General features: G+C 41.1%; 7 protein-coding genes across 8 annotated transcripts; 2 read left to right on the forward strand and 5 right to left on the reverse strand.

The window, feature by feature from the left end:
- Positions 1 to 3,864: 3,864 nt before the first annotated feature.
- Positions 3,865 to 17,493, forward strand: dph5 (diphthamide biosynthesis 5). The gene is made up of 7 exons (XM_085376159.1): positions 3,865 to 4,112; positions 6,058 to 6,182; positions 6,761 to 6,869; positions 12,609 to 12,729; positions 14,744 to 14,783; positions 16,363 to 16,466; positions 16,758 to 17,493. The coding sequence occupies exons 1-7, from the start codon at positions 3,978 to 3,980 to the stop codon at positions 16,988 to 16,990; spliced, it is 867 nt and encodes a 288-aa protein (XP_085232285.1). The 5' UTR covers positions 3,865 to 3,977; the 3' UTR covers positions 16,991 to 17,493.
- A 112-nt stretch (positions 17,494 to 17,605) lies between these two features.
- slc30a7 (solute carrier family 30 member 7) lies at positions 17,606 to 29,661 on the reverse strand. 2 transcript variants are annotated; one of them, XM_085375780.1, is made up of 11 exons: positions 29,522 to 29,661; positions 29,143 to 29,244; positions 27,492 to 27,605; positions 27,319 to 27,406; positions 25,889 to 26,018; positions 24,906 to 25,124; positions 24,360 to 24,410; positions 22,591 to 22,726; positions 18,819 to 18,909; positions 18,232 to 18,381; positions 17,606 to 18,051 (listed from the first exon to the last, which is right to left on the reverse strand). In XM_085375780.1, the coding sequence occupies exons 1-11, from the start codon at positions 29,599 to 29,601 to the stop codon at positions 18,004 to 18,006; spliced, it is 1,209 nt and encodes a 402-aa protein (XP_085231906.1). In that variant the 5' UTR covers positions 29,602 to 29,661; the 3' UTR covers positions 17,606 to 18,003. The 2 variants fall into 2 exon arrangements, with proteins under 2 accessions (XP_085231906.1, XP_085231907.1); XM_085375781.1 differs by lacking the exon at positions 29,522 to 29,661 and having other exon boundaries at positions 27,492 to 27,600; positions 29,143 to 29,224.
- A 13,451-nt stretch (positions 29,662 to 43,112) lies between these two features.
- vcam1b (vascular cell adhesion molecule 1b) lies at positions 43,113 to 55,642 on the reverse strand. Its single transcript, XM_085375933.1, has 10 exons — positions 55,487 to 55,642; positions 52,654 to 52,956; positions 51,406 to 51,711; positions 51,067 to 51,324; positions 50,714 to 50,980; positions 49,778 to 50,056; positions 46,663 to 46,965; positions 46,304 to 46,576; positions 44,623 to 44,883; positions 43,113 to 44,496 (listed from the first exon to the last, which is right to left on the reverse strand). The coding sequence occupies exons 1-10, from the start codon at positions 55,530 to 55,532 to the stop codon at positions 44,336 to 44,338; spliced, it is 2,457 nt and encodes an 818-aa protein (XP_085232059.1). The 5' UTR covers positions 55,533 to 55,642; the 3' UTR covers positions 43,113 to 44,335.
- A 3,852-nt stretch (positions 55,643 to 59,494) lies between these two features.
- cdc14ab (cell division cycle 14Ab) lies at positions 59,495 to 87,990 on the reverse strand. Its single transcript, XM_085375503.1, has 16 exons — positions 87,839 to 87,990; positions 86,546 to 86,636; positions 85,987 to 86,062; positions 84,900 to 84,992; positions 82,522 to 82,601; positions 78,857 to 78,923; positions 78,436 to 78,498; positions 77,609 to 77,696; positions 71,645 to 71,875; positions 70,908 to 71,046; positions 67,971 to 68,151; positions 67,276 to 67,376; positions 65,760 to 65,807; positions 65,550 to 65,666; positions 64,523 to 64,877; positions 59,495 to 59,875 (listed from the first exon to the last, which is right to left on the reverse strand). The coding sequence occupies exons 1-16, from the start codon at positions 87,882 to 87,884 to the stop codon at positions 59,846 to 59,848; spliced, it is 1,806 nt and encodes a 601-aa protein (XP_085231629.1). The 5' UTR covers positions 87,885 to 87,990; the 3' UTR covers positions 59,495 to 59,845.
- Positions 87,991 to 94,401: 6,411 nt separating this feature from the next.
- rtca (RNA 3'-terminal phosphate cyclase) lies at positions 94,402 to 99,604 on the reverse strand. The gene is made up of 11 exons (XM_085376140.1): positions 99,484 to 99,604; positions 99,229 to 99,329; positions 98,581 to 98,724; positions 98,325 to 98,448; positions 97,677 to 97,735; positions 97,458 to 97,599; positions 96,025 to 96,146; positions 95,722 to 95,780; positions 95,407 to 95,501; positions 95,225 to 95,329; positions 94,402 to 95,044 (listed from the first exon to the last, which is right to left on the reverse strand). The coding sequence occupies exons 1-11, from the start codon at positions 99,532 to 99,534 to the stop codon at positions 94,946 to 94,948; spliced, it is 1,101 nt and encodes a 366-aa protein (XP_085232266.1). The 5' UTR covers positions 99,535 to 99,604; the 3' UTR covers positions 94,402 to 94,945.
- Positions 99,605 to 102,236: 2,632 nt separating this feature from the next.
- On the reverse strand, positions 102,237 to 111,815 carry lmnb2 (lamin B2). Its single transcript, XM_085376723.1, has 13 exons — positions 111,412 to 111,815; positions 109,035 to 109,171; positions 108,734 to 108,890; positions 108,313 to 108,438; positions 108,060 to 108,158; positions 107,677 to 107,748; positions 107,458 to 107,583; positions 107,095 to 107,315; positions 106,688 to 106,925; positions 106,499 to 106,606; positions 105,877 to 105,996; positions 105,699 to 105,779; positions 102,237 to 104,627 (listed from the first exon to the last, which is right to left on the reverse strand). Exons 1-13 carry the CDS (start codon positions 111,628 to 111,630, stop codon positions 104,592 to 104,594), a joined length of 1,740 nt encoding a protein of 579 aa, XP_085232849.1. The 5' UTR covers positions 111,631 to 111,815; the 3' UTR covers positions 102,237 to 104,591.
- Positions 111,816 to 118,120: 6,305 nt separating this feature from the next.
- On the forward strand, positions 118,121 to 122,415 carry rpl36 (ribosomal protein L36). Its single transcript, XM_085375754.1, has 4 exons — positions 118,121 to 118,174; positions 119,206 to 119,300; positions 119,561 to 119,695; positions 122,018 to 122,415. Exons 2-4 carry the CDS (start codon positions 119,208 to 119,210, stop codon positions 122,105 to 122,107), a joined length of 318 nt encoding a protein of 105 aa, XP_085231880.1. The 5' UTR covers positions 118,121 to 118,174; positions 119,206 to 119,207; the 3' UTR covers positions 122,108 to 122,415.
- The last annotated feature ends 3,456 nt before the right edge of the window (positions 122,416 to 125,871 follow it).

Raw genomic sequence — 125,871 nt, forward strand, 5'->3', positions numbered from 1 at the left:
TAACTTGGATGAAAGACAGAGACCAGCGAGCTTGCTGGAAATTAAGTCCTTTAGCATTTCGGAGATATGGGCAATCGTGGCTCAGGAGTTGGCAGTTCGTCTTGTAATTGGAAGGTTGCCGGTTCGAGCCCTGGCTCCGACAGTCTCGGTCGTTGTTTCCTTGGGTAAGACACTTCACCCGTTGCCTACTGGTGGTGGTCAGAGGGCCCGGTGGCGCCAGTGTCCGGCAGCCTCGCCTCTGTCAGCGTGCCCCAGGGCAGCTGTGGCTACAACGTAGCTTGCCATCACCAGTGTGTGAATGGGTGGATGACTGAGTGTGTAAAGTGCTTTAGGTTCCTTAGGGAGTAGTAAAGCGCTATACAAATACAGGCCATTTTTTTAATCTGTCCATATGAGAAACAGCTGTATGGCTCCCTCCAGCCAGGGATGCCATCATTCCAGGGTTAATTTATAATTTCCAGAAGCTCTCTATCCCCCACGTTATAGTTTTGCTTGGTGGGGGTGAGGTGACATAAATAGAGCTGGCGTTTACCTTGAGGTTCGTATCTGTGGGATAGCACTGCCCCTACTGCTACGTCTGATGCATCGACGTACACGATGAACTGCTTATTAGTACCTGGGTGAATTAGAATGGGGGCAGAGGCAAATAGCTGCTTTCATTTAGTGAAGACAGTGTGGGCCTCCCAGGGCCAGGTGGATGGTATCTTAGAGGAGGTGAGACGAGTGAAGGGAGCAGCAACTTGACTGTAGTTTCTGATGAAGTGTCTGTAAAAGTTAGCAAACCCAAGGAAGCAGGGGAGTTCCCTTCATGGCTTAGGAACGGGCCATCCCTGCACTGCTTTGACCTTTGCTGGATCTGTCTTCACCTGTCCACCCCATGTTAGAGGACACCTAAATGATTGTCTCACATGATTTCAAGTTCAGCTGATGATTGGCTGTTTGTGGGCAATAGTTAAACAACTCACATGTCTTAACGAAAAGGACATCTCATAGAGTTTCACTCTGTGTTTCTGTCTTGCGCTTTGGTTTACTGTGTTGTTAATGTACCACAGGACATAGTTTGATGTTTTTCTGAGCTTTTATAAACTGCACAAATTAAAATCGAATGGGGCAAAAACACCTGAGCTACTGACTCATAAAATCTACTTTGATCTTTAAAAGAAGGACATGATAAATGAAATCTGCTAAATTGAATTATGAATCACAGGGCTGGAAATTATTTTAATTGTTTGTAACTGTAAATTTGTTTGCTTTGCCTTTTCCTTTGAGGGGCAGATCCAGATCAGAGTTTGTCAGGATTTGAACCTGAAGAGAAACAGTTAACAGAGACAGAGTGTCAATTCTCTGGATGACTGGACTCCAACAAACCCTGAAACACAGCAACAAAAGACCACAATCTGCCTCTCCAACCACCCTCCTCTTCACCCCATCGCAGAAAAAAAAAAGGATCCCATTATGTAACCCACCAACCATCTCACTCATTAACTGGTTCCCAGTTAAAAGAGTGAAGGGGATGGGAAGGATCACGTGGTGCAGGGGCTTGTTTACCAAAACAAGGGTTGAACGAGGGAGAAACAGACTGTGAAGAAAAAAAGTAAGAAAGGGAGTTAAAAAAGAAGAGGCGAAGCAGCTTTTCCCACCAACTCATTCACAACTCAAATGCTTTCAGTCGCTGTGCTGCTGACCGCCGTCACCATGGAAACGACTGCTCAAGCAAAAGCAGCAAGGGGTGGGAGGGTGAAGGAATGGGAGTGGGAGCAGCAACAGTTTCACATCTGTCCATGTGTTTGTCCACTTCATGAAAACTACACGATTAAAATTCTAAAGACACCTGAACGTCCTTTCTGTGCACCACAGTGTAGCCCGAGGGGGGCAATCTCAGTCCACAAGGGCCGGTGTCCTGCAGGTTTTAGATCTCACCTTGGGTCAACACCCCTGAATCACGTGATTAGTTCGTTACCAGGCCTCTGGAGAACTTCAGGACATGTTGAGGAGCTCATTTAGCCATTTAAATCAGCTGTGTTGGTTCGAGGACACATCTAAAACCTGCAGGGACACCGGCCCTCGTGGACTGAGATTGCCCACCCCTGGTGGGTGTAGCTACTCTGTGGATGGAAAGGGGAAATGAAATTCAATTCATTTCTGTTTAATTTTCTGTAGTCTGTTTTAATCTGTTTGCTATTCATAGTCTCTCTTCTCTTGCCTCTCAACTGTGACAGACTTATTTTAGGATAAAGTTCATAGACTTTCTGAATGCTTTCTGTTTTATTTCAATTTTTTGCATGTTTGTTTGGCTTTAATCAGATATGAATGGTAATTATATGCATGCAGTTTTTATGTGACCATTAAAGTTCATTTAAATAGTATGTCTGCTGGGTGGAAAGCCCAAAAAGGATCTTGCTGTTACCATAATATCAAAATATTTCCCATGTGTGGGACTAATAAAGGTTTGTATCTTATTTTTAGTTCATTCAACTGAAGGACAGATGCATTTTTCAGTAGCCAGTCATCTGTTGTCCACCCATCCCTCACAGTTCGCAGAAAACCTCCAGATTTTAGTGAAATACGACTAATTTGTCTGTTATACAACTCTTTGTTACTCTCCTTGACATCTCGGAGGGGTGGTGGGATTACTGTTCTATATATTTAAAAAAAAGTTTAGTAATAACTCTGTATTTCTGCCTGTATTAGTCCTCACTATATATCATCCTCCTAGACTGAGACATGGCTTCTTGGAAAAATTGGTCAACTTTTTTTTTCAAACTTAGAATAGAATAGCCCTTTATTGTCACTGTACATGTACAACGATAGGTATGCTATAAAACTTCTTTTTTTAAAGCGACATGGGACATCAATGTCGTAATTCGGACAGCTTGTGATCTAATGATAAATAATGTTCTTTTACTAAAACTTAGAGACCAGCCGTTCCAAACAGATTCCAGTTTGTAATAATGTAGCTCTCCACTGGAGAAATCCTGCACTCCACTCGAGCTGCACTCACCCCAAGCTACTTAGGAGTTGCTTGGGAGGTAGAGAAGGAGGTACAGCAGGTCATCTACTAATTGGAAGGTCGATGGTTTGATCTCTGGCTGCTTCCAGTCTGCATGCAAAAATGTTTGTGGACAAGATACTAACCACAAGTTGTTCTCTGATGTATTCATCAGAGTATGGATGTGAGTGTTGTATAAAAAGAACTTGAATAGAAAAGGTGCTGGTGTGAATGAGGTGCTTTGAGTGCGCAGGGAGATTAGAAAACTGCTATGTTGGACTGTTTTCTCTCGGGTCCCCTCCCCAATCACATCATTTTGTACTGCTGTGTACAAAACGATGTGAGTTTTTACAGATAATTAGGAGATTTTCTGGATCAAAAACAACGGCATCCATCCCACTTTGGATGGATGGAGCAGCTGTCATTTGTGGAAATCTGAAAAGCCCCCCAACCGGAATAATCATAATAATGCAGTCTTACATGCTTACATGCCTCTCTGCTGCTCTGTCTCCTTGAAGGAGGAAGTTCATTGTCACACTGATACTTTCTACTTTTAGCCATTTCTGCTTCTCCTGACACAAAAATGAAGTTCATTGAGCTGCTTGTAATTCAGAAGTAAGATATACACAAGTTTTACTGTTATTTCCAACAGAAAGACTGCTGCCATGATGGACACATGCAGACCCGCTTGTAAATCAAGCTCTAGTAAAACTACTCAAAGCTCCCGCTTAACAAGAAACTAGATCAAGTTGTAAACATATGCGAGCCATGTATCAGGGCTTGCAGTCGGCTGAAGACTTAACCGTATCGCGGCTGTGGCTGTCGCAACTGTAAACAGTTCACGACAAGCCGTATTCCAAGTAGCGCAGCGAGTCCCCACGTGAATACGGGAAAGTTTCACGCCTGGGTGCTTCTTTTTAAGAAGTTTTAGCTCCGTTAAGTGCTGCGGCAGTAACACGGAACCTGTACGGAAGGCGGGACCGGCAGGATGCTGTATCTGATCGGTCTGGGGCTCGGAGACGCCACAGACATTACAGTGAAGGGTTTACAGGCGGTGAAGAGCTGCTCCAGAGTTTACCTGGAGGCCTACACATCCATTCTCACCGTGGGCAAAGAGGCGCTGGTGAGTCCGGAGCATTACGACCCGGAGGATTTGGACCAGAGCTGAAATGAAAGCTCGTCCCAGGAGAGGAGCTGCTTGTTTTGGCTGTAGGACTGATTCAGAACTAGGAAGAAATATCTTACTTTTTACATAAGAACTGGGTTTCAGTACGTGTTACTCGAAGACATCATATGATTTACAATGAGTAATTATAGTAAATCAAAAGGATGAATCCCGTCGGGTTTTTTAACTGCATATTCAGACCTGGGTCCTGAATTGGATAATTCAATGAATTAATTTCAACAAATAAATGTAATTTCTTGCTTTCTTCAGACGATCGGTGTACGATTAGAGATGTCTAATGTCTCTCATATTAATTTATCTAGGACTTCCTCACATTTTGATCAAATTAATACCACAAGCTCAATGTCCTCATTCTCACCTGTAAATGCTAACAATCTGGAAGAAATTATTCATCAGTTAAATCTTGCATCTCTTTACTTGATCCCATCCACAACAAATTGTTCAAATCTGTATCTCACTGTTTTACAAATGATGTAGTACGTATTATAAGCAGTTCTCTACAGACTAGCATTTTCATTGTTTCTATTAAATATACTTTAATTACTCCGATTCTCAAGAATAATAACTTAGACCCACTGGTTATTAATATTTATAGACATAATATTTTCTAATCTAAGAAATTATTTGGAAAACTGTGTTTTTTTGCTGGGACATGTCGGTCCTGCTGACTCAGAAAGTCCCTGCTGAATTGTGCTGCAGGAGAGCTGCCAAAAGTGTCCCTACATGATCTGCATGCTGGAGGAAGTGCAGAGTGTAGTCGTGGAGACCAAATTCAGGGTCTGATTCGTCCACGGGGGGGCGGGTCCAAAGATCCGGAGTATGGGCAGACTGGAGATCCCGGCAGAATCTTCTCCACCAGCCTGTGGAAGTGCAGGCTGTTCATGATGAAGGCCACAATACTCCGACCCCTCCAGATGCCGATGCCTGATCTGTCTGTCTTTGCCGATGAACTTCTATGGATGAGTCTGCATATATAGGTTTAAAATCCTAGAGCGCCAGGCCAGCTTCTTGGCTGACTCCGTGCTGCTGATGTGATGGTAGGACGGGAAGCACCCTGCGCTCCAGCGGACGATCGCGGAGGACTCTAAGAAGTAGGCTCGGCTCTGCTCCAGCACGACCTTCTGACCCCCATGAGTGTGCAGCGTCAGCTCCCAGCTCACATTCAGGTTCCTGAGCACCCACTCATGCTGCCAGGGCAGCACGGTGTATGGGCTGATGTCTCTCTATGCAGATGACACCCAACTTTATCAGTCCTTAAAGCCAGATAACACACACCAGTTAGTTAAGCTGCAGGAATGTCTTCAAGACATAAAGACCTGGATGACCTCTAATTTCCTGTTCTGAATTCAGATAAAGTTATTGTATGCGGCCCTAAAACCTTCGAAATATGTAACCATATGCTTACTCTGGATGTCATTGCCTTAGCCTCCAGTAACACTGTGAGGAATCTTGGAGTTGTATTTGACAACGACATGTCCTTCAGAGCACAGCCCAAGGTGCAGTCAGCAGGTTACTCAATTGATCCCCAGCTGCTCCAGTCCACATGTCAAAGTATTCTTGGGCATGATACTAAAGAGCGAGTTGCCCTCCAATTATCATCGGAGTGTGAGTGGGTGCATATGACTAAAAGAAAGTGTTTAGGTATAGACTAAAGTTGAGTATGAATGTGGGCCTGTGTGATTGGGTAAATGAGACTTGTAGAAAGTGATCTGAACGCTTCAATTAGTACTTTGTAATCACCAGTCCATCCATCTTTTGCTTATTCAATGCAGGGTCTCAGGAGAGTGAGAACTAAATAGAAAATGAACATCTACTTGAATAGTACGTGTCTGCTCTTAGTATTCTTGTTAAAATATCCTAACAGTATATTCCTTTGCTTCAGGAGGAGTACTATGGGAAGCAGCTGATCCTGGCAGACAGAGATCTAGTTGAACAAGGAGCTGATCAAATCCTGGAGGATGCAGATGTCACTGATGTGGCATTTCTGGTGGTGGGCGACCCATTTGGGTGAGTCACAGTGTTTCTGGACTGTGTAAGCAACAGCTCCAATTGATCCCACAGATCTGAAGTATGCTCTGTCAGCACACGCACTGTAGTGGGGAGCAGCAGAGGAAGATAAAACCACAGAGTTTGTGTCAGAGCAGAGTTTTTACATTTCAGCAGATTTCTGCCCAAAGCCACATTATTCCTCTCAGACATAATAACAGAGTGCTGAGCAGCTCGCCTGCTGAATGGAATATACAAGCTCTATAGTCTTGTCCGTGGGAATTTCAGACTCGGTTTTTCATCAAAAAAACACGGGTTCTTTTTTGGCCCACTGAAAACTATAATGAAGCTTTTTTTCATCACACTGAGGTTTGACCTGTCCGTGACCTCAGCATCTATACATTACTCTGTCATTCAGTCTGTCCAACACAACACTGGGGAAAACCTGTTATCTTCATAGGTTAGTTTACTGTAATAATAATGAGTCAACTCATTGTCAGCTAGTTTGCTGTTACATAGGCACCAGGCATATAGCAGCTGAATAGATTTTGTGTATTTTATAAGAAAAGGCTGCCCTTGTTTTCTGTGTCTTTCTGCAGAGCCACCACACACAGTGACCTAGTGCTGAGAGCAGTGAATGCTGGGATACCATACAAAGTCATTCACAATGCCTCCGTCATGAATGCAGTGGGCTGCTGTGGTTTGCAGGTAATTATTTCCTGAACTGAGTCTGTGAAGCAGAACTTCCAAACACAGGCTCAAACACATCCACTTTCTTTTTCTGCATTTTTTTAAACTTCTTTATATTTTTCCACCTAGTGGCAAGCAACAACAATAATGTAATGATTCCATGGGGGACTAAAGTCCAGAGATGAAACTGGTTTGAAAATGCAGGAAGAAAAGCTGCTGTTTATGTGTGTAGCCTGATGGTTTCTACTCTGTTCACTGCATAGGAGTCAGTGCTGATAATAGAAGGAATAGAGTCACTGTGACTCCAGTGCTGGGAGTCCTCAGTGGCTTTTGGCTGCTTTCGGGGTTTTTTTTGTTTTTGTTTTTGTTTTTTTTGGGGGGGGTGCAGAAGTGACCATATTTGGATGCAGGGTGGAGAGTTGTCAGCTAATGTTTTCACAGTTGTCAATCAAAACACCTTTCCCTAACTTGAAGACATAATGAAAATGAAAAGGCGGGTTTAAAAAATAAATGAACTGTATTCTCTTCACTATTGCTCCTCTGTGCATGTCCAAACCTTCTTAGCCATGTTGCTCAAACCTTCTGTCTAAACTGCTCAACCAGAGCTGGCCAGAGAGTGCCTGGTGGCCAGGCCTTAGCCTCTGGGGCCCGGCCAGGTAAAGCAACCGAAAAAGACTTTGCTAGAATCACTTGGAAGCAGACTCAAACTGTCAGCCCAACTCAGAAAGGGAAGGTGGTGCTCCACTTACATTCTGTTTAGTGGGGGTGGGGTGTAGCTGACTTCAACTGTGGACATAGTATTCTGTATTGGAAGCAGAGTCTGGGAATGAGAGAGATGACCTGGTCATCACTAGCAGCAAGGTTAATGAGACAGTTAAATAGTCCTTGGTGGCAGCTCCCCTGTAGTGCAGGGCCTTCCTGGTCTTTTCCTGTGTGTTATGAATAAATCTTTTTTGGGGGGTACCGGTACTGGTTTTATTTTGTTGTATTTATCCGCGAAACCTTAAAGGGCAGTCCGTGAAAATATTGTCGGACATAAACCGGTCCGTGGCACAAAAGAGACCTGGTGTGGGTGACCGGTCTGGTAGCTGTGCTGCTCCTGGGTGAGTGCGGGGTGGGCTTGGTGACTTGGAGTTCTGGGGGTGTACCACCTCCATGCTCTGGTTCTGGCTAGGCCCCGGGGGCTTGGGTCCTAGCTGGTGTTTTGACGGGGTTTTGGGTTGCTGCATGCACTGGGGCCTGGCCGTGGCCCTTTGGTGCATTGGTGGAACTGGGGGCCTCTTTAGCTGGCAGGGAGTGTTTTTGCCATCTTTTTGAAGGTGCTCTCTACTTTTGAGGAGACCACGCTGCAGGCAGAGAGGGGGGGGGGAATCTACCAGAGTTGCAGGATGGACTCAACCTGGGTATCTAGATTAGAGATTAGATTAGATGAAACTTTAAAAATCCCTCAGGTGGGTTCCTCTGGGAAATTCAGTTTCCAGTAACACAGCACCGACAGAAGTTGCATGTTACAGATACATTGTCAGCTGTCTTATGTAGTCTGGTGTAGTGTCCGAGCCTGGTAGCTCGGGTGTATACTGGCTTGCTCCTGGCACCTGCTTGCAGGGCTTGGGCCCCTGGCTCTGTCTGGCCCCCGCTGGGGGGTGGGATGTCCTTGGGTCTCAAGTCTCTGGGCCAAGAGCTCGGTCTGCTCTGGCGTAGCTGGCTGCTTGTGGAGGGTGCGGGCTCATCGTGGCAGCCCCCATGGTGCTTCCCCTGGAGGAGTTGTTCATGATTGACAAGCAAAGCATGGGTTTGACTGTAAAGTCAAGAATCTGTCATCCTTTCTAAGCCTACTAATGACCATCATTTCCAAAAGGGATTAAGCCCATTGAGTCACCAGAATAGTGTTTACTGCGGTGACAGATCAGGAGAGCTGGTTTTTATGCAACTGAAGGAGTTGGAAACCACTTCCATTTTTTTGCACAATCTGTGTTTGTATTTGTGTCATGAGTGCAGCTGCAGCTCATGACGAACCTTTTTGTCACAGTAAACACCTCTCAATAATTCCATCTCATCAATAACTGAACTGTCAGAGCAGCCAATCATAGAGCAGAACCCAGCTGCAGCTCCTCCTCCTGCAAACATGCAAAGATTAGCATTAATGTAAAGACAGCATTTCCAGTGGGAGTAGTTAATATGCTAATGAGAAAGGACACATGCAAATGAGCTCTATTCCTTCCTCTAGGTGCTATGCACTCACACTCACAACTGGAGTCCTTCAGGGCTTTTCTCTATAAAACAAACAGTACATTAATTTTCTTGATGGTGTTTTATTTATAGATAAAACTAATAATAATCAGCAAAAAACATTTATCCAAGAACAGCTCTTCAGAATTTCACTGTTCAGCACCTTTCAGACATGAGCTCTTTTGTGTTAATTTGCATTCAGTCACATTAGCACATGCACATTAGGACTCTGTCTCTTTTTTGCATCTTGAGTTGCTAGTGGCAGATGGTGCCCCCTGCTGATTGGTTCTGCCGGAGTTCTCTTCTCGATTTTAAAAAAAGAAGAAAAAAAAAAGAGTTCTTCTTTCCCACCTCTACCAAGTGCTGTTCATAGGACATTGTTTGACTGTTGGGTATTCTATCTATGTAAAACTGATTAACAACGCCCTCTGTTATTAAGCATTGGCTAGTATCTTGATGTGTGTTCAGTCAGGTCCAGGCACGTTTATAGAAAGGTAAAAAAAGAATTGCAATTTTGCTTCTGTAACCCACCACGGAGGATTGTAAACCAAGTTTTCCAGTCTTTCTAAAGGTCATTCAGAGTGTTTCTCTGGGCATTAGCTGCTTCTTTTTATTATTATTATTAATTTTCAGTCCAGTTCTTGTACCTAAACCATTTTCAAATGGTTTTTTGTTGTTACGCCACCCAATCATTCAAAAATGTAAAGCACTTAAGAGCCAGTGTTGTGTCTACACATAAGAAACAACTTACCAAAGAACCACTTTTTAATTGCATCTTTAGGAACTTTGTTACTAGCAGTGTGTCGCAAAAGCACATCATTTGCTCTCATTTCTCGAATCTAGTTGAATCTACAAAGGAAAAAAAAGACTTGACAGAACCAAAAAAAGCACTGTCGTATAGATGTCATATGTAATATCCTTGGAGGGGCTGCCATCTTGATGAGGCTTATTTTCCCAAAAGTCTTGGGGATCTTCAAGATGTTTTTGGCAAACACAAGCCTTTGTGTGCTTTTTGGTCAGCAGTGGTTTTCTTCTTGGAACTCTCCCATGAATGCCATTCTTGCCCAGTCTCATTCTTATTGTTAAATCATGAACTCTAACCTTAACTGAGAGGAGTGAGGCCTGCAGTTCTTTAGATGTTGTTCTGGGTTTTTTATGAAGGTTTACCACTTTTCTCCATTTGTGGATAATAAGTCTCACTTTGGTTCTCTGGAGTCCACAAGCCTTATGAATGGCTTTATAATCCTTTCCATACTGATAGATGTCAATGATTTTATTTGTCCTATTCTTATGTTCCCTTTTGTATGATGTTTTCCCTTTTGAGACCATCAAGCCTATTTCACTTTGTTAGACATTTAAATGATTTCCAGATTCAAAAAGTCTGGCAGTATTTCAGAATGGGTGAAGTTGAGCTCAACTTTCCAAAAAATGTAGCTAATTGCAGTTAATTCATGATTTAACAAAGGGGTCATATAAATGGGAAGTATCTCACATTAAACTTAGTTTGGAGTTCCACACTTAAGAGCCAGTGTTGTGTCTACACATAAGAGACAACTTGGCAAAGAACCACTTTTTAATTGCATCTTTAGGAACTTTGTTACTAGCAGCGTGGCGCAAAAGTGCTAGAACCAATTCTATTTACATTTTACATGTAAGGCAGTATTAGAAGAAGGCAGCACAACATGCTTTATCTGTCCATAAAACCAGGTGGCACACAGTAATTAGTTAAACTGCATTAATATCTTAAAGATATAAAGACATGGATGGCTTCCAATTTCCTGCTTCTAAAACCAGACAAATATGAGGTTATTGTACTCAGCCCTAAAAATCCAAAAACGTGATGTCTAACCAGACACCTGCTCTGGATGGCATTACTTTGGCCTCCAGTAACAATGTGAGGACTCATGGAGTCATTTTTGAGGAAATGTACTTCAGTGTGCATATTAAAACTTCCAGAAAAGTCTTCAGTTGATCCAAAGTGCTGCAGCACTGACAGGGATAAGAAAGAGAGCGCCTATATTGGCTTCTCTTCATTGATTCTGTGTTAAACCCAAATCAAATTTATAATCCTTCTCCTCATATATTATCACCCCAGTAGAACACTTCCCTCTTGGAGTGCAAGAGATTTCTAGGTAGAAAAACATGAAAGGGAGGCAGAGCCTCCAGCTTTCAGACCCCTCTTCTGTGGAACCAGCTCCTAGTTTGGATTTGCTTGGATTTGCTCCCAACCGGTCATGGCAGATGGGTCCTCTCCCTGAACCTGGAGCTGTTCGAGTCTATCCCAGCTACCATAAGGCGAGAGGCAGGGTACACCCTAGACAGGTTGCCAGTCTGACACAGGGCTATAAATAACTGAATTCAATTTTATTTATTTATCATCAACCATTTTTGAGCAGTGCAGGATTATCTTGACCGAGAATTGAACAAAAAGTCGGCCAACATCCAAAGAACTATGGTGAACTATTCATGAAGACTACTTAACAAAATTAGAAGAAATGTTGTCTAACAGTTCAGTCTGTTGAAGAATAAAGGTGGTCATACCAAATATTGACTTTCAAGCTTTGAGACTTGAAACAAAACGTTAGCGTATATACTATATTTCTACTTATGTTTGCACCTTTGAAGAAACAACTGCACTTGTTTCCCGGTGTCCTAGCACAGTATAAGTGCGTTGAGGATAATTTAATTATAAAGAAATAACCCAAGACTTCTGCGCATGACTGCATAGTGCCCCATTTTTCAGTCTCAAAAGTATTTGGACAAACTAACACAATTTTAAATGGTAAAAATGGTAAATGGCCTGTATTTGTATAGCGCTTTACTAGTCCCTAAGGACCCCAAAGCACTTTACACAACCAGTCATCCACCCATTCACACACACATTCACACACTGGTGATGGCAGCTACATTGTAGCCACAGCCACCCTGGGGCGCGCTGACAGAGGCATCCAGTTTCTTTGGCTTTAGAAACTCTTGTTACTTTTGCAGTTTACTTTGGTTCATTGTCCATTTGTTATGTGAAGTTCTGTGCAATCAGTTTGTAGTTTTAGTTGTATCCAAGCCGATCGTACAGAAAGTCCTGTACACTTCACAATTCATCCTACCACTTCCAAAACAGTTAACTGGTTCCACTGGTAGCTGTACATGCCCATTAAATAACACTGCCACCTCCATGCTTTTCTGTTCCCGTCCTTCTGGTATGAGTTCATCTTGGTTTCATTTTTTCTGAACTTCACTGGCTCTTTTAGATGTTTTCTGCAAAGTCTAATCTGTTTCTCTGTTTTTCCATTCAAGACATTGATATCGCTACCTCCAGGAGTATGTTTATGTTTTTTAACCAGCGAAATACAAAAATGTCAATCAACCATTTTACAGTCTCATATTTGACTATACACTTGCTTACATTATCACATTGTGAGGGCTCGCTTCCTTTTGAGGGACAAGAAACTGTGATTCTCCTGGAAATAGCTGTTGGGGAAAAAGCCCTTTGATGTGATGGAAACATGTGTTTGTCTGTGTGTGTTTCAGTTGTATAATTTTGGAGAAACGGTGTCTGTAGTGTTTTGGACAGAGACGTGGAGACCAGAGAGCTTCTACGACAAAATTTGTAAAAACCGAACAGCTGGACTGCACACACTCTGTCTGCTGGGTGAGGCTTGCACACAAACACAGACAAATCTCCTAAAATAAAATCCACAATATCCAAGATAAAATTATAATGTAAAACAAAAAAATAGGATAATAGAATACAATTATTTATATTTGAAACAAAAACCGATACCACTGAAATTTCATGTTATTTTCTAAACTGAATTGAAATCATTTCATTAACAAAGTAGAAAAATATATATATCCAAGAAAAGTAGTACAATTTAGTAAAAAATAATGATGAAAGAAGGCATTTTAACATAAAACGTATTAAAAATGTAAAACATTATTGAAAATATGCAAACAAAAGGTCTGAATCAAAACACAGTCATTGTGAATTAATCTGAAATAATGCTGATGGCCATCTGAGGCTCTTTTATTTTTTTCTGTAATGAATATTTAAAACACGCCCACTCACCAGCAGGTCATCCACCTCCCACTGGACTCCTAATTTATGGGCGTTTGGGGCATTTGGGGTCCCTGGGATGATTGATGCTGGTGTCCGTACCTCATCTATTACTTCGCCACACACACATTTACAAAAGAGCACGGCCATGTTTTTTGACTTCACAAACACGGCAGGACACCCAGATGAGCCATTTATTTATTTCAAGAATTCACTATGATTTTGGACATTTTTAACATAATAGGGAATTATTCATAAGTAAGTAAAACAGCAACAGTGATGAAAAAAGCTGCGTCATAATTAAAAGAGATTATTTACAGACACTGCACATCTTAAAATAGAGCATTAAATAAAATATTACGAAAATAACAGCCATACTGTTACGTGATCGGTGAGATTTCTCTTTAGCTGACAGAAAATAATAAGATTTTGCTGAAATGTTTCACCCTACTTTAGATTTTTAGTTGGCCAGAAGGGCAGGTTTCATGGAAACCCAAGTTTGTGAATGCGATGAATCAAGAATAGGGCGACACAGGAGCTTCAAATTGATACCATAGGTGTATTTATTTAAATAATCAGTGACCTTGACCTCAAGGTCAGAGGTTTTCTTAAAATTGTGTGAGTGAGATAACTCGGGAACAAGGTGACATATTTTAGAAATTTGTACTATGGGTGTGTGAGGGATGGCACTGGCGGTCGACAGCATTTTTTTATATAATGTTTTTTTGTAATGTTATGTGGTTTGTTGTCGAAACCTCAAGAACCTTCAGTCTGCAATATGACAGAAATTGTTTATTTGTAAATTGGTAACTGGGTAGCTGTGGCTCAGGAGGTAGAGCAGTACTACTACTGTCCATGGATGCACTCATTAGAGTGAGAATGTTAGATAGAAAGCACTTAGGCACAGAAAAAGTGCTTGTATGACTCGGTGAATGAGGGTTGTACTTGAAGTGCTCTTAGTGCTCAACCAGAGTATTAAAACGCTCTATAAAAACCAGTCCATTTACCAGAATACTTACTTACATTCTTATCCATCCATTCTCTTCTGCTTAATTAATTTCCTGTGCTTGATTCTAGTAAAAATAAAAGCATGGTTTGGAAATGTTTTGTAAATTCTGTACTGTGCTTGCATGGTGCTTTTCTAGTTTGACCACTCAAAGCATTTTTTTTTTACCACAAGCCTCATTTACCCAACACACACACAAACACTTTTTTCTGCCTAAGTGCTTTCTATCTAACATTAACACACTCACAGTAATGTGTGCATCCGTGGCAACTTGGGTTTGACATGCAAATCGACGAGCCAGGGATTGAACTACCAACTTCCCAACCCACTCTGTTCCCTGAGCCGCATCCATTTTTAACGGGTGAGAATTTTTATTTAAAATAAAACTGACACATTTCTGTGCGATATTTTACATTGGATATTAATTTAAAAGGATATTAGAAAAATACAAACGGTAGATTTTTTTTGTTTGTTTTTTTTTAAATCAAATGGTTTCTTGGGACTGTTGGGATGTAAGTGCACGTTTTAGTTCTGAGATTAAAAGTAAAAACAGTGCGAGATGTGTTTAATACAGTTTTCTTCTTCTTTTGGTTTTATTGTTAGATATTAAAGTCAAAGAGCAGAGCATCGAGAACATGATGAGGTAAGAATCAGATCCAGATCACATCCACAACCACCTCTGGAGTGTTAGAGATCTCACCATGTGAGGTCTGTTATTTTTTGACTTAACCCTCAGTCAGCATTTGTCAGAACCAGAAACCCAGACCATGTCCACATGACGTTTTTGCCTGGCTTATCTGCGTAGCAACTTAATCAAAAAGATTATAGATGACATCTTATTTCATAGTGTATTCTTCACGTGCTCTATCAAAAGCACATTCTCTGCTGATTCACCCACTAATTACATTCACAGTATTCACTTACTGTGTCTTTAGGGATTCGCTATCTTAGCTCAGCTCGTTACCGACTCGCTAGCAGCATGGCCTCTTCACCTCCTGCACTTTCCTGTTCATCATGTTAGATGTTTAGTTACTCCTCAGCCTCCTTTAGTAATAACGATACTTGTAATGATTATAGCCTGTTTGCAGCTCCAGGATCACTGAATGGCAGACCCGGCTTTGCACACTCGGAAAAAACCCGTAGGGCTAACACAGAGACAACTACTTGCCATTTAGATTCACCAAGGACAGGATTCAGGGGACAGACACTATCTCTACTTTTAAAATTAGGCTTAAAATGTTCCTTCTTGATTAAGAACATAGTTAGGGCTGGATCAGTGACCCTAAATCCTCCCTTAGTTATGCTGCAACAGGTGTAGGCTGCTGGGGGATTCCCATGATGCATTGAGTATTTCTTCTTCAGTCACCTTTCTGGCTCAGTATGTGTTAATAGACCTCTCTGCATTGAATCATTACTTATTATTAATCTCTGGCTCTCTTCCACTGCATGCGTTTTGTTCCGTCTTCCTCCCCTGAGCTCGGTTCTACTGGAAGTTTCTTCCTGTTAGCTTTTCCTTCCCACTGTTGCCAAAGTGCTTGCTCATGGGGGGGGGGGGGGGGGGGGTGTATCATATGCTTGTTGGATTTCTTATTATTGTAGGGTCTACCTTAATATATTAAGCGTCTTGAGGCGGCTGTGATTTGGCGCTGTATAAATAAAATTGAATTGAATGACTAATTATTTGTGAACTGATCAATTGGCTTAAATCTGTGACTCTCCACCACTTGGCCTTAGAACTGAAAAAGCTCCTCAGATTAGAGGTGAAGCATCTTCGGGATATTTAAAGAAGTTCAGTGGCTTTTCAAGGTGATCAGGAGACCACATAAAGTTTGGAGATCAGTAGCAACTCTGCAGAAAGTTGGTGACCTCTGTGCAGTATGTATCTCAGTATCCATTATTTTGTTATAATAGCACTAACAGCTGATCGTGTAACATTTAGTAACAAGGAATTTTCACCACTGGACTTGTTGGAAAGGTGCCATCCTATCACGGTACACTCTGGGATTCACAGAGCTCCTGTGACCCATTCTTTCACAAATGTTTGTAGGTGTTTGATTTTATAAACCTGTGCCCATGAACACCTGAACTCAATGATTTTAGACGTGCGACTGAATACTTTTGGTAATATAGCATAGTTTCAAAGTTTTCTTGCACAGATGTGAAGGTTTGAATTAAAGGAGAATGACATGTGGTTAAAGTGAATCTTTGGTTACTGATTTTAGAGGGAAGAAGATCTACGAGCCTCCTCGCTTCATGACAGTCAACCAGGCTGCAGATCAGCTAATACAGGTCATCCAAAGGAGGAAGGAGGAGGGCGAGGAGTTGGGTGAGTCGTACCTGACATGCGAGTACTTTCTATCAATCCCATATTTGTTCAGATTGAAGTTCTGGTACAGTCATCAGGTAGAAGGAAAACGATAATCAAGTTTACAAAAAATATTGTAGTACTGTGTTTTATCTTTAGGATATTCTGAACCACGACTTAGGAGAACCAGTAGCATGCTAACAGTCTTGAAAGTCATGTGTCTGATTGGACCACTCCATCTTTCCTTAAAGAGCCAGTCAGCTGTGTTCGCTGCAGCTCTCAAACTCATGAGTCTTTGCCCCCCTTTTCCAGGCATGACGGAGGACACAGTGTGCGTTGGCGTGGCCCGACTCGGCTCTGACGAACAAAAGATCCGTGTAGGAACATTAAATCAGCTGGTGTCATGTGACCTCGGTGCTCCACTCCATTCGCTGGTCATCACCGGTCGACTCCACCCGTTGGAGGTGGACATGCTGCGAGTAAATGCAGAACCAAACGCACTGGAAAACCTGCACATGATTGACAGCTCAACCTACACCTCTTGACACACTTGTTCACCTGCTTGTCTACAACTACCATTAGTGACACACTATATAATCCCAGGCCCCAAATGGTAAATTAAACTGCACCCTGAGGCAGACCTTGAGCCTTCCCAATTAACTTTTTTGTTGTTGTTGTTGTTATGTGATAAAAACAGCCATACAAGGCTGAGTCATTAGTCAGGATTCAGTGGCATTAATATTAAGCATTTCCCTAATTCCCAAACTCTGAATCTTTTTGGGGCCAAAAATGTTCCCTAACTGTGATGGATTTAAAGTAATCCTCACAAAGAAGTCACAAACACAGATGCAGAAAAAATGAATTAAAGTAATATATTTAAAAAAAAAACATTTGAAGGAGGCAGGAAATATGTTTGAACTCAGCTCCAACTTGTGATCATTTCATGTTAAACCTGCATGTTTCCACTCGTGCAGAGGCACCGCTGTTTACAATTCTGATATTAAAACCAAGTACAAATATTACTGCACGTGAAGTGAGAGCTTTTCTTTCCATAGGGCTCCAGTCCTCCTGCAGCTGTTTAATTAACTCAGTTCTATAATCAGTACTACAGATGTGATTATGAATAATCATTCTTAGAGAACCAGATTTATTTATTACAGCTGTAATAAATATTTATTTTTTTAAAAGAAAAAAAAAAAAAAAGGCTTAAATCCACTGGTCGGTCACATGGTTTGGCACATACAGAGTGACTTCACACGCACTGTCAACCAATCAAGTCTGAGCAGTGATGTCAGAGGTGCTGGAAGGGGCTCAGATTGTCTCATGTCAAAGGCACTTACCCATAATTCTTTGTGGGAGGGGCAGAATTTCCACTGTGAGCAGGATTATTATTATTATTTTTATTTTTAAGAAAGTGGGTGGGGCTGTTTTAGTTCATCAGTTCTGAGAGCCCTCCCCCTATTCCAGTCTGTGCTGTGGTGACTGTCGGGGTCAGAAGTCACCTGCAGAAGTAGACTGAATGCGATTGGTCCCAAGTGTAGTGGAATATTAGCAGCTTCTACATGGCAGCTGTGTCGATCTGAACATACAGCTGCCGAACTCCTGCCTGTGGAGACAAAACCATTCATCGTGGCTGAATACTATGTTGACATCCTACTACCATCAAACCATCAATACTGCTACTGAAAGTAAAGTTTGTAAGAATGGTGCTGCTGACACAACCCTACATCTACAACTTCAACTGCCACCAGGTACAGTGTACTTGAATGAAGCTGTGTTTAGGTACCTGCGTGAAGATGTGGTGTGTCTGGCTAAGGATCCAACGGGTGTCAGCGTCAGGGGCGACCAGCAGCTTTAATGTTCCGATATAAACATCAGTACACAGAGTCCAGAAGTGAGGCTCCTGCAGATTATACACTCCCTGCAGTTGCTGCACCTGGCCACAACAAAACAAACATCAGACTTGTCCACTCCATTCAAGGGCTTGAGGTACAATTACCTTCTTAAATTAGTGCTACAATTGTTACTACTACTACTAAAACAAATGATTACTTACTAATGATAGTATCAAGAAATGTACAGTTTATACGCTAAAATACATATTTACAGAATCTATTCAGTGGCACCTTTGGTTTCTATTGTCATGAACTGCCAGAACCTGCAACAAGTAAAGAACTGGTTCTTATTCCACTAACTGCATCCTAAGACGATCTGTGCAAAATCAGACTTCCAGGAAATGCAGCTGCATACACTTTTAAATTATTAATTTGTCAAGTAACTGACAAAGTACATCAAAATCTAACTTTATGCTAAATACTGATGTTTGCTCAGTTCCTACCTCTTCTTTGAACATTGAGTATGGTCACTACTCACCCTCTGGTAGCACTCTGGTAGGGCATGGTCTAGTGAAAATGGAGTTCTCTGCATCAGAATCCCAATAGACTCCTTCAGTAACGGTACCACACTGAGGATCAAATGATAGAAGAGAGAAAGTTTAGAAAGTAGAGAGTCTTGTTTTTTTTTAGTTACATTGTGCCAGTTCCTAACAACAGCCACCTCACGGCACTCTGCATTGTAAGACCCCACAATTTTGGAGAAAAACATTCCAGCAGTCAGACTATGAGTAAGCAGTGACAGAATCAAGGAAGAACTCCCCTTTAACACAAGGAAAACTCCAGCAGAACCAGGATCAGGAGACAAAAGTCAAAGATGTAACATAACAGGAAAACAAGGGAGGACAAAAAAAAAAAACAACTTGCAATACTGTTCCACTGCTGTGCAAGAATACACTCGTGCAAACATCCATGCCACTAGTCAACTAATTTTGAAATCATAGTCCAAGTCCAAGTTGTGGTGCATGTACCATGAACCACAGTTCAAAATTGTAGAGATTCTTAAGATGGGTCCGAGTTTAACTCATTTGCAGAATCTGTAGATTTACAACTGAAGTTCAGCTCCATGATGAGTTTGACTTTCCAGCTGCAGAAACCTGATACCTGCAGTTATGTGAAGGCCTCTCAGCTAACCACAGCACCACTCTGCTGACTCTTTAAATTGGCAGCTGTGCTCACTTCCAGCATATCAAACCACATCAGCACACATGAACTCCATTTATCTTGGATTTCTGGGAAATCTGACCACTGCATTCACATTCAGAAGACCAGCGATTCGAGAACAGACTCCAGGACTGTATAAAGGACAATACCAGTGGTTTGGCATGTTGGCTTCCATTAAATACTAATTGGACATTCTTTACATTAGTGGAAACCATTTTCCAAAGAGTCTGTCAGTTTTTGATTGATTTTCTTTCTTCCAGGCAGATGTTGTTTCCAGCTTGTTTTTCTCTGGAATTCGACTTTAGAGCTGAAACCTGATTGATAATCCATAAGCTCTAGTAGTCAATGAGGAGGATCTGTAAGATGTTAAGGAATGTCTGCTATCATCTGAAGGAAATGAGCTTCTCTAACATATGTTTCTGATAAGACAAAGTTACACATCATGAGCACTACTAAAGAATGTAAAATACTCAAGAGATCATTAAAAGAGAAACCAAAAAAAAAAGGTTCTCACAGTCCTGCAGTGACTTCAGGCCTGAATCTGGGTTTTCATTATTAGAGAGTGGTTCACTTCTTTTTGGCGTACATCACTGTTATGCCACAGACCAGATCCGACCCAAGAACAGTTCATGTTCCAGATAGGAAAATGTGAAGTAATCACCTACTGACCCATCAGCTCCCTTAGATCTTCGGGTGGATACAGTTACTGCCTAAAAGTTTTAAAGACCAAGTATTTGCCTTTAACTGATGGAAATTAAGTAATATAGATTACTGGGTGGTAAGGTGGAACAGTGGTTAGCGTTGCTGTTTCACAGGAAGAAGGTTCCTGGCTTGAATCTTTGCTTAGGCTTTCCTATGAGTAATGTTAGCTTAATTTGTGATTTTAAATTGGTCATGGATATGAGGTCAAGTGCTTATGATATAGAGAATACAATGGTTAATAACTTTAATTTAAAGCACTCCGAGTGGTCAGCAAGACTAGAAGAGTCCTTTATAAAGGCTCAAAAGCACTATATAAAACTCATGGAAGGGAATATTACTTGCTGTTAAATGTTCATAGAAACTGAGCATTTAACAGTGTTTCCTGAAAACCCTCGTCTTATCACTTCATGATAACATTTAAATTTACAATAAATAATTACACAGCAGTGCAGAGTAGTTTTAGTCACAGTAGATGTCTTTCTTAAAGTGCTGTAACTAAGTTTAAGGATATAATCATCCACAGTTATCTTCTTCAATTCCTTGTACCAACACAGAGCAGAGCAGCTGCACTAACACTACTCCAACAGAGGTCGATTATCTCGTTAATAATTTTACCCCTTCACTACGTATGACTCTGGATGCTGTAGCTCCTGTGAAAAAGACAGCCTGACTAGTATTTGACTCCCTGGTATAACCCTCAAAAGCGCACCTTAAAGTAGACAACTCAAAAGCTGGAGAGAAAATGGCATATCACAAATTTAGAAGATGATCATTTAGCCTGGAGGAATAGTTTGCCGCTTTATAAAAAACCCTCCGTAAAGCTAGAACAGCTTGATTGATTGATTGAAGAAAATAAGAACGACCCTAGGTTTCTCCTCAGCACTGAAGTCAGGCTGACAAAAAGTCAGAGCTCTGTTGAGTCAGCCAGTCCCTTGACGTTGACTAGCAATGACTTCATGAATTTCTTGACAAATAAACTTTACAGTCCATGTACTGATCTTAAAACGGAACACCTACACTGTGCTTCCTGACCCCACATCAAATTTGCACGTAGAATAAAGCTTTTGTTTGATATTTGTTTGATATTTAATCTCAAAACAGCTCTGAGTCTGCAGCAAAGGATCTAAACTGAAATTGTCAGGAGCAGGTTGTGTTCAGAGTTTTAGTTTAAAAATCAGCTGGGAGTGCCACATTTTCACTGTTTCTTTTATTTACGGCAGGTTTTAAGCTTATTATAGATTCTCTGCTAGGGGAATATGTTTTATATGTGCAGCTTCTTAAGCTGTTCCTTTCTAAAACCGTTGGGTGAAGCTCAAACTGTGTGCCGCACTGTTAAAGGAAGGTCTGTTTATTCATTTGGTGAATTTGAAAATGTATAAATGTTGTTATATGTGATTCTAATCTGCTGAAACACAGGACACACATCAAGTTAATCAAATTAAATTGTTCAAAATTAATTTCACTTTGATATGCATCAAACTGAGGGAATTTTCACATCTAATTTATCAGGCTGGGATACTACTGGGATGATACTGGGACAGTAAGTTTCACAGCTCAAATGTGCAGCCATCATCTTAGAAATCAACAGCAGCACTGAGAGAAAACTCCGTGATAAAATAATTAACTAGAATTAAAATGTTTATTTCACTGCACTGTGCACTAAATCATCCGATCATGGGCATGTACACACATGTATTCGGGTGTCTTCTACTGTGCGTATTTTGCCCTGTTACTGTCCCCAAGTGGTCGCAGCAGGTCGCTGCCTCTCCCTGAGTCCATTTCTGCCAGAGGTCTTTCCTGTTAAAAGGGAGCTTATCCTTCTCACTGTCATCTGATTGTTCTGGTTTTCCCTCTACTACTGTAGGGTCTTTAACTTGCAATATAAAGCACTTTGAGGCAACTGTTGTGACACTATGTAAATGAAACTGAATATAAAATACCAGAGTAAAAAAAAGGCACAGTATTACTGTCCAGACCAATACTGGCTGATCAAATCACTTTACGAATTACTGGCAATTTCTGCTGTAGCGTTAAGTCTAGGCCACAGTTTTTGTATTCTCAGTAACACAAAAAAATCATCACTTCAGTATAAGAAATAATAATAATAGCATCAATATAAGGACTCACATATGTCAGCAAATCGCTGACCACAATGACGTGAGGGGCATGCACATAGAAGTTGAAAGAAGTCCAGCATTTTATTTGTTTCTATCAGCTGGCAGCATGTGTAAAACACCAGCACATACTTAACCCATATGCACTAGCACACGCAGAAATGGCAGCAACGACGGCAGCCATTTCTGTAGGTTACATCATAGCTCTACGTAAATTCCCTGGCCAAGGCTAAATCAGACATTAAACAGTAAGAAGTGATAAGGAAGTATCACCTGACTCCAATGAGGATGGCGATCAGCATGGAGCAGATGGGATCGGCAATCATTAGATCATATTTCTGCATCAGCAGAGCGGAGATGATCACACCGACACTGCCCAAAGTGTCTGCAATAATATGCAACAGGACTCCTGGAACACAAAGATACAACACACATCGATACAGTTTTGATACATAGTCATCAGAATACAACAAGTTCAGACTAGTTTATGTAAGACAATGAAAAAGATACTAAAATAGGTTAAAAAATAAGTGCAGAAACTAATAATTCTAAATGGTTGGCATAAATTAAATTCTTCTAAAATACTACAAATCCAACTGTAAGTATAGTTACGAAATTAAGCTAAATAAAAAAATAGAACAAACTGCTGCATGTACAGTGATGGAATCTAACATGTAGCGTGAAGTTCTCAAAGACTTACACTGGAGGAAATTTATAATTATACTCCTTCAGAGCTAGCTAGTAATAACTGTAGTTACTGTACACCACTGTTAAATCTGACAGAATTACTTTCACAAATGTGACTGCTCAGGAGGAGGAGGTACTTTAGCTCTTTACTTAAGTAAAAGGAGCAGTGCAAAAGTTTGAAAGCACTCTGGTTTAAGTCCTGATCACTATTTATTTCCACAAGAAGGGCCAGAGCAGTCTTTTCTGAGGCGGCTGAGGTCTTAACATCTGTCGGACAATGCTAAGCAGTTTCCAGAATTGTGCTGTGACCAGTGCCATCCTCTATTCTGTTGCATGCTGGGGCAGCAGGCTGACACTTGCAGATGCCAACGGACTCAACAAACCGATCCACAAGACCAGTAGTGTTGTGGGGTGGAGGTGGGCTCTCTTAAGATGGTGTCGGCGAGGTGGATGTTGTCCAAGATAAGGACAATGCTGGACAATATCTCCCACCCACTTTATGACATGCTGGCCAGTCACAGGAGCACGTTCGGTAAGAAACTGAGATTACCCAAAATGCACCACTAAACGACACAGGAAATCATTCCTGCTTGTGATCCTCTTGCTGTACAATTCCTACATCTAAAGTACAAATAAACACTGCAATAGCACACACTTCCTATCACATCCTCTACAGAGAAAATAAAGTCGGTATGAAAGGGGGCACCATAATTTCAACTTTGTGTAACATACTGTGATAGTTATATATTAGAGCCATTTTAATTTATTAGAGATATTCTATAATATATTGTATTATTTAATATTGGTACTATTGCTATTATATGTATTAGTGTTCTTACTGTCTTGGAGCACATGTGACCACATAATTTTCTCGGGGATCAGAGGACAAATGTACAGGGTACCAAATGCTAAGATGATGAAATGGTAAATAAATGGCCTGTATTTATGTAGCGCTTTTCTAGTCCCTAAGGACCCCAAAGCGCTTTACATATCCAGTCATCCACCCATTCACACACACATTCACACACTGGTGATGGTAAGCTACATTGTAGCCACAGCCACCCTGGGGCGCACTGACAGAGGCGAGGCTGCCGGACACTGGCGCCACCAGGCCCTCTGACCACCACCAGTAGGCAACAGGTGAAGTGTCTTGCCCAAGGACACAACGACCGAGACTGTCCAAGCTGGGGCTCGAACCGGCAACCTTCCGATTACAAGGCGAACTCCCAACTCTTGAGCCACAATCGCCCCTTGAGGATGCTATGTACTGCATGCTCAGAAGATGGAGCACTTTGGGAACGCCCCTCCACCCCAGTAGTTTAGTGTAGCACTGTGTGTGTGTGTTCATTTCTCACCCTGCAGGATCTGTTTGCTGGAGCCTTTTCCCGGCAGGTGTTGCAGTTCGTCTAAAAAGCAAAAAATAAATAAATAAATAAACGCAAAAAGTGAGGTTGGAGGAAGTCTGTACCACGCAGGTTTGTTTTACTACTAAATGAAAAACCGTGAGATTCTGATGGCAGTTTATTAAATCTACATGAGCATTCAAACATTTTTTTACAATATACCGTATTCACAAATTCACATACCATGCCTGTGCTAGATAGAAAGCTTTCTAACATTCACACACTGATGACGACACGGGCAGCACCTTTGGCATGCAGGCCGAGGCAGCCAGAGATCAAACCAACAATCATGTTCATGTTGTATAAAAATGACATCACGGGACGTGCGGCCACATTGCTATAATGACCCTCACGAGGTGGTCCTCAATTGTAATAGAAAATTAGCTGAGTCGAACTGAGCCAAGCCAATCTAAGTAGGTACTAAGGGAAAAGGGCTAGAAGTGTCTAAATTGTGTTTGTGGCATTCTCATGCAGCATTTTCCTTTGTCAGACTCTCACCATTATAGTGTGGTTCCTCGTGTCCTCCATGACTGTGCCAATCTGCGTGTTTGTCGTGGTGGTGATGTCCTCCATGACTGTGGCAATCTGCATGTTTGTCGTGGTGGTGATGTCCTCCATGACTGTGGCAATCTGCATGTTTGTCGTGGTGGTGATGTCCTCCATGACCGTGACCGTGACTTGTGCTACCATTAAACAGAGAGTGACTGTGTCCGTGGTCTGAGGATGGAGAAGGAGACGTCAGACAAGCAAAGATCTGCAGTGAAGTTGTACAAGGCTGCACTCGACCTGTGAGGTTCTGCACAGATGTATCAATGTTCTAGTGGCATGCAGCAACGTTTAACTGAGCCTGAGTTTAGTTCACTTGATTTACAGAGGGTCTACAGAGTTGCAGAGTCCCTATAAAAAGCTTCGAACATCTACCAGGTTTACAATATCAAAGTTTCAGAGACCTGCTTTAGTGTTTGGGTCTGCAGAACACATTTTAGAGAGTTGCAACAATAATGTAAAAATGAGACGTGTGGTTACATGTTGTATAGTTGCACTCAGATGCCTGATCTGTACAGGCTCTACTTGATTGAACAAAAGAAGCTATGAGGGTTCCACTCCAATAATGTCATTTATTTATTCCCAACTCCATTACAATGAGGCTTTTATGTGTAAAGCCCAGGAATCCATGAAAAATGTAGGATATAATGCTGGGTAGTTGACACTAAAGATGCCATATTCTAATTTGGCTGAGGTATGACTAAAACTTTCTGTGGAAAATGGCTGGTGAAGGTACAGCGTAACCGCAAACCTTTCTAACACCCCATGTCGTATCTGCGCTCTAGAAATGTAACTACACACTGGCATCAGTGCAGCCCGCACAGCTATGAATGCTGAAAACAACATCATTTTCACTGGATCCAAACTGCGGAATCGACTCAAAGCACTTCAAGAGCGGCAGAGACACTCTAGGCTCAATCCTTCAGGTGTATTACCTCCCTCTCCATGTGAGTGCCCATGTCCTCCATGCTGGAACGCAAAGATCCCGACCAGGTTCACCAGCAGACCGGCTACAGAGACAGGAAGCAGCCGCTCATGGTGAACATCTGGAGGCTCTAGAGCTCTCTGACAAACAGAGACAGATGGTCACATGCTGGCAGGCGTATTTTCACTAAATTTCAGCATGCCCTGTTAAAGCTTAAGGTTATGTAACTACAAGAGTAAAAATGATTTGTTTCTACCCCAACTTTTGCAGTATTAGGAGAACTGATACAGCACACATGATCAGATGCAAAAACCTACACAAGGGACTCATTGTTCTTACCTTGTTTAATCAACTGGGTGATCTACTGTATATACTCTTGTTATATACTCAACAAAAGGCAAGTCTGACTGTGCTGTCCGATTTGTTGTTGTTGTTATAATAAATCCATCTATTCTCTTCCACTTATCCAATTCAGCATCACAGGGGGATGAAGCCTCATCTCAGCTGCCACAGAGTGAGACGAAGGGTACACCCTGGCAATTTAGAATCACCAATTAAACTAACCCAACTAATTGCATGTCTTTGGACTATGGTCCTTTTAGTAGAAATGGGTAGGGGATAACTGTTCTTGAGTACTGGTACTGAATATATTATTTGGCTCATCTGATAAAAGGATTTCTTCTGCTGAAGACTGACGGATGCGACTTTACTTCAGGTTAACTAAGCTCCATCATCATTCCTGCCATTATGTGTGTAATATGAAAAACCGTGTAGTGAAATTTTGTTATTTCATTGATTTGATCAGTTTTTATGGACAGTGACAGGAAATTCTTTTTTCCTTACATGGGTGCTAATAAATTGCACATAAGAATTATTTCTAGACTGAAGTAGTACCTCTCTGACAGTAATGAATCAGGGTGTGCAGATGTCGCAGCCATAGCTGGTCAATGTCATTTAAGCCATTATTTAACCTCGTTTACAGTGAATAAACCTAATCCAGAAAAGATTTGACTCAGAGTCAAAGAAAGATTGTTCGACTGGTTCTCACAGCAACCAATCAAACAATCTCATCAAATCGAAGGCTTTCTCCCTATAGGCTTCCATCCACATGAAACTATTGATGCTGATGTTAAAGCTTTATGATTTTCATATCAGTAGACTGATCCCAAGTTGCTCTCTGATGCATTCAATGTAGTGTGAATGTTAGATACAAAGCACTTAGGTGTAGAAAAAAGCATTTGTGTCAATGGGTGAATGAGGCATGTTGTATAAAGCATTTTGAGTGCTCGAGTACAGAAAAACAAAAGAAGAACCACAAGAACCAGTTCTTTTAATCCATTATGTTGGCCTACTTGTAATGCTATAACAGGCACTGCATAATAAGCAGACACACCTTGTAGATGTGATGGTTAAACTTAGGTAAAGTGGCAAATGTGTTACCTCAACTCCTTCCGAGAAAATGAAGAAAGCAGTGAAGATGAGGAAGAGCCCATTGACAAAGCCTGCCAGAACCTCTGCTCTCACATAGCTGAGACACAGACAGGACACAGACGGATTAAACACACTGACTGTCAGTGAGAGACCAGAACAGAGCTCAGAGTGGATGTTCTCACCCGTAGGAGAAGCTATCGTTGGATCTCCACCTGGAGATGACGGAGGCTGCCAGACCTGCCAGCAGGGCAGTGCAGTCAAAAAACATGTGGAAAGAATCTGAGATCAGACCTAAACTGAACACATGACAAACATGTAAAGAGATTCATTAAGGAACAGGAGCATCTGAAAAGATTTTAATGCTGCCGCAGATAAAACGACGTTTTTAAATGGTTACGACACCCATCACCCTTTTCCTCTTTTTTTCTGTCACACATACACTACCAGTCAAAAGTTTGGACAAACCTTCTCATTTAATTGTTTTTGTTTATTTTCATGACTTTTAAATTGTAGATTCTCACTGAAGACATCAAAACTATGAATGAACACATTTGGAATTATGTAGCAAACAAAGAAAATGTGAAATAACTCTAAACATGTTTTACATTTTAGATTCAAAATAGCCACAGTTTTCTTTGATTACGGCTTTGCACACTCTTGGCATTCCCTCGATGAGTTTCATGAGGTTGTCACCTGAAATGGTTTTCCAACAGTCTTGAAGGAGTTCACAGAGAGGCTGAGATCTCTTCTCCTTGTTACGTTTCCTTAGTAGTGGTTTCTTAGTAGCTATTTGACCATAAAGCCCTGATGTGAGACTTTGATATTAGATAAAATGAATATTGATAAAGTTTACCTTTATGTGTAGAATCTGAATATCGCAAAATATTTTAAAAAATTGCAATAATATCGTATCGTACGTTAAGTATTGTGATAATATCGTATCGAGGGATGTATGGTGATTCCCACCTCTAGTGGATACCCCCTAATATGGTCATTTCTGGCACACAGGTTTGGCTGTGAGCACAGATCCACCCACATGCTGCTCAAAACTTCTGTTTGCCAATCAAAAGTTTAAAGGGAGAGCAGCAGGAGGAATGAAGCAGCTTTTTTCAGACAATGGATGAAGTCCCAATGTAAGTCAAACAGGACTATTTTGAAATGTGGCTTTTGTTAAATTCAAGAATCAATAAAATGGAGCTGGAAATGAGCAGAATAGCTCCACTTAAAAAATATATTTAAGACATGCGGAAATATTCTTTGCAAGAACGGGGAGCTCTGTTCCCTGCACATGTCCAAACCATCTGAGCCTTTCCCATGCAGCTGTGCTTCAGCGCTGGAATATTTTGAGTTTGGAAAGGCTGACTGATGATTTAATCCCTTACTTTTTCACTCTATTACTAGTTAATATTGTTCATTTTCCATCAGGTCACAGTATTTTCTCTCTGTAAATCCTGAAATAGTCAAAACGAATCATTCTTAGGTATAGACAGACAAATATTTATTCCCCTTTTCTTCTTCTGTTAACAGTAATAACAACAACAACGATGATGATAATAATAATAATAATAATAATAATAATAATGATTTGCTATTCATTTTGGGGGTATTTTTCAGGATGCACTTTTAGAAATATTGGGAAGATTTGGAAAGTTTGTGTAGTGTGGGTTGTGTATCTGCTGGCTAATGGCAACTTCTGCTTTCAGGTTAAAGACGTCCGACACTAACACACTCTGGCTTCCTCCATGCTAACACGAACACATACGTGGCACATCCTGAAAACAGCAGAATACACACACACATACACTGCCTGATGCTAACGCTATGTTAGCCTACCTGTTACTCCAGATACCATACGTTAACTCCACAAAGGCGAAGGACAGGTTCAGACATAGGAAGAAGAACAGATTTCTGGAAGTTTTATCGGCGAGGATAGACCTACAAAAAGCACACAACAGTATGAAAACCAGCAGCACAGATCATAGCATGAGCCACAGACCGCAGACAAATCCCTGTCATCAACTCCTAGAAATTATATATACGTATAACTGTCGTTCAAGAACAAACCCTGAAGGCTGACAATCTTATAAAAAACATTTAATGCAGAGGAAGCTAACAGTGGCACAGATTCATTTAGGCTAGCCGGCCAGCAATAGGCTAGCAGCTTATCATTAGATGGCTCCCTTTTAGCCGCTATTAGCAGTGCGAAGATTACCTGAACCATCCGGAGAGTTTCAGCAGCAGGTTATACTTGGTCGGCTTATACTCGTCGTCTTTAATAGATAATGGTAACATTTTCACAACTGGAGACACACACTCACACACTCACTGGATAGTTTAGCTACGGAATGCTAACTGTCAATTTCCGGTTTGTGAGATTTCACAATAAGGCGTCATTGCTGTCACAGTTTGTGCTCGCCTGCCATAAGTAATGTTGAAATGATGATGATGAAGATGATGATGATGATGATGAAGATGAAGAGTACTATTATAATTATTGTCATTATGAATAGTAATAATAATAATAATAATAATAATAATAATAATAATAATAATAATAATAATAAATCAACTACACTGCAGTTTTGGAGAGATCACAACAATCACAATGGGATTTCTGTTATTGCTTTGTTGCTTGTTGCTAAAAATAAACAAATTTGGTGATATATAGTTTGGCTAAAACGAGTGGGAGACAATGGATAGTATAGAGCAGTTAATGTGTGAGCAGGTGAGTAGTGAGCAGGGGCGCTATAAAGTGGAGAAAAGTGATTCTAAGGGTTTGGCAACAAAGAATAGCATACAGCCAGGGTCTGACCCCACTTCCCCCTTTCTTATTTTGGTCCAGGTGCACGCGTACTGGTGGCTCAGTTAAAAGGGAAGACTGGATTTCAAAAAAGAAAAGAGGGACAAGTGGAAATTAAACTCATAGCGAAGTCCATACGAAAGAAATTGCTTAACTTTCCTGTTATTATTTAGTTTCATTTCTAATAGAAAACAATGTTTTGAGTTGTTTTAGCATGTATTTGGTGCAGGCAGACTTTTGTACATATGTATACTAAATTACTTATCTAACAGATCAAACCTTTGGCTCAGGGTTAGCTGTACCACTCCCATCTCCACATATCCACACTACTGACCAATACTGAAGCAGTAAAAGAATTACCTTTGTAACATTTTATAGATGAGAATTTAAATTTTCTTCCTTCCAAAAATCTATGGCCTCAAATCCCTGGTGATTTTTACGCTAAAACAGAGATGTTACTGTTGTTTATCTAAAATTAACTTATTGAAAAATTAAAACACAACTTTTTTCATCCATCTTTAGGATGAATGAAAATTCAAATCAAGAATCAAGAAATTACCTGGAAGGTAATATCTTTACAACCAACCAGTCCTTCCTGTTACACACCAGTATGTGTAAACTCACAGTATTTTAAACTGTGAATGGCACCTCACATACTTGAAGCTGTGATGATTTTCCTTTAGAATTCATTGAGGCATGAATAGGAATTAAATAAATTAATCAAAAATATTTGTGTTTTCACATGTCTATATTCAAAATCACAGATGTTCAGTCTGTGTATACACGTGTGTGTTGATTATTAGACAAGGCAGACATCACGTATGGAGTTTATATTTTCTTTTTAAATAACTGTCATGTCTGGCAGCTCTTGCAATCAGATTCATCATCTGAATACACTGTTGTGTCAAACATATTTGCTTTTCCAAGATAAGTTTATAGGATCCTATTGTTTGTGATTTTCTTTTCTTTTATGTATTCATTTCCTACTATTTACTACTATGTAATATGACGAAGCCAGAGTTGACGGGCAGGAAGAAGAGTGAAAAGAGAGACAATACATGAAAAGATAAGAATAAGAGGACAGATCACAAGTGGAAAAACCCAATCGGTCTTTAACCTGCACCTGTAAGGAAAAAAAAACAGAAAAACATACAGCACTTAAAAATAAAGAAAATAAAGAAAAAGGAAAAGAAGAATATGAGCAATGCGCAGCAACCCAGAATACTAAAGGCCTGAGGCCACACACACCCCACAACAGGAGAAGAAGTGAGGCTGCAGACAGATCACTAACAGCTAAAGGGAAGAGAGGGCAGCACTGCACTGTCATAAAGCTCCTAGCCTGTCAATGAATATTTGAATCCAGCCTTTACATTACTGCCATCTTGTGCTTGCAGTTAGCTATTGTTGCCACTATTGTGCATATTTCATTTCACTGAAAAGCGTAGTCGTCTCTGTCTCTGAGGTTGTGTCCAACTATAGTTGACACTGACTGGAGTTGGCCAAGCTGAAGGGCCAGCAGCTATCTTCTGTTGGTTTGTGCATGCGCATTGTAGGTTAACCTCTGGCCTGACTGTAAACTAAAGAGAGACCAGAATGAGAGGCAAGTTGCTGCTGGTCTGCTTTCACTGCTCAGTTAGTACAATCTGCACTTTGTACGGACACAACGAGCATGATCAAGAAAGATAACCTTAGTGACTTATGATCGTAACAGATGAGTCTCATCTTGCTACCTACCTTGCCTAACATGTATGATGTAGAGAAGATGGAGTGTGAATAAGTTGTTAATAATTCCTTTAAAAGCCACCATACACCACTGATATTAAGTAATACATTTTTTATATCAATTTATGAGGATAGTTTTCTTAGTGATGCATAAGACTGTAGAACTACATGTGATTGTTTGCTTCCATAGATAATTCACTTACCGTACGTTGCCTAAATGCATAGTTTGGGTGAGGTTGAGATAGAGCAACAAAACTATTTGGATGAGTCTTCACATATCGTTCTCAGCAGAGTTTCCTGTACAGTGGATTCTTATGTTTGAGCGTGTAACCCATTTGGGAACTCCTTTGTCCTGTTTAGAGATATCTGGATTGTTCCAAATGGGTATTAGTTTACATGACATAAGTGAAGAAAACAACAAACAAATCCCACCACGGTGTCAGGGAGGTGTTCATGGTAAGGTTTTTAAAGTTATAATGCTTAGTTCCAATAAAAGGCAGATCAGTGTTTTTAAAATTATTCATAATGGTTTGTTTTTCCATAACAATAATGAGATGTTTGAGTGTTTATTAGGAATTTGTGAGAAATGATTTTAGGCAGAATCATCATTTTAATTGCAGCAACTCTCTCCATGAGTGATACAAATATGTTAGATCAACCTCTACCATTTTAGTAAAAGGAATGTGATTCAACTATACTGAAAGCCTGGTGGAAAAATGTATGCCTAAATATCTAATGTTATCTGGCTGTAGTGGATGTGTTTAGAGGCAAAACTGTTGGTTTACTCCAGTTGATGAAGTCAGAGAAGGAGGGACAAACAGGGTGAAGTGGAGACACCTGGGAGGAAACAGCTGAGCTGAATATGCTTAATGACACAAGGGGACTCAAAACTAACCATGATGCACACAGAACAAGAGACTATCACAATAAAACAGGAAATAGTGATGGAGACTATAATACATGAACTTGACATAGACAAAATGGGAAGCAAACATGGAGACATGACTGTCGGGGGGGGGGGAGACAACCTTCAGGGCACTGAGGGACCAGATGGATATAAGGACACAAGTGAGGAGACAAACAATAACAGACACAGAGACGAGACCAACTTCACTCAGGACACTTCGGACAAGCGACAAAGACAGACATGGCAACATAGGGAGGCAAGAATACAAGGAGGACTCCAAGGTCAAAATTTTACACAACAAGACTCTAAACACAAAATACTGAGATAAAACCCAGGACCATGAACCCACAAAACACAAACCACTGAGTTGATGACCAAGGAACCATGACAGAGCCCCCCTTATCCTATACAGCTTCTAGACGTCCTTAAACAAAGACAAAACCTAACCTGCAGCGGGCAGACAAATGGGTTTGAAAGGAGGGCCTGAACCAAACACATAAGTAAAATCAAACTAAGCAGAAAAAAAAATCACACAAATTGCCCCAGGCTGTCCAGGGAGATAAAAACAGGTTCATGAGGCTAGTACGCCATTGGAGAGGTGCAGGGACAGACACCTATAAAGTGCTCAGGGCTTCTCAAAAGACAAACAGCTGTGACAAAAGAATTCTGGGGTCTCCCCGGTGACCAGCAGTAGAGACAGCAGGGCCTGGGGGCTGACTGAGTGGCCAGCTCCGGTGTCATGGCCAGAGGCTGGCAACAAAGGAAGTCCCCTGGAGGACAATGCCAGAGACGACATTTTACCTCTGGTGGCTTTGCAGGGGGCCAGCAGTGAGGGCAGCAGCGGAACAGATTCACAAATGACCAATAACACAGATTGGCTTGAAGTGGCCAGCCAAGGCCAGCATGAGGCCAGCATTGATGGTGGAGAGTCTTGGACTCCAGCAGTGTGGAAGACTTGGGCACTGGTTCTGGGTGCCCAGGACTGGAGCAGAGATATACTGGACTCAGGGAATGAAATCACTTTAGCTTTATTGCTGATTATATTCAGAAGATACCAGAATAATGTCCCAGTATGCGGCAGCACACTGTATGAATTTGCAAAGAGGACCCAAAACACAGACACCAAGGAACGTGGACAAAACTTGAATTTTAACAGAAAGCGAGCCGTTTATTAAGGCTGGTAAAAACTGGACAAAACAAAAGGCAGAGATGAAGCTAAACGATAACCTAAACTGGGGAAACAAGAGATAAATATATAAAACCAAAACATAAAACTCGACGTGGATACAAGGATACCTGAAACCTGGAGAATAGAACATGGAAACGTGGCACAAAAGGCAACAGATGACCTGACAATGAATGAACAGAAACACACAGGGGGTGTCCAAATTCATGGGCTGCATCCTCCTGAGGACGCATTTGCAGCCAACAAATGCGTCCTCCTTTGCCCTGAATTTGTAGGCTGGGTCGGGTGTGTCCTTCCTGGCCCACCATATCCCAGAATTCACAGCGTGCCTCAGCCAATTCCAGTTTCCAACAATGGCAGTCGCTACTAAGTTTTAATATTACTCTTATTACTCTTTCTGAGTCACAAAATAAACTTTTAACATATTTCAGTTTATCAAGACATCACATATTTGCAAAAGTGCTTCGACATTTTCGCAGACGTCTGTTACCCACTCGATAGCTAGCCAGGAGCTCGAGGGTCACTAGAGCCGACGAGAACGGCAAACGCCCGGCACATCATTTTCAGATCACCGCGGTCTTTCGCTACTCAGGTTAAACGTGATTTATAAGTCACTTAAATAAGTGTTTTATTTGTTCGAGAGTAAATCAGTTTGGCTGCGATTAAAGTCATTAGATTAGATTAGATTAGATTAGATTATATAAAATAAAACTTTATTAATCCCTCGGGTGGGTTCCTCCTTGGTTTTCACACAGCTGAATAAATGTCAAACAGAAAACTGATTAAACAGTGTCATCTTTAGGCCGTGTGCAGGTATGGAGGACCCACAGTGCAGTCTCTGGAGACAAAATGTGGACTCAAAAAACAGTTTTAATGCTGAACTCAAAGTAACAAATTTCAAAATACAAAAATAACTCAGGCAGGCAGGCATAACACACAGCATGAATGAGGGTAGATTGCGACACTGACACAAAAACACAAGGCTTAACTACACAGAGGGAGCAATAAGGGGAAGCAAAACCAGATACGTTAACATGAGACATGGACTTTCAAAGTAAAACAGGAAACATAACATAGAGACATGGACTTGACAAGGGGACACCTCAGACAGGGGAGACAGAGCAACTAAGAGACACAGACAGAAACCAGAACATCAACAAAGAAACCAGAAGAAACAATAAATAATGGCAGAATCAAAGTACAATAGTAAAGAAAACTCAAAGCTCTGGGACAACGACTCAGGTCTCCTAACAAACAGAAGTGTAAGATGGTTTAGAATTTACACCAGTGTCCTGTTATATTTTCGATAGCAAGGAGGAGACAGCTGAGTTTATTAAACTCCATCGAGACAACGGTGACGCAAATCTAAATGCTAGACCGTCCAATTTCACAGCCATTTACTTCTGGCCTACCCGACCTTCTAAGGACCCGGCCCACATAGACCTCGAAGGATGGGTCCTCAGGAGGATGCAGTCTATGAATTTGGACACCCCTGCAGACTAAATACACACAAGGGTGGTTAGGGGAAGTGGAAATACATGGAGAAACAGCTGACACTAATCTGACATGAGACAAAGGAAGCAAAGCCAACTACACTGACATAGGACACAGACCTTCAGAATAAAACAGGAAACATGAGGCGCAGACATGGCAATACAAACTTGACAACATAAGACATGAACATAAGCATGAAGCATATAAAGGGCGAAGGAGGCTTAAGTTAAGCCTGTGACAAAAGACATTTGTGTAGAAGTCTTTGAGATTTCTGAGGTAAAATCCCATCATATTTTAGAGATTTTGATTAAAAGCCACATTATAACCATCCAAAAGTATACACGTCACGAGCTACGATGCTACAAAATGACACTACGCATTATTTTAGAGCAGGGGTCTAAAATAAATTTTCCGTAAAGCAGTTGTAATATCCACAGGTGTAGGTGGGTGGCAGGCAGAGATGTGGACCCAAAAACACAAGATCAAAAGGAAACAGGAAGTACAAATACTGAGACTAAGACTCATTGGCTTGACACAAGGACTGGAGAGAAAAACAGACAAACATGGGTACATGATCGGGAAGGCTAAAAGACCAGCTTAGCAAAACTTCAATTTAGAGACGTGTATAGACACAACTCAAACTGGGAGCTGCTTCCAGAAGGCCCTATAAGCTGAAGGTTTGTTACTCCCACTCTACTTTTAAATACTCCAGGATCCGTAAGTAAGCCAACAGTCTGTGGGTGAAGTGCTCTAATTGGGTTTATGTGCTCTTTAAGATAAGATGGGGCCTGATTATTCAAGACCTTGTATGTGAGGAGAAGGATTTTAAATTTGATCCTGGATTTAACAGGGAGCCAACAAAGATACGCCAATACAGGAGAAATATGCTCTCTCTTTGTGGTCCCAGTGAGCATTATCACAAAACAGCAACCAATTACCTAAGATATACTCACCTGCAATATGCCTGCCCACCGTTCACTGCTCTCTCAGTCCATTCAAACACGTAGGAACAAGCAGTTAATGCAGATGAGGAGTATGGAGCTAGTTCAGGAGCAGCAGGCAATAATAGTAAAAAAAGACAGAGTTCACAATATCAGACAATATTCTTCAGGCCTAGGACAATGGAAGGCTTAAGGCTCCACTGGAGAAAAAGAAACAGCATGGCAAGACCAAAGATTAAAGGCCTTTCAACACCAGTTTGACCTACTTTGACTAGAGGCCCAGCTCCAACCCTTTTCAGGCTTGAGACATTTATTATAATAGAGGCTTCAAGAGTACATTGATTAAGATGGATCTTTACAAGAAACTACAACCAAATGATTTGGGGTTTTTTTGTTTTTTGTTGGGGGTGGGGGGGCGTTGCAAAAATCAAGTGAAGATGTAGATTTGTAGTGGCTGTAGCTCAGGAGTTAGAGGTCATCTACTAATCAGAAGGTTTGTGGTAAAATCCCTGCTATGACAGTCTGCATGCCTAAGGATCCTTTGACAAGGTACAGAAGCGTAAGCTGGTCTCCGATGCATTCACTGGAGTGTGAATGTTGGATACTTAGGTGTAGAAAAATGCGCTTGTGTGAATGGGTGAATTAGGCATGTTGTATAAAGCGCTTTGAGTACTTAAGTAGAGTAGTAATATTTCCTTTTATTTGTTTTAACTCTTTTATTTACAGTAAGTTATAAGTGTGATATACCTTCTATACTAGGGGAGTATTTTTTATACAACCAACTTAAGCCATAAGTTGCACCTTACTAAAACCACTTAATGAAGCTCAATATTAAAGTTTCAGCAACACAAGCTGTATGGGATTTCTATGGGAAATAATTAAAAATAGCATGATATTTAAAAATAAAAGCCTTGCCCTGCCTCAGCTATGAGCAGCAGATGGTGCTGATATACAGCTGAAGTTCAGACACTCCAGGCCAGTGCAGAGTCTTTCAGGTCAAAGCCCAACCTGGTGTCGGATAGCTTTGTTACCACATCTCTAATCTCTCTAACGTGTCTCTCTCACCTTATCTTCTTAAATTTGAGAGATGAGATGAGATCAAGATGCTCACCACATGTCAAACCACTTATGTTGATAGAATTGTCATGTAAATGTAAAACATAAAACATTAATCAGCTGGTTATGAAATCAGTATGTGCTGTGAGAGGACTGCTGATCAGTTTCCATAGTAACCATTAGACTCACTGCCCTCATCTGGATAGAAAAGAAAACGCCAACGCTGCAGCAGCATCATTTTGCACGTCCTCTACTGTGAAAATAACAAATAACATAATCCTTCAGTGTTCCTGCATTTGCATTGCAGATGTGTTCTCCCCCTTGCCCGGTTGTACCACTCTAATAGAGCCTTGGGTGACATTGCATTCATGCCCCTATAAATTGCTTGAAAATAAAAGACAAATTGTGTGGAAGGAACTGGCTGGGATGCTGAAAATGTGAGTAATATAAGAGTGCAGTGCGTGGTGTAGCCCCATAGTTCTCGTGGTAAAGATAGATGTGGTCTATACGGTTCTGTGTTGACTACCACAAGGTGAATGAGGGTCACAGTTTGACACTTATCCCATGCCCCAGGCACGGCTTGTTTTTTCATGACACTGGATTTAACCAAGGGCTACTAGCAGATTCCCTTGTCCCTAGAGTCTACAGAGAAAGCGACTTTCTCCACTGCATACGATTTGTACCAATTCGTCATACTTCTATTTGGCTTGTTTGGAGCCCAAGCCACTTTCCAGTTCCTCATGGACCTGGTACTGTGTCCGCATGCTGCATATGCTGCCACCTACTTGGATGGCGTTATCATCCATAGTGACACCTGGGTGGAGTATATGTGGTGGCTGGCTATTACCGGCGGTATATGCCAAACTTTTCACCTGTAAGGGTGCCCCAGATCTGGCCCAGTGGACAGAGCCGCACCAGACAGCCTTCCTGCTGGTTTAGAAGGCTCTCTGTGGGGAACCTCCTAATTTTTCCCTGGCTGGGGCCATTTTGTCCCACCAGGTAAAGGGGAAGGGACAGTGTGCTCCAATTACAGGGGGATCAGTGTGCTAAGTGTGCCAAGGCACTGGGGGAAAAAAAGAGTTCATCTGTTAGTCAAACGTCAGATAGAGGGCGAACAATGCATCTGTTTTTTGCAGGTGATGGGATCCTGGATTATCAACAAAGCGTAGAAGAATGCAAAGTGGAGGGAATAAGAATCATCACCTCCAAGTCTGATGGCATAGTCCTTAGCCTAGATTAACAAGGTCCATGTCAGGTGTTGAGGAACCAGGACACACTGATGAGAAGTAGGCAAAACAAGGAGGCAAAAGTGGGCAAGAGATGAGAGATGAGAACAGGGCACTGTTGGAATTCTACTACACAAGTAACCCCAGCAGAAAGGATTACATGAAGAGGATAGACAGGTGGCTCCAGCAACATCTGAGATTTCTGTCCAGAAGAGCACAGTCCTTGAAACTGCAAAGATAATATGCAGGACCCTCAAGCTCCCAGACCTCTAGTAGAGAAACCGAGGTTAAAGGATAAAGAAAAAAGATTTATGGCCTGCATCTCTTACGCAGTCGTTTCTATGCAGATGGAGACCTGTTCAAATAAAGCCTTGGCCGTTTAAAGTAGAACGGATTATTTCATTCCAAATGCATTTGGAATACAAAACTGAAAAATAACATACATTTATCTGTCCAGATGACTGTGGCATCTATGCAGGCACACTCATGGAGTGTGCGACTGTAGTTTATGCACATTCAGCTGAAACATTTTAGGGACTCTGTTGATTAATGCGTTTCTCTTTACTCCATCTGGTGTTTTTCATGTTGTGTGTCCTGATGGGCCTCCAAGACCTCTCACCTCCAAGTGGTGTTGTGTAATAAGTGAGGACAAGAGTTCTGCTGTGTCTTGTCATTTTAATCTCCTGTTTCGTTGGTATTTCCTGTCAGAGCAAAACGAAAATGGATCTCCTTTGTATTCCTGACCTGGAGCGTCTTAAGCAGTATTTTTAAACAATTGTTTTTAGTTGTAAAGTTTCAGTATAGATCATTTCCAACTTCTGAACTCTGGGCTATTATTCACCCTCAGAGTTCTAGTTAAGCTCACAGTGGGTATTCTTGTAAACTTTCCCTTTCACTCTTACTGCTATCCTTCTGTTACAAATCTCGGGTTGTACATGATTTAATTATCGATAAACATATTGATTTATTCTGTCTTGCAGCAGGATGATTATGTTAGTTTAAATGAATCAAAACCTAAGTCTACTAACTGTCTGAATGCCAGTACACGTAACCAATGTCATAAGTTTTGTTGCAGTGGTGGTGAAGATATTTGCTATTAAGTGAAAATTGTATTTTAGATAGTATTTTGAATAGTATCTTATTTATTTTGTATGTGTGGTGTACCTTTACTGAGCAAAGTGCACTTCTGTTAGCTGTAGCTGTTTTCTCTGTTTTCTTATTTCTTAAGCTTCAGTTTTCACCACCTGGCTTGTTTCTGCAGTTGCATATTAGTCCGTGTTGTTAATTCACCTGTTTGTTTGAGAGCAGCATGTTGAAAGCTAAAGAGATGGCATTATTATCAGAGAGTCTGCATACGGATCAGTATTTAAGGTCTGACTCTCATCATCCACTGAAGTGGGGTTTTTTTCATGCCTTCAATGTCTTCTCAAAGCCCTCACAGTATGGAAACTGTAATAGGTCAGCCTTCCAAAGGTCCGTTTATCATAGAGATCTATGCAATGATGTTGACGGCTCCTTAAAATGGTAAATAGAACTAGAGAAGCACAGACTGTTACAGAGTCTGACTCGAAACTGGTCCAGATACTTGGTCTGATCCATACCGACTCCCCTCTTCACACCTCGCTTCTGAAACCTTCCTGTTTCTATGACAACGGGGACCCAGTTAGCTTCACACTGAAAACAAAAGCCAACAGACCTCTTTTAATTTATCCTTCCAGTTTGTTGGACCCTTCCATGATTAGGCACATCCTGCTGCTTCCTGATAAAAACAGGGCTTTTAATGTGGTTTTGTAGTTTTCTTGGTTTAGACCTTTTCAACAACAATCAGTAGATTTTCACTGGGCACTAAGTCTCTGGGCTTTTATGACACCTTTAGGACTTGAGTCCAAAGATGGATTATGAGAAACAAGGCTAAGGTTGCATATAGAAGAAACACTCACAGACTAGAAGAATGTATTATAAAGCTTCTTTTTTTATATTTATGCAGTATTTATTTTTGGCAGTAGTTTTCTGTGTCTTCAGGTCAGTCTGCCTTTTTTGGTTGTTTTCTTTGTTGTTGTTGTGGTTTTATATCTGTCTTTAGTTGCTTTGTAGTTTGTGTGTGGGGAGTTTGGTGAGAATTTCTTTCTTGGCCAGATCTTTCTTGTGAATGAGCAGTAAGGAAAGAGAAAAACAGACAGTGTTAATTTAATTTTGGGTTTAAAGGCTGGCGAGCTGAAATGACTGAAATGCAGCTCAGCCGTCACCATGGTAATAGCTGAGTCAATGCCAAGGATTCCAGTAAACACCGAATCTAACAGAAATAAAAGCGAAAGCTCGCCACTTACAGGGAATTCCCGGGGAAATCCCGCACACTGAAATTTCAAAAAGCCTGTGATAATAAATAAAGACATAAATATCTTTATTGAAAGCAAGCAAAAAGAAACTGTACACATATTTACATATCATCTCTAATAACTCTGCAGATAATTCCACATCACACCAAGTGTGCAGCAGTACCACGGCGAGAGTTCGGAGGAGACTGAAGACTTTCTGGAAGAGTTCAGCCATATGGTGTCAGTCAGAAAGTCTCCGTTAACAAGTTGAGCAACATCTTTGCTTTCCACAAATCTCTAAGCTGAGTAGCTCTCACTGAGAGGAATGTTCACAGTCACTGAAAAGTCACTAACTCAGCTGACCCTGATAAGAGAATAAAATGCTGCTGAAAGCTGACAGTGAACATTATTGCATATAAGATTATTGAGCCATAGGTAGTGTTTATTTTTCAAGCTGGACTCTTGTAGTCACATGTTGATTAGTGCCATGGATGTTGGTAACTTGCTGGGAGAACAGCCACATTTTAAAATTTGGCAGCCATGAACTTGGGAGAGGTTTCTGGGTAGTTTTGTCACATGTTAGACAAAATTAGCTTCATATGTGAACAGATAGCAAGCCACATGTTGAAATATTTAAACTGTATATCAGGAGGTAGAATTCCCATGTCACAATAACCAAGGATAAGATGTGACAGGATACGACAGGATAGGATAGGGTTTGATATTATCACATGCCGTGATACACGCCTGCTTTTGGCAAATGGAAGATAACTGTATGGCAATTCCTGTTGGGATATGAGGTTGTATTGGGAGGCTTATACCATGTTGGGATTGTGAGAAGTGGTAGTTAAACGTTAAGAGGTAGTAGTCACATTTTAGGAAATGCTAGCTATAGGTCAAGATGGGGTAACCACATAATTGGAGATGGTTAGCACACAACGCCTTATTAGAAGTGGTGGCCACACATCAGCATGTCTAATTCACATGTTACATAACCACATGTCACAAAGCAGTAGCCATACAATGGGATGTGATTGGGCCATGAACTGTAAAACGCATCTGCAGAGTTGGCAGTTACATGTGACGTGTAGCCATGTGATGGAACGTGTTAACCACACGGAAAGACAATATAGCCACATGTTCCTGGATACTGAAAATCATTATGTCATTTGTTAGCCGCTTATTGCTGGGACAACATGGTCACACCTATGAATATCAAAGCCGTGTGTTTAAAAGCACAAAGCACGTGTTGAAATAAAAGTCATCGGTCATACTGAGATATTGTCCTGCAGCAGCCACATGCACATGGTAGTCACATTTTTAAAAAAAATCTGACAGCCATAGATTCAGATGTGTTGACGCTACACACTTGGTAGCTGCATGAACCAGGGGCCTTTTAGGCCAGGGTTGGCCTCAGGCTGAAGGTGGAGCAGACTGGGGCAGTTGATAAAAGCCTTTCTTCCTGGATCTCCTCACGTAGTCGAGGAACAGAGCGGAAGCTGCTAGAACCGTGGCGATGCAGACAGCTGGGATGATGATGACGCTGAAACTGGGTGGAAGCTTGGTACTTCTCTCTGCACAAGAAAATAGGGCAGTTTTGTGAAACTGTTTACAGAACTGCTGTGGGTAACATATGTTCAAATCAAACTTGAGCATTTTAACTTAAAGGGAATAATAAAATCCAAACTAATTTTACTGACCTCTGACACTGATGCTGAAGATTTTGACTTGGTACCCAAGGTCATTGGTCACGTTGACCTGGTATAACCCCGAGTCTTTGGCTGTGAGATTGACCAGTAGGAAAGTTCCATTAGTAGAATATAGCTCTGTGCCATTGGTCATTTTCTTGAGAATCACAGCTGACGGTGGGAAACTGATGGTTTGGCAGCAGACAGTGACATTTTGCCCCTCCTGGACCACTGTAGACGGCAGGATGTGGACTGTGGTGTTCCTCGGAGGAGCTGGATAAGAAAACAGATTAAAATTAGATCTTCCTTTTTGTTGTTGTCAATTTCAAAAAGCCTGTGATAATAAATAAAGACATAAATATCTTTATTGAAAGCAAGCAAAAAGAAACTGTACACATATTTACATATCATCTCTAATAACTCTGCAGATAATTCCACATCACACCAAGTGTGCAGCAGTACCACGGCGAGAGTTCGGAGGAGACTGAAGACTTTCTGGAAGAGTTCAGCCATATGGTGTCAGTCAGAAAGTCTCCGTTAACAAGTTGAGCAACATCTTTGCTTTCCACAAATCTCTAAGCTGAGTAGCTCTCACTGAGAGGAATGTTCACAGTCACTGAAAAGTCACTAACTCAGCTGACCCTGATAAGAGAATAAAATGCTGCTGAAAGCTGACAGTGAACATTATTGCATATAAGATTATTGAGCCATAGGTAGTGTTTATTTTTCAAGCTGGACTCTTGTAGTCACATGTTGATTAGTGCCATGGATGTTGGTAACTTGCTGGGAGAACAGCCACATTTTAAAATTTGGCAGCCATGAACTTGGGAGAGGTTTCTGGGTAGTTTTGTCACATGTTAGACAAAATTAGCTTCATATGTGAACAGATAGCAAGCCACATGTTGAAATATTTAAACTGTATATCAGGAGGTAGAATTCCCATGTCACAATAACCAAGGATAAGATGTGACAGGATACGACAGGATAGGATAGGGTTTGATATTATCACATGCCGTGATACACGCCTGCTTTTGGCAAATGGAAGATAACTGTATGGCAATTCCTGTTGGGATATGAGGTTGTATTGGGAGGCTTATACCATGTTGGGATTGTGAGAAGTGGTAGTTAAACGTTAAGAGGTAGTAGTCACATTTTAGGAAATGCTAGCTATAGGTCAAGATGGGGTAACCACATAATTGGAGATGGTTAGCACACAACGCCTTATTAGAAGTGGTGGCCACACATCAGCATGTCTAATTCACATGTTACATAACCACATGTCACAAAGCAGTAGCCATACAATGGGATGTGATTGGGCCATGAACTGTAAAACGCATCTGCAGAGTTGGCAGTTACATGTGACGTGTAGCCATGTGATGGAACGTGTTAACCACACGGAAAGACAATATAGCCACATGTTCCTGGATACTGAAAATCATTATGTCATTTGTTAGCCGCTTATTGCTGGGACAACATGGTCACACCTATGAATATCAAAGCCGTGTGTTTAAAAGCACAAAGCACGTGTTGAAATAAAAGTCATCGGTCATACTGAGATATTGTCCTGCAGCAGCCACATGCACATGGTAGTCACATTTTTAAAAAAAATCTGACAGCCATAGATTCAGATGTGTTGACGCTACACACTTGGTAGCTGCATGAACCAGGGGCCTTTTAGGCCAGGGTTGGCCTCAGGCTGAAGGTGGAGCAGACTGGGGCAGTTGATAAAAGCCTTTCTTCCTGGATCTCCTCACGTAGTCGAGGAACAGAGCGGAAGCTGCTAGAACCGTGGCGATGCAGACAGCTGGGATGATGATGACGCTGAAACTGGGTGGAAGCTTGGTACTTCTCTCTGCACAAGAAAATAGGGCAGTTTTGTGAAACTGTTTACAGAACTGCTGTGGGTAACATATGTTCAAATCAAACTTGAGCATTTTAACTTAAAGGGAATAATAAAATCCAAACTAATTTTACTGACCTCTGACACTGATGCTGAAGATTTTGACTTGGTACCCAAGGTCATTGGTCACGTTGACCTGGTATAACCCCGAGTCTTTGGCTGTGAGATTGACCAGTAGGAAAGTTCCATTAGTAGAATATAGCTCTGTGCCATTGGTCATTTTCTTGAGAATCACAGCTGACGGTGGGAAACTGATGGTTTGGCAGCAGACAGTGACATTTTGCCCCTCCTGGACCACTGTAGACGGCAGGATGTGGACTGTGGTGTTCCTCGGAGGAGCTGGATAAGAAAACAGATTAAAATTAGATCTTCCTTTTTGTTGTTGTCATTGTTGTTGTTGTTGTACAACTACTTTTGCAGGAAATGTGAAAAGACCCAACTGAGAAACTTGTCATTTTGGGGAGTTTAGCTTTGTTCTAACTAATATATTGTGTTCATACAATATATATTACAGTTTACAAATTACTAATAACATCGCTGTACTGATTGTACTTTTTGATTTTGTGGTTTGTAACTAACTGTAGCAACATCCTTGGTAAGATGCACATCCAGCTATAGCAAGGTACATTTGCATAGTACTTTCCCAGTCTTACTGTCCAATCAAAGCACTTTAGACCACAAGCAACTGATATCCATATACTCATAATGCACTTTATCCTATAAACTCTAAGAATACTATCTACCTCAAATCCCCATGCAACTCAGCATCTATAGCTATAGGTACAGTACTATCTTTAATGTAGTAAAATCATGCTTTGAGCATAAACCACAGTACACTTGGGCTACACTGTGTTGCTGGTTCTTATAGTTTATTCATCTGGTTTACAGTGTATTTTGCTGATTTTACAGTGCATTCTGTAGACGTCGCTGCAAGTTCATTCTCTGTTGATTTTCCAGAAACACTTCAGTCATAGTTTGACCAATTCAATTTTCAATTCAATTTTATTTATTTAGCATCAAATCACAACAACAATTGCCTCATATCTGTTTAAACTAACCCCGTCCTCTTTTAACATAAGGACGTGTAACCTGAATCTCAGTGGAAAGAGGGTCATACAGTGAACGTGAAAAGCGTGTGAAAGCAGCTCAGCCGAACCTGCTGACCTTCTGTCACACCTCTAACCAACACATCATCACCTGATAGCGGAGAGCCCTGCCACAGGAAAAACAAACAGTGCCAGTTTGATACTAAACATTCTTTCACGTTTTGCTTCTTTGCGTTTCATCATTTAGTAGGTCATCTACTCCTCACTGTTTCACCTACAGCTCATGGGGCCTTTTCTATAAATATGGTTATTTTTAACCAGTTGGGTTTAGAAGGCCCACGGACATAAATCTATTTTTATGCCTGTCACAACCTGGATCAGCTCTGACGCAAGAGCAGACAGAGAAGTTTTGAATGTTTGGTAAAGAAATGATCAGAATGTCTGCTTTCATAAGATTCACTTTTGCATTATTCAATGTATTTCAACCTCTTTCACTTGATGGCCCTCTTAGGAAAACCACAGCAGCAAAACGCTTTAACTTATACTGAGTTTTCATTCTTGAATGCATGGCGGCACTGAGCCTGGCAGCTAAAGTTCTGAACTAATGACTCCACTGTAATGCCGGAAGTTTATTTCTGTCTCTGGCTTCTGATTACAACTGTCAGAGAAAAAAACAAAAAGAAGCCCGTTATAATTATTATTAATGATCTGACCTTTGACAGTGATGGAGTGAGAAGCCACTTCAGATCCATACTTGTTGGATGCTTCACACCGGTAAAGGTCAGAGTGTTCCAGGAGGATGGGGGAGAAGGTGAAGGTCAGTGGTGATGAGGTGGCTGGTTTGATTCTTTGAAGCTCCATCCCGTTTCTGCTCAGCACCAGTGCTGGGGCCGGAGCTCCATCTGAGAGACAGCTAAAGGTCACGTGACGACCCTCCACCAGCTCCTCGTCTGGCCTAATTAGCAGTGATGTATTCCTCGGAGGATCTGAAAAAGAATTAGATCAGGAGTTTAATAAAGCTGGATCTGAAAAAAATGAGAGCTGCAGAAAAAACATAAAAACAAACACTTACAGTGGACCTGCAGATGGATGCTGGTCCTCTTGGGCCTCCACAAGTCTCCGCCTTCTTGCAGTAGGTCTGCGCTGCAGGTCAGCACCTGATGATCCTCGTCAACCCGGTGATGGAGACTAAAAGAGACGTTCTGTAAAACACTGGAGAAACTGAACGACTTTTCCGCCACCGTTTTGTTTCCCAAAAGCCACTGAATCCTCAGCTGATTAGCCCAGAATACATTAATGACATCACAGCGGAAGACTGCTTCTTCCCCCAGCAGGACAGGGCCAGGATTCTCCAGTACGGGATCAAATGGAAACGCTGGAGCGAGAGAGAGAGAGAAGTAAGTAGCTAATGATGATTCAGGAGTGTGAAAATATATAAATTGCGCCAATAAGAATCGGCTTCCAAAGATTTAAACATCAATTGATGGCTAATTATACATAAGAAACATTTTTCATCAAAGTCAACAGACATCAAAAGTAAAGTTTTTTAGGCTTTTCTGATATTTTGGAATTTAAAGCGGTGAATCATAGTTGGGATTCATGATCTGAAATTTTTAGATTCAAAACAGCCCCCCACCACAGAACTCTAAGACCACGAAAAAGACCTGCAAAATGTCAGTACTGATTCCAGCAGATTCAAGGACCCTGAATCCTAGCGAGACCCTTTCCTTCAATATATGCACGGCTTTTTAAAGAAACTGTTAAAGAAAATTGGACTGCTAATCTAACACAATTTCAACCAATAAAATATGTTCATCTAAAACCTCCTCATTCACCTCATCAAGAGCTCTTCAGGCCTAACAAAGCACCAAACGTCCTTAATATCCTATAAACTCACAGATCCCATTTAAAACCTTTGAAATGGGATCACTGAAATCTCAAAGCTTTAAAAACTCTTTAAAGAATACTAGATTCCCCTGAAAGACCTCAAAAACCTCTTTAAATGAACTTCTGAAACCTAAATGAGTCCTTTTATGATTCTCAAAAACAATTTTGGTTCCACTGAATCGTTTTCAACACCTGCAAAAGCAGGGAACACTGTAAACTCTGAAAATACAACAACCACTGGACTCTAAACTATGGAAGACGAACGAACTGCAACTATGGAAATTTCTTTTCCAGATTTCCGAGATCAAAGTAAGAACTCTGACTTTAAAAACCTAGTAACAAAGTATGAAAATATTTGGAACACACGAGGCATGCAACAAACAACTGCATCTCTAAAATCTTTGTCATTGAAAAGCAAGTTTAACAACTAGAATGTAAAAGTCCGTGAATGGAGAGCTGAGCAACCTTAAGTGACTTGGAAGACTTTCAGCAACTTGATGAGGATGGTTAAGTTATGGTCATTTTCCTGCTTCTTGTCCAGTGCTGTAACGAGGTCATGCACTCTAACAGATATTCCAAGTGTGGATGTAACTGTCAGAAACACTGAGTCCTCGCCTCCTTTCTGTGTGGGAGGATTTTGCATGTTTTCAGTCTTTGTTGAAGTGGTAGGGGGGTAAAGATGAGTGCATGGGCGAGTGTTTGGCTTCTTTCCCCCATGTTGTCATTTCCTGGCAGCGTTGGAGTTCATCTTCTTCAGCTCAGATCTGACGGTCAACAAACCTTTTAAAATGAGCCTCTGTTTGTGGCTCTCAGATCACGAGCGTGTTAGTAATTGTTAGTCACTGCAGTTTCTCTTGGAGCTGCTTTTTAGCTCTGATGTGATCCGGTGAAACACAGTTATTTGTTTTATAAAAACACACTGACTTTGGAGAAAAATCTAGAAAGCCTGATCTAGGTTAACTGATCAGTCATGAAAACGGCGATGTTTGTCGGGGCATGGTCTGCTTTTTATCGCCAAACCAGTGAAAGCAGTGGTGTGCAGCTCTACCCCCACACTGATGAGCAGCTCGGCGTCAGGACATCTGTGCAAACATTACTAAGCCTCATGTCTGTTATGAGCAGTTCATCTTTTGATTGCACCTCTGAGATTATTGAATGTCTGACTCCTGTTGTGTGAGACTGCTGGGAATAAAACTGACAAACATCGCATTATCTTGTGTTTTAGAAGTTCTTTCCTGCTTGTGCTGTTCTGCTTTACTTGTAAAGGTTTCGCTTCAAGTTTTTAGTACATAAAACTCTTAAAATATGAGGACACAAGTCAGACACTAAACAGTGTAAAAAAAAAAACACCCAAAAACAACAACAAATCCTTTTCGTTTATCTTTAAATTCCTCTAACTTCCTCTTTTCCTCTCATTGTTAATCTGATAATTAACAATTATTAAAGAGTCTTTATCATATATTTTGCAGTACAATTCCTACTGTCAGTGACCCGGTGTTTATGTTTTTGGACTGTGCAATAGGATATTCTAAATTACATTAGATTCTCTGAGGGGTTTATGTTTAGTTTGCCTGTGCTTTAGTGTTCTTATTAGATCCTCTGGCTTCTGCTTAGTATCTAGATCTTCCTCCCCTCAGCGTCTGATCGCCTCCTGTGGTTAGTTTGTCTCGTCTTCCCAGTCACCATGTCAAGCTTGCGTGTCATGAGTCTGTCAGTGTTCCTGTTTCTTTTTGATAGTCCTTGTCCTCTGTTCGGTTTATCTAGCTTTGCTTCCCCTTTGTCTCGTTATGTCAGATTAGGTCCAACTGTGTCTCCCTCCAGTTGCGGTTCCCTCGTTACCCTCCGTGTACATATTGTGTGTATTGTTCCTCGTCGGGTTGTCTGTGTGGCAAGCGTCAAGTCAGGTATTTCATGTTTAAGTGTTCCTGGTTGACGTTTTCACGTCCCTGTTCATGTTTCATGCCTTAGGTTCCCAGTTCATCCTGTTTTCAGAGTCATGAATTCAGGTTTTAGTTGCTTTTCCCAGTTGAGGTTTTGTTAGGTTAGTTGTTGTGTCTCATTTGTTTGTTGCTCAGTTTTTCAGCCATCAATAAAGGCTCGCTTTTAGTTTAAGCTTAGTTCTGTCTCTGGTGTCTTCATTTGGGTCCACTCTCCACTCGACACCTACTGCAATCTCTAAATGGTTTGAGAGGATTCTTCAAATGAACATGAAAATCTACTTAATAGGTTTAATAGGTGTGATTTGAAACCAAATAAAGTGGCAGTGCGGGACTAACTGCTATCAGGTGTGTCAGACTCACAATAGACATGGACTTGAATGTTTCTGCTCCTGTTGACGGTCTCGCACTGAGCCTGACAGCTGTATTCACCCCGATCCTGGAGATCCAGGTCCTGCAGATGGAGCACAGAGAGTCCGTCCTGCGGCCAGGTTGTCTGGAGGACAGTCTGGTTCTGGTCTTTCCTCAACCAGGTGAGGAGGATGGGGGTGTGCAGACAGCCGGAGGCCTTGCAGCTCAGACTCAGAGCTGAACCTCTCGCTGCAGAGACCTGAGGACTCGCCTCAACCTGTAGAGGGTGAGCTGGAGGAACACAGACATCTTACTGATCCTGCATGTTCACACTGAAAGCAGTTATTCTAATCTTGTCTGTGAAGGCTCTTTTACAGGAGAGGTTTTTTTTTAACCCTCACACCATTAACTTGAATAGTTTTTCTCTCACTTTAAACATGGATCCAAACTAATCTGCAAAGTGGTTAAACTGGGTCTGGTCCATTGTAGCTTAATCAATAATTATAGCTAAGCCTCCACTTTACTACAGAGGTTCCTTTCTCTGTGGCTGCAGGGCTATGAGATCAAACTCAAGAAATGTTTTGATAAGAAATGTAACACTTCTCATTACTGTTCCTACTACTACACCCTCATGTTGGAGGAACGAGACACTTGACCTGCACCTGAAAAATTACAAATGAAATTGATGACTATATCAATTGTATTGCAAGATAGATATTGTGACATCTATGATGCTTTATGTCTGCAATAATCTGGTGTGACATCTGAGGAAGAATATTCACAGCAGGTTGAAGGATCAGGAAATGGGATTAGAGACGTCCATCACAACACATGATGGTCATTTAGGAGTACCTTCACATGAGGTACTTTCATTAATTTCATTTCATATTAAAATTTGAGAGTTTTTCTGAGATCACCTTGTAAGATACAAACTGGAGGAAAGACTACCTCTGACAGTGATGGAGCTGGAGGCCAGCTGGGATCCGTACAGATTAGAGGCATCACACTGGTAGACGTCAGAGTGTTCGAGCAGGGCGGAAGACAGGTTGAAGATTATCGTGGACGCTCTGTCAACGCTTTGAAGCTCTGTCCCATTCCTGCTCAGCACCAGTCTGGGGAGTGGAGCACCCTCTGAGCTACAGACAAAAGTTACCTGCTGACCCTCCACCACCTCCTCACCCGGAATTACAGAGAGGGAGGTGTTAGTGGGTGGACCTGTTAGGGAGACACAAGGGATACAACTGACTCATTGAAACTAAAGGAAGTGCACATACTAAGAGTGAAACAGGACCATCACTCACTGTGAACCGTGACGTCCACGGCGCTACTGTGGGTTCCTTCCGTGTTTCGCGCATCACACTCGTACCGTCCAGCCTCAGACACTTCCACCGCTGTGAAGTTGAGCTGACCGCCTTGACCGCGTTGCAGAGTTCGGCCATCTGCTGTTCTGAAACTCCAGGTGATGGTCGGCTCAGGATTTCCCTCTGCCAAACAGGTGAGAGTGAGCGGAGAGCCGGCCATAACTTCCTTAGACTCCAACTTCTTCACGACAGGAGCATCTGGAGACAGAGAAGTCGGGTTTATGAGGACACGGACAACAAGACTCAGACGTGAGGACTCAGAACCAAACCCAGACTCACATAAGACATTTATTGGCACTGCGCTTTCTCTGGTCTTCTTGTTATCTGGCAGGTCCTTCAGCTTCAGTGTGACCCTACAGGTGATATTTCTTCCCTGATCCATGTTTTCAGCTGTGAAGTTGTAGTCAGACTGGACTGCCCCGGATTCACCATCTTGCACTGTGGTCTGCAGGATAGTGTTCCCACTGTGCCAAGTGATGTTCACCTCCTCATCAGGATATATGTTAAATGCCTTGCAGGTCAGGGTGGACTTTACCCCCAGTTTGACATTATCCTGGCCTGTGATGACAGGGTCCGACGGGAAGGCTAGAACAGCAGAGACACAGAGGGCAGGCATTAATTCTTATAACAACAACAGTCTAATAGTAAATAAAAACGGTGCAATTCTACTTGTAGCACCTTAGGTTTGGTTCCAATGTGGGTTTTGTGTCTGGATAATTCATAAGCACACAGTTTTTTTAATGCTAACTTCTCTGCGTGGATGCTGGTGAGGCATGAAGGTAACGCCACTTTGACAGACAGGGGCCCCGACACAGACAGCCAGCTGGTGACTGATTAGGCTGATTCTGGTGTCCACAATGATTCAGAGTGAGGCGGATTACATTGTACTTGCTACAGTGGATTTTTGTTTGCTGTAGTAGAATTAAAGTGATGCACTAGAAAAGCATATTTCTGGGAGAGAATGAAAGCCCCTAAAGTCTTTTGCAGGACTTAAAAGCCAAGATTTGTTCACCTTTTCGCTTGATTTTGGTAACCAAAACGGCTCGGTATAGTGTGGAAAGGATCGCGGTTTGGATTAGAATGGACCCTTTCACAAATCTAACTACGTATCACAAGGTCAAACTTCTTCGTCTTCCTCTGTGATGTGAGCCTTGGGAGGGTCGGAAGTAATCTAATGGATTACCCTGCACTTTGAAAAATTATCCTAAAGTGACAGCAAGTGTTTTAAAATAAAGTAAACGTGGTTATGAAAGATGAAGGCGTAGGATATTAGAGGAGGAAACAGTATTTGGTGATGCAAGGTTCTTAGACCTCTGTTTCTCAGCAAAAGGTTTTCATCCACATTCCTGTGATTCCTAATCACACTCTGCACTTCGATCTCATCTTGATCTTAGATTTAAAATCTACTTTATGTGTACAGAGGCAAAATTACAAAAGTGCACTAAACTCGTGTTGTTTTAAATAGAGCAATAACAAAATATATAACATAACGTTTCAAATGTATGCTGCATTTCAGTGGTAACTCACAGTAAACCTGCACCGAGCGTTTCGCTTGTTTCCTGTCTCCATTGCAGCTGACCGTACACAGTATCGCTTCATCATGCTCCATCTTTACACGCTCAAAGGTCAACACAGAACAAGTTTGGTTGGTGCTGATGGACCCGCTCAGAGGCCGGTCCCCCAGAATGGACCAGGAAACACTTGGCGTTGTGGTACAGCCCTGAAACAAGCAGACCAGCTGCTGACGCTCACCCAGACCGAACAGAGCGGTTTCAGGAGTTATGTCCACCCGTAGAGCCAAAATGTACTTCGATGACATCAGGAGCACAGCTGTGGACGGAAACAACAAAAATTATACAAAGCAACAACATCGCTGGGCCAGGTTCCAGAAAACAGGTTTAGTGAAAAGTTAGTTTGTTAACCTTGAGTTGAACCTCAGGTAAACTTTGCCTCAAATACAGATGATGTATGAATGAGGCTGATGAATATATAGCGCCAAATCACAATAACAGTTGCCTCAAGGTGCTTTATATTGTAAAGTAAAGATGCTGCAATAATACAAAAAGGGGGGGGGGGACTCAATAATTAGACGACTTGTGGGGAGGAAGAGAGGACAAAAGACATTGTAAGAGAGCCAGAGACTTTTAATAACTAATGATTAAATGTAAAATGGTGTATAAACACACTGAGTGAAAAAAGGTGACCGAAGAAGAAATATCATGGGAAGCCCCCAGCAAGCCTAGACCCATTGCATCATAACTAAGGGAGGATTCAGAATCACCAGAATTCTTAAGACTAATCTTAAAAGTAGAGTGAGGGCCTGTCTCCCGAATCAAAACTGGGAGTTGGTTCCACAGAAGGGGGGCCTGAAATCTGAAGGCTCTGCCTCCCATTCTACTTTTAATTTACTCTGGGAACCACAAGTAAGCCTGCAGTGTGAGAACAAAGTGCTCTAATGTGGTGATATGGTACTATAAGGTCATTAAGATAAGATGAGGCCTGATTATTTAAGACCTTGTACGTGAGGAGCAGGACTTTAAATTTGATTCTGGATTTAACAGGAAGCCAATGAAGGGAAGCCAATACAGGAGAAATATGCTCTCTCTTTCTAGTCCCTGTCAGTGCTCTTGTTGCAGCATTTTGGATCAACTGAAAGCTCTTCAGGGAGTTTTAAAACATTCCGATAATAAGGAATTACAGTAGTTCCAGCTAAAAGTAATAAATTCACAAACTAGTTTTTCAGCATCACTCTGAGACAGGATGTTTCTAATTTTAGAGATGTTGTGCAAATGGAAAAAAGCAGTCATACATATTTGATTAATATGTGCATTGAAGGACATGTCCTGGTCAAAAATGACAGATAAAGTTGAGTGTCATCTGCATAGCAGTGAAAATGTTATTGCTATGCTCTCTAATGATACTGCCTAAAGGAAGCATGTATAACAAAACTGGTCCTGGCACAGAACCCTGTGGAACTCCGTAATTAACCTCAGTGTGTGAAGAGGACTCTCCATTTACATGAACAAATTGGAGTCTTTTAGACTACAATTTGTTCATGTAAATGACTACACCTACAGCATGCTCTAATCGCTGTAATAAAATATTATGGTCAACAGTATCGAACGCTGCACTGAGGTCTAGCAGGACAAGCACAGAGGTGAGTCCACTGTGAGAGGCCATCAGAAGATCATTTGTAACCTTCACTAAAGCTGTTTCTGTGATGAGCTCTGAAACACTTCAAATAAACCATTCCTCTGCAGACGTTCAGTTATCTGTTCAACAACTACTTTGTCAAGAATTTTAAGAGAAAAGGAAGGTTATCCACGTGGATGGAAATGTATCAGCACCTGATGTTCTTGTGTGTCTACCAAGCAATAACCTGTGGGACTAAACAATTTAGCCAGTGTAGAAGAGACAAAAACTATAGTTCATCTGTGCTATCATGTTCAAATGTCCACGTTTACAACATTAAAAGCACATTTACAGTTTGGTACAAATAAACAGTTTTGGTTTCTGTTGAGCTTCCACCTTCATAAAAACTTTATGATAGCTCATGTTTTTAGAACTCATTCATTTGGATACTGGCGAGACTTAAATTACGGGTGTAGTTGCTTTGATTGCAGCCTCGCCTTGTAAACTGTGCTGGACCTCTCCATCGTTTCTGTGGTACATTTTGGAATATTTAATGGATTGTGAGATAAAAATTACAAAATAGTCAATAAAAAGGAGAGCCCAAATTCAGTACGTGGAAATAGAAGAACTGAGGTGGCCAGGTGTCAGTCTAAGCAGCCACGGCCTGCCCCCACTATCAGTGCAGTTGTTATGAAGGGGAACAGCTTAATTTGTACCATACTGGAAAGACACTTTTTAATTCTGTGAAGCTGCACGTTTTAACCTGAGACTGACCCACTTTTAGAACCATCCACGAGTGGCCATTAGAGGATTTGGAGTTTCTGGCATTTTTATGTTGTCACTCCGGTTTCCAAATGTTGGGGTTTTTTGGTTTTTGTTTTTTTAGTAGGTTTGTTTTTTTGTTTGTTTTGATTGAGTTACACCAAAACATAAAAGAGTTTACTGTAAATTGCAAAGGAAATGAAACATTTCATATTTTCATGAAGTTGAATGTGGCTTTTAATGTGAGTTTTCGAATTTTCCTCATATATTACGCATGTTTCTACTTTTTATTCTTTATTTGCGCTATACTAACCACATGCACAAAAGCTGATGAAAAAACGAGAAAATGACGAACGAAATCTCAAATGAAAATTCAGAGGTTACAATAACCCCCACCCCAAAAAATCTCTCTACGTGTAAAAGACATCATATAACAGCCAGATTTATCAGAAGGAAGGACATTTACCTGAGATGAGCTGAACAAAGAGTCTGCGGACACACAGAAGATCCATCTTCTCTGCTGAGGCTACAAACACGCTGATGGATGGATGGATGGATGGATGGATGATGGGCGGATGGATGGGTTCGTGAACAAACAGAGCAGCGTCTCGTTTCTCGGAGTTTCGGGATCTGAAGCAGAAAATCCGGCAATGATGAATCACTGAGGGTCTCTGAAGCCCTAAACAGGGCTGATGAAGCAAACGCCCCCTCCCGTCATCCAGCTCCAAGCGCCTGTGTGTGCACGCGCGGGCAACAGCGCCCTCTGCGGGACACGCGGTGAGCGGGAAAACTTCACCGTCGCTTTGTGCTGTGTTCACTGCTCCTCGGCCTTTCCTCACGTTCTCTTTTCAACATCCTGTCGCCTTTTCTTTCTCCTCGTGTCTGTGCACTACACGTTTCCAGCTTTTTCTCTGTCATGCTCCTGTTAAATTTAGTTATTCTCTACATGTGATATTCCTCGTTTCACACCTGGGTTTCTCTATTTATGTGAATCTGATGTTTTTTCAACGATCTTTTTCAGTGACATTAAATCACCCACAAGACAGAAGCGTCACAGGCAGTGGTTATAGTAAGAAGGACAAATCAGCATTTTTCTTGGACTCCCAGCAGGAACTTTGTGTCCTGTGAGGGAAATTCCTAGGGCTGAATCCCAAAAAGAAGAAAACATGCCGTATGTTTTCTGGTATTATTGGGCTGACTAAAAGCTGGGACTAACACCTTTTAACAAAACGTGAACATGAATTCACTTCAATGCTGCCTTCTCACTTAGATACATTTAAAGTCAAATATTTCCTTTTGCTGTCAGTGAGCTGATGAAGCAGCAGCAGACATGCTGAATCACATTAAGGAGTAAATGAGCTGAATACAGTGAAGCTGTCACTGTGGGGCCTCTGACTGATTGAATGATCTGGAGACTGAGTGATAACAGCCTGAGTGATTTACAGCCTCTGTGATTTAGTATTGATTAGTTTGATGAGGATTCAGACTAATCAGTCCTTTTCCTGATGAAGTCAGAGGTCTGGACAGCCCCCCACCCCAGGCTCTGAGATATCTGACCTCTGATTTACTGAATCATTACTTCTGTTATTTGTGTTGCACTTTTCCTTTCTTTGGTCGTTCATCCCACACTAGTCTTGGACTTGGGACAGCTTCTTCTATGCTGGATTTGGCTTTTGTTTGTATACATGTGTGTTTTACACTTGAACTAATGTTGTAGAGAATCAGGTTGGTCATGTCCAGAAAAGTTTATTCTCAAATGCAGCACACAACAGGATACGGTGAGCTGCAGACACAGCGGCACGGCTCAGGTGAAAGCGCTGCTTGGACCGAGTGCAGAAGAGGGGGAGCACACGTGCGAGCACTGCAGGACGTTTTTGTCCCTGAACTTGAAAAACATCTTTGCACTCAGGAGGTGGCACCTCAGAGTCTTAACATCTGACATGCACCTCCACTGGGAGAGAGCCACAAAACTTAAGGGTTAAACGAAGCTTTAAGACTGGTTCGATTTTGGGTCTGACCTGGACTTGTCCTGTTCCAGACTTTTCCAAACCACACTCTGGTAGCATCAACAGATCAAGAACAAACTCAGAGTTGGAGGAATTGTTTTATTTCCTGTTATTGCTCAGACAGAAATTCTGCTAAAAGACAAAAAAACTACAATGTTTTTTAAACGTTCCCTCAGTAAAACACTTGAGTAAGACATTAAATACACATCAGACATCCATTTCCACTTCTTCATAACAGCAACAAGTTGTGCAAAAATAAAAACCTTCTGTGCATTGCTTATATTTGCAGTGCTTAACAAATGTATCAGACCACCATCTAGTGCACGTTTTGTCACAGTCGACCTAACTCTGACCAAGCTCTATAAAGAAAATCTTATTTTTAATGTTGTAAAATATCATTAATGTTGTTATCCATGACTTTTCACGTTTTCTGCTTTACAAAAAAAAAAAAAAAAGCAGAAAACAGTAAAGCACATAATTATTCCCACGTCTCTCTTAGAAATGAGATTAATAAAATTACCTTTTGATCCAGATGCCAAATTACACTTATTTATATGCATTTGCAAACAGAAAAATTAGTTTCGTTTCAGTGGTTGGACGTTACGTTCGATTCACAGTCCACTGTCCTGGATCAAGTTTGGGTATAAAAACTTCAGGGAATTCAGTAATTTTCAGTTTTAAACAAGTTTGTGAAAAACTTCTGAAATATTTGTTCTCGTGTAAAACCGGTGGTCTCATAAATTTGTTCAGAACTGTATGTGACTTTCATCCATGAGATATTTAAGGCACTTCACGTCAGTTTAGTTAAACCATCATGTGACCGAGGGACATCACCATCGAATAAAGATTTCAGAACGAGTGATTTCTCTGGGTTGGTAGCTGGAGATTTGATTTTATTTGCCCACGATAATGTTAAAGACCCAGGAATCTGCCACAAATGACATATAAACTCATTTCTTACACACACCATGAGTGCAAAGGAAGACAACACTGTGCTGATGTCGTCATCAAGCGTTTAAAGCTTCAGGAAAGTTACACAGGGAATTGTTTTATCCAGCACAGCGTGACCTGTATTTTACAGCAGGCTAAAAGCAGCAGTAAGGTGAAGCACATTAGTCAGCTGATGTGGTCTCACGTTCAGTCCTCTGCACACAGATAGAAATGACATGGTGCAATGACACCTTCTCACTCCTGTCTGTGGCTTAAGTTGTTAATCTATGCACAATCCAAATTACAGAGACACTGTTAGGACTCTGGAAATGTAAATAAAGACTCAATGCAATGATTTGCAGTGCTGCGCAGCTACAACCCTCTGTCAGACAAGAAAGGCACAACATTCCTCTCCCAGAGGAGAGAGGAGTGCTGTTGGAAGCAGAGGGAATGCTGCACTGTGGGAAATGTGAAAGTGTCCCACTCTTTCTGACACTGCTCATATTTTTCTTAAATGGCACATTTTCTCAGCTCATGTTCTCAGACATGTTTTCTGTGTTATAATGAGAATAAAGAATGTTTACCACATTTGCAAATCCTTGTATTGTATTTATTTACATTTTACACAGGAGTCCAACTTTTGGGTTTTTGCAGGTTTAAATTAAAATAAAATCCTGAGGTGCTAGAAAAGGTTCTATGTTTCATAAACCTTTAAAAAGTCACGGGGGCTTCCGGAGGTAAAAGGTGTTCTAATCTAGAGGCTCATTCTCGGAGGACGTACCAGCAGAGAAAGTAAGTTTAACTTCCTGTTTCCTAGAGAAAGTTCCTGTGGCGATAACCTTTAGAATAATACAGAACACTTATTTTCCACATAAAACAACACAGAAGATCACAGTCATTCCTAAAAAGAGGACTCTACGGGCCACATAAACACACGAATCCCTTTTCAGACTGACACCGTTAGCTAAACACAAAGTGCTTCCTGATGCTACTCACAGCAACAAGTGCTTCTAGTGTAAAGAGCATGTCTGCTGTCCACATGGCTAAAACTAACCCTGATCCCACAGCTTAAACTCATTACTATACAACCACATGCTTCACTGCCTGCTAATCATTTTCCATTTACTGTTCATCTCCTTCAAATTGTTTCCCTTCCAGCTCTACTGGTTAGACTGTATATAAAAGATGGCAGCCAAAATATCAGAAATCTGGCCTTGAATTAACTTCTTGTTGTTCTAAACTGTACTGAAGTGGAAATGGTTCCTTGTTACCAAACTTTTAATTCAGTCTGACAAATTCATTCAGAGAGGTGAGGTTTCATTTTACAATCACGACGCTAAAAAACTAAACTGGTTCTTTAAGACAACGCACACATTCACACCCATTCTCACTTTAACACCCTGAGCTTAGTTAATGACATTCTGTTTTTGGGTCCCTTATTCTTCTGCTATTAATAATGGTATTCCTTTAGATTAAATTAGACACACAAACACAAAAAAAGAGGGCTGATCGTCACATCAACCAAACAATATGCTGTTTAACCTATCAGAAGCCGGACGGAAATACTGTAACCATGATGACAGAGCAAATTGTCATCAGCTGATCCCTCACTTTACCAAAAAGTTACACTGATCATTAAAACAAAAATACAACTTTCTGTCACAAATATAAAATATATATTTTCCATGTAAATATATCTTCATGTGTGCGGACTATTTATTTACAGACAGCTCATTTACACAGTCTGACGAGCAAGCAGCCATCACCTCACAGGAGATTCAGTCCTGACAGAGAAAACATCTGAAGGTTCCCTCTGAACATCCAATTTAGGAGCCGGGTTGTGGAGAGAAAAAATAAAAGAAAAATGTCTTCAGGTCAGTCGGGTATTTTTAGTACTGGATGTACTCGGACTGAAGAGACTGAAAGAGAAAACAAACAGTGTGATTAACTTTAGGGCAAATGTGATCCCTGCATTTCCTGTGGGGGGACGATGTGGGAAAAGGAAATTCCAGATGAACTGACATCCATGAAATCAACTATAACAACCAGGGCTTATCTAAAACTTTTGTCCTATGCACGGTTGTTCATCATGATATTTACAATCTATATTGATCATAAACATCATGGCCACCTTAAAAGTCTGTACAAGAAAATTCAGAGTTCTTTCTAAAGTCATAGCTGAAAACATGAAAAGCTCTACAGTACTCTGGAGCTGGTTCATGTCACAAGCACCAACATAAATGTAGCTGGGAATGACATAGGAATTTTCTGATTGTGTAAAACTAAAATAAGCACACAGGTGTCTAAACAGAGTTGTATCTACAGTGTCTTTGTGTGTTGCTCCCTGCAGACCATTTGCACTGTGCCTCTGCAGACATGCCCACATTTTTACAGCAAACACTGCTGCTCAGTTTTTCATTATTCCGAAAGCTCATTTTACACAATTGACAACGTTTTTCATCAGAAATATATGATGACAACATTTCTCTGTGCTGTGGCTAACATATATAGTCTCTGTCACAGTAGCATTGCATTGTCCATGTATGCCTACATGTATGCTAAAGCCCTCACAAATACCTTGACTAAGCAGCAATTTTATGAACCGTTCAGAAACCAAGCTGTACGCACAGTGCATGCTGCAAAAAACGAAGTGAACCCTTAAATTTACTAACTCGTACAACCTCTGTTAGCATCTCCATCAGATGCTTCCTGTAGCTGATTATAGTGCTTGCAAAGTCATGAGGAGGAATTCTGGGCCATTTCCTGCTATTTCCTACAACTGTTTCAGTTCATCAATAGTTGGCAATGTCTTGATTAGTAAGCCTTCTTAGGACTCAATAAGTAGGAGGTCAGCACTGTGACCTCCCACTGCTCCAAAACATTCATTTTTGCTGGTTCAACTGTTCTTAATTTCCCTAACATGTCAGCATGTTAGGGAAATTAGCTTGTAAACTGCTGACTTGGCATTTTCCCCTAAAATTCCTGGATCCAGTTTTAAATGACTTGTTCACTCAGGCTCTGAGGTAACAAACGCTTTACAGGAGGGACAAGGTCTTGTGTTTTATGTGCAGAGCCTTAGGAGTTTGTGATCACACCTCATGAGGTCACATTTCTATTCTAGAAATCAGATTCATGTCAGCTGACTGGCTGCGCCGTTCTAGCAGCTTTATTTTCTTCTCTGAAACCAGCTCAGAGTTTTGTTGCCTGTGCGCTTGGGATCGCTGTCTTGCTGAAATGTCCACCATTGTTTCATCTTCATCATCCTGGCAGCAGATTTTTATCAAAAATGTCTTGGTACATTTTTCCACTCATTCTTCCTTCAAATTATATGAAAACTGCCACTGCCGTATACTTAAAAGCCCCACACCATGATGTCCCCACCTTCAAACTTCACTGTTGTCTTTGGGGTGATATGCAGCGGCTTTTGGCCTCCAAACATGGTGTGTGTTATGGCATTCAAAGAGTTCAGTTTTGGTCTCATCTGACCAGAATATGTTAGGGCTCTTTGACAACAGAATTTTTTTCCCCTCCTCTGTCTGAAATCTTGCAGAGGCCACCCGGTCGTGGTTAGTTTATTGTGTAATGATGTTCTTTCTACTTCAGCAGTGCTCAGTGGAACTCACTGGAGCAGTGTAAAAATTCTAATGTAGCCAATGCCATCAGTATGTTTTACCCCTCTTGAGATGTTTCTTGTATGACTCTTTTGTATGAGACACCTTTTCATAGGCCATCAGTTGGCACTGAACCAGCTGATATTAGTTTGCACTAAGTGGTAGGATTGCTTTCTAATTACTGACAGATTTCAGCTGCTGTCATGACTTTCCATGCCTGTTTGCACCTCCCTTTCTTAATCAGTTCAATACTTTTTCCTTTATCATTTCTTATTATTACACATAATGTATGGATATCTACAGTTTCTTGAAGAAGTTTCACCTCTCATCTGAGTAGCTTCTTCAGTTCTGTGTGTGTGGGTTTCCCTGTAAGTCAACAAACACAGACCAGCATCTACTTTTTGACTCACACCACTCATCACAAACTTGGGAGTAATCAGGACCCTGCAGCACAGAGCAGAAAACATTCCCTCTAAAGCAGAAGGGAAAGAAAAGGAACACACCCCTGTAAAGAAAGCTCTTAAAACACATGGTTATCCCGACTGGGCTTTCATCAAATCAGGAAAGATGCACAGAAAACAAAGGTCAAATGACAAACAGAACAACATGGTCATCCCTTATGTAGCAGGTTTATCAGAGAAACCCAAGAGAATTTTGCATAAGTATGACCTCCCAATGTACTTCAGACCCAACCGCACCCTCAGACAAAAACTGGTTCATCCCAAGGACAAAACTCCCAAACACAAACTAAGCCACTTCACAAAGTCATGGCACAACATAGAAGAGCCACTTCGACAGGACAAGACTCAGCTGTACACTTGCATCTAAAGGTTAAAGGTCACTCTTTCAAGGATGCCAATGTTCATATTTTGGACAGAGGAGACAGACAGTTTGAAAGAGGAGTGAAAGGGGCCGTTTATGCCCACTGTGAACGACCATCCTAGAACAGAGGGGGTGGTTCAGGACCCCAACTGTCTGCCACCAACAATGTAGTTTTGAGATCCTTTCCCAGGTGCCTTAACACCCACTCACATCTTGCATCAGGTGTCAATAGTTTACACGATAGGACGAGCTATCACAATGGTTTCCCCCGAAACCTCTGCTAATAATAACCCACATCCTTTTTGACACCTTGGCTCATGTGATGACGGACATGATCAATAGTGGGTCAATGACCCTCTTAAGAGACACACCCACTAGGTTTTAAATACCTGAGACTCGCCACCATTTGGTTTTAGAACTGAAGAAGCTACTTGGATGAGAGGTGAAACGTCTTCAAGAAACTTAAAGTCCAGTCACTTCTCTTTCCAAGCTCCACAGACTCGGACATAGACATATGTAGTTGGATTTCTTTGCATGTGTGGAGTGAATGTGTTGTTACTGACATCAGGTGAGAGTTTCATCTCAAGAACACCTTTAGAAATATATCTACTTAGAAAACTGGTGGCATGTTCAATGATTCAATGATCATTTTACCTGCTGTATCCAGTTGTTAAACCTCTGAAAAAAATTAGATCATTGAATTTGGATTTGTCATCAAGCGCTGACGACTACATGTTCACACACAAACATATCCAAGTAACACCTACAACCCCCTCTCAAATGTGTTATATTCAAACTTTAGTTACAATAAGTTAACTCTTTTTAGGGATTGAGATCTGAGCAGGTTCCTCAGCTCAGCAGCAGCTTTGTGTTAGTGTGAGTGACGTTAACATGACTGAGAGAAACATAAGGAGCGAAACGCCACAGAAATACACTGATTCATACCTCCATTAACTAAACAACATCTTTGAAAACAGAGATTCACCAGGTTCATCATGATATTAAAAAGTAACGAGAGGATCATTAACATCCCACTTATAAACCCCCAAAATTACAAACAAACAAAACAAGAGTTCTAATGACAAGGTGTTTTTCAACCTGCAAATATTGCATATTGTATTAATAATTGTAAATCTTTGTCAATAATATGTACAAAATATTAAATCTTTAGGAGAACATAAAACACAATAAGGCATATAAACATATTTATTAGAATGGTTGTCAATTACTTATCTGTTAACAGACTACTGAGTTATTTACAGGCTTTGAGGCTTCTGTGTCTCAGCAGCTCATCCTATACCGTGTTGCTTTTTATGGGGTTCTATTTTGAAGTGGTGACACCTTATCATTTCATCCCTTGTTCTTGTCGTTACTGTCCAGTCAGAACACAGATCAGATCAGAAACACCAGAGAAGGAAACGGAAAACAGCAGAGGTCATGGATCAGAAACACACTGGAAACATCAGCTATTAAACAAGCTGTGTTTTTACTGGCTGAGAGTCAAAATGTTCCAGAGCAACTACTGTACATTATTAACACACTTGGGGGGAGAAAGAGAAAAAAAAAAAAACAGAAGTCACAGATACAAGATTGAACTCTGTTTTCATATTTTGCTGTTGTAAACCTGCAGACTGTATGTAAAAGTATGTATCCCTGTGATGTCATTCATCCTCAGATTTAGTTGTTTGGCCCTTTCTTGAGCCAGCATGCATACACTATGCACAGATATACTGAGTAGTCAGTACTAAATAATCCACAAAAACTATGGAAAGGAGCTATTCTGTGACTACAGGTAATTTGTACACCTGTCAATCAAATAAACCAGGGCCTTACGAGATTGAACTGAGCGACTCATCTAAAAAAAAAAAAAATAAAAATCAGTCACCCTGTTTAGCAGGTTATGCAGGGTAAAAACAGTAAAGACCAAAACTATTTTGTGTAGCAGGTCATTAACCTGGTTATGTCATGGCTGAAGTTCACCAATCAAAGTCTGTTCATTTTGCAGCCCTGAGAGTTGCTGCTCAAGTGGCTTAAAGAAATCTGCTGTCGCATCCAGTGTGTTAGTGACATGAAAACAGAAAGCCAAGCAACACAGAGGGAGGGGCCAAGCTGCTGCTGTGTCAGAGGACTTACAGGTATGGAGCGGCTCAGGTAGCGTCCTGAGGGGCCCTTTGTTGCACTGTAGGGCCCAGGGCCCCTGTAGGGCCTGAAGTCCTGAGGCCCTGGTTGAACCAGACCTTTTCCTGTAGGGGGCACTGCAGGGCTGCTGTATAGACTGATGTTGTTGTTGACTTCATGCTGTATGCTGCGAGGTCCATTACCATAGCGAGAGACAGATGGTGGAGTAAAAGATGATGACGGGGAGCTTAGAGAGATAGAAGACGAGGACGGGGGAGGAAGAGAGGAGTACAGAGTCTTCCTGTCCTTCTCGGTGTCAGCAGCGTACAGATCACTGAGAGAGCTGGCCAATCGAGAGCTCAGATTTGAGCTAAAGTCAGCAGGCAAACAACACACAAACAAATTATTACAACAAACAATACAGCTAATATAATGCAACACGTCTGCTCCATCTGAATTCAAGTCAGTGTAAAGGTGACTACACTGGTTTAAACCGGATTCCTGTTACTTTTGCTTAAATCCATTTAAATCCAGTTTAAACCTGAAACAGATCAGGTTCAATCAGCCATTGTTAAAACACAAGTTGAAAATCAGCCAAGTACTTTTACTAAATGGTAAATGGACTTGTTCTTGTATAGCGCATTTCTACTCAGGGCACTCTTTTCGCAACTTCCCTCAATCACCCATTCACACACACTTTCTATCTAACATTCACACACATTCATACTTCACTGCATCAGACAACCCTAAGAGTTGTTGATCAAGTGCCTTAAAGAAATCTGGTGTTGCATGGGTTAGTATCTTGCATGCAGACTGGAGCAGATGGGACTGAACCACTAACTCTCCAATTAGTAGGTGACCTGCTCTACCACTTCAGCTACAGCCACTAGTACTTCTGACAGGTACTACAGGTAGTGTGTTAGTACTACAGAGCAAGAAAGGAGGCGAGTAGTGAGTTAAGATGAAAAGCAGTAGGTTATAAAGGAGGTGATGTGATGTAGGTGAGATGGGTGTGATAAAGGAGGTCTTTGGGATCACTGACCTCCTGATGTTTGACATTGTTGATGATGGACTCTTCCCGATCCTCTTGGCTGCAGCAGAATTGGAGGATGTCGGGTAATTGGTGGACTTGAGTGGGGAAGTGGCGCCCATTGACAGTCTGGACACAGAGACGGTGATCAAAAGTCACGATTCCTATGTTCTCGTGTGCTCTGAGGAAATCTGTAATATGTTTGGCTGTGAGGAATTGTACCTGAGTGGCTGTGAGGCTGATCTACTGTGCACATTTATCTCCTCCACTCTGAAAAATGACATCTTTGTCAATGCAGGCTCCGAACAAAACTTAAGACAAGACAGACTACATGCCAGTGCCTGAAAAATCAGCCTGCCACCTTTCAGCAGGGGGAGCAGGGGAAGAAGAAGGAGGAGAAAGATAGAGGAGGGTTCACTTGTCCTGGTTTATAAGAAATCCTTTTAGTTCAGTGCCAAGCAGTTTTTCGGGATTCGGAGCGCTTCCTCCAATCAGAACACGCACACTTAGGGCCACCCGAAAAGAGCCTGTGAGTTACTGCAGTGCAACAGTCTCTTGTAGCTTATTCCTTTAAGTGAAACCAATTTAATATCTCAGGAACTGCATTAGGATCCCAGGAGCTCTGATGTTCTGTCCACATATAAAGCAATGTGCACACAGCCTTAAGGTGATGCTTGATTGCCAGTGGAAATTCCAGACTTTGGTTAACTAGTTAACCCTTTAATAAATTTACCACCCCCTCATATCTCAGTCAACAATATCCTTTGCTTTCACTGGTAGTCACTTCAATTGCTTGTGTGAAAGCTGAGAAAGTTTATTTTGGCCACTCCTGCTTCATATCGCCCAAAGTGGTTGTAGTTGTCACAAGCTCTAGAAAAAGATGAACTATGAATCGTTTAAGCGTAAATTAACACACCTAACTCAAAGGCTGAACCAGGGTTGTGTCTACACATAATTATAATAATACATTTTTATTTAAAAGCACCTTACAAGACACCCAAGGACACTTCACAATAAGAGTAAAAAACATAACAGAAGAAAGACAGCACGAAGAACACTTAAAAACAAGACAAAATAAACAATAAGTGCACATTCAATATGCACACTTGAACCGATTTCAAGGTTATAATCTGCCTGGGAGCAGAGCAACTGAAGGCTCTTCTTCCCATGCTACTGAGAATTTGCATATGATCAAGGAACTGACCTCCCAGCCCATTGTTCCCTCAGTGGTGCTAGTCTCAGTCATTATGCAAATGTACTGTTTATAAGCTTGGGGAAACCCTCAGTCAGCTGAGTCACTTGGATGAGTGACGAAACGTTTCTCCCACTGAAAACGCTACGTCTAGATGAACAGAATCAACTTTTGGGGACCCTCTCACAAAAATATCATCGCTGCACGGCAGGCTTTTTTCGGACGGCCCTAAGTGTGTGTTCTGATTGCAGGAAGGACTCCCAATCCTGAAAAATTGCTTGGCACTGAACTAAAAATATTTCTCATGAATAACAACAAGTGAGCAGTCCTCTCTCTTTCTCCTCCTTCCTCGTGACTTAAAATCATGTCATCAGACTGACCTCACAGCCCATTAGTTAGTCAGTGTTGCTAGTTTCAACCATTATGCAAATGTACCGCTTATAAGTTGGGGAAATGTGCAGTCAGCTGAGTTTGAAGAGATCACATTTTTCCCACTGAAAAGTTTCAGCTGTAATGGGTGGTACTGATTTGGTTAGCTTTTAGTACCTCAGGGCACTAGTAGTGGCTGGACGGGGGAAGCGTCGGCTCTTTAAGGCTCTCAGTTTGTCTCCCTGAGTCAGGCCCAGCCCACCGTCTGTTTGGTCACCCTGAAACATAAAACAAAAATACCGTATGACAGCTGACATGTTGCACTTCACAATAAGAATAAACTCACAATAAATAAATAAATGATGCTATTAACAATAATAATGACAGAATAATCATAATGATGTAAAAGAAAAACTAACGGCAAGTAAAGAATATCAATGAGTGCCTAATACCTGTGATTAAAAGTGAACCATCAACAAATAGCTGATCCTGACCGATCATTAGTCAAAGACAAAGCTCCTGTTTCCAACTTAATCCTATCACCAAGAAAAGCCTAAGACTAAATAGTCATGCAAAAACTAAACACCAGTTCAATCTTTAAAGCTCAATACACTTAAATAAAAGCGGGTCAGCTTTCAATGTTTAATTGTGCAATATTTTGGGAGTTTGTTGAATTACCTCACAGAAAATTCACTTCTTTGAAATATTGTAATGTGATAAGAAACACAAAGAAGAAACAAGACTTTTTTTTGATAAAGATCACATAATGTGTTTTGATTATGATTATGAATGCTGAAGTTTGAGGGTAAGGACAATTTCAGGTCACATACACAAAGCTTCTTCAATGTGCCTGTTCTGTGTGTGTGTCCTACCTCATGTAGTTGGTCGGAGCTCTGCGATCTGGACAAGTTGCCGTTAGGGTTTGTGTTGATGTGTGTAGGGTTTAATGTGAGCTCCTCCATACTGGTGATGAGATGAGGCATAGCCCTCTCCTCCTGCTTGGCTTTTTGGGAATGCTGATTGTCTCCGAGTGACCACAGCGCTGCCTGCTTCCTGTTAATGCAAACACACATCACTGTTAATGCTACAACTGGTTTTCTTTAAAGATCCTGCTTCACAGTTGCTTAAATTTTGTCTCATGCAAATAAAAAACTTATTTTGATTAATGTTTTTGTCGGATCAAGTTGTTGTCAGCCAGACCCTGGATCTTTTTGCTCTTTGAAGCTGTTGTTTGACTGATTAATATAGCAACAAAACCTTAAACCTATTTGGTTAATCTTAAATCTCTTGTGGGTTTGAAGGCTTATTGGATTGAAGAACCAAATAAACAGGATCAATATAACTAGGACAAACTGAGCCTTGTTTTAACTAACTTACAGACAACAGGACCCTGAACTGCAAACTACTATATCCCAACAAAACATTAATTTGTCACACTGGATAAAACATTGTTTTTGAAGTGATAGATCACCAATTAAAAAACTTAAGCAGTTAAAAATTTCAGCTGTTTGTTGAGTAGCTGCAAAGCTCAGACTCAAACCACTATGTGCTGATTGAAATCTTCACCACGTTCAAACATGTGTTCACAGAAACTGGCCTAATGACAAAACAAACTGAGCTGCTCTATACTAGCCTGCAGTAACTTGGTAATCTGATTACAGGTTTTAAGAGCAAAACTGGATGGTCACACATTAAAGTAGTTTCTGCACTGTTTCAGATGCAGGATGAATACAAGATGAGGCTATTTTGAGGCACTATAAAATTAACTTTATTTTCAACAGTCACCAAAACATAAAACTGAATATATAGAAGTCACCAGTTAAATCTTCTAAAAACTAAATTTAAAAGTCGACTGCCCTATCAGAAGGTTTCTTGAAAAAACAATGATATTACTATCACAATATTTTCTGTTTCACTTCTTTTGGTTTCTTTCTGGGAGTCAGTGCTGGTGGTCATGAGTATCACACCTTCCATTTACTTTCATGTGCTTCTCACATTTACTAGAATACCCGTAACCCATGATCATTCATGTAGACAGGGCAGAATGAATGTGACATTAACTTGTTGCACCATCTTGTGGTACAAACTGGCATTACACCAAACGATAGTTAAGTTTTTTTGTTTATTTCTTTTTTTTACACTGCACTTATGTAGTAGATACAGTGGTGGTCAGAGCTTTACTTTCACAAATCACATGCATGGATGGCAAGGTATTTTTGGATGGTGGAATAATACAGACATCTTTTATGACTGTATTACTACTGTATTATAATTTTGGTGCACAAGTTTGAATTTATTTTGGATTTTCTTTAATGCACACAGAATCAAAATAATACATAGAGGCTCCTCCAAAATTTCTTTAGGAAGTTTTAGATGTCACAGGCCTTTGGTTACTTTCAATAATTAACAGTTCTCTCTCCACTGGCAGTGTCACAGAATACTTAAAGACAGCCTCTGTACAACCATCATCAAAAAATATGGTCTTGATCCCTCTGACCACAACAATTACTGACCCATCTCAAAGTTACCTTTTAAAAAAAAAAACATTCAGGTTCACAGCACTGAGGCTGTGCTTATTATGGTAAAATGACATTGTAAGTGGTGACACTGCTGAAACTGTCTTATCTTATATTAGGGAATGGATGTGTGCAATTTAAAAAAAAAAAAACTCATTTAGATAAACTGCATCCAAGCATCAAGTCCTTCATTTTTCCTTTATCAGTTTATGCAAAATCAGCTGTCAGTAACCTGGGAGTGATATTCAATTCTAATTTCATCTTTGTGAAACATGAACAAGATCACCAGGTCCTGCTACTACCAAGAAATATCACAAGGACAGGATCACCTGAGAAGGAGAATTGTAGATTTACACAAGTTGGGAAGATATTTTTCCGGACCACTTTCTAAAGAACCATACTTCCCAAGAGCATTACTTCCAAGAATTGTACAAAAGTACAACTTATTTGGATTGGCCGACACTTTGCCAAGGTCTGGACAACGAGCCAAGCTCTCACCCTCAGATGACAGGAAACTGGTGGAACACCAAGTTAAACACAGTGTCCCTATCCACAGTGAAGTGAGTATTGCTTCAGGATGGACTTGGAGGGCGCCGACCGGGGCACTTACTTCAAAATGAACACATTTAAGCTTGACTGCAATTTGCAGCTGCGCACATGGACAAGCCAAATGCCTTCTAGAGAAATGTTTTATTGTCAGATGAGAAAATGCCTGAGCTGTTTAGCCAAAATGACAGGAGATATGTTTGGAGGAGTAAAGGTGAGTGTTTCAAACGTAAGAACACTCTACCAACTGTCAAGCATGGTGCTGCTCATGCATCATGCTCTGGGGCTGTTTTCCTGCCAGTGGTACTGGTGCACTGCATAAAGAGGATATAATGAAGAGGAAGAAGAACAACAACTACCTCAAAATTATTCAGCTTCAGCCGAACTCAACAGCTAGATGGTTAAAACCTGTGCCCCCAATCTTTTTTTTTGTTTGTTTTAAATACGATGTATGACTATATAATCATTCCACCCTGCAAAAAGAGCAGCTACAAAAAAAACAATTAAAAGCCCAGAATTTCAGTAGCATTAATGCCCACAGTGAGTATATGTAAACTTACCAAAACTATAGATGTTTGTGGACAAAATATGAGTAAATTTTGGAAGCAAGTTAGTTTGATGCATCATACAACTGAATACTGTTTATCTTTACATCTTAAGAATTTGTTTGTTGTTCTTTCTGAAAGATGAAAACACTCACAAAAATGAAAGGCAGAGATACAATCAAACAAATAATGAGAGACCTACTCCTCTAAGAAGTTCTGCTGGGGTCCAATCACAGAGCCCGGTCTGCAGATCCGTATCCATGCGATGGCCTCACCTGCTGTGAAGCGGTAATGTTTCATCAGGTAACAGCCAATTAGAGTTCCCGTCCTGCCCAGACCAGCTGACAGAAAGACAAAGAAGTGAACCAGTGAGTCAGCAGAGAAGTATTAAAGTAGACTTCAAACAGCCTTCTTGTTTGTTTCTATCACAAACTCTGTGGATGAACACCACTAACTCACTGCACCAACTGCAGATAAGTACCACATGCTAAATGACAATAGACTGGTCACTTCCGTTAAACTTCTAAAGCCTGCCTGAAGGGTCTAGGGATTTGGAAAAATCCCCTCACTTGCTCCAAAATGTAAATATTAGGGCTGCAACTATTCATCCTGCCTGCTCAAGGCTGATGCCAGCTATCCTATATTACATATAGCCTTACCTGCAGCAAACAGGGGTAAGTCTAAAGGGGGGCATGGGGTGTATTACATCATATTTATTTCAAGGTATTAATAATACTTTTTCAGATTGAAAGTGAAATAATATAAAATACTGTGTTAAAGGTTTTTTGTTGTCGTTGTTGTTTTAAACAAGTTAATAAAAAGCCATGAGCCAGTAAAACTGTGAGCCACTGACCAGGGGGGGTTTAGGTTGGACACTGAATTATTAATAATATTAATTAACATCTACACCATCAGAACCAGATAGAGGACAGGACATACCCTTGCAGTGGACGGCCACAGCACAATCTGTATTCTCACAGATGTGCAGAAAGCGCCGTGCGATGATGTCGTTGGGTGTGGTGCCATCTGGGAAGAAAAGGTCGTAGTGGCTGAAGCCTGCATCAGTGAAGCGTTTGGCGTCGTAGATCTTCTTGTTAAGACGGATGATAGTAGTCACATTGTGTTTTCTGAAGTATGGGAAGTAAGCCTCAGGAGCATGCAGAGGGTAACCTGCAGTAGGCAGAATGACAATAGATGTCACTTACATCCTTTAATGCTTTTGTTTCATTGGGAGACTAGATTGGCCTGACTTTGGTCAATGTAATCACACCTGGTTAAGCTGTGATGCCACATCATTGTCATTTGACTCAGAACACACTATATATTGTTTCTGCTTATTTGATCCTGGTGTATTTGCCTCTTTTCTCATTTCCTAAGGAGAACAGAGGTGACGAAAAAACAGTCTGTATTGCAACAAAACAAACAAATTAAAAAAGTTTGCTGCTCTATTGCTTCCTTTACCTAGAAAGGTACAACCTAACCCGGATCCAAATAGGTGAGTGCATAAACTATTGCACTAACATGAGACCATTAAAGACAATACTCCTTGGGGTTGCATGAAAAAGCTCAGCAGACTTTTACGCCAGATCCCCAATCTGCTGTGGTGGCCTGTTTGCATAAGCACTTTAATATCACTGGGTGACAAACAATCTACCCAAGATTTTAATGAATATTCCCCTTGCAGGAAATTTTAATTGATCAACTTCTGTGTCGGGCAGTTTTGAATAGATATGTAATTCAGTTCCTCCCAAAATATGAATTAATAGCCCAACTCATCCCAGGAAAATAATCATTTACCAACTTTTTTCTTACTTTATTAGCACTAAACATAAATATTCCTAAATGTTTTTGTAAATGACATCCTTCAACTTGACTCAACTCTACTGTTTCCGTTGTTTTGCATTAAAATTGAATACCACCTCAACATGTGGACCGTTATAGCGATGCATTTAAAAGTTGTGGCATCATTTGTATGTGACACAAAAACAACAACAAGGGCGGATGTCGAGGCGATTGTACGCCTGCTTTTTTTTTTTTTTTCAGGCTCTGGGACCACGCTGTTCGGTTTGGCCATTTCCCTTGCTGCTGAGTTTCAAAATTTGCAGTTTGGATTTTCATGAAGGAGTCATTCTTATGATCATCGAGTGACTAGCCAACCAGTGGCATACAGTGTATAATTTCACATTTTCAGATAGATTCATGAACTAGGTACCAAATGGAAAACCATAGTGGGAAGGGCTGAGGGAGAGCATGGATCTCCGCTACACGCTTAACCAAGACTAAGACTAAGTATGTATTATTGTAGGGTCTACCTTACAATATAAAGCACCACGAGGCAACTGTTGTTGTGATATGGCGCTGTATAAATACAATTTAATTGAACTGAATTGAACTGAATTGAATGAAAGCAATTAACAATCAGCAATCTCTCTTTAAGACAGCCTTTTGACCAAATCTGTCCCCGGGCTTCAAACAGGGAACAGCACAGGGCAGTTGATAACGTGGGAAGATCCCACAGTGGCACAAGCAGGCTAGAAGTTTACAGAAAATTACAGATTTCATCTGGCTATTGGTGAGTGCAAAACTAAATCAACTGGTCTGAAATGAGAAAAAAAATATGAAAAAGTAAAAGTTGTATAGATTTAAAGAGTTAATATGGCTAATGAACAACAGTTTATCTATTTGAAGTGTTTAGATGTACACAGCTTACAACTTGTAAAAGTGAAACTCCGTAACATAAACTGTTAACCCTACTGGAGTGCGTGCATGTGTGTTAGACTGAAGATTGTAAGAGTGAATGAGAGCCCCAGCTGAGTAGAGACAGGGATGTAGTTTACATATATAATTATTAGAGACTGAAAAGATCTATTAAAAAACAAAAAAACAACAACGAAACATCAATTTCCCTCATTTGCTGGTGATTTCACCAATATTTACAAGCTAAAGGCATTTGTAGTTTACACATTATGCAACACAGTAAACTTATATATCTCTACTAAACGCAGGTGGATGTTAATTTGTCTTTGATATGCCTTTTTATATAAAAATGAAAGATTTACTTTTTTTTTTGGTTATTATTTTATGTGTTACATAACATGACACAACACGACAACGCCAATACCGCCTAGGCCATTTCTATGCCATGTCTACCAGTTCACCACCAGCTCATCACCATGACAGCCACTCACTGGGAATGAAGACTGCTAATGCTTGAGAGAGGGTCCTGGAATAGGAAAGACCCCATCTAAAGCCCACTCTGTCAACATGAAAACCAGGCCTGTTGTACCTACATGCCAGGATACTTAGAAGCCAGTTCAGAAACCCCTTCAACACTTCACTGATGCTTTTGCAGGAGAGGAGTATGTGACCCCGCCATACTTCAGACCTATGCTACAACCATTTAACACTAGTCTCCTGGCACCCAGAGACGGGGATAGTAAGCTGTGTAAATCCGGCATTGTGGTAGTAGCATCTGCTACTCAACACACTCAATACAAGCACTAGCTACAGGACAGTGTTGCTACTTCTTGTGAACTAGTATATAACTGCAGCATAACAAAGTTCCCAGTGACTGCATTGTGCACTCAACTGTGGACATCTGTGAGTAGCAAGATCAGATTTTTGAATGTCATCTGACACCATGTCACCCTATTATATAGGATTCCCTAGTTCCTCCTGACAGGAGCATTGCTGAGCCAGCCAATAGGGCAAACTGAGCATTGTATGGCCCATTGGCCACATCTAGTCCCTTGGTTGTTGCTGACTGGCCCACATGAGGTCAATGGTAAATTAAGATTTAAAGTACATAAGTATACATTCATGCAGTTTGCATGCAGTCTGTGGCAAATCACAACACAACTATATAGAAGACTACTGTTTTTTTAATTTACTAATGGATGCATGAAGATGATTGTAGGGTTTTTACTAGAGATGGACCGATCCGATATTACGTATCGGTCCGATACTGACGTAAATTACTGGATCGGATATCGGAGAGAAATAAAAAAATGGAATCCGATCCATTAAATATCAAAAAAAGCACCTCAAAAAACTTGCGACACGGCGTAACTCGGCTCATAACCATAGCACGTCGGAGCAGTATGCATCACGTGATAGAGCGGCTGTGTGTATTTGTAGCATAGCTACCAAACCAGCATTTCATCTCCGAGGAAGTTATCCCCAAGAGAAGTAAAGCAAATGCTTAAGTTCATCTCTGAATGTTTGTAAAGCATTCCCACGTTAAGCTTAACAACCGATATATGGAGCGACTGCCTCTCTCTCCCTCCCTCTCCTGCTGCTACTTCAATCATGAAACTGCTTAATGATCAGCTGATCTGCTTTTCTGTCAAAAGTCCATCTCTCTTCTTTGTTTTTGCCCCACTTCGCGCCAGAAAGAGGAAACCAGCGGCTGGACAACAGCAGCACGTTTAAGCTTGATAAGCTGCTGTTAGAATTGATTTAATATTACTTTCTACACCAGGATCCTTTTCTACGCAGCTGACGGCTGGTAACTGTGCAGGGGCGGATCTAGCAAAGTTTAGCCAGGGGGGCCGATAGGGCATGAACAGGGAAAAGGGGGCACAAAGACATACTTTTCTTTCTTATTCTCATTTAAAATGTATAGCTTTTAATAAATAATTATCTGAATCTTACACCCAAAGTTTTAATCTGATGTAAAATGTATGGAAGTCCATTACTGTATATAGTAACTGTTAAGTCTAATATACCCTAGTAAGCTATCCGATTGTTCAGTCTGACGTCACTAGCCGTGTCTGGGTCTAAACTCCGCTGCAGGTCCATATATCAAACGATCACTATGGCATTACTGAGAGTTGAAAAACTGTCTAAAGTCTTTCATCTTTAATAAAATGATCAGCGTTCTGCTCTACCAGGTGTAACAATTGAGTTTAACATCCAGGCAGCCATGAAAACGGAATTTATGACATTTAACGGAGTTAGAAGTTAGCAGGGAGTTAGCTCGCTAGCTTCTATCTAAATACAATATAGCATGTCCTGACTGCGGGGTTTTGGAAACAAATTAAAACGTACAGCTCTGTTATCACTTCCAGCATAAATGAAGACAGAAAACTAAACAGCAGTGACGTTTGTAGGGTTACTGAAGTTGGGCTAGCTGGTATATAATGATGTGCTACGTGACCGCTAGCGACACAGCTATGTTAGCTTAATATAAACAAGCTAACTTTTTTTCCCACTCGATAAAAGTTAACGTGAGTGTTGTCGGTGGTCAGGAACAAATGTAATCGCATGGCAGGATGCTGTAAAAGGACCAAACTTCAGCCAGGAGAACAACTGAGATCCATCCACATATGAGGTTAGTCATTCATATACTGCTGCATGGGCTGGGCTGTAGTTACATCCTAAGGTTTTAAAAACTGAGCTTAAATAAATGATTAGTGGTAATAAAAGCCGAGGGAGGTCAACAGTGATCACTGACTGTTTTAGGAGCTTTTTGAGATCAAATAGAAGAAAATACATAACATTAAACATGTTAACAACACAAAAGCCATATTAAACGCAGACTACTTTAGACCCGGAAGTAGGATTCGTCGCGTCATCACTGAACAACCGGATAGTATTTTTCCCTTTGGGAAGATACCATCTGTGCAGTCTGCAAATCTGTTGAAGAAAGATGTTGAATCTATTTAATTATTCTTGAAAAATAATTTATTTCTGTGCATTTTTTTTTTTCACACTGCGTCAGATTAAAGTTGATTACGTCAATTAAGCATCATTTTGCTGGGCGTTTGCAACCCTATTAGTTAGATTGCTTAATATTTCTGCTAAGTACTCTTTAAAATACCAGAATAGGGATGATGGTGTAGGTTTAAGTTTATTAGATTGATCAGTTTTGCTGAACTATGAAATATTTTGGGTGCAGTGTATTTTTTTTTTTACATACAGGTATAACAGAATAGCTTTAGTGTTGTTGTTTATTTAAACTTGAGTATGAACTTATACAAAATGCAGCAAGATATTAAAAAAACATTTTTATTGATTAAAAAAAACACTATATCGGATTCATATCGGTATCGGCAGATATCCAAATTTATGATATCGGTATCGGACATAAAAAAGTGGTATCGTGCCATCTCTAGTTTTTACTAAAATATGGAATTTTAAGTATTTATTTTCTGTCATCGGCAGCAACATAGCCAAGCGCTTAGTTTGTGGAGAACAGAGAGCTGTGTTTCAATCACTATGAGGCCCAATGTGCAGACAAAATACAAGAACCTGACTGTTTGCAAGCGGGAACCACACAGCACACAATGCAACGGACGCTTACGTCGCCTTCTGCGGGTGGTGGGCCTACAGGTATGTGGGCCCATGTCCCTTTTCGGGTTGTGCCCGACCGGGCCCTACAGACTATGGACCAGCCACCAGTAGCTTACCCTCAGGCACCCTCCCTGGGCCTGGCTTGAGGGCGGGGGCCCTAGTAAGCCTATCCCAGGCAAAGTAAACTGTTCCCTGGATCTTCTGCTCTTAGGGGTTTTTGAATCATTCAATTTGCCATGGGAGACACTACCAGGGGGCAAAAACATTTCACATTTTCCAATGCCTAACTAACGTCTACTCTTACCAGTAAAAGTTTATAACGACACAAAATGAATACTGAGCAGACTGAGTTTATCTTATTGCCCCGGACCTCATAATTCGTGTAAATTAAATGCTCATCCCTGGTATACCCCAGCTGAGGTAATGGTATCTGACCTTCTGATGATGTAACTGGAGGTGTTCTAACCCTAAACCCACTCCACCCCCCATTTCCACAACCGACCAAATTGATAACAGACAAGAAAATGATAATATATGCTAAAACAACACACACCCGACTCCCTTGCTATTGCAGAAAAGACAGGCTGCAGTCTGAACACGTTCACTCACCGTTCTCAACTTTAGTTTTAGGATGAGGACCACTGAAGGCCAAAAACTTTCCTGGTACAATCCAGTTCAGATCTCCATTCTCCACGCGCTACCAACAAAAAACAACAACAACAAAAAACCTTTAGAAGATGTAGTCAAAATTCCATTAAGAGTAAAAGCAAGCACACACATCAGATTAACAAAGCTAATTACAAGACTATCAATTATTTAGATCATGAATGAATGCTTGCAGTTCTACGCAAGAAATGATGATGAAAATCCTGAATATTTGTCAGTTAAATTTTAACTAATAATGCCCTGAGAGCTGTACTTAATCAAATTAAGAAAATTACAAATACGAGTGGTAGATGCTGTTTATGTAAACAAGGGGAACTTCCTGTATATTTATGTGTATTTCCATCAATATTTGATATAGATAAGAAGCGACAGGGGTCTAAGATGTACCTGTGTGCCAAGCTTGCTTGCTCAACTCATGATTTTGCGCATTATAGTAAGATTCTTTCCATTCTGCAAGGAGTGCTTTTGTCTACATAATGTGAGAATAGTAAACATCCTTTTAGTCTGCAAAACAAACACGCTGAATTTTGTATTAATTTTGTGCTGACTTTCTTTAAAACAAATCTTAATTCATTACAAATGTAGACAGAACTCAGTTGGAGTGACTCTCTTCGTGTTTTGCTTTGATGTCTAAAGTTATATGACTGTCAACCAGGCTCAGATTGGTTTTTTGTCTTTCTAAACCTTTCCCTTCTAACTGAATTTTAAAGACTGACTTGATGAAGTAAACACTGGCAGCGGCTGGCAACTAATGATGCGAGTATTCATACCTCATAGTGTTCGTACTCGTCTACATCAAAGGTTTCGAAGTTGAAGAAGCCATGCTGCACAGCCTGAAACACAGAATGATTGACTCTGTAAACAACTGAACAAAACTGAGGGCAGAAAGATCGGCAACAAAGCTGCAAGATGGCTGCAGTAATGGTCTAGCAGAGCAATAAAATATAAAGATATAAAAGATATAACAAAAATGTTAAAAATGTAGAACTCAGTACATTACAAGAGTAATTTGATCTATGTAAATGTAACGTGTGTAAACTGTACTATAGACACTAAAAGAAACAGAAAATGTAATAATGCCCACAGAAAAAAGGTAGTGTGGAACATCTACTGTGGAAAAAAAAAATGTCATTAATCCAATAAACTAAGATTTTAAATTCAAGTACTCAGCAGATGGCACATTGACCTCACCTTCCTGATGCCCTGCAAGCAGTCCAACACAGTCAGGTTGAAGGTACAATTCCCAAAAGAAGCATCCCTGCAGAGATACATATTGTGAAGACACCATACATTCATATAAATGGCCTCCTTGACTGCCCGCCCAAACCAACGTTCCTCCCACCACCACATCCTAGTCATTGAGAGAGCGTCCACTGGCCTGAAGGTGTGTATAGACTGCGTAGTCCTGACTTGATGAGTTAGCTTTTATCTGCTGCGCTTCGCCAGAGGTTGTTTGGTTTCCCCGATGTATAAATCATGGCAATCCTCCTGGCACTTCACAGCGTACACTATATTACTCTGTGTTGGGAGACCCGATCCTTGGGGTGTACCAATTTTTGGCGCAGCATGTTTTGGGGTTTAAAAGACACAGAGACGCTGTGTTTAGAGAAACTGTATCTTAACTGTTCCGAGTCCTGACACATAAGGGATCGCTCCAGGTTTTCGCTTATGCAACAGTTTTCCTTCTTTTATTGATATGTACACCATCCAAGTTTTAGGTGACCATGTCCATGTGGGTATTCCAAGAAGTAGGTTTGGCTATCAACTCTGAGTTTGTTAACCCTGAGATGAGGGACACTCTGGTTTTCTGTTCCAGAAAGAGCATCAACTTCAATCCTGAATCAGTTACCAGGGTAACACACACCTGGGGCCCGTTCTTCGTACGTCGCTTACTACATCCAAGATCAAATGACACATCCAAGACCAAATCATCGCGCTAACCGTGAGCTCGCTAATCCGGTTCTCCGAACACACCTGTTGTTGACGATTAGTACAGCTGGATGAAGTAATGTGAGATCACTGGGTGTCGTAAAAGGAGCTACGCATCGATAGTAGAAACATTGATCGGCAACCCTCTGATTGGTCGGCGAAAATGTCGAAGGGGCGTGCTCGGTATTTTCCGGCAGCAGAGCAAGAACTCTTGAGTGAGGGATTTCAGGAGTTTCAGAGTTTAATTAAAACGCAAGGGAACACTGCAAAGGCTGCAAAAGCAAGGAGAGAGGGCTGGCAGAAAGTTGCTGACAAATCAAACTCGTAGGTAATTTAATAATAATAATAATAATGGATTGGATTTATATAGCGCTTTCCAAGGCACCCAAAGCGCTTTACGATACCACTATTCATTCACTCCCACATTCACACACTGGTGGAGGCAGCTACGGTTGTAGCCAGGCTGCCATATCGCGCCATCGGCCCCTCTGGCCAACACCAGTAGGCGGTAGGGTAGATCTATCATATGACACTATATTGTCCAATATCATATGGCATTATATTATATTATAATATGTTATATTATATCCCCTTTCACATTAGAGCCAGAACAGGACCCACAAGAACATGGGAACAAGTAAAAGTGGAATACAGGAGTATTCTACAGAATGGTAATATTTATCTCTTAGATTGCTTTGCGTCTCTTGGCAAGGTAATACTGGCCTGAAATAATCTGTTAGTTTGTTCATAACAGCAACCAAGAAAAGGGCAGAGGAAAAAAAGACAGGTGGTGGTCCTGCACCCCCTCGTCAACAAGTTGGTTAAGTAAATAATACCCTCACGGGAAAATCGATATCTCTCAATGAGCACACTGTCGCGCTGAGCTAAAGGATCCTGTCTATCCCGCAATATACGCTGAATTCTGAGGACTCTCCTTATCAATCTCGCACCTTCCGCAATGGGTTGGTCGCGTAAACGGACAGGACATGGCTGCGACAGGCTTCCCAAATCCACCTTCGCTTTTATAGCCGTGGTCTCTCATCTTGATTACACGAAGTAATTTACAATTACTACTCTGAAATATGAATTACATCTGTAATAATCACATACATGTAATAGAATGTTAATAGTTCATTTCCCTTTTTTAGGAAATGACCTGCATGTATCTGTGTGACATCAATAAAAGGATCAAGTGCTGCATTATCTTTAGTTACATTGATGTTATTTATTTATGGTGAAACAGTGGTAAAATATCGCTGTTGCTTTCGTATAAATGAAGCGGACATACCTGCGTGGCCGCGATCTAATCCTGTTTACATAAAGTAAGCCTGCTCCCGAGCAGGTTTACGCTTACGGCTCTGTTGCTATGACAGCAAGTCCCGGATGAGCTTCGGGGAACCGAACGATCCAGGATCACGCGAAATCGTCAACAATCTAATCCAGCTAACTTACTTAGCGCGGTACGAAGAACAGGCCCCTGGTGTGGCAAAAACAGACATGTCATTTTTATTTTAAACATTCTTCTTATTTCTGTTCAGACCCAGACACCCAAGCTGCACCTCCAACAGATGGCCTCAGTCTTTAGGAGTAGTGTTTGCTGCAGCTGCTTCAGGGGTCTGAATCCTTTATAGCTACAACTTAATGGAGCTGTGATCAGACACTGAACGTTTCACTACTAACCCTCCCTGGAAAGGTGGGCCCTACCCATCATGTTTAATCCATTAGCAGCCAGGTGAGACCTCAAAGCTTCTCATGAGGCCACCAGAAAAACAGAGTCCTCCTCCGTTCAACAGCACGCTCAGCTGTTATGTAACAATTCAGTGAGTGACAACAAGAAGTCCTTTATTGTAAGCACGCACTCTTACACAGAGCTCATCTGCTCTGGGTCGGTCTCTCAGTGACTGTTAGCTGTGGTATACAAACTGCTAACACGCTTCACTTAAACGATAGCTGCATCCCTAAACTTATTTTAGTAAGAATGAATTTTGTTTTATTAATGACAAATGTTAAATATTCAGAGGAAAACCACAGGTCTTTTAGAATAAAAGATAAAATAAGATTCTCACTCACACACACACACACACACACACACACACACACACACACACACTCTAAGCTAAGGACTAAAAATGTACCTTACTCTGTGTTCTTGGAAAGCTTTTCGACATCAATAGGAGGACATTTTTGTGCTGCTGAAAACACATTATGGTGGTGTCGCCATTAATTGTTAAAAATAATAATTTGGTGTTGAAGTTTTTTTTTTTAGTTTTGATTGGCTTAGCGTTAGTAGACATGTTTGTTGACATGACCATAATAGAGTGATAAAAATTAGATTTGGGGGATTTTGGGCAAACGCTACCTTTCTACTTTTGGATATTCAACATTGTAACCGTACAGCTTTGGTTTAATGCCACAAAATAAGATAATCCCATCAAAATAAAGAAATTTGCATCTCAATACTGATACCAGAGAAGTCCTCTGAAAATATTTTATTTTATTAAACTTCCACAGAGATAATAATGCATTCAAATTATTAGAAACAAATAGTGCTACAGTAGAAAGCAAAAGTGTATAACCAACATATGCTTTCTACTAGCCAAGAGCATTGTAAGGTAGGGGCGGCTAGGTCGCCAGCCTGAAGACAGATCTGTTGTTGTTGTTTGCTTCACAACATTTAACTCAGCTCATAAGAACACTAAATACTATTATTTTTCAGACAAGTCACCATTTAATTTTGGAAATGCAGCACACAAATGGAATAAAAAAAGAATTCTTATTTTGAATCAACCTTGTCATTTGTTGTTTTTTTTGTTTTTTGTTTTAATCTCCAACTTGAACTGCAAGTTATGGATCTTCAACAGTGCTGGTACAGATGTCTAGTATGGTAAATGTACTTGCTGCAGTAATACTACTGTTGAGAGACTCACCTGAAAGGCAGGTAAGCAGCATTTGAGCCTGAGATCAAAGCTCTGTAGGCTTCTTCTGGGGTCTTCTTCAAGTAAATCACCTGAGGACAGATATTAATAGAGAATGCATTTAAAAAATGCTGAATGTTTTTAAGAAGCTAAAAATTGATACCAAAACATAGTTTTGTACAACTTTGGCTATAAAACGGATCAGAATGATGACGGAAGAAGCTGAAGATTTAACAATTGTTTAAGGGTTTATTTCAATGTAGTGACAAGATAACGTGCACAGAAATCACAGACTGATTAAATGAGGCGACAGGAACTGAAATGTGGAGAATCCAGCAGCACTGCTCACTGAGTCATGAGAGAGTCTCATCCATGAAAATCAAAACCACCTTTTTTGAAACCTGGAAATTTACGGAGCCCCCCAGGGGACATGGGAGAAAAAAAAAATTAGGGAGGAAAAAAAAAAAATTAGGGAGAAAAAAAAAAAATTAAGACGGACTTTTGCGAGCGCTCGCAAAAAGTATTGCGAGCGCTCGCAAAAAGTATTGCGAGCGCTCGCAAAAAGTATTGCGAGCTCTCGCAATAAGTATTGCGAGCGCTCGCAAAAAGTATTGCGAGATCTCGCAATAGTATTGCGAGATCTCGCAATAAGTATTGCGAGCGCTCGCAAAAGTATTGCGAGATCTCGCAATAAGTATTGCGAGCGCTCGCAAAAGTATTGCGAGATCTCGCAAAAGTTTTAGCCGCATTCTTCGGAGGCCGCCAGCTCGAAGCCGACCGGGAGGTCGAGGCACGATGTGCCGGGAAAGCAGTGTTCCTCCCGGCTGTAGTAGGTCTCGACTTCCCGTTAGCTTCGAGCTAGTGGCCGCCAGCTCGAAGCCGACCGGGAGGTCGAGGCACGATGTGCCGGGAAAGCGGTGTTCCTCCCGGCTGTAGTAGGTCTCGACCGCCCGTTAGCTTCGAGCTAGTGGGTGTCAGATCTCCAAAAACGTCGGAGCTCTTTTGCAAATATGTGATGTCTTGTAAACCGAGCAGGTATCTGACGTTTACACAACTACATTCACGCCTCAAAATATCTTAAAAGTGTATTTTGTGACCCAGAAAGAGTAATATTACAACTAAGTAGCTGCCGCCATTGTTGGAGTTTTGCGAGCGCTCGCAATACTTTTGCGAGCGCTCGCAATACTTTTGCGAGATCTCGCAAAAGTCCGTCTTAATTTTTTTTTTTCTCCCTAATTTTTTTTTTTTCCTCCATAATTTTTTTTTCTCCCATGTCCCCTGGGGGGCTCCGTAGGAAATGACGGAAATGACTACCAAAAAAAAAAAAAAAAAAAAAAAAATGCAGTAATCCACGAGTCTAACGAACACACCGTTGTGTTTAGCGCTGTCTGCTGCTGTTTTGGGAGATCCCCCCAAAATTACCTCTGACAAGAAAGCCTCATTTCTGCTCTTTAATACAGAAGAATTTTAAACTTTTACAAATGATGCCAAATTGCAAAACACTTAGCTCAGTCTGTAATAAAACCTCTGTAACTTTGCTCTGCTTCACTTAAGCAGCATCAGGTAATGTTCATATGCAGATTCATGGTTTTCTTCCATTTTTCATCTACTGCAGAATGTTTTTAAGGTGGTTATCGGCTATAAAAAGCCAGGCCAGGAAAATCTGCTTCATGTTTTTTCTGCATTTTATCTTCAGTTACTTTGACACAAAGGCATCTGCTGTGATGCTTATACCTCTGAAGTCTCACAAGTGTCAGCTTTGTTTTTAATATGGATATGTACTGATAAATGATCAGAATTATAATATTTCTGACTGAGTCAATATTGAATCAAATCGAGACCTTGTGAATCAGAATCAAATTGATTATAGAAATCAGTGGCAATACCCAGCCCCATTGCTGATGGACAGAAGCATGTGCGCAGTTGATATCCATTAGTGATATCCATTACAGAACAGTCATAATGAACACTTTGAAGATTATTGCTGAGTTTTTGTAGATTACATTTTTTTCCCCCATTTAACAACATCACTGCTGAGTATTTGGTAGTCTAAGGAGCTTGGAAAGTATTTGGTACACTTTGTCCTCTTTAGTGTTATGCACTTCTGGAAGTAAATTAAGTCAACTTAAATGCCTTAAGCTGAATTACACCTTACATAGTTTGAGATCAAGTGCACCTATTAATGGGCCTGCCCTTCCATTGTGTGCGTGTGTGTGTGCCGATGATGTCACACAACTGACAAATTAGTTCAAAACACTGCAAAGATGATCAAAAACAAAACACATGTCACTTGTTCTTCTTTCCTTAACTTTTTGTTTGTTAGCTTCACCTCTCCTATGAAAAGCTCTGATTTATACACAAAGATGGATAAGAAGCAGAGATGTACTCACAGCATAGCCACCAATCAGCACAGCCGCGTTGGATCTCTTCCTTTGATCGAAGCTGGTGTAATGAACAATTCGCTTCCTGGTCAGTGTGAATGACTGCCAACAACAAGAAAGAACCCACGGTTAAACAAAGTGGACATGAAACACTAAATGCATAAAGACTAATTTACACCATGGAGCCCTGCTCTCAAAAACTGACATATATGTAACTGTAGCTGGAATTAAGAAATAAGTGCTTAAAGGGGATAAGCTGGAGGAGGTGGCTGGGGAGAGGGAGGTCTGGGCCTCTTTGCTTAGGCTGCTGCCCCCGCGACCCGGCCTCGGATAAAGCGGATGAAGATGGATGGATGGATGGTGCTTAAAGTTGAGTTTTAAAAACATGTCTAGTGCCATCTTCTGTTAATACCAAACATTAAGTCATCAGGTCAGTTAGTTGGTTGCAGTCAGACTTACATGGGTTTATGTTAGAAAAGTAGTAACAGAACCAAAAACTCATGGGTCACTTTTGTGCTGCACCCGGCTGTAAAAATGAGTTTTGTTATAACTGAGGATATACTGTCTACTTTCACTCTTGCTCTTTAAGCAGTAAGTGCTTCTTCATTGATTGGGTAGCTGCACCGAAATGGTAAAATCCATCTGTTAGCCATAATGTTTAGTTTTGTAAAGCACCTTAAAAATGAGGACCGTTTTGTTTTTGCTTGCACGTCTGTCGGGTAAGTCCTGGAAAAGTTTGAGGCTGCAGTGCACAAGTGAAGGCAGCAGAAGATGTGCTGCCTGGTGTGGGATGAACACGTAGCACAGATCAGTGTTTATATGGGCGTTTTGAGAATGAACATAGGCTGTGGATCCAGATCGTCCAGTCAGCTGGACGTCATGACAAATGACAAGAAGAATGTAATCACTGTGGCAACGTGCAAACAAAAAACAGAGGTTTGAAGTCAGAAGGAGGAGTGGAAATAAGATGACACAATCTCACAGCAGGTTCACTCACTGCCACAGAGTGAACCTGCTGTGAGATTGTGTCATCCTGCATCTGTCCTTTTGCATTCTGGGCATTCCTGCACAGGGTGAGGCAGCAGTAGAAACTCACCTTGAGCTTCTTGTTGAGCTTGCAGCAGTATCGGTACAACATGGCCAGGTTCAGAGGCCCAAAGTCTGCGTAGAAGCTGCAGACACAAAGGACATAGAATATACAGTCAGTCAGACTCCTGCTGGCTGAAAAGGAAAGTGATACAGAGAGTGAAAGTCTCCATTTAAATTCCTGAAGTACGGTATTTCTCCTGTAAAGGGGTCACGCTTCAACATTTTAACTGTCCAAGCAGGACTAACTTCTTTTAATGTTCAGTCAGGCCTCTAAAATTTCCAGTCATCTGCATCCAGAAAAGCACTCAGTTGCTTTTATCCCTTTTACTTCATTAAAAAAAAAAAAAAAGTAAATAAATAAATATTACACTGTTGAATGCATCTCACCTCTTTCACCTACTATGTGTGTGCCAGGTTACACATGCACAGCTCAAATCCTTGGTACACTCTTCAAATACAACATTAAACACACTCGTTGACAAAGCTGGTTACAAATGCCTGGCTTTGCAAGTTGTATATAAAACACACATAGTCAGAATGCAGTGCAGCAGGTGTGATATACTTACTTTTCATACACAAACTCGTCATCAGTGCAGAAGTAGTGTGTGTTGGCTGTGCTTTTGGGTTTACTGCGTAACGTGGCGAAATACAGGCGCTCTGTTAGAGACAGATATGAAAGGCAGTTAGATTTGCTGATTGTGGAAATCACTGCCTTTCCATTGTATACCACAACTTGCTGATAAGTTTTGAACCTTCAACGCTTACCAAAAAACACACAGGTCAACTATGGGCATTCTGCTTCTTCTACTTTTATGTTGTGCTGTTCCTGTATGTCTACAACTCTGAAATGAGGGTTTAGGAAGCTCGTCTCTATGTAAAGAGCTTAGCTTTATTTTTATTTTTTTAAACCCACAAGAACATTGTAGTGCAACACAGTCTGGACTGATTATTGCTACAGTTTGATCTTCTGGAATTCTGAATTTAACTTCAGAGATTACGAAAGCCTAATAAAGGCAGCAGGAAAAGGAAAAAAAATGGGGCAGAGTGAGCAACATTTTAGGTCCAAACATCTCATTCATTTCTGAAATCCAAACCTTAGTGATGAAGCATATTTTTCACCCTCTCATCCTTGTTTATACACTAGTATGAGACACAGACACACACTCAAAAGATGGCATTGGTTTTATTGCTTTGTTTTCACCAGCTCTTTCGCTCTGCTTATCAGCTCTGAGTGATGCACTGAGTTATTTAGTTACACACAGTAAGCTTACAATGGATTTCAGTTTAATTCATAGCAAAACTGATCAGTGTTACTGGAGAGGGAATACAGTGTAGAACTCAGTGTAGAAAAACGTTTTTATGCAATGCCTGCCTCTCCACAGTGACCTTTCTGTGTGCACGATGAATCTACTGGTATACGACAAACGACAAGCTGTCATCTCTGTTTAAAACACGGAGTTGGCAGCCCTGGGGACTCCAAACAGTGCAGAGGATAAGGAACTAATCCAAGGCTAATTCTACAGAATGCTGCTGCTAGGTGTACAGCACTGTTACCCTCTTTAGAAGCATCGATGACTGATCAAATCTGAGAGGATGCCACAATCTCTATTTCAGCTCAGTAGGCGCTAAGCAAAGTTATCCATCAACATCACTTTATATAAAACCAGTCACCAATTGAAACAATCACTAACCTGCTGTGTAATGGCATAAAGTTGATTTTCTATTTATAGGATTTTACTTTTTTTTTTTTAACTCGACAACTCCCAGTTCTCCGTGGAGTTGTGACAAATAGTTTAACAACTATGTATTGTGCTTTTTTTGTCCCCTTGTTAACTCTGTAACAATACTGTTAAAGTTACCTTTGATAAACTCAACGGCTCCCAGCAGCTCAGAGTCCTGGCTCATCCTGAACAAGGCAGACAGGATCGGGGACTGTTTTGCACCCGCCACCGTCACGGATCCGTCTAACGCCTGACCTGTCTCGGCTCCGCCTGCTATCTCCACAAACTTTTCTGAACTGCTAGCAGTTCAATAAGCCGTTAGCGGGCTAGCAGGCAGCTGAACAGAGTTTTAACTAAAGTTAGAAACTTTCACATTAGTTCCACACTGGTCTTTTCAGCTTCTCCCCTCGAAAATACTATCCTTTCTACTCATTGCTTTCTGTTTTATAACGACAAGTATTCTCAGCCTTCATATTAGCATGTTAGCACCACTCGACGACGATCCGACACTCTAAAACTCAGATTGCCTAAATCCCTCCTTAAGACACGTTACTGTAGCAACGGGAGCCGCTCCCATAGCAACGACAGCCAATCACCAAACAGAACATGCTGCCTTTCTGCGTTGCTTTCAAGTTCCACTGGGAAACAAATAACGAGGCCTTCAATCACTCGGTCTACTCGACTAGTATTTGATAAGCTGGAAAAAGAAAAAACTAGTTGGTTCCAAAAGAAATGATGTAAATAAAACAGAGCAACGATTTGCAAAGCCAAAAACTCCGTATTTTATTCACAAAAGAACACAAATTATATGAGTTAAAAATGAGTCAATGAGAGGGACAGTTCAGACTGAGCAACTTGGAGACAAAGTGAGAGAGACAAGATTGAGATGGTTTGGAGGGAAAGTGATATAAGATAAAGGATGAGAGGGCGGAGGAAACGAGGAAGACCTCAGGGGATTAAATGGATCTAATGAGCACATATAGAGGGTTGGTGTGACTGTCAGATTTATTATTCTTATTGAATGTGCCAATGCAATAACAATTAATTATCAGTTTTCTTCTTCTTCTTTCCTTTAACAATTTGATGTGTAAGTTGTCTTTCAGATTTGAGAGATCTCCCACAAAAGTTATATCAGGACAGGCAACTCAGTCAGCAATTGTCTGAGTATCTTGAAAAGTAACAAAACAAGAGCAATCTCAGGCACACTTTATCAAAGAAACACCATTCAAAGGTTGTGAGTCACAAGGCTTTGAACTTTTCCATGTTTTTATATCTTTTACTTTTTTTTCACAGTAGCAGTTTGAGGTTTTATGAAGCATTTGATTGTTTTCAAGAAATTTTCCTCTTGCAGTGTGATAACATCTATCACTATAATAAATAATTAAATATAAATAATATTCATTATGATGGATTTATGGTTCTCTCAGACATCCAACAACCTTGGCCATTAAAAGCATTCACAAAACAGCTTCAAATTTTAAGCTGAAAATCAGACGCAGAGGGTGTCTTTATACTGTAATCATGTCCACGTTATGCACACTAGGTAAGTACTGCTACTCGCAGTGAAAGAATTTTTAGAATATGACTTGTTGGTATTACTATGTCACTATCTCTCTCTCTCTATCTAAATCATTATGGCTGATCTTGTGAGTGTGTATGGCAGTCAGCATGTGACATTGCTATCTGGATCATTCAAACAGCAGCTTAAAACCCCTTTAAAGTAAAACTGCACCTATATTGATGTCACTTATCTGAGCTGATAAAATGTGCACATTACATGAGTACTACTGTTTAAACAGAAGGTGTTTCATCAAACATTAAAATCCAGTTAACAGTAAAATGACATTTTAAAATGTTTCCAGCTGCCTTTATCACTCTCAGACCTTTACGGGCTGAAAAATAATCTCTACGTGTTGTTTCAGCTCTCAAATGATTTTAGCCAAATTATAAAAGAACTTAAAAATAAAAGTTCAAAATTACATAAGCTGTTTTTAGGGGTTAAAAGATGATTTCTTTATAATATAAAATAAGTGCATTGAAGTACAGACACTTGTGCCAAAAAGTATACTGTGATAAAAAACTGAAGTATTGACTTAACTGATTCAAGTAAAAGTGAAAAAGTATGGGCTCTGAAATGTACTCAAAGTAAAAAAAATAAAAAGTAGCTCTTTGGAAGACGTTTCTACCAGCCATTTATGTGCAAAGCTAACTGAACTATATTGATAAACTAATAAAACTATGATATTACATTGGAATACAAACATTTTAATCTAAATCCTAATTCTAATAAAACAGAGAAAAAGAAAGGGAATTATTATTTTATTTTTTTAAACGGTTCTATTTGCTGTTGCCTACATTGTAGATGGTGAGTCTTCCTCAACACCTAAACAGAAAAATGAGTATGGGGTTAAAGTGGGGTTCGGTAGGTGCGGGGATGTTAAGAATAACTGTGGTGGCTCAGAGTGGGGGCAAATATCACAATACAAAATGATTTCTAATGTGGGTTCCAGTATATTTTCTTTGTGTTCAGGCTGTGATTGGTTGACCCGTGCTGCTGAGGCTGCTCACAGGTTTACTGCTCTTTGTGGATTTACACAACTGAACGGAACAAGATTCGAGCAACGTGCTTCGGGACTTTCTGAACCAGTTAATCTTTGTCTTCCTAAATGACATACTCATCATCTCAAAGAACTTTATAGACCACCACGACTATGTTTTCCAGGTACAAAGACAGCTAGAAAACAGACTGTGTGTTAACATGAGACAGGTGCGTTGAATCTGTGACTTTTCTTGGTTTCATTATCAAAAGTGAAGGTAGACCTAGCCAAGGTTTGCAACCATTTGACGCTCAGCAGAGATGGTTTTCTTTGACACCTCTACTCAGGTTTACGGTTTAGGAGCAGTGCTCTTGTAGCAACGGAAAAGCAAAATGCATCCGTGTTGCTTTTCCCTGCTTTTTTTATTTGTGCCCAAAATAAATCTTCAAGTTCTCCACCTGCAGGATTACTTAGACCTGTACTCCACCTGTATATGCATTGTCCCTGGATTTTGTCATTGGGTTGCCTCTGCTATCACTTAACAACGTCATTGGAGAATCGATCTCCAAGCTGCTCATTTCATTGCTCTACTCTAGCTCCCTACAGCACTACAAATGAATCAACTACCGATCGACCATGTGATCCGCCTCCAGGGGATACTTGTTGTCATCATCTCAGACAGTGGCCCTCAAGTCACCTTGAGAGTCTGGAAAGAGTTCTGCATTGCCATTGGGCCAAATGTTAGACTCTCATCTGGTTTCCAGCTGCAGACTAATGGCCAAATCGAAAGAGCCAACCAGGAGCAGGAAGCAACCTTTGGTGTGTGGTATCAACCAACCAGTATCAACCACTGCAACAGGTCTCACCCTATTTGAGGCATCTCTTGGTGACTGCCCACCCTTGTTGCTGTCTGAACAAGGTGAGCTTACAACACCATCTTTGTTGCTGTCTCCAAATTACAGCGGTCCATTTTAAATTTAGGCCATTATCAACTCTGTTTCTATCCTCTGTTTTCAGCATAATTGCTCCAAGAGCACACCGATGACTCATCCAGGCCACAAAAGAACCCAAAACATCTAAAGAACTGCAGACCTCGCTTGGCTCCGTTAAGGACAGAGTTTATAATTCAACAATAAGAAAGAGACTGGGCAATAGTGGCAGCCGTGAGTTTCAAGAAGAAACCTGCTGCTGAGCAAAAAGAACACAACAGTTCATCTCACATTGGCCAGAAAACATCTTGATGATCCCAAGACTGTTGGGAAAATGTTCTGTGACTGATGAGACAAAAGATGAACTTTTTTAAGGTTTGACTGCTGTTACATCTGCCATAAAACGAACACAGCATTTCATAAGAAGGACATAGCAGCAACAGTTAAACATGGTGGTGGTAGTGCGATGGTCTGTGGATGCTTTGCTGCTTCAGGAACTGGATCACTTGGTATAATTGGTGGAAACATAAATTCTGCTCTTCTCATGCTCAAAAACCCTCCAATGAGGTTGAAGCAATTCTGCAACAGTGGGCCAAAATCCAGCACCACGATGTGAAAGACTCATTGCAGTTGTTGCTGCCAAGGGTGGCACAAGTTTTTAGGTGTAGGCAGCAGTTACTCTCTCACACAGGTTTGGGTAGCTTTTATCTTTGTCTAATATTAAAATTTGTTTAATATGTGAAACATGTAAGTGCAATGTAAATAATGAAATTCTGAATGCAATATAATTTCATTGAAATTAGATTTCTTCCTCCAGCCAAATCCAAGACATCAGCATTTCTGGATAAACAAAGGTAACCAAGGTCAAGGTGTTTTGAGTCTATTATCTGTAATTAATGGTAAATCCTCAAGCAGATGACCAAGAGACGTGTTTGTTATGGGGCTTAGGCCTCATTTAGTCAATAAAAAGTCATATTTATAGATAAATATGAAAAAGAATATGTCATTAAAGTTACAATAATGAGTCCCTACAATAAATAGGAGTTTCTATTCTTTTGTTTTTCCTATGTCTTTCCTAAGTCAATCAAATAGTTTCTAGAAAATTCTTTAAACTATTCTGTGTGAAATGTAGGTGAAATGATCCTTCCTCTGACCTCAGACTGAGTTTGTGGTAAAGTTTCCTGCTGTATTTGTATTACAGAGTAGTCCTTTAACTTTCATTGAGCATCTGTATGTATCCCAATGACGACTTCAAACTCACCTGCGATCAATGAGATCCACACACAGTTGGGAGCTGATCCTGATCCAGGTCCCGGCCCCGGTACCGGTCCTTGTCCAGGTCTGGGTCCTGGCTGGAGTATCAGAGGGTTGACCTGGTGGGTCCTCCAGGACCCGGTGTCTGCCATACTGCAGGGGAACAAACAGACTGTAAGGGTACAGCTGAAGGAAAGAGGTGTCAGGTGCCCTGGATTGGGTTACCCCTGGTTCCAGAGGGGACAGAGGTGTGAGTTTACAGCCTCCTCAGGTTTCAACACACATTCTGAGCTGGACTTCCTGCTATGCACACTGTACATCATGTCACCTACCGCAGGTGAGTTAGAGGGGCAACCAACACAATAACTAATGACATCACGGAAACAGGACCATAGGACACAGGAAGTGCAGGTCTAGAATAGTCAGGAGCCAGTTACCCAGCACACATTCAGTTTTTACATCAAAAACACTTTGATGCTATTTGGGAAGAAACTGCATGGGGTAGAAAAGCTACAAAAATGTTTTAAAAACCCTGCCAATACCTAACCATTCAACCACCCACATAATACACAGTGAGTAACATACGTTTTGAACACGTCACCAGTTGTCTAAGTAAAAATATTTCTGAAGGTGCTATTGATATGAAATTTTCACCAGTTTTTCAGTGAAATTTTCAGTACCAACCCATCCAATTCACACATGGAGAGAAAACCATAGATGTCCATAATTTAATTTATGCGCAATAATGAGAAATGACACATGGCAAAAGTATTGAAAACATGAAGAAAGGGAGATCCAAACAGGCATGGAAAGTCATGGCCCAAAGCCCAGAGAGCTGGGCAATGTGGATGTGGAGCACTCTGTGGAACCTGAGGAACAGGTGGTGTGAAGAGTTAGGGTCATCCCCTCCTGCCAGTTCTGGGGGTGACATAAAACTTAAATAACTAGAAAGACACCACAGGCCACAACATAAGATAAAAAAAAAAATTCAAAAGATTTGCTGAACACAGAATAAAAAAACACGGCTGATTTGGCCAAAACAGGCCCCTCGTACAGCTGTAAATCCTCCTATTAACGACTTCATCAGTGCCCGTAACAGTACCTCACTTTATAGACATGTACAGCTCTGTTGTACTGATAGAACTTTGTTTTTCTTTTTGGTGGACTGATTTTCTCTCTTATATCAATTTATACACTGGATCTGCACACAACCACACAGGCGTCCCTCAAAACATGCAGTAAACACAAACAAACTTTTTTCTATTGACTCAGTGTCTTGTCCTGGTGTATGTCCTGTGTTTGTGTGTAGTAACTGGTTAAGTCATCAGTCCAAAATTAAAGTGGTTACATATGAACTGCAATTCTTGAGCCTAAATCTTGCAACCATGTAAACAGTAGGAGTGTGTGGTCAAATATCTATAAACCTCCACTCACAGCTCCTACACAACAACATAAAGCCACAGCACAGGGCTAATTGTAAACGGATTGGCTCTTACATAGCACTTTATACAACATCACATTCACACACATGCATCTACATCAAAGCGCTTCCTACTATTCATATGAACACCAGGATCAAACCACCAACCCTGTCATTAGTCGGTAACCTGCTCTACAACCACCCCAACTGAGAACTTCCTCCTTTGTAATCCCCATATCTGTATTAAGCTTCTATTTGCCATATTTCAGATCTCCTGTAGGTGGGACAAGTAAACTGGGAATGCCGTACATTTGCTGAATGAATTTTATTTTGGTTCGGGAAGCACAGCAGTCATCTCTTCCCAGTCAGCCTGTACGCTCATCTGTAGAGGCCCGATACATCGGTTCATAGTGGGCATGCTTCCAATGAATGTAGATTCTGAGCAAAAACCATTGCTTTTAAGAAATCATACTGAAGGTTGCGCAGTAGTTGAATTGCAATCAGTTTTATGATGAGCTTGAGCAAAGCATGCAGATAAAGATAGAACTGGAAGACAGTTTATTCATTTTATTGGTCAGGTTATGATTACAACTCAAAACTTCATATGTAGTGGTCACTGTTAGATAATCAGCAATGCTGATGTCTGAACCGGACTGACAAAGCCTCTCAAAAGTCTAACTACTACACTCCACATAAGTGTTAAATAGTCCTGATCCTTTAATTGCAATGACCCTTCTTTGCTGAGGGTTTAATTCTCATGCAAAAAGCCAAAATCTCAATCAAGGCTATGGATATATGAAAATTTTCAAAACTGAACAAAGAAAACTCAAATTTGACAAAGGAGGATACTGACCAAAAAGCATAATCCCAAATCTGCTTTCAGTCAAAGAGCAACCAAAGAACCAGGAAAGTGAAGTGCACATGGGGAAACATTGGAAATCTTTCCTTGGAGCAGTTAAAAACAGGCAGAAACATGTGAACACAAGGAGGAGATTTATTTATTACAGTATTTCTGGAAAAAACCCTGAGAGACAGAAACTAAGAGGGTCGGCCACGTTTGGAGCAGCTACCGAGCGTGGGGTCAGTGTGTGCACAGCGTGTTCTGCTACAGGTTGGGGTTCACCGCTCCTGATCCTTGACATTCGATGATGTAGGTGATGTTTCTGCTCAGCTCGTCTTCGCACTTTGTTATTGTGAACTTTGCCTGCAAATACAACAGCACACAAGGTTAATGACTGATCAGCTCGACTCAGACCCGAGGATGACCTGAGGTGCTGCGTCAGACACCAGGACAAGATAAAGAAGCAATATTAAAACTGAAACTGTGACTCGCGAACAGAACAGGCACCATTTGGGTCAGTCTTGTGCTGTAAGAGTTTCTGACCTGAGTCAGCTGCTCTGCGATGTGAATTGCTGTCTGTGTGTGTAGTGTCACAGCACCGGTTCGAATCCGAGACGTTCCCTTTGCCAGCGCCATGAAGATAATGAGCTGCAGAGGAGAGTCAGAGTAAGGTCAGAGTAAGGTCGCAGAGTGTGTGCGCGCGTGTCGCTCTCTCTCACACTCACCTGGTCCTGCAGGAATTCGTCCACGCAGCCATTGTGTCTGATGTTTTTCAGCAACATCTCAGCAGCTTCAATACCCACTTTATCTGCATACACACCTGAAAAACAAAAATCCCATGTACTTGAACATCTGCACTGTCAAAGAAAAGTCACTGTTTCAGAACATCAGCCCAACAAGCATTCAAAGCATGTTTGTTTTCAAAGAGGGGGGCATGGGGAAGTAATGACTTCATATAAATTACATTTCTCAATGAGGTGTCAACATTTATCACATTACTGCAGCATTGCTGCCACCTGCTGGTTCGTGTGACTCCTCACCTTTCTTTCCCAGTGCTGAACCAGCAAATATGCAACCTGTAGAGGACTTGGCAATGATTCTGAAAAAGAGGTGGAAAAGCAGTCAGGGGGCTGATCCTTTGGGGAGCATTGGCAGTTTTAAACCAAGAGCTTCATAGCGTACGGCCTCTTAGACCAGGTTTCACAAAGCTATAACTCCTCTTCATGCTGAGGATTTTAAATGATCAGGACTCTGGCCAAATGCTTTTCCTCTTTTCTAAAGTTCCAGAACATTTTTTCTTCCTTGCGTGCCAATGCTGAATGCATCGTATGTTCAGAGCTTACAATATTCCATTTCCATTCCCGCAGGCCTTTTCCTTCTCTTGCTGTGGCTGGATGTTGATGTAAAGTTCTTTGATTTCCTTCCTGATGGTTCGAACAGCAGCAGCTGACATGTCTTTAGCCAACTGTAGAAAACAAAAACTACAGTCAGCTCAATAAAGAAAAGCATACCTGACATTTTCACATTTAGTTTTACAATAACAGACTACGCAGCACCGGACAATACATTTCATTCGAAAGTTCCTTAACTAAGTTTAAGAAAGTGAATCCATTTCCACAGAAACCTTGGCTGCATACAACCTTGGCTACAGTGGCTCTTCTTAAACAGAAGGCAACAAATCAGAGAGGTTCAGATTTTCTCTGTATGTTCCAGGCACAACTTGTCCTGGCATCACATATGTTGCCCATATCTTTATGTCATATTATGTTATCTTGGCATGTACCGTTTGAAAGGGCAGCATCTCCTAAAGCAACCAGACACTCATCCAGTGTGCTGTTTGCACTTGAGATATAGATGAGAGGCTGGCACTCCCCAAAACTCCAAAACTCTCTGACCACTGCTAATTTGTCTTGCATCACGATTGTCTAAATGATTCCCCCATAACAACATGGAAAATTTGTGAAGTCACATGATGGTCTGAAATTGTCTGACTAGAATCTGCATCCCATAAACTGCTGGTAGATTCATTTCTGGGTCTTTGCACAGTACAAGGGTTAAATAGCACACTGTTCATCAGGAATTCAGTGCAGTTGTGGAAGATGACAGTTAAGTGCTAACTATACTGTTATGCACTGTCCCCACTGCTGTTCTGCACAGGACTCAAACCTAACGCCAATTCATCGCAAAGAGTGGATATGTTTATATATTCAGGAGTGGAGTGCACTCCTTAGCCAGGTGGAGACCGAACGACCAAGTCCAACACTAGGCTGTTGGGTCTCCAGCTGTCCGTGTCCGCAACAGACTTAAATCAAGGCTTAAAGTCGCCATCTTGGACTCTAGCTGGTGATGTCAGTCCTTATCCTGTTCTGAAGCCTCGGTGAGCTTTGTGTAGCTCAATATAAACAAAGTGAAAGACTGTATAAAAGATGGACGTAGCAAGGTCATCACATTAGAGTTTCAAAAAAAAAAACTGACGTTAGTAGGAGGCCTCACTGTGAAACTGCTTATTCATTGGCTAGCCATTTTTGAATGACAAGTCATTAGCCAACGAGCTAATAATGAGCACAAATAATCCTTTCTGAAACATAGCATGTGGCTAAGACTAGTTAATTAGCAGTGACTGTATTATCAAAAAAAAAATAACAAAGAAGAAATTGTGTACCGGCAAATTAATGAAAGACTGGAAAAATAATCCAGTACACAAGAAAAACAAAAACACAACAGTTGACGCAGTAAAAACCATAAAATGAGTAATGTGAGTGAGTGTGAACTTTACTTTGAAAGGTAGAACTCCAGCAACATAAGCTCTACCATAGATCTTTGTGATGTTTCCTCTCTCAGTCATTGTGACAGGTGTCAGCTCTTTGACTGGATTCACCGTCACCATGACCTCACCTCCACCTTTAGGGTAGAAACCCCTGATACACAAATACACAGTCAGATACACACAAGTACTCCAGTAACATTTCAACTCTGTAGATCTTGGTACACTGACCTCATTCTGATGTCACAGTCAAAATGGACTCCAAACTTCTCCACAATGGGTTTGAATACCTGAAGACAATTAAAAAAAAAAAAAAAAATACAATCAAATGTAATATAAAAACAAACTCTATAAACACACACTTAAAGTTCTCTGCTTTCACTTTCACTGGAAGTGCATCAAGTTAGGCACTAACTGAAGCTCTGAGTCAGTTAGCAGGGTAACAGACTGTGGTAACCCGAAGTTTCTCTCTGGTTGACTAATATCACAAGCCCATCAGTAAACTCTGTCTTATCCCTTTCTACACATTTGATCTTCACTTTCTGTCTCATAGGCCACATCAGATTACTGCTGAATAACTAGATTTAAAAGTCAAATAGAACTCCAGCAACATCTAATGAATATTAGACTTGGGTGGATGACCACTGACAGCATAAAAAGTTGTGTTCTATCAAACTTTAATACAGTCTATGGAGGATCAGCGTGGTCCAGGCAAAATAAAGTGACTCTTTCCACTCTAAAGGTAAACATCATGGTCCATACTGACATATTATACTCTTCAGTGAGTTGGATTAAAACGGAGACTGTGTTCTTGGTATTGGGGTACCAATGATGATTGCTTTGTCTGTTATAGGGCTGCGGTGTGTCTATGTCGATTACCTTGATAGCGTAGTCAATCTGAGGAGCCATCTCTGCGTTGGTTCCTCCCTTCAGACAGAGCTGTGAGGCAGCATCGGCATAAAGAGCACAAGGCAGAGCAACCTGCAGCAGGAGACACACACTCCTGACACACACACAAGAAGTGATTATATATAGATGTTTAATGTTTAAAACAAAAACAATCAATAGCTTTTGTATTACTGCCAGATAGCAGCTGGTTACATAGTAAGCGATGCAGTCAGTGGGTCAGACTTACCCTGCAGTCTGCGTGTCAGCCGTGTAGTTCCCAGCCCGGGTTTTACCAGGAGTCAGACTGATGTCAGTGGAGCCAATGCTGGCTCCTTGAAGACTGCCAGAACACAGATCTGAGACCAGCTGCAGGCCGGTCAGGTGCTGTGGTCTGCACACAATTGATCAAAATGTTACGATTTGAAATTTCAGAACTCTGTTCTTTTACTGGGACTTTGAGGGGGCTTGTGCCTCCAACTTTTTAAGAACGAAATAGAAATGCACACGAAAACGTCGCAAATAAAATGCACCGAACAGTAATCAATAAAATCTAATTAAGATAACTGATTAAAAGCCGAGGAAGTTCTGCGGCACAGAGTCGTGAAGGTTTCTGCTGAAGCTGCTAAAAGTCGTGCTGTGCAGACTGAAGCTGAAGGTGACAGATGGTCTTCTTTTCACACAGAAGCTGCGTTTTTAAATCAGCTGAGTCTCAACAAAAGCACGCAAACAAACCGGGAGGTATTTAACTAATCAGCGTTCACACGGTAGAGCAAATAACACCAATGTAAATAAATCGGACAATCGGTTGTTTTTGTTAATACTTTTAAGTTAACCGATGCATCAACTTTAATGAATAGGCTAACATTAGCCTGCTAGCACTGAGCTAGTAACTCACCTCAGACCCGGCGTGCTTCTGCCGGCTCGGATTTTAGTGATTTTGATGGAGGACCCGATGATGCAACTGAGCGCCGCCGAGACTCTCAGGATCTGTCCGCCCTGCACAGAGCAAATGAAGGGGAAACAGAAGCGACATCAGCGAGCTAAAAACCGCCTGCTGTCCGCCGCGCTAGCATTGTGCTAGCACATTAGCGGCGGGGAAAGCCGGCAGCTTTTCATGTGATCACCTCCCCAACATAAAGTGAGTACTCACTCCTTCCATCACGCTGCCGTCTATCTCCACAGCCTCAGAGTCCATCTTCATTCAAAACAAAATTTTTTTTACTCGGATGCTGTTGCTCAGCTCAACTCCAGGTTCCCGTACTTTTCCCTTGTGTTTGTTCTTCTTCTTCTTGGTCTTTATCAGCGGTTGACAAAGAACGAATTGGTGCATTACCGCCACCTACTTGTATGGAGTGGGAACTAGAATGACGCTTCAGGATTGGATGCTATTATACAAATGGGTTTGTCTTAGATACCTAATTAATATGGCGTTATTTTTGTAGAATAGTGGCACAAAAATAACGCCATAAATTATGACCTGATAACTTTTACTTCCTGGGTTATTTCTAAGTAAACAAATTAAATCTAGTTTCAGTTTCATTCTATTTGGGTTTTGAATCAGTTGTCTTCTTTCTTTCTCATACTCCTGACAGTATAATATTACATGCTCTACTCTCAGCACCCCCACAGTACTTACATTTTTATTGCAATGTTTCCCTAAAATGCATGGTGTATAATTTAGCCCAGTGCACCTTAATATGAGACGTAAAATGATTGCGTCTTCTCTACTCCTCCTCCCTACACTTCTTCATCTATAACCGAATGACTGCAACCACTTCCATTAACTTTCAAACTAAAATGAAAAAAAAAAAGTGACCACACTAAAACAGTTTTTTTCTTTCCTCCAAGTGGTGGAGTAGAAAACATGATTTTGTTTATTTACTAAAATATTTTATCTGTAGTTTATGGAATACAACATTTTCCAGCCATTAACTCTCCTCAGTTCCTTTCAAATTATTTTACAGTCCTATTGAAAAGCTGTACAGAAGTCTTGACCCCTTCATCCGCTGTTTTTTTACATTTTGCTAGGACAATGGGAAGCTGGTGCAGCAAATGGCTGAAACATGGGCAAACATGCATGAACATATAAAACAGAGTTTGTAATGAGCTTGAAAGCCAAGATTTGGTATGAGCACCTTTATTATACTCTCTTACTATCCTAGGCAGCTTTACTGTAACGTCAATGAAGATTTGAACCAAAAATTGCAAATGTGGCTTCATCACTCTTCATGAGACCCATTTTTCAGTTCATTTCTTGTGTAAAGTACTTAGGAAAAGAGTGGTGCACCAAGAATATGAAGATGACCCAAAATGAATGCTGGGATGGGGTGGGCCACAAGGGATACACATGAGCCATCCTTCAAATCTGGGCATTTGGAGGAGCCTTGGAATTTGGACAGTCTTTGTTGAAATGCCATACCTCTGTGATTTTAGCTACTTTGTAACCTTTTTCTAAAGCTAAAGTAAATGCAGGGATGGGCCACAAACCAGTCAGAGCTCTTTGCTCATTACCAAGATTACATCACAGGCTGCTCACTGTTTTGTGAAAATGTGTTTTCAGATTGATTACCGCCATTTAAGTTTACCCTGCTGGAGCTAAATGTATTGCTAAAAACGGACTGTCATGATGAATGTGGCTGATTGTTACTCTCCCTCTTTATGCTTTTTTTTAAAACTCAAATAATAATAATAAATAAATGTCCAAAAAAGTAAAAAGAAAGCTTAGTTTTTCTTTTGTTGTTGTTGATTTTTTTTAATCAAATACAAAACATTAACTTTCATGATATGAAGACATTTTATTAGAAAAGATCTTCAATGTATAACTAAAACATGACAAATTAACAACAAAGTAAACAAACACTAATAAACTGCGACTGAAAGTATCTTAAATCGGTTGGCTGAGGCAGCAGCAGGGAAGCTCGGACCTCCCTCTAACCACCTCCTCCTCCGGGGAGCCATCGAGCTGTTCCCGGGTCTACCCCGGCCCTTCTGATGGACATGCCTGGCTGAAACACGTTACCCAGCAGGCGACGGCCTTTAGACGTGGAGGAGTAGCAGCTCTACCAGTCCGTTAGTGGACTAAGAAATCAGTGTCCAGAAACATCGCAGATCTTACTGATTCTAAACGTCAAACCCCTTCCTCACTTAAAACTGTTTGTTTCCCGCTCTCCAAGGAGCTCCAGGCCCCGCTCGTAGACTCGAGAGGCTTTTCCTGTAGCTCAGTCAGGCAAATGAGAGCTCTCAGACCTCTGGCTTCAGGTGAGGGGGTGTCACAGCTCCACAGCACGTGTTTCTCTCCCGCGCTCTCATTGGTCGAAGCAAGGGCCTGCCTCTCTTTTAATGACGGGCCACCACTAATTTAACGTAGTTTATTGACGTTCAAGGTCACTCCGACCTTCAGTCAAGGGTCTGACGGGTGTCGGCCGACTCAGAGCTACTCTGAATATGACTTTTTTGCATCAATCTTTCAAATGTTTGATATTTGTGTCACCTCAAGCTAATAATAAATGCTAATATCAGGTTAAAATGACTTGGTTGTAGTACAAATGCCTTCAATGACATGTCTCATCACATATGGAAGCAGAGACTGTTGAGCAGTGGGGCCACACAGACCCATGTTATTTGTAAAATCATTCTAATTAAGTGGCATTTTTAAATCGGCCGACCCTGGACTCTGCAGAGTCTGTCAGATAAACAGCAGCAGTAACTGTCACAAGTTCCTCAAAGGCCATTATTTGACTCATATTGTTTTTACTGAGGAGCTATCAAATGATGTCTGTTCAAGGCATTCTTTATAAACACGCCTCACCCCACTAATATTAATGATTTGTATGCACATAGAAGACTCTTGATACCAAATACATATGTGTAAAACATTTATTAAGTGTACAAAAAGTAGCTTGACAGAAAAATCATAGATAAAACAGACAATACATGCCATAACCCCTACATGAATAATAGCATTTCTCCGGTTTTTCGGACTTCTGTTGTCATCAATGTTGGTTACTTTTCAGTTATTAGTAAGGCAACTGGCACTTTCTCCCAATAGAAATCAAAACATTTTATATTAACTGTTCGTATGAAGTGAAGCCTTTTGACTTTTTAGTGGAACACTACAGGAATAGTGTTTAGGTAATTTTTTTGTTTATTTTTTTACATGGACCCTGAAATATAAGTCGAGTTTCCCAGTTTCATTAAGTCACAAAAACCCTACCAGAGCCAATCTAAGAATTGTACACACATTTAAAAAAAAAAGTTAAACTGATTACATAGAACTAGTAAATCACACAACACAAACACACGAGAGAGAGCCGTTTCCACAATAACACAGCAGGTATGAGAAAAACTCATACAGTGTGCTCAAGTCAGAAACAGAGTACAGACGGAGACCGTGTACTCGAAATATCACGTCACACCTGCAAAAGTCTGAGGAAACAGGAATCTTACTTCCATCATTTATCCCACACACTTCAAAAAGTTTGTCAGTTTTAGGTTTCGGATTGAGAAAGCTTTAACTTTAATTTCATCATCTAACCTAATCCAATTGACACTGCACTGTCCAAAGAAGAACAAACCCAAGCAAAGAAAAACTGGCCGCTGCATGGTAAATGTTCCTAAACCCTAAAGCCTCAGCTCCACTCTGCAGATCCAGGTGTTTATTAACAGCCTGGCATGTTGGTTAGATGAGTCCAATATCCTGTCTGTCTGCACACATACGTCCTGTTTCTGGGATGAGTGTTTTGGCTCAGAGACGCAACATTTAGCAAGTCTGAGAAGCACCAGTTAGTTCTCCAACTTTGTCGAATGAAAACTGAAAACGGCAACAAGAGGCAGAACAGCAGACTGTAAGAAAACGCCACCCACCCTACAATGTCAGCACTTGTAATAAGTGTTCTATTATTGTTCTGAAGTTTAGTTTCATTGGTTCTCTGGAGGCATCAGTCAGTTTTTGTTACAAGTGCAGATTTCTTCCTCTGCAGACTACACACGGGCAGCATAGACACGCATCTGCTAACAGAAGCGTTGCCAGTCAAAATGAACCACTAGTGTTTTTTGGTCAAAAAAAAAAAAAAAAAAAGTGCTGGCCCCACTAAGAAAATCTCTACAAAAAACTATTAGCAACCAATAAAGCCAGTCTAGGCAACAAGTTGCAGTGTAATTCAAAAAATAAGAGCTAAATAAGAACAATAAGAACATTCAAATACTGTAATGGAGCGGTGTGAGGGCCCTGGACTTCCTCTGGGTCTGCTGTCAGGGTTTACACAGCTGCTTTGGAGCACTCGCAGCTCTTTTAGGTGTGGATAGGACTGAGTTCAACAAAGCACATTTCCCCAAGAAAGCAGGGTTCACATGCATCACATAATTCTGACCATGCTAGTCTTGTTGAGGGTCGTAAGAACACAGACGGGAGAGCTACGTGATTTTAGGTTTGGCAGTTGTCTTGTGTTTTTTCCTGGCTTTATGGATTTCGGTCTGCAGCTCAACTGGGAGCCACATTTAACAAAAAAAAAGGAGGCTGCTTTTAGTTTTCAGAAATCTAAGAACGTTTTATCTTCACCTTTGAAGAAATAAGGAAGAGAAAAGTACGGAGCATAGTCACAAAGAGTTCTAGGTTGTGACCAGAAGGTCAAGTATCAACCGAGTGTACCTCAAAGGTCAGAGGTGGTTAGATTGAGCCCAAAGTAGAAGAACTGGATCCGGTCAATTTGCAAACCACCTTTTGAATAGGGAAATCCAAGGTAACTGAACAAGAATGTATCGTTTCATTTGCATTTGGATGCAAGTGAAAGGAAGACTTCAAAAAATACTAAGAAAACATGCAGCAGACAAACATGAGTATCCACGCAATAAATGTTAAAGTTAGAAACACATTCAGAAAGGCCCTGATGTCACAAGGGGTTTGATAACAGATGCATTTTACCCAGTACACACCCAGTATACAGCGGGTGTACATAGCATATAGACTATATATAGTATATATACCATATATAGTGTCTATATACCATGTTCTGTTGTGCTTAGGAGTTGGGATCCATCATATCTAATCCATTGTTGCTGGCGTCTGACTAATTTTTATTGACTCATTAAAGTAGGTGCAGAAATATGGAAAGCTATAAAAACCAAGTCCATTATACAAAAATGATCTTGAATAGTAAAAACATCAAATAATGAGGCAATGGACAGGATCATATCTGAATGGCTCTAGAAGAAAAAAAGTAGTATATAAAGGGTAAAAGCCATCTACTCATGAGGAAGGCTTCACATGATGGCACACTCTCTGGACGACACTTTGCCCTGTAGGAGAAGCAAAAAGGTTTGTTATTGGGAGACTTCCATGTGTAGCAGTACAGATGTACAAGTTCCAAAGACTGACTCCATCCAACAGCCTACAACAGGTGCTGACTGAGACAGACCATGTGTTCTACACTGTTTAACCTCAGTAAATAAACATGTTATGAAAACTATGAGCTCATTTTGAATGTGATCGCAGCCACACGTCATAAATACGTTGGCGCAGGGTCACATGCAGCACTGTGTAGCATCCCCTCTTCTTCTAACAGCAACCCACAAGTGTGTGGGACTTGAGGAGAGCAGCTGTTGGACTTGTGGAAGAGGAATGTGTCCCATTCTTCTCTGTTAGAGGATTCCGGCTGCTCAGCAGTTCTGACCCTGCTTTGTCCTGTTTTTTTGGTGCAAACTGCCACTTCCATAGGCACTGAGATTTTGGTTAGTATGACCTCAGCAGTTTCCCCACTTTGCCTCAGTCTATCTTAAACTGGCTTTGGTCCAGAGAAGACAGCGGTGTCTATGGATCACGCTCCCATGTGGCTGCCTCTTTGCATGACAGAGCTCCAACCTGCATCTGTGGAGGGCACGCTGATCCTGAGCCCATGCACTGATTTCCACCACACAATCATGCCCGTTTTAAGGGACTGGTGATGCAGATATCCAACAATGATGATATTATGAACTACAGATGATGAATTACTCAAAGTCTTCACATGTTTACATTCAGAAACATTCTGAAAAACAATTTGTAGACGCAGTTTTCTGCAGAACGGTGAACCTCTGCCTCTCTAAGATGCTCTTTTAGACCCCGTCATGTGACTCACATGTTGCCAATTAACCTAAGCGGCTGCTAAATGTTCCTCCAGCTCTTTCTTTTTAGTACCACTTACTTCATCAACCTTTTATTGACTTTCTCCAACTGCTCTGCTACCTGCTCCTGCCACCGAGTCAAAATGAGCTCATAGTTTTCTTAACATCTAATCTAACTGCAGTAACAGCCCTGCTCCTTTACACCGAGCCAAACAAAAAGTTTTACCAAAAAGGTAAAGAAAAAGAAAAATTGTTGGCCAAGTGTACCGTCTGTGCCACTGTCTCCTCCTCGCCATCAACATCATCTACATCCACCTGAGTGTTGGTTACAGTCCTCCTGGCCACCTCCTGTGAGACAAACACCGCATGACTCAAAAAATAAAAACCATGTACGAATTTCAAGCAAAGGAAACTGGTTTAGTTAGCTATGCACCGACGTCTTTACCTCGCCATCAGCATTGACCAAAGAGGTAACTATGTCATTTCCTGTGCCCCAGGAAGCCTGGCTTTTCCACAGCAAGTCAGTTGGAGGACTGTGAGCCATACCAGCATCGGCAGACCACACCTAGGTGCAGGTAAACAACAAAAAAAGCTGTTTACAACATACAGTATAACATACAGCTTCACATATTACATTTTTACAATATTACACAGCATGATCATCACGGTACAGTCTGTTAAACTTGAGAAATATCAGTCTGTCCAGGTAGGAAGTCTGAGCCGCTGGGAATCCATTTCACCTGCACAGGTGCAAATCAATGACAACAGGTGCAGTGGAGAGACAACAAGTCAATGCCCCAGAGGGTTTAGCAGTCGGGGGCCACAGACCTCCCTCCTTATCCCTCACGACTGATTTTTCTCTTGGTGTCCTTGTCAAATACTAGTAGCATGAGACCACCAGTGGGTGGCAGCACATTCAGCACAGAGGGAGAGGGAGGATGGCTGCTACAGGCCAAATGATCTTTGCTGGTGGGCTCTTTATCAGTGTTCCTGTCTCACCTCCACTACATGTGTGTCTATACGTGTCTGATCGTTTAGGGTCATGCAACCATACGCAATCTACTCACAGTGACAGACTGCCCAGCTTTCAGGACGTATTTTGGTGAGAACTTGTAGATGATTTCTTCCCCATTGTCAACCTGTCTCTTCAATCTCCAGTTGCCCAGAGGCTGGTCCTGCAAGACATGAGGAGCCTTAATACAGAAGTGCACTTTGTTCAGAAAAGGAGACACAATATAAAATTTCACCTAACACACCTGCTCAGTATCGTTGAGGAGTGTGACTGCGTTTCCATCCATGTCAGTCGGTGATATGGTGACGGCTCCAGTAGCCGTAGCCTCTTCTGACACCAACAACTGCTCCTCTCCTCTTCCAATCTCGGGCATCTCCCTAACCTCTGCTTCCGCTCTCTTCCTCTTAGAGGAGCGGGAGGATGAAGATCCTGTTAATCTGGACACTGTGACTCGGGAAGACGGGCTGGGGGACAGCTTCAGTCTAAAACAGGAGGAGAAAATGATGCTGTTGGAATCAATGCTGTTGCAACGATCCCAACAGCCCAATCTGATCCAAGTATCACTTTCCACACATCCTACCCACGGTGCCTACAGTAAGTACTGGCTCTGATGGCATCCTCATGATAAAGTACTTGATAAAACATGTGCACCTGTGTTCCTCTCCCTCCAGCAGTTTCCTGTATGCATTGATCTCCATATCCAGAGCCAGCTTCACATCCAGCAGCTCCTGGTATTCACTGAGCTGAGCGTTCATCCGGTCTCTCAGTTCAGCCATTTCTTGTTCTTTTGCTTCGATGGCACGGCGGTGCTTGTCTCGCTCAGACGACAGAATTTCTTCCAACTCTCTGATACGATCTTCTGAGGCAGCCACCTACAAAAGCAAACATGCAGACACCACTCAATTAAAACCAAATAGCAAACCACCAGAAATCCTGAGCTGTTTAAGGGATTTAAAGTGTGGAAGCTGTAGGAGAGATCTCCATTTGGGTGTACTGGTGTCCATAAAGCCACACCTGTTTCTGCAGGGCGCTGAGCTGGTACCCAAGGCTCTCTATTCTGGTACGAGACTCCTGCAGCTCCTCCCTGGCTGAGCTCATTGCCTTGTCATTAATCTCAGAGGACACTTTGGCATTATCCAACTGCAGACAGAACGAGACAGATAGCATATTTGAACACAAGGAGCATAAAACACAAAGAAAGAAAAGGGGAAAAGACAAACATGTGTCTTTCACCTTGGCCTGAAACGTTTGCTCCAGTTCTTCCTTATAAATAGAGACTTGCGCATCATGTTGCCTCCGCAGGTCCTGGTTGGGATCACACAAGTCTGATTAACATTCATTCTCAACAGAAAGCCTGCTGAGCAGTTACAGAGAAAATTAACAAGCCCTAGCACGCAATGTGAAATTGTGCAGCATTTTACAGTCAGAGCCAACCACCATGCTCCTGTGCATGTGCGCATGGTGCCACAGGCAAAAAAGAGCTAAAGACTGACTGATACTAAAAATGCCTTTATTATTTGTATGATAACATTTGTTTTTCAATGACACAACTGTACCTGTAAATATACTGGGTTGTAGCAGCCACAGACACGGCAACATCAGAAATTAAATCATACCTGTAGAGCTTGTGCCAGTTTGAACTCATAGTCCTGTCTGACTCCAGAGTCCACCTCCACTATTCTCTGCTCATGTCGACGGCGAGACTCGCGCACCTCCTGAGCACAAGGAGTGAGTGAAGTGTAACAGAGAAACGTCACCCAAAGAAAACCCAAAAACTTTGCTACGTTAAAAGAGAGGGAAAGAAATCTGATTATGCAAACTTTATGGCAGTCTTGTGCACAGGCACAGTATTTACGACACAACCCTTACCTCATCAAACATAGTCTTCCTGAACTCCAGCTCTTCACTCAGTGACTGACAGCGATTCTCCAAGTCCACACGCATCAGTGTCTCTGCCTCCAGCTGGCGTTTACCAACAGCATGGCTGTCCTCTGCCTACACATCATAAGACCGGGACATTTATTAGCACATGGACAACATTAGGCTGATTGGCTGGCTCTTCATGACCAAGCAGAGAACATTTGTTATGTTAGTCTGGCATACAAAAAGTAAATGAAACATTTACTTTTGGGGACATAATACCCAAATAAAAAGGTAAACAAAATTGTAATATCAATCACGATTAAAGTATTGTGGTGATCATATATTATCATTTCTAATTATTCAACCATTTCTAGATATTTCTTTTTCTGGCTTCATTTTTTTACTAAACATCTCGCATCTTTCCCACCTTGGCCAGCAGGCTCTTGACATCAGCTAGCTCAGAGCTCAGAGCAGCATTTTGGCTTAGAGCTGTTGAAAGAGCTGCTTCATTCTTATTCAGCTGGGCTTCCAAACCACTGGCCCTGGACATTGCTGCAGCAAGATCACCATCCTTTTTCTTTATACTGGAACAAATAGACAAGGAGGCAGAACACAATTAATATCTTTAAGTGGTCACTTAATGGCCCTTACAAGCTAACATCCAAAATCTTTAGCCACGTTAACACGATTTCAAATTTTTTTAAAAAAAGTATTTGATAAGGCGTTACCTGCGTGTAGCTTCTTCCAGGTCAGCCTGAGCCTTGCCCAGATCTATCTGGAGCCTGGCTCTCTCTCTAGCAGTTTCATCCAAAACTCGCCGAGCATCAGCCAACTCTGCCTCATACAGAGCCTTTAGGCCTGTTACCTAAAGAGAGGGATGCAAAACACATTACCTGGTGAAGAAAACAAACACTACTGACTGTTCCAGAATGTAAAGTCTTCCGAGTGGTTGCATATTACAACAGAAGGACAGGTTTCTAAAGTTCACCTTAAAAAAAAAACAAAAAAAAAAAACCCAACCTATTTCTTTTTTTTCTCCTTTCTTTTCTTTTAATCAGACAGAGGATTATTACAGGAACATACACTAAACTAAATATACACTGTGGCTCCATTATTATGTCTTAAAATTAAATTTGTTCCCGTTTGAATTTTATCTGAATAAATAATGAATTGAAAAAGATAAATAAATAAAACTCTTTCAGTCAAGCACTGGGGGCAGTGTTAAATTCAACAGTCAGAGCAGCCGTTTCCAGCTGACCTAATTTCATTCAGTATCAATTATTCTGAATGAATAGATCCAACTACCACAACTACACACACTGTGTGACGTTTTCAGTAACCATATATAATGTTAAGATGTAACAAAAGTAATTACTGTCTGAAAATAGCCTTAAAGCTTTCCTTTCACTGCTGCCACCACATTGGACTTTCCGAGTCTAAATAAGATTCAACTAACAACAAAGAGGAAGTGCATTAGCATTTGAGCAAAAAATACCTCTTAAGTACTTCATGGGCATCTATAAAAGACAGAACAAAGCAAGGAAGACTGGTACAACCATTCACACAATGGAGAGAGGTTTGGGATTTAAGACTTTCCAAAAATGTCAGCAAGCACGTCACACTTCTACTGGATCCAGAATTTTATTTTTTTTTAAACTTGCCTGCTTATGATCTAATTTACCCTTCTTTTTTTTTTACCTTAGTGTCACTGGAATTTAAAATAACATTTTTAGAATTTATATTACATTATTAAGTAGCAACCCTGTCAGTGTTAGCCACATTGGTAACTACTCCCTAATACCTGCAGTACAACAAAAATGACTCCTGTTTTTTTTAAAAACAAACAAACAAACAAACAAACAAACAACAACAGCAACAAAACAGCAGAAAACAGTCACAAACGCAGGCTTGTTAATTCAGTTAGCACTAGGCATGCCAACCAATAAAATCATAAGGCTAGTGTGCAGAAAAAGGTAGCATTGAGTGATCCACTGAGTGATTGTTAATATAAAAGAACACGTTTAGGGGCTCTCCTTTACTCGTTATAAAAGAAGGAACTTTGGAACATAGTATATGAAAGTGTAAAAAGGGTGGACAAGGCCAATTTTTCACGAATGTGGTTATTGCGTGCGTTCATCGCTGTGTTGATTGGGGTTGCTACGTTACAAGAAAAACAGGAAATTGATGCTGCTATGGGCAACAACGTGTCTTTGCAACACCACCTGCTATAACTCCAGTAGAAACACTACAAAACCAAAATTTATCTGTTGTAGGTCAAGTGTCGAAATAGTAGTTCCTTTAAGAAGCAGTTCCATTACAGGGTTGCTACCTGTGAGCATACAGTGACTCACAGCACGAAGAAATAAAGGATCTGGCACGATTACAAGATCTACCATTACTCAAATATGTTGGGTTTTTGTGTTTTTTTGATGAAGCAGAAATCATACATCATGCAAAGGTCACATATAAAATAGAAACCACGCACAAGTTAAAATTTTAACTTTAGGGCAACAACTATTCAAGATTACAACAAACACCTTTGTCCCATGATAGGTTCTATCGATGCTTATCTGATGAAGCGCAAAATTGTCTTGATACAATCATCCAGGTAAGGAAATCAATCATTATGGTAAAAAAATTCCCCAAAAATGGATTCTGTAGGGTTTTTTTTTTTTTTTTTTGTTTAGTTTTGTTTTTTTTTTGTTTTGTTTTTTTGGTCAAATGAACGGACAAATTCACAAATGCAAAAAATACATTAAAATAAAAAATAAAAATAAAATTTAAAAAAAAAATCACTGAGCAGAGATTGGCGCGCAGACCCACCCGCTCAGTGCTTCCGGTCCGGTCACATTTGAATACAGATGCAGTATGGATCATTACGGCAAACAATGCAAAGCCAACGGCACCAGTGAAGCTGAGTTTACCGTATGTGAGCGCAGTTAGTTACACATTTTACGCCGCATAATTAACGTGACTTATAATGACCGATTTTCCCTATCGTTCAAGACTAAATATGTGCGCGCACGAGCCTTTTTTCAGTTACACATTTTACGACAGGGATCACGTGCTGATATTACGTTTACTGAAATATTTTCATTTACTAACCTCTCTCGTAGTCACCTCTTCTTTTTCCGACACTTTGACCATTAGCCGGTCATTCTCCAATTCCAGCGCCCGCACGCGATCGATGTACACAGCCAGCCTGTCGTTCAGATGCTGCAACTCCTGTTTCTCCTGTAAACGAGAAATCCGAGTCGGGGAGAGAGGAGTGGAGGCCGCTGACCGGCCAGCTTCACGGCTTGGGGTAGCGCTTGCAGTCGCCATAGCGGTTCCTTCAAAATTCTGCCCGAGTTTTCCTGAGCACTCAGCGAGCAAAATAAAATAAATGACTGTATCTACTGGCTTTGTTAGATCGGGATGCAAAACAGCTCCTCTTGATAGTTAGCGCCAGGATATCGCAATCAATGAGCCGGAGGACCACGCAGTGTCTCGAACGCTTGCTTTACACAGTGATGTGATTCCAAGATGGCCGCGGTCAGGACCGCGCCAAAAGCAGAGGACACTTCCTGTCCGCAATGGCTGATGGGAAAGCAGAGGTACGGGAAGGGCGTAACGTAACGCATTACCTCCTGTCTAAACAAAAGCACCTTTAGAGGTTTTTTTTTCGAAAATGTCCCGTGACTTTAACATTATGAAGGACAGCTTCCCCACCAAAACCCTCGAAAAATTACCAGAAAGAACTGTTCACACTTGATAGTACTGAAGAGGATTAGGGCCACTGGAAAGAAAAAAAAAAGCAGGAACGTATTTTTTTTTTCTTTTCCTGAATTCTGAGAAAAAAAGTCAGAATTCTGACTTTTTTCTCAGAATTCTGACTTTTTTTTTCTCAGAATTCTGACTTTTTTCTCAGAATTCTGGGATTAAAGTCAGAATTCTGACTTTAATCTCAGAATTCTGACTTTTTTTCTCAGAATTCTGGCTTTGATCTCAGAATTCTGACTTTAATCTCAGAATTCTGACTTTTTTCTCAGAATTCTGAGATTAAAGTCAGAATTCTGACTTTTTTCTCAGATTTTTTTTCCAGTGGCCCTAATCCTCTTCCGTATGATAGCAATAGGATAGGGTTACACAGGTGCATATAAAGACTGTGACGTCAGGCCATAAAACCAAACTTCACCTTTCCTGTATGCTTAGAAATAGAAGCAGTTATTCTGGTAAATGACAGTATATTTATATTCCTGTGAGTGCCAAACATAGTGTGTGTGTGTGTGTTTCATTGTTCTACTGTGCTTCATTGATCTGGTAACAGTGACAATAAAGATCTATCTTATCTTATCTTATGTTATCTTTTTATACAGTATGTCAGCATTCAAAAACAACCGCTACAAATATAAAACATTCTATTACATAATTATCCCACTTGTAAGCAGTGTTGCTCAAGTTACTTGAAAATAGCAATTATTTGCTAATTACTGATTACTCCTCCAAAAAAGTAATCCTGTTACTTTATTGAATACTTATTTCCAAAAGTAATTAGCTACTTATTACTTAGTTACTTTTTAAAAACATGAAACCCAACATAATTCTATTGTTTGAGCATAATCCATCATATAAAATTGAAGTCTCTTTTAAAAACTTGTTTTATTAATTTTAATCTTTTAACTTTATGCGCATTGCAGTTAAATGATATGCAATAGTGTTTGACTTGAAGAAATTTCCTGTATATTCCAGCATATAAAATAAAATGGGTTTTTTTGTGTTTACACTCACTATTTCAAATATATGAAAGTAAAACACTGCAAAAAATAAATAAAATTAAAGATTCAGCGGCACTAACTCCTGTTGTTCTTAAATCTATTTTCACCTGTTTAGCAGGAGTGGCGCCGGTGGAGGTTTTCCTGGTGCCGCAGCTTTCATGTCAATGGGGGGATCCGGGGGTTTGCTCAGATTTGAAGTTTAATTTTTCACTGTAGAAAGAGGTTTTCTTCCCACACAGAGTGTACAGCAGACGCTAAGGTTTTTGTCACTTTTTTTCAGAGTCAAACTCAAAGTAATGTCAGTACTTCCAAGCTTTAAACGCTGCATGGTCGTACTCTCTCCAGCAACACACATCTGTTGCTGCCACAGATGTCGCACGCTCATACGTCATTGTCATGAGACATTCTCACAAACAAAATCACAGTTTAGTAATACAGCGTACTTACGAGAAAGTAACAGTAATATAATTACTTTTTTGCAATAGTAATCCCTTACTTTACGTGTTACTTGAAAAAAGTAATCGGATTACAGTAACGCTTGTAAGTGCCAAAATTATAATTAATTGACACATTAAATATAAACTTGTGCTTTTATGGAAAATACTGAACATGAAATTAACACAAATCCATTAACATGAATTTACCTCTATTGAAAAAAGCTAAACAAGACTTTTAACAAAAATCTCAAATTATGTTTGTTTGTTATTGTCCATTTATGGAAATATAAGCAGCCTCCTAGAAAATCCTAAAAATATTTTTTAACTCTGTAGAGTTTATTATGTGGATGTGGTGGCAGCGCAAAGACAGCCTGCACTTCTGATTTATAAACAAAATTTGGGAGCTGTTTTAATTTTGTTCTCAGTGGAAGAGTTGGATGGAGGAGGTTGCTCTTTGGTGAGATTAATGGCAGAGGCGTAAATCCTATCCCACAAACCATAGACCAAGGCGACTATGGTTTGTGGGTAAATGTTAGAAATGAGAAAAAGACAAACACCCATGTCGAAAAGTAGAGGGCTCATAGTTGAAGGTTTTAAAGGCGATAGCATACACAAAACATATGGAATACATAATAATAAAGATTATGATCTCTACACTGAAAACAATTAATCAGCATTCACACTAATTTTAACAATATGATGAAACAACAAGTAAGTCTGGTACCAACTAGTGAAAGCGACGATTAGTCAGGTAGTCGACCAGTCATGCACATCCTTAAGCCCAACACTCATAAGTAGATTATGAAACTAAAGACTCATAGAAATGGAGTAATTTATTATTTATGAGTACACAGTTGTTAAACCTACTTAATATTTACTAATAAATGATCAGTTTAACTAATTAGCCCCCACATATTTAGGGATTTTTAGATTTATACCAGATTTTATTTTCAGACACGGCAAACAATGATTATGTCAACATCTTTAATCAATGACATTATCAAAACCACAAACGAGGTACAAAATGATTCCCTTCACTCTAAAACATCAAGGTGTATGGAGCTCTTCAAATGTAGGTTGGCTCAATACCTTGAACAGTGTACTACTCTCGGCAGAACTGGATGATGAAACATTTTAACTCCACACTTGTCTTATTATTATATATTATAATAAGACATGATTATTTATCATAAATAATTATAAATAAGACAGTTTAAAGCAAGGCAAATGCTGGCTGGGGAGATGGCAGCCCCCCAAAAAGGTAATTCAAATATGCTAAATTCGTGACTGATGATATTGGACTCCAATAATTACTCTGTTAATGTAACAATTTGATCTTTTTCACCAATTTTGTCATTTTCAAAAACATGAAGTTTACTTTCAGAGAAGAGAAAAGAAAACAGAAATGCTTTTTTTAGAACCATTTTTATTTGTTTTGTGAATGTTTTCAACCAGAATAACTGATTAGCAGGGTAGTTGAAAATATATAATAATCCCCAAAATCCTTTTTTTTTTTTACAGTGTATTGCCTTCGTCAGCAGCCTCTCTACAACTGTGTGGCTGAGCTTCAGCCTGCGCTGGGATGTTGAGTTCATTCATTAGCTTGTGAAAACTTTGTGTGTGCATAGCTTGCCACATCAACAACGTATGTGTGTTTTCCTCGAGGTGTTGGAAACAGAGTTTGTTATGGGAGCCCAGCCAAATGCGGGAATTGCAGTTGTCACAATTCACACAACGGACACGAGCACTGTGTGGGATTCATGGAGAATCAGCATGGACCCACAGTGCGAGGATTGTCACCTATTGTTGTTCACTTTTTATCACTGTAAATAAACTCACTGCCTTACACAGCTACTGTGTATTTCGGGGTCAGTGGCCACAGATACTGTGTGTTTTGGGCCTGGTCAGCTCATTAAAACAGGTACTGTTTGTTGTGCTAGGCCACCGGCAACAGTGAACTTGGGTTTTGCTTCTAAGTTAGAAGGCGTCTGGGAAGGAATCTCAAAACTGGATTATAGATGGCAGACAGCTGGTGTCATAAGCCACCAGCTCTGTTCAAAGATGGTCGTTCACAATGGGCATAGATGGCTTCTTTCACTCCTCTTTCAAACAATCTGTCTAATCTGTCCAAAATGTGAACATCGACATCCTCGAAAGAGTGACCTTTGTCCTTAAGATGCAGATGGACAGCCGAGTGTTGTCCTGTTGACCTGTCTGTCTGACCTTCTTTTCTGTGCATCTTTGCTGATTTGATGATCAAAAAAGAGCTTTCTTTACAAGTGTGTGTTCCCTCTTTTTCCCTTCTGGTTTAGAGGGAACATTTTCTGCCCAGTGTTTTAGGGTCCTGATTACTCCAAGTTTGTGTCCCAGAGGGCGTTGGGAGTCAAAGAGGAGGTACTGGTCTGTGTGTGTGGGTTTCTGGTAAACTTCCATACACCGGACGGACGTCAACGCGCCACCTGGACCTGCCGCGGCTGAGCTGGAGGACAACGTGCCACCTGGATCTGCCGCAGCTGAGCTGGAGGTCAGCAAGCCATTTGGACCGGTTAGGAGGTCAGAGCACCGTCTGACCTGCCGCGCCTGAGCCGGAGGACAACGTGCCTTCTGGACCTGCCGCGCCTGAGCCGGAGGTCAACGCGCTGCCTGTACCTGCCACGGCTGAGCTGGAGGACAACGTGCCACCTGGATCTGCCGCACCCAAGCTGGAGGACATCACGCCGTCTGACCTGCCACGCCCCACCTGGAGGACAGCGCGCCTTCTGGACCTGCCGCACCTGAGCCGGAGGTCAACGCGCCACCTGGACATGCTGCACCTGAGCTGGAGGTCAACGCACTGTCTGGATCTGCCATGCCTGAGCCAGAGGCCAGCGTGCCGTTTGGACCTGCCGTGCCTGACATGCCACGCCCAACCTGGAGTTAAACGCACTGCCTGGACCTGCCACGCCCAAGCTGGAGGACAGCACGCCATCTGACCTGCCACTCCTCAGCCGGAGGTCAACGCGCTGCCTGGACCTGCTGCGGCTGAACCAGAAGACAACGTGCCTTCTGGACCTGCCACGCCTGAGCCGGAGGTCAACGCGCCGTCTGGATCTGCCATGCCTGAGCCAGAGGCCAGCGTGCCGTTTGGACCTGCCGTGCCTGACATGCCACGCCCAACCTGGAGTTAAACGCACTGCCTGGACCTGCCACGCCCAAGCTGGAGGACAGCACGCCATCTGACCTGCCACTCCTCAGCCGGAGGTCAACGCGCTGCCTGGACCTGCTGCGGCTGAACCAGAAGACAACGTGCCTTCTGGACCTGCCACGCCTGAGCCGGAGGTCAACGCGCCGTCTGGATCTGCCATGCCTGAGCCAGAGGCCAGCGTGCCGTTTGGACCTGCCGTGCCTGACATGCCACGCCCAACCTGGAGTTAAACGCACTGCCTGGACCTGCCACGCCCAAGCTGGAGGACAGCACGCCATCTGACCTGCCACTCCTCAGCCGGAGGTCAACGCGCTGCCTGGACATGCTGCACCCACGTTGGAGGACAGCACACCGTATGACCTGCCACAACCGAGCTGGAGATCTGTGTGCCACCTGGACCTGCCACACCCCAGCCGGAAGACAGCGCACTGCCTGGACCTGCCGTGCACGACCTGCCATGCCTGAGCGAGACAGTCTGCACATCAATGTCCTGCCAAGCTATGGCCTACACATCCATGATCTGCCAAGCCACATCCAGTTCAGTCACAATCTGCACTGCCAGCACGTTGCTGGTCACCTGTCATGCCACGCCGTTGCTGGCCACCAAAAGTCTTTCGCCATTGTTGCTGCCTACCTGAACTGTTCTATTGCTGAACTGTTGGACCTGCGGTTGGCCCTCTGAACTTTTTGTGTTGGACTATGCCCCTTTTGTTGTCTTGGGGGATTGGTTTGCTTTTGGACTATGCTAATACTAAACAGCTAATGTTACCATATGTGTCGGCCAGGTTAACATTCATGAAGACTGTTTAATACTTTATTGAAAACAGGAGCTTTGCTGACCCCTGAACTTTCTCCTTACGTTTTGTTAAGTGTTATTAGCATTAGCTAATCCAGCTGTTAGTAAGGAGGAGCTGTGTGTCTGTCTGTGTGAAGTTGTGTGTCAGCAGCCAAAAAACCCAAAGGATCTATTGGTTCACATTTCCACCAACTACAAGAAGCATCTCACTGTACTCACCAACAGTGATTTCTGGGGGAATAATTATTTCCTTCAATGTATATAGAAAAAAACATTTAGACATTTAGGGCAAGAAGAATCAAAAGTCTCACTAAACAACAATGGTATTTGTATTAGAATATTAAGAGCTATAGATTTTATATACTGATGCACCAAACTCGGTGAAGATTAGAAACACTTTTGCATAGGATAAAGCTGTGCATCATCACAGCCTCCTCCATCCTCTAACCATCCTCTAACCTCCAAATGCATTTTAGGAATAAAACGACCTTTAACATAGTGTACATAGACTGATTCCAGAGACAGATTAGTGAAATGAGAAAACCCCATTAAAATGAAAAACGCTTTCTCTTCCCGGGCAGCAGGGCGCGCTGTCACGCCAGCGTAACAGAAGCGTTTTCCGGGTCAGCGCTTTCATTGCCCCGTTTAGCTCACGCAACAGTCCTTCCGGCCTGACCGCCATCAAAGATAGCAGGTACGATTTTAATGTCGAGAAGTTTTAGCCAAAAGCCGTTTTTAATCTTTGCCATCCGTCGAGTTTTAGAAGATTTGTTGAAACTGTTTAGTAACTACTAACCTTACTTTACGTCTCAGCTCAGTATTGTAGCACCGTATTATATGAAGTTGAAGAAAATGTGGCGTCTAGTCAGCCGTGTCCGTTTTCCTTATGTTCCTAAGTGCGTAGAAATCGGTGCTTCCGAGCGCAGACTGAATATTGTTGTAGTGAGAAACTAAAGCAGCGAGCAGACCTGCTGGCTCATAGGGAGCTGTCGCACAGTCTGGTGGACACTAAAGCTTTACCGGCCCGATGTGACGGATCAGCGCCAGTAGGTCGCTTGTACCCTCAAAATTGGAAATGAAATCGCAGATTGCTCCAGGCTACCTCGCGTGTCTTACATAGCGAGTCCAAGTCAAGAGTTTTTACTGAAGGTGGCTGCAGCAGAGCACATTTTAGTAATCAGCGTTCACTCAGTGTAACTGTGATGGTTAAGCTTCCACCGACATTGACCTGTTTAGATTGTGGTTGTTAAACGGAGATTTGGAGTCCTGTTAGCACTGTAAGAAATGTTTTTGAGACCAAATTATGGTGTTGTTTCAAATGGCTCGCTCAAAAGAACCAGAAGCTCCTGCTAACATTCTTTTTGCACACAGTTATTGTCTAATCTGCAGGTCGCATCCATTGAACGAGAGTAATTGGTCTGTTGTGTGTGTATATCACACAGTGCTTTTTTTTATTTATTTAATGAGGTTGAATTGATTCCACTGACCTTACATCTTGCTCGACTTCCTGAGCTACAGCTACCTTTGCAGTAAAGTAAAGCGATGGACGCCGTTATTCCCATCACTGCTTACAATAGAGCTTAGACAAGAGCCTGTTGTCGGTGTTGGTCTTCCTGCTATTGCATACTAAAGTATTTGTTCTGATATGTTGATCATGTGAGATTGCAGCTAGTTAAAGCCTCATCATTTGCACTTGTCTTAATGTTTGTGTGTGATCCTCCGCAGACATGGCTATTCGTTATCCTATGGCTGTTGGCCTTAACAAAGGCCACCCAGTCACCAAAAATGTAACTGCTCCCAAACACAGCCGCCGGCGCGGGGTGAGTATCTCTTGCTGAGTGACTTTACAGACTTGACTATATTACAAGTGTTAAGATAAATATATTTGCACTTCAGACAGTAGTTTGTGTACTTACTCTGTGACTGGCTTGACCTGAAGCGTTTGATGACACATAGTGTAAATCAGTCCACATAAGCATAATCTGTCAGGCATCAACATTCCTATATCACATTATGTCCAAATAGAGTCAATGGTGTTAAATGCTTTGACTTAACGTGTACTTATGTCTTTACTGCCCAGCGTCTGACCAAACACACCAAGTTTGTGCGGGATATGATCCGTGAAGTGTGTGGGTTTGCTCCGTATGAGAGGAGAGCCATGGAGCTGCTGAAAGTGTCCAAGGACAAGAGAGCCCTCAAGTTCATCAAGAAGAGGGTGAGTTTGTGTCAAAGCACTCGCCAGCCTAAACCACAGTAGTGTTTGCCCGGTTACAAACCACAAAAGTGAGGACAAGTTGTAAAATGTAAATAAAGATTATGCAAATGTTGTATTATCTTTATAATATTTATAAAACATATTACATGTTTAAATAGAGCTGGGCGATATAAGATTTTTTTCATATCACGATATGTTTTTTTTTGTTTGTTTGTTTTTTCATTTCAGGCGATAACGATCTATATCACGATATAAGCCAAATAACTATATTTGTAAGATTTAAATATGCCATTGCTCACAAGTAAAATGTGAAATAATCAGCAGCTTGTTTTGATTTAAATATTTATTTCCCATAATAAGTTCAACAGGGTAGATGTACTTAAGGAACATGAGACTTTTTCAGATAAATAAAGGCAAATATTGCAAACTACACAAAAGGCAGCCGCTAAAGCGTTTAAGTTTCAAAATAGAACAAACGAAACAGACTAAATTGTCAATTCCACTTAGAAACAAAATATTAATTCTAAAAATAAATCTTAGTTTGTTTTACAGAAGAACAGACAAGATTGACTAACTTTTGTCAATATCAAATGAACTGAGAACTAAAAGGAAATTCTCAATCTCTCCTTGTTGTATAGCTGAGCTTTTCAAACAGTTTTAACAGTTACTTTAGTCTGACAAAAGCCGAATGACGAATTAGCGCTTCCAGTCAGACATTGAGCATGCACCGCGTTATTGTATTTCCAGACTTGCTTTCGGCACAATTTACAGTGCACGCTACTCTGTTTTTTTGTCAGACTTGAAATAGCCGAAATACCTTCACACTACGGAACTTCTGCGGCTCTTCCGTTCGACAATCTCTCCGGCATTGGAACCATCATCTGTTTTCTCTTCGGTAACCTTCGGTCACGCTCGGTTGATTTTTCTCTAGTCGGCACTCTAGTCCCTCCATTACCCGGGCGGCACGGCGGCCGGCTGCTTCCCAAACAAATACACATGTGCGGCTTGGCACTTGTGCTGTACGTAACAAGTCACGTGACGTGACGCTGCGGCTGTGATTGGTTTGGCTCTGCGCTACTTAATTTGGATTGGCTGTTCTTCTTCTTCTTTTTTTTTTTTTTTTTAAGAGGACGAGCGGTGAGGTCTATCGCAATAGTTTAACTTTTCTATCGAGAAAAAGTTATTTCGCAATACATATCGTTATCGTTCTATCGCCCAGCTCTATGTTTAAACTGAATTATTGTACCATGTTAAGAAAACTGAGCTCATTTTGACTCGATGGCAGCAGCAGGTATCAGAACATTCGAACAGGGTCAAGCTGAAAAAGTGGGACTAAAAAGAAAGAGCTGGAGGAACATTTAGCAGCCGCTTAGGTTTATTGGCAACATGTGAGTCACATGAAGGGGTCTAAAAGAGCATCTTAGAGAGGCAGAGGTTCACCATTCTGCAGAAAACTGCGTCTACAAATTGTTTTTCAGAATGTCTCTGAATGTAAACATGTGAAGACTTTGAGTAATTCATCATCTGTAGTTCATAATATCATCATTGTTGGATATCTGCATCACCAGTCCCTTAAAACGGGCATGATTGTGTGGTGGAAATCAGTGCATGGGCTCAGGATCAGCGTGCCCTCCACAGATACAGGTTGGAGCTCTGTCATGCAAAGAGGCAGCCACATGGGAGCGTGATCCATAGACACCGCTGTCTTCTCTGGACCAAAGCCAGTTTAAGATAGACTGAGGCAAAGTGGAAAACTGCTGAGGTCATATTAATCAAAATCGGCACCTTTGGAAGTGGCAGTTTGCACCAAAAACAGGACAAAGCAGGGTCAGAACTGCTGAGCAGCTGGAATCCTCTAACAGAGAAGAAGAATCTTCTAACATTCCTCTTCCACAAGTCCCGCAGCTGCTCTGGTGGACTTGTGGGTTGTTGTTAGAAGAAGAGGGGATGCTACACAGTGCTGCATGTGACCCTGCGCCAACTTATTTCTGATTTGTGGCTGCGATCACATTCAAAATGAGCTCAGTTTTCATAACATGTTTATTTACTGAGGTTATCAGTACCATGTTTTGTGATTTGGAGGTTATACTCATAATTTTCCATGTTACACAGCCTTCCAACTGCTAACTATGAGTTGAGATGTGTGCATTCTCACAATTTCAGTGAGGTAGTTTTATAATGAGCCATCTGTAATGTGTTGGCCATTTATAAGGACTTGAGCTTTTTTGTGATCGTTTGTTGGATATGATTTTTATGCACTGACTGGACAACAGAAAAGCTCAGAGCTCTTCTAATATTTCTATACTGTTTTTCCCCTCACAGATCGGCACTCACATTCGGGCCAAGAGAAAGAGAGAAGAGCTGAGCAACGTACTGGCTGCCATGAGAAAGGCTGCTGCCAAGAAGGAGTAAAAGTCATTTAATAAAACATGAAACTACATTCCAGCCTCGTCTTTCTCTTTTTGCTTTGTCACCATTCATCAGATCTGTTTATGTTGCTGCAACCATCTCGGTCGTCAGCACACCTGAAGATGTTTGTAGAAATCTCAAAATATAGACATAACATGCTGCTTGGCTTTAGACCAGACTGTAGATTAGCCTACTGTGGCTAAAGGAATGAATATCACCAAAGAACTTGTAAAATTACCGCTGCAGCAGAAATAAAGCATATACATTTTTGTATAGAAATGTGTACTTTAAGTATAAAATAAATTTTAGAATGGTGACTTGTGCCCATTCTTTTCTGTTTGAAAGGAGCATGAAGCTTTGGCATGTGTGTGAAAATGCTTAATCAGCTGAGTATTCTCCAGCACTTTATTCTGTCTCACACACGGTCACACTCAAGCCACTTCCAAATTTTAAATGAGTTCACAAATTTAAATGGAGAAACTTGAGGTGTGGAAGTTCAGTGGTTACCACTGTTGCCTCAGTGAGGGGTTTGTGGTTCACATCCCAACTGGGCTGTTCTTTGATGAGTTTGCATGGTTTTGATGTATGGCTTGTAGTCTTACAGAATTTGAGTGATCAGTACTACAAAACGCGACACATACACCAGTCGTGCTAAAATTAGCACTCACAGGTGAATTCAATAATGCTGATCATCTCCATCTCTGTTAATTGGCTATGCACCACAGACCTTAGTAGACAAACCGTTACTTAAAATGCCATCACTTGACCCAGCTGTATTGGCACATTATAGGTCAATCTCCAACCTTCCTTTTATTTCAAAAATTCTTGAAAGTGTAGTTGTAAACCGCTAACTGATCACGTGCAGAGAAAAATAATTTGAGGAGGTTCAGTCAGGTTCGAACCTGAGAGATGCATCTCCACCTTCAGCTGATCCATGTACTGTTCACTGAAGCCTCATCAGAAATGGTCTCAGTGGAAGGGTTGCTTTCAAGAAGTCATTGTTAAGAAAGGTAAACAAACAAAAGCCTGAAGTATGCCACATTACACAAGAACTGGACTGAAAATCCGTGGCAACTGGCCCAATGGAGTGATGGATCCAAATTAAAAAATTTACAGCCTGCATCTGTTAAAAACGGTGGAGGCTCTCTCATGGTTGGGGCTAGTGATGGCCAAATGAAGCTTTCCGAAGCACTGAAGCTTGTATTGAAAAACGGTTCATTACTCGAAGCTTTTCAACACAGTCCTCTCCGGTGACATCTGGTGGTGAAAATTTTGAAGAGCAGCTTGAATCTGCAAAATAAAACGGACTGCTCAATTATCACTGCTCACTCAAGAGTGGAGTTCTCTCTGATATTGGGCCACCGTTCCGTTGCTTTGAACATGTAATTGGTTTTGTTTTCTCGATTGGGGGGCTGAAAAAAATGTAATGCGTATTTGCGTAATACATTTTGATCAATAAACTTTCCCTATTTAAACATGCACTATGGTGGCCTTTCTTTGCTCATAACTCCTTGATGTTGGTAAATACAATAAGTGAGCAATATATATAATATACATATGATAATGCACAGCACATTATGGAGTATGCCCCTGCTGTGAAGTCCTGCCTCCATCTACTTGTCGTTTAATCACTGGACAGCTGGACAGGTTCATACAAAATATTAGATTAGGCCAATTGTCCTATACATATTTTTGACCTAGGGGTGGGATTGATTGTGAACTGGAAAGGGAAAATGCTTAGGGGGCTGAGTACGGCTGCATCGTCACTGATTTGTAGAATCATTTTGATTCGATACAGGATCCGATTCAATTTGATTGGAATCTGGAAAGTTTTGCCTCAGTCAGAAATATTACAAGTCTGATCATTTAACAGTATATATCCATAATTTCGTATCTATTAAAAGAAAGCTGACACATGTGAGACTTAATTAGAGATGTAAACAGAGAGTTATGAAACCTGCAGCTGCAGAAGCCAGCGGAAAAAAAAGAGGCAAACACAGCGCGGACCCGACGACGCACCAAAATCTGACTCTGACGCGTCGGGTCCGCGCTCTGTGTTCACGTTTGTATGCAGAATCCGTAAACCTGCTCCCAGTTACTGTTTTAGCTGCATGGTGTTTGACGACATGTTGTGAGGTTTAACCTGAGATGCTGGCGTTTCAGGCATAATAACGTTAATTTACAAATCGACACGGGATTTTAATGAATCAATATCACTTTATTCAATTTAGCATGGATTGTAATCAGAAAAGCGATAATCAAAACCCATCCCTAATCAAGAACTAAGAAAAGAAACAGACTCAGCCAGCGCACAGTAACACTAATCCTCTTGTTAACTGTAAATAACAAAAGGGCTACCTTACATTGATCATGTTTTTACTTTGCAAGAAATAGTTTCTCCTGCCCTGGAGAAAATCCACTTGCATGGAACAGAAGAGGCTGTGGAGTGCAGGAACTACACTGTAAGTTGGTAGATATGCAGGTATTCCTGGGTCCTGCAGACTATCACCTAAAAACAATAAACAAAATGATTTTCTAAACTGTGTAGCAATGTAATGTACGTATAGTGTCAAATACATTTTTGTAGTCTTCATCAGCTTTAATTCACATGGAAGTGTTCCTAAAGTCATATGCTGTAATGATATTTACATTATGAAAACATGATTTTGGACATTTCAAGTTTTTCACTTCGGCAGATAAAATGAATTGAGCAAAATCAACTCAAAATATTCCCACACGCCAGAACGTCCTCTCTTCCTCGCTGGCTCCATATCTGTCAGTGGAATGATCACCTCGTCGCTATCTGTCACCATCAACACACTCCACGAATCCCGTGGATGATTCACTTCCTTATATCTGTTTGAATCAGGTACCGAAGCAGTTACGTGCGTAATGAAGCTTCGGACGTCACTGGTCACGTGACTTTTGCCAAACGAAGCAAGCCTCGACACAGTGCTTCTGAACCAGTGTGTTGTTTTTTTCGACACACGCTCCGGAGCGTCAGCTTCAAGCGGGCCATCACTAGTTGGGGCTGCATTTCAGCCAGTGGTGTTGGAGATCTTGTTAAAATCGATGAAATTATGAATCCAGATAAGTATCAAAAGATTTAGCATCTGCAAAAATGGTAAATTGCTGCACCCATCTCCCATTTTCCATGCAAATTATAAAGATATAAGGGGTGCTCAAAACTTCTACATAAGCCTGGTGCAGTCGTACTGTGTAAAATTGTATGCACACACAGATTTGCCACCAACAATGAACATGTCTGTTTTTAGTATTGTTTGGTCCTGGAGAAGGACAGCCCTGTTTGGATTCTGCGTGCAAACCACAGTTTCCAGCCGTCTTTAACAACTTAAGAGAATTATACTGCACAATTTTCTCATCCAATAAAAGAATATTTACTACATCCGTTTACCTTGCATTTTATTTAAAACCTACAAAAGGATCACATATTTCTAGCTGTCACTAAGGGATATTGCCCTTCAATATAACTAAAGCTTTCAGACAGTTGTAGGGGTCGCAGTATATAATTATTTGTGACACAGTCATACAGGTTTAAAATAATACGAATTAGAACTAAATACCCTGAATTTGAACTGAAATGTAACATTTAGGACAACTGAGTTAAATTCTATCTCTGAGCTACGTTTTGATGTAAGTACAGGATATATAATAAAATATGTATAATATAAGCCCTATTATTTTTTGCACCGTCAAAATTAAATGAGTGAAATGAGTGTCTTGAGCTACACTATAGCTAACTAGTT

Source organism: Diplotaxodon limnothrissa, linkage group LG17 (genome assembly GCF_057381915.1).
Source record: "Diplotaxodon limnothrissa isolate DT_005_m linkage group LG17, D_limnothrissa_male_GT1.1, whole genome shotgun sequence".
In the NCBI taxonomy this organism is placed as follows: Eukaryota; Metazoa; Chordata; class Actinopteri; order Cichliformes; family Cichlidae; genus Diplotaxodon; species Diplotaxodon limnothrissa.

Excerpts from the sequence above, each read along its gene's own strand:
- dph5 (XM_085376159.1), top strand. The coding sequence starts at position 3,978 with ATGCTGTATCTGATCGGTCTGGGGCTCGGAGACGCCACAGACATTACA. Across the intron at positions 12,730-14,743 it reads GCACACACTCTGTCTGCTGG|ATATTAAAGTCAAAGAGCAG; the intron begins GTGAGGCTTGCA and ends TTTTATTGTTAG. Across the intron at positions 14,784-16,362 it reads AGCATCGAGAACATGATGAG|AGGGAAGAAGATCTACGAGC; the intron begins GTAAGAATCAGA and ends TACTGATTTTAG.
- slc30a7 (XM_085375780.1), bottom strand. The coding sequence starts at position 29,601 with ATGTTACCATTATCTATTAAAGACGACGAGTATAAGCCGACCAAGTAT. Across the intron at positions 29,245-29,521 it reads AAACTCTCCGGATGGTTCAG|GTCTATCCTCGCCGATAAAA; the intron begins GTAATCTTCGCA and ends TGCTTTTTGTAG. Across the intron at positions 18,382-18,818 it reads TACCAGAGTGCTACCAGAGG|GTGCAGCAACTGCAGGGAGT; the intron begins GTGAGTAGTGAC and ends TGTTGTGGCCAG.
- vcam1b (XM_085375933.1), bottom strand. The coding sequence starts at position 55,532 with ATGGATCTTCTGTGTGTCCGCAGACTCTTTGTTCAGCTCATCTCAG. Across the intron at positions 51,325-51,405 it reads AGTGCCAATAAATGTCTTAT|ATGCTCCTGTCGTGAAGAAG; the intron begins GTGAGTCTGGGT and ends CTCTGTCTCCAG. Across the intron at positions 44,884-46,303 it reads TCACTCCATCACTGTCAAAG|CTCCTCCGAGGAACACCACA; the intron begins GTCAGATCATTA and ends TTTCTTATCCAG.
- cdc14ab (XM_085375503.1), bottom strand. The coding sequence starts at position 87,884 with ATGAGCCAGGACTCTGAGCTGCTGGGAGCCGTTGAGTTTATCAAAG. Across the intron at positions 82,602-84,899 it reads TGCTGATTGGTGGCTATGCT|GTGATTTACTTGAAGAAGAC; the intron begins GTGAGTACATCT and ends ATCTGTCCTCAG. Across the intron at positions 59,876-64,522 it reads ACCTGAGCCGCTCCATACCT|TCTCTTCAGTCCGAGTACAT; the intron begins GTAAGTCCTCTG and ends TTTCTCTTTCAG.
- rtca (XM_085376140.1), bottom strand. The coding sequence starts at position 99,534 with ATGAAGATGGACTCTGAGGCTGTGGAGATAGACGGCAGCGTGATGGAA. Across the intron at positions 99,330-99,483 it reads ACGGCAGCGTGATGGAAGGA|GGCGGACAGATCCTGAGAGT; the intron begins GTGAGTACTCAC and ends TGCTCTGTGCAG. Across the intron at positions 96,147-97,457 it reads CTGGAGTTCTACCTTTCAAA|TTGGCTAAAGACATGTCAGC; the intron begins GTAAAGTTCACA and ends TGTTTTCTACAG.
- lmnb2 (XM_085376723.1), bottom strand. The coding sequence starts at position 111,630 with ATGGCGACTGCAAGCGCTACCCCAAGCCGTGAAGCTGGCCGGTCAGCG. Across the intron at positions 106,926-107,094 it reads CTGGAGGGAGAGGAACACAG|ACTGAAGCTGTCCCCCAGCC; the intron begins GTGCACATGTTT and ends CTCCTGTTTTAG. Across the intron at positions 105,780-105,876 it reads TGGTCAATGCTGATGGCGAG|GAGGTGGCCAGGAGGACTGT; the intron begins GTAAAGACGTCG and ends TTTGTCTCACAG.
- rpl36 (XM_085375754.1), top strand. The coding sequence starts at position 119,208 with ATGGCTATTCGTTATCCTATGGCTGTTGGCCTTAACAAAGGCCACCCA. Across the intron at positions 119,301-119,560 it reads AACACAGCCGCCGGCGCGGG|CGTCTGACCAAACACACCAA; the intron begins GTGAGTATCTCT and ends TTTACTGCCCAG. Across the intron at positions 119,696-122,017 it reads TCAAGTTCATCAAGAAGAGG|ATCGGCACTCACATTCGGGC; the intron begins GTGAGTTTGTGT and ends TTCCCCTCACAG.